The sequence below is a fragment of the Candoia aspera genome, chromosome 2 (assembly GCF_035149785.1).
Source record: "Candoia aspera isolate rCanAsp1 chromosome 2, rCanAsp1.hap2, whole genome shotgun sequence".
NCBI classification, from domain to species: Eukaryota; Metazoa; Chordata; class Lepidosauria; order Squamata; family Boidae; genus Candoia; species Candoia aspera.
In genome coordinates, this window is record NC_086154.1 from 188,997,433 (window position 1) to 189,141,611 (window position 144,179).

The 144,179-nt window shown below is 37.7% G+C and overlaps 1 protein-coding gene across 1 annotated transcript; it reads left to right on the plus strand.

Moving 5' to 3' along the window:
- The first annotated feature begins 7,283 nt into the window (after positions 1–7,283).
- Positions 7,284–100,969, plus strand: MPDZ (multiple PDZ domain crumbs cell polarity complex component). The gene is made up of 48 exons (XM_063295060.1): positions 7,284–7,370; positions 8,417–8,583; positions 14,864–15,085; positions 15,220–15,359; positions 17,591–17,804; positions 19,014–19,142; positions 20,428–20,634; positions 22,556–22,676; positions 23,325–23,413; positions 27,816–28,014; positions 28,693–28,782; positions 30,894–30,976; positions 32,867–33,013; positions 33,384–33,530; positions 33,915–34,100; positions 36,636–36,845; positions 40,042–40,158; positions 44,694–44,852; positions 49,759–50,001; positions 50,795–50,903; positions 54,112–54,310; positions 56,618–56,659; positions 60,154–60,258; positions 63,104–63,196; positions 65,777–65,954; positions 67,532–67,642; positions 68,392–68,475; positions 72,411–72,512; positions 75,755–75,917; positions 76,388–76,584; positions 79,755–79,846; positions 80,151–80,241; positions 80,445–80,519; positions 81,884–81,976; positions 82,055–82,129; positions 82,622–82,808; positions 83,505–83,650; positions 84,338–84,421; positions 84,568–84,761; positions 85,635–85,782; positions 87,143–87,229; positions 87,972–88,068; positions 90,488–90,531; positions 94,032–94,154; positions 95,209–95,313; positions 96,872–96,984; positions 97,463–97,586; positions 99,265–100,969. Exons 1-48 carry the CDS (start codon positions 7,355–7,357, stop codon positions 99,409–99,411), a joined length of 6,294 nt encoding a protein of 2,097 aa, XP_063151130.1. The 5' UTR covers positions 7,284–7,354; the 3' UTR covers positions 99,412–100,969.
- Positions 100,970–144,179: the final 43,210 nt, after the last annotated feature.

A 144,179-nucleotide genomic window follows, 5' to 3' on the forward strand; every position in this document is an offset into this window, starting at 1 on the left:
CCAAAGATGAGAGATTCTTGGGATGATATTCTATATTACTCATTGTTCCTAAGGAGAGCAGGGAATGGTATGACATCCTGGACCTGAATTGAGTGACATCAAATACTGCAAGTTTGGATGGAAACTCTGAAATCCATTGTAGAGTGCCTCCAGAAAAAAACGATGCTCTGGCCTCACTGGGCATGCAAGAATTCTGACCACTGATTCCAAGTCCACAGTATGCTCCTGGGGTTTCAATACTTGCTGTTCACTGCTTGTTCATGATACTTCCATTTTGCTTGTCTTCAGTTCCAGTGAATTCACAAAGATGATGGTGATTGGAATAGCCCAGTTAGATCCAGGGGAATACACTTAAGTAAATTACCTGCTGATCCTTTTCCATTGATTGAATAGGGGAAGACAGACATCTGGATCACCTGGGCTTCTCAAGAATAAAGGGTACTTAATCTGTAGAAAGAAGAGCATCATTCAACCAGTGCATAACTTATAGCATGAGTCCCCCTTGAGATTTGGGTAGCCCTGATTCTATTAACGTTTTGTAGAATTGTGAAGACCTGGTTTGTTTCCTGTGCATTGGACCAAGATAGTAGATAAGCCCGTTCTTTTATAGGAGGTAGTATTTGCTATACCCTGCCCTTGACTGTGTATTAATCATGTTTTGTTATATTGGTTTTGTATTGCATTTAACTCTTGACTTAATTGGATTTTTTTAATTGATGTATTCTGCCCAGAGTCACAAGTTGTAAGTGGGGCAGCTTTATAATAATAATAATTATTATTATTATTATAAATAATAAATTTAAACAAATAACTAAAAAGCGATTTTGTGTTATCATTTGTAGGTATCTATGTTTTCTCTAGATTGCAAATGCAAAATAAATAATGATTTTTTAAAGGTTTATATTGTATTTCTATAAATATAAATCTATTCTATATTTTTTTCAGCTGAAGAAGAAAATGAACATGTTTTAAATAAAATAACACATAGTTGTGCTCATACGTACTTATATATACATTGTTGTTGTTTATTCGTTCAGTCGCTTCCGACTCTTCATGACTTCATGGACCACCCCATGCCAGAGCTTCCCGTCGGTCGTCAACACCCCCAGCTCCCCCAGGGACAAGTCTGTCACCTCTAGAATATCATCTATCCATCTTGCCCTTGGTCGGCCCCTCTTCCTTTTGCCTTCCACTTTCTCTAGCATCATCATGTTCTCCAGGGTGTCCTGTCTTCTCATTATGTGGCCAAAGGATTTCAGTTTGGCCTTTAATATCATTCCCTCAAATGAGCAGTCTGGCTTTATTTCCTGGAGAATGGACTGGTTTGATCTTCTTGCAGTCCAAGACACTCTCAGAATTTTCCTCCAACACCACAGTTCCAAAGCATCGATCTTCCTTCTCTCAGCCTTCCTTATGGTCCAGCTCTCGCAGCCATATGTTACTACAGGGAACACCATTGCTTTAACTATGCGGACCTTTGTTGTCAGTGTGATGTCTCTGCTCTTAACTATTTTATCGAGATTTGTCATTGCTCTTCTCCCAGGGATTAAACGTCTTCTGATTTCCTGTCTGCAGTCAGCATCTGCAGTAATCTTTGCACCTAGAAATACAAAGTCTTTCACTGCTTCTACATTTTCTCCCTCTATCTGCCAGTTATCAATCAAGCTGGTTGCCATAATCTTGGTTTTTTTGAGGTTTAGCTGCAGGCCAGCTTTTGCACTTTCTTCTTTCACCTTCATCATAAGGCTCCTCAGTTCCTCTTCGCTTTCAGCCATCAAAGTGGTATCACCTGCATATCTGAGATTGTTAATGTTTCTTCTAGTGATTTTAACTCCAGCCTTGGATTCCTCAAGCCCAGCTTGTTGCATGATGTGTTCTGCGTACAAGTTGAATAGGTAGGGTAAGAGTATACAACCCTGCCATACTCCTTTCCCAATCTTAAATCAGTTCGTGGTCTGTTCTTACTGTTGCTACTTGGTCGTTATACAGATTCCTCAGGAGGCAGACAAGATGACTTGTTATCCCCATATCGCTAAGAACTTGCCACAATTTGTTATGGTTCACACAGTCAAAGGCTTTAGAATAGTCAAACAGCAATAGTTGTTTTTCTGAAACTCCCTGGCTTTTTCCATTATCCAGCGGATATTGGCAATTTGGTCCCTAGTTCCTCTGCCTTTTCTAAACCCAGCTTGTACATCTGGCAATTCTCACTCCATGAATTCTTAAGGCCCATTCAACCTCACTCTTCAGGATGTCTGGCTCTAGCTCACTGACCACACCATCAAAGCTATCCCTGGTATTGTTATCCTTCCTATACAGGTCTTCTGTATATTCTTGCCACCTTTTCTTGATCTCTTCTTCTTCTGTTAGGTCCTTGCCATCTTTCTTTTTGATCATACCCATTTTGGCCTGGAATTTACCTCCAATGTTTCTAATTTTCTGGAAGAGGTCTCTTGTCCTTCCTATTCTATTGTCTTCTTCCATTTCCACGCATCGCTTGTTTAAAAATAATTCCTTATCTCTTCTGGCTAACCTCTGGAATTTTGCATTTAATTGGGCATATCTCCCCCTATCACTGTTGCCTTTTGCTTTTCTTCTTTCTTGGGCTACTTCTAGTGTCTCAGCAGACAGCCATTTTACCTTCTTGGTTTTCTCTTTCTTTGGGATGTATTTTGTTGCCGCCTCCTGAACAATGTTGCCAACTCTGTCCATAGTTCTTCCGGGACCCTACCTACTAAGTCCAGTCCCTTAAATCGATTCTTCACCTCCACTGCATATTCCTTAGGAATATTAGTGAGCTGATATCTAGCTGATCTGTGGGTCTTCCCTAATCTCTTTAGTCTGATCCTAAATTGTGCAATAAGAAGTTCGTGATCTGAATTACGGTCAGCTCCAGGTCTTGTTTTTACCGACTGTATAGATGTCTGCCACTTTGGCTGCAAAGGATGTAGTCAATCTGATTTTGGTGTTGTCCATCTGATGAAGTCCATGTATAAAGCTGTCTCTTAGGTTGTTGGAAGAGAGTGTTTGTTATGCAGAGTGAGTTGTATTGGCAAAATTCTATTAGCCTGTGTCCTGCTTCGTTTTGTTCTCCCAGGCCATGCTTACCTGTAATTCCAGGTGTCATTTGACTGCCCACCTTAGCATTCCAGTCTCCCATGATGAAAATAACATCTCTTGTAGCCGTGTTGTCCAGTAGGTGCTGCAGATCCTCATAGAACTGCTCTACTTCAGCTTCTTCAGCATCTGTGGTTGGGGCATATATTTGGATCACTGTGATGTTAGATGGCTTGCCCTGAATTCGAATTGAGATCATTCTGTCGTTTTTTGGATTGTATCCAAGCACTGCTTTAGCCACTTTACTATTAATTATGAAGGCTACTCCATTTCTTCTGTTATCCTCTTGTCCACAGTAGTAGATCTGGTGGTCATTTGATGTGAAGTGGCCCATTCCAGTCCATTGCAGTTCACTGACACCCAAAATGTCTATCTTTAATCTTGACATCTCACCAATAACCATATCCAATTTGCTCTGGCTCATAGATCTTACATTCCAGGTTCCAATGGTGTATTGATCCTTAGAACATCGGATTCGCCGTTCACCACCAGCCCCGTCGGCTGCTAGCCATCCTTTCGGCTTTGAGCTAGCTGCGTCATCGCGTCTGGGGCTAGTTGAACTCATCCTCTGTTCCTCCCCAGTAGCATTTTGACCATCTTCCGACCTGGGGGTCTCATCTTCCGATGGTATACCGACATATCTCTGGTTGTACTGATCCATTTAGTTTTCACGGCAAGAATACCGGGGTGGGTTGCCATTACCTTCCGCAGGGATCGCATTTAGTCTGACCTCTCTGTCATGACCTTCCCGTCTTGGGTGGCCCTTCACGGTTTAGCTCATGGCATCATTGAGGTGCTCAAGCTCCAGCACCATGACAAGGTAATGATCCTTTGCTGAAGTTATATATACATAAGCCGTGAAAACACAAAATGTAATAGACCCAGAATTGAATCAGCTAGAAACTGAAATCTCAAAACATTTTATGGAAACAATACAGTGCAAATGTAATTATCTGGTGGTGAAAGACATACATTGATGGAGCCAGATGTATTTCCTGAGGCAGCAAGTTGGGTAATAAAGAGCACAAATGATTAAGATTTGTGTGTTGGCCTTACACATCTTGGCTTGGTAAATTATGGAGCATGGCCTCAGTTGCTGACTGTAGGAGTGGAAAACACCTGCCTAAGATGACAGTTCCCAGAGTCCTGGCTGAGGTCATAGTAGGACTTCTGTTAAGGACTTGCAATTAGGTTTGATGCTAATCAATAGCCAGTGAAAATGATATAAAACAAATGTTAAATCTTCTCTGTGTTTTCTGGTCATCTAGCCCAAACTAGTGATTCATTCTTTGAACAGTCAAATTTTGGTTGAAATAGGATGTTATAGGGCTTGGCAATGCAGTGCAAGCACATACTTTTGTATTCATAACATACTAGATCATGTCCAGTGTCTCATACCTTCTGTTTTGAATTCAGACAATCGATATACACACAGCATATCGTTTTGCATAATTGTGCCCATGTTATAAATAGGACTGAGAAATTGGACTGCTTAAAGTTCTACTTGAAATTTTTAAAGCCTTATTTTCTGCTTCTTTTGTAATTTTACCATCAGTACTTTTCTCTAGCTGAGGAATTAGAAAATTCATTTTAAATATGAATACTGTCTCATCCCTATTACATCAACCCACCCCACCCGGTCATGCAGGGAGGGCATGTTGCAGACCCCATCTGTAAAAGAATTCCACCTAGCAGGGTCCTGGAAGTGTGCCTTCTCTGCAGTAGCTTCTGCCCTTTGGAACATCCTTCCCCCAGAGGTGAGACAGGCCCCCTCGCTCCTGGGCTTTCGAAAAAGACTAAAGACCTGGTTTTGCCAGCAAGCTTGGAATGGGAGGGAGAATAGCCATACCTGGGGATGGCTAGCTCCCTAGAGTGATTTTTGAGGGACCTATTACACTCATGGACCGATGAGAGCTCTCAGCCATTTAGACTCCATCATATTTTAGTTTAGTGTATTTATTGTATTTGCAACTGTTTTGATTTTAACTTTGTTTTTATTGTAAACCGCCCAGAGTCCCTCCTTGGGAGGGAGATGGGTGGTGATAAAGTTTGATAAATAAAAAAATTAAAGCAACAGCAGTTGAGATCAATATATACCATAAACCACATTTTGTGTTTCTTTGATGTGATCGTAGACATTCATTATATATCCATGACTAATCAGAGGATTGGCAGTGATGTATAGGTAGGATAGCATCATGTGTATTATGATGTCAGTGTTGTTTCATAGTGACTGCAAGTGCTTGATTTGTTTATGGAGAAGGCAGGAAAGTTTTGTATATCATTGTACATAAGTGGTTCTGGATGTGGTGGCACTTCCCCAGACAGACCTGGTACATAATCTGAGGGTCTTCCTGGACTCACAGCTCCTGCTCAAGGAGCAGGTGGCAGCCATGGCTAGGAGGGCCTTTGCACAGCTTCAGGTTGCATGTCAATTGTGCCGGTTCCTGGACTGGGGGGGCCCTGCTTATGGTCACTCATGCCTTTGTGACCTCTAGACTGGACTATTGCAATGCACTCTACATGGGGCCGCCCTTGAAGAGTATTCAGAAACTTCAACTGATGCAGAATGTGGCTGTGCAGGCAGTTACTGGAACCAGTTACTCCGCAAGCTGCATTGCCTTCCAGTGTACTTCTGGATGCAATTCAAAGTGCTGGTTGTCATCTTTAAAGCTTGGGACTGAGTTACTCCCTGACCATGTCTCCCCAATTTTCTCTACCCATCCTACCCAATCTGGCAGGAGGGGCATACTCTGGGTACCTTTGGCTAAGAAGTGTCAGCTGGTGGGGCCCAGAAGAAGAACCTTTTCTGCCATGGTGCCTGAGAACATCATCCTCCCTGACATTAAATTGGCCCTATCCCTGCTGGCCTTCTGTAAAGCCTTGAAACCTTGGTTTGTGCCTGTCTCCTGGCTGTGTGGCTAATTGGTTGAATGATGTCTGGCTGCTATGTGTTTTATTTTTTATTTTTTATTGTAAACTGCCTAGAATCATGTATGTGAGATGGGCAGCTATATAAATCAAATAAATAAACAAACAAGTAAGACTCAGTATTTTTAACTGTTTGGCAGATCTCTCTTTTTCAGTAGGAACAGGTTAGAAATCTGTTTTCTCAGCATTTCCTAGCTACTGTAAAATTGGCACTCATGTGCATAAAGTTTCCCTATTTACCTCCTGATAAGCTGCTATTTCGTGATATCCAGTGAACATCTTGGCCTGGATATCAGTGTTAACTTTAGCAAGCCTTGAAAGTCACCAACAGCTATGAAGTAAAGCCTATTATGGAACTGGCTATCTTTGGCATTGCATGTTGGTTAATCTGATGCTATGAGCTTATAGTTTCTGAGGTATTTATCTAAAATGGATTTATGAAATGTTACTGTTGATGAGTGCATGAAACTTCTCATTGGAGTTTATATCTGCAGAGAAGAAATCTTATAGCTGTTGGTTAGTGGAGCATGTTACCTTTTTGATGAAAAGATGAATGTGTAGTAAAATAGTTAAAATAGTATGTGGTAGATAACAGACCTTTAAAATCCAGGGGATTAGTCATCTGAAGGCTGATAGCTGCTCTGGGCTAAGAGCCTCTTGGTACGAAAACATGCTTTATCTTGATGATAACATTTTAACATTGAGTTGGTTCTGAGTGGGATGTCTTAGTGTCAGATGTTAACATTTATATTTATATTTTATTTGGATCACTAATATTTCTCCAAAAAATAATGATTCAACTAATATTAAAAAAAAATCTTGCTCAGAGACTGAGATTCTGGGAAAAGTAGCTACATAGCTTTCCACTCCTGCTTTCCTAACACTTTTCTTTCTCAACCCCTCTGTTCCTCATAGAGGAATCCAGAAACAGCATTTACGTTAACACCAGATATTGTTTCATATAATATAATTAAACATTGTTAAAGCTTTATGTGCTAAAATAGCAATGACATTGCTGCAACAACCAAAAAAGTGCATGCGTTGGGGATAAAGTTTTCTATAGCTCACTATATTGTGATGTAGTTTCTACATATGATAATGTATTTCTACCAAAATTAAAATTGGCTTGCAATTGCAATGGATTCCTTTAAGAATTTCAGTCTTGGATAATTTTTTATGGTGATCAAGGGAATTGAGCTCATTTTTATAGTATTTTTTAAAATTGTTCATCTCCTTCCTCCCAATTCTCTTTTAGGAAAACCTTATATTAATTACCATTTGTTGAAGTGGGAATTAAGCAAAAACCATGCTGGAAACAATTGGTAAGATAAAGTAATAAAATATGTTTAGAAATATTAAATATATTTAGTCTATTTATTCTCTTAATTACTGTATACTTAATTCTACCAGTTTCATTCTCATGTTGAAGAATCGTGTTAATTTAACTATTGATCTTTCTAACATAAAAAAAATAAATGGAGTATTCATCAATAAATAGGTTGTTGAGGGGGACCAAAGGAGGAAAAACAGAGAGTGTGCACAGGGACCACAGTAAATCACTGTGACACAAAATGATGCACATATGTATTTGTATCCTGAGTGTAAATCATGGTATTTCTGTGATGCCATTGTCACACATGACTCATCATTTGTCCCCCCTTGTGTCCTTACATAGCCACATGATAGTGTATCAGAGACTGATTTAACCGGATGAACAACCATGATTTCATAGGGATCAGGCCATTGATCCATGCATAGTTGGACATCCACAGGAGCTTGCTGCATTAATTAGAATAATGAAAGCAGCATTGCAATGCAAACACCAACCCTTTTGCATGGGAGTAAAAAATCATTGTGCATGTACAAAAAAGCCAGTGCTTGTGTTGTGATGCTGCAATGTTGCTTTCATCATTCCGCCCCCTCCTTCCCCCTGCACCCCCAGATGCTGCTCCTGCATGCATACTCTGACTTACAGCAGATTTCCTGCCTTTCGCCAAGGATTGGCTCTAATGTTCTGATGCAAAAGGTCACCCAGATGGATGTTGGAATGCAAAAGAATCAAATTGAGTTGGGTTGCCAAATAAAACAAGTTTAAGAGCCTGTGCCTTAGACTTAATGCTATCTCCCTTTCAAATTTCATTTGGTTTTCACTATAACTTAAAAGCAGTCATGTAAACAACTATTTAATGCATTGTCTGGGCTTTGTGCAGTGATAACAATTCATGGAATTTATCTCCAAACATCTTTCAACATCTCTGAGTGTCTTGCTCACATTTAAATAAATGTCATCCCATATGATTTTTGTATGTAATGACTTCTACCAAATAGTGTATAAACATGGTGAAGACAGCAAGTATGTTTTTTTCAGATACTCAGCGAGCCCTCCAGGCAGTAGAACGCCTGCAAGCAAAATTACGGGAACGAGGTGATACAGCAAATGAGGAGAAATTGAGTTTACTAAAATCAGTACTGCAGAGTCCTTTATTCAATCAAATCCTAAACCTTCAGGTTTCTCTTCCACAGTCGCGAGATCAGGTAGGACAGGACTGTCGGAAGGGACAAAAAAAATGCTGATAAATCTTTGCAAGATCTTTTCATGTGATAACTCTGTGAATAATTAACAAGTAGATGTTGAGTATTAAAAATAAAATGTTACATTTCATATTGAAATCCATAGAGTTCCAGTAATGGTTAGCATTTTCAAAGGTAACAGTTGGATATTTTATTATATACATATTGCTTATGTTAATATGTGTTCATAATCTACAGTGATGAAAGACAGTGCTACTCCTAAAACCAGGATAACCTTATTACTGTAATTATCAGGCTGTTATGCTAAGCACATGTTTTTAAAAAGATAAAAATAATATTCTTAAAATACATCATAAGAAATTAGCCCTGTTGGAACACTGCTGAATAAACTTGCATAGGATTGTATTCTTAGCCTTAATTCAGACAACATTTGGCTTGATAGAATGTATGAATTAGCAAAAAATAGCTTGCGATTGGCTGTAATATCAGAAAAGATAATTTAAAATTGGTATTTGTATATATTACTGTTCTTCCATTTCTGAAGGCCCTTGTCTGATTCTGGGAGTGTTGAACGGAACATACATGAAAATAAACAATTACATCTGGATCATGGTTTGTCTGATCCTATGCATGGATTGTATTCTAAGTCATGATTACTACATCCATGGATGGCATGTGTCTGAATCAGCTACAATATAGTCTTATTAGACCAAAATGTTGAGGGAAAATATTAATGTTTGATTGTTTGTTCTACCTTTGTTTTTCCTGCCTTTGGTTTCCTCTGTAGTGGTCTGGCAAATGTTTGTCCTCTTGCTTATTAAGAGTTAAGATAACCATATCATTGCAGTGAGTGGCTATGGTTGCATGATATGATACCTGTCATTAATTTAAACATGGCTTTCTCAATTGTCCAAATAATCTGGGATTGCATGATACACAGAACCATAAAGTAACCAGATGGGCTGGATTCAGATAACACACTAAGCTAAAATGTGGTTGGCTAGTTTGTAGTTTGGTGTGCTTGGAAGCACAGCCAATTAATGGTTGGACTGTCTTGATCCACTGCTTGCTTTCTTCAGTTGAGAGAAGCTACCTCATGAAAAGAGTGGAATAATGGCTGCGTTCCCATCTCTGGTTAATTTATGTTTAGTGTGGCATGCATGGACAGAAACAAATTGCAGAGAGCTATAGGCTTGTATCATTAATTGTTCTGATTCCTTCTTTTCTTAGTATGAAAGTTGGGAAACTTTTGCTTTTTATTTTTATTTGAATGCAAATTATGGTTCATATGGTTCAAATAATTCATTTATTATGAGTTTGGTTTGCGTAGAACAATAAGCCAAGAATTTTTAAAATCATGGTTTGTTGAAGAAGGTTTAGGGACATGCTTTGCAAGTATTGTAATATTAATCAAACACAAGAATAGTCCTGCCAAATCAGGCCAAGACCCATCTTAGTTCAGCATTTTGCTTCTCACAGTGGCCAACTCCAAAGCAGGTGATGGAGATAGGTCCCTCCCTTCCCACTGTTTCCCTGCAAGTGGCATTACTGGTCATGCTGCCCCTGACTTGGAGGTAACACTGAATCTTCAAAGCTAGAGATATGTCCTCCATAAATGCACCTAATCTCTTTTTAATGCTATTCGAGTTAGTGGCCATGACAACTTGTAATGAATTCCACATGTTAATTATGCAGTGATTTTTGAGTGAGTTCACACATCACGCAAAGCCAAAACCAAACCATCGTATGGCTTAGAGATTTGTGCAAACTAGGACTAAAAGTGACATGCTGAAGTTAGCCATGGTTATTGTCAGCCGCAAATCCAGATAATGTGGCAAACTGTTTAATTAAAAGAAAAAGTAAAATCTTCCAAATTTCTTCTCTTGGCCACATGCAACAAAGAAAGGGAAGAGGCTTAATATAAGGAGGAAAATTTGCTGCAGATTGTGTACATTGGAGTAAACAGTGATGTATAAACATCTATAAATATAATCCATATCTTTCGATGGAATTGTTCCAGAAACCTTTTGCAACAAATTGAAGTGCAGAAGTGCTGAACTTTTTTTTTTTTTAATTGGAGGTTGAAGCATTCTTTCTGTGCATGTGAGCATTCCTGAGAGCAGGAATCTGACCTAAGCAATGATGACTAAGGCATGTTTTATAAAAGAAAGGTTATTTATTTATAGGAAATACAATGTATGGATAGGCAAAGCCTAGCACCTAACTAACTGAGTCCTCCAGAGAGGAGTCAGAAGAGCTTTTGCTCTGTGCTAGTGTTCCAGGGAAGAAAGGCAGAAGGGCGTGAGCTCAGATTCAAAAAACTGAGCAGGGAGAGTGATAGACAAAGAGGGTACACATTAAACCATTAACTCTTCATACTCTAGTGACTCCTGGAGGACAGTAGGTCATGAAGTACTAGAGCGTCAATGCCACTGGATTTGGACCTCTGACATTTTAAAAACATAATCGTTTAGCTAACAGTTTAAATTCTTTATCTGACCATATATCAACTATGAGAAAGTTAAAATTACCACTGAAATTGTGAAAGAGAACATATTAGGGGAGAAGGAGAGAGAAAGCAAATCTGAATCCCTGTACTTCACATAATGGTGTCACTGCAACACCCACCTGGAATTTGTTGAAGACTGAACGGAATGCAGTTATTAGGAACGTGAATTGCTTCATGCATTTGTATAGATTGAATGCTTTACAAAGGAACGTTTGTCGTATATGGGAAGAGGAGCATAAATGTGATCTTCCTTTTTTCCTGGCCTCTCTCTGTTTTCTCTTTCTATCTCCTTGCAACTGAAGCTCAGAGTTTAAAAAAATAAATGCTACCAGCTTTGATTTTGTAGCATAAACTGCTGACATAACATAAATGCAACTGGGGTAGGTTTTTTAAAAAATCAGATAAACTTCAAACTAACTACTGAAGTCTCATCTGATTGCAATGAAAGTTTAAATGTAATGCCAAAATGTATGTTTTTATCATATATAGTGGCATCAGAGATTTCTTTTCTTTGTTCCCTGACAAATTATGCCAATATTGCAGATGTTATATACAGTAAAAGGAAAGGCAATTGTAGCAAATTAGCTTAAGGCAATTTATAGAACAAAGCAATGCTCCTTTCATATAGAACATACATAATCACTTTGCTACCTCTTGATGGAATTTTGGTAGCTGAATTATTGAGGAGTGTAACAGTTTATATGGAATAAAAAAATGACTTGTAAGTATATGAAGCAATTTTGTTGTGTGTCAATGATCCTACAATTACTGTTGATATGCTATTAAAATCAAATCATATTCCCAACAGTAGAGTAGTCCCAGTGATAAGCACTGCCATACAGAAGTTCTATTAGTAAGATGAACATACTCCGGTGTATCTTTAGAATATCACAGTTGGCCATTATACTTGTGCATACTTTACATTTTCAGCAAAATTGAAGGCAGTGGCTGAGCTCTTGTGGAAATGTGCATTTGAATTGGATTTTGCAGAAAACTGGAAATACTACCACATTAATGAACCATGTTTGGTCCTACATGTGCACTTTTAACTTAGTGTGCGTCTTGGCTTGTATGATATATGCAGAAACATTGAAGCCATGCGACTGACGTTCTTCTCTAAGAAATGATTGTAGTGAAAGATCTACAAAACATAAACACCAGAGCCCCAGGTAACTGGTCCCAGTGTTACTGAAGGTAACCCTCCCACACCCTGCAGCAACCACCTACCTGCCCACCAGCCTGTTTGTGAGCCGCCTGGGACTTGCAACTTCCTGCCAGCTTCCCCACTGATTTTGCTTGTTGGTAGCTGGCGGGAAGTTGTGAGGAGGTCCTCGCTTAATGACCCGCAATCCTTGCTTAACGATGGCAACAGGGATTGCCGGGATTGCCAATGCTAAGCAATGTGGTCACATGACATCATGCTTTACGACCGCATCACTTAGTGATGGAAATTCCAGTCCCAATTACCATTGTTAGCCAAGGACTACCTGTAGTTCTTTGTCTTCATACAGCTGTAAAAGCTCTTGAATGCTTTAGGACAAAATGTAGCCATCCTAGATGAAGCCAGAATGCAAAGCAGAAAAAGATTCAAACCTTACACGGATTGGATAGGAAGCTTTGGACTACCCTTGAACAGCTCAGTCTTGGCTCAGATTCCTTTGGAAGGCAATTGAGGAAGAAGTAAGATTCATAGAGCACAGTGGATTCAGTCATAGTTTATGCTGACCCACTGAAATCAGCAGGACATATTAGTCATTGATTTTACTGCATCTGGATCTACCCAGAATATGTTAGAGAAAACTTACCAAATCAGTAAACATATTTTATGCAAGAATATTCTTTTCCATGACATTAAGCTTTTACACTAAATTCTATATTAAATTATTGGCAAATTTATACTGTGTTCGTGATGTAGAGTTTTGCTGTTGTTCATTCATTCAGTTGCTTCTGACTCTTCATGGCCCAACACATAGCATTTCCCCAATACAGTATTTGTCAGTAATGGTTTCTTTGAGAACCAGTTTGATTGATGATGATGATGATGATACATTTAAGTTTAGTTAAAGACACAAGGCTAGGAACTGGGAGACTGTGAGTTCTAGTCCTGCCTTTGGTACAAAGCCAGCTGGGTGACTTTGGGCCAGTCACTTCCTCTCAGCCCTAGGAAAAGGACAATGGGAAACCACTTGTGAAAAATGTTGCCAAGCAAACTGCAGGGACTTGTCCAGGCAGTTGTCAGGAGTCAAGATTGACCTGAAGTCACAAAACAAAAGACCTACTACTACTTCTTTGAGATTTTGTAAGCTCAGGCTTGTTCCACGATAAATAGCTACCTTGACTTCCGTTGACCTCTTTTTAAACTTGCTTTGATTTTTCCAAGCATCACATTCTTCTTTGTGTTAGATGCCCAAAATATCTAAAGTTTTGTTTAATTATTAGTGCTCCCAGTGAATAGGTGGATTTTACTTTGTTCAGTATTAAATGATTTGTTCTTCTTGTGATCCAAGATATTCTTAATAATTTTCTTCACACCACAATTAAGAAACAATTTTTTATTCAGGTTTTCTGATGATTTTTTTTTTATTATTCAGGTTTTCACAGCTGGATTTTTTTTAGATAAACTTAAATCAATCAAAGCCACTTTCTGTTTGGATTATTTTAGGCCATCTTCCCTAGCTGCAAAATTGTGAGTAGGAGCCATCATCAGCTTTCTCTGACATTGTCTTTCAAGTTAAATTAATCCTTTTTGTACATGCAAGTCACTTTCTTTAATTAGGTTTAAAAATGATGATCATTAGAGTGGAGTGCCACTATCAATTATTATAGATGAATTAGTAGTCAATAATACATCAAAATTCTGCCATAGTCTGTACTAAGCCTTTTAAAAACCTAATTAAATCTTAACTATTTTGAATTAAATGAATATGTATTAGGATTCTGTTCTCATTTTTCTCTTGTAACTGATCTGAAGTCATAACAGGAAGCCTCCACTTTGCCTTTTCATTTTTTGAGAGCAAGCAATGTCTCTTGCTAAATCAGTTTCTTTCTTTACGTTAAAAAGTGTACTATGTTGTTTCCTAAGAAAGGGGAGAATAATCAGTTTGATGAACTTCAAGGACATATGAATTGCAAAAGCAATGAAGCCTGACTTGGTTCTTCGTAATAAGTACTCTACCATCTAGCTTAATATTTTATCTGATGAGAAATGCAGCCAGAAGAACTCCCATGCTGCTATGCAGTGATCCATCAGCATGAATAATTTATAGCTTTTGATATATTTTTCTGATACAATAGTCTCCAAATCATTGGTATCATTCAGTTAAACATTTTAAATCTTACTCATTTCAGCACATATTTAAGTCTTGCTGAAAGCAGTGGGGCAAATACAGTTAACAGATGAAGCTACCAACAGTGTGTATATAGAAGTGAAAAAGAAGGATGAGACTATATGCTATTGTTATTTTATACTATTGTGAGGATATAGTTGGTCTTATAGATGTTTGTGACTGAACTATCCCTGACATTGAAGGAAACGTGTAATTCCTTCTATGTACATAGGTGATCTTCCTATAAAATTATTGAATCCAAAGGAATGTTTACTCTTAATGCTATCTATATTTACAATGATATTTGTTTTTTTATGATAACTTCAGTGTCATGTGTTATTTTAGGTCATATTCTCCAGTGTTTATTGTTTTTGTTTGTTTTGTTCTTTTGTAACTGTTCTTTTATGTTCTTAAATTAAATTTCAAAAATTTTATATGCAACCTGCAGGTAAATCTCGTACCTTCCATCTCCTCATCTGGTGAACATCTGCAACTTTCTCATCATGGTAGTATTGTGGGTTCCTCACTGCACAATGACTCCTACTTGTTGGCTCAAGAGAATGGCAACCCTTCCAATGGACTAGGAATTGTTCTCCAGTCCATCAGTCCTCAGATTAATGGGAAGTCTGCAAGTGATGAATTTGAATTACTGATCAGAAATATGGCACAGGTAAATGTCACTTGAATTAAATCTCAGCTAGATGATTGGGAACATCTAATATGAAAATTAAGTGAACCCTTTGGAATCAGTTGGTTTTTGAATTTGTTTCAAAGTGGTTTTTTTCCTATTGCTTTTGCTACCAGGGTCGACTTGTTGAGACAATAGAACTTGTAAAGCCTCTAAGTGGTGGTCTTGGGTTTAGTGTTGTTGGTCTGAAGAGTGAATATAGAGGTGAACTGGGTATATTTGTGCAGGAGATTCAAGATGGAAGCGTGGCACAGAGGTGAGATTTCTGTAAGCTATACTTATTCTATTGAAAGAAATATATGTATGTATGTATGAATGTATGTATGTATACACACACACACACACACACTTTCAAGTGGATTATAAACATAAATAATATTTATATAACATTTGAAATGCATGTTTTAAATAATTTTTTTAGGAAGTATATGAAATGGTAAATGTGTTTTGTTTTGAGCTCAAAGGAAAACATCTGCCCAGAACATTCCACAGAAACATTTTGAGTTGGCTACATTTTGACGAAACAAATCTTGAACCAGTTTAAGTGTCGTTCAAACAAAACTCAACACACTTTGTATGCTTCAGCCACAGGAAATAATTCTTCCTTTTTGAAATTTTAGGATTGCAAGAATGGGTAGGGCACTGCTGAATGCCAGCAGTGAGCCAGCTTGGTGAGAAGTTGGGAGGGAGGGAGGGGTTTGTTTGTTTGTTTGTTTCTTTGAAGCATTTGTTTTACCCTTATCTGTACTGCCTCCCCTAAAGTCAAGTATATCTTTACTGAAAGAAATTTGAGAGATTACTAAAGTGATGTGTTCTTTGTCTCTCTTTAAATACACAGTATGCAGTGCTGAGCATCAAATACTTAGCAAACCAACCAACTAGAGTTATTCTTTTTGTTTTCTTGTATGCACTCATAATCAAAAATTCCCCCAAAGCCAACATCCAAGCAACCAATCAAACCAAAACACATCAACACCAATGGAAATCTTTAGGGAAAAGGCTTGCCAGAAAGCATGTTCATTCTGTGTGTGCTCTTTCATCCCACTGAATGTGGAACTTTCAGAGCGCTTTTGAAGATGAAGACTCACTGCATTTAAACAGAACCTGAACCTCAGAATCAGTAGGACCCAGCAGCATGCACAAAGTGCACATAATCCCTGTCTCCCCCAAGTTTAGCAGGCCAAGTTTGGACCTACACCATGGCAATAAGGGAGGTGATGTGCTTGCTGTTTTCCTCCCCTCATTGTATTGGTGAGCTTTCAGCTTCTTTAGGGTAGCCAACCCTCTTTGGGAGGTACACGTAAGTCAGTCTCCTGTCTGGATGCTGTGCCTGTTTTGTGTAGCATTCGGCTGAAAAAAAATGCACAGATTTGCAAATGTTAGACTCTCATTGCAGTATACACATGCAACAAACAACAGTTAAATAAAATTAGAGTTAAAAGAGGGCTTATTTCAATTTGTTTAGGCTCAATATGTTTTATACAGATACAGTTTGAATTAGGGATTGTCAATCAGCCTTTCTCTGATCTAATTCAGTTTTACTTAGAATTCTGTTTAAAAATAGACATCAGGCTGAACATTTAATGATACAATAAAATGCATTTATTTTCATACACAACCTTCTGTAATAACCACATTTTTCAGTACCTATTTTTCTGTTACAGTATATACATTTTTTAGAGAAAATGAATGATTGTGCTAAGAACTATATTGCAAAATATGGACAAATGTTATCTGAATACCATAATCTGGGAGAGTCTGAATTAGGTCTGTTTGTAAAAAAATTATTCTATATCACTAGTCTATTAGTTTACTTTTTTTTTTACTAATTGTAACATACTAGTAAACAGATTAGATCCACAGCTGCTTTTTCTTATGGGCAGTTTGATATAACTCTGAGAAAGCCTTATGTGATTACATGGGGGAAAAAACCCTTAATTAAAGTATGAGTCCATTTTGTAAGTTGTAAAGATGACTTTTGTAATTAGGTTCCTTCTTTGGTTTTTTTTTAAATAGTCTCTATTCCCCCATCTGTGAAAATGTTTGGTAAGTTCACTATGGATTGATGAACATTCAATACTTTTATGGTAAATGCAGTAGAATACTAGGTTTTTTTGCCCAGCAGGCTCACAGTCAAGAATGAAGTTCCCAGGCAAGAGCAAACAAAAGTGGAAGCAACCAACATATAATACGCTTCGTCTTGGATTGGGGTGCAAGAAGGAGGAGGTAGCTATGGGGTGAAGCTAGGAGACAGGGTCTGTGGATTAGCTTCAAAGCAAGCTCATCAAGAGGGGGCCAAGACAGATGCTTGTAGCAAAACTGCAAGGAGAGGTGTTTTGTTTTTTTTAAATCTGCATTGGGAGAAATAGAAAACTGGAGTTTAAAAAAAACAAAACAACTACAGTACTTTGGAGAAACTGTCAAACATGATAGCAATACCAGTGATAATACTTATTAATATTTTTGCTTTTTATATGTCTACAACAGGGATGGCAGACTGCAAGAAGCAGATCAAATTCTTGCTATTAATGGGCAAGCCCTTGATCAGACAATTACACATCAACAGGCTATTGGCATCCTGCAGAAAGCAAAAGATAGTGTCCAGCTAGTTGTGGCTAGGGGCTCTTTGCCTCAGCTCATCAGCCCTGTGATTTCTCGATCTCCATCAGCTGCTAGTACAGTTTCAGCCCATTCCAATCCGGTGAGTACACTGTAGGCATGTTGAAAACAAGTTTGTCTTCTTTCTTTGTGGCTTAGGGGTTGGTACAGTCAGTGCAACTCTCTGTACTTTTCAAGGCTATATATCCTTCTCTTCAAGGTAAAAAATGTCTGTGCAACATGTTCCTGAATGTTAAGCAAGCAATTGTGTAAAGTTGCAATTGCAAAGGAAGCTGCTTACACTCATAGTTCAGTTTTCGGTGTATAGAAAAGAGTGCAGGAAGTAGTTCAAACGGTTTTAATGTACGCTATAACTAATGTGCCTGCTACCAAAAATAAATCCTATTTGGTGTTGGCACACACGGGAGCATAATACTTACAAGACATTCTGTATTCCATAAAATGTCTCTCCATCAGTTATTAGTACATCATAAACCTGTGGAATTAATTACCACAAAACATAGTAATGGCTTTAAAAGAAGATTGGATGACAGGTCTATCAAGGGTTATTAGTGTTGAATACTCATTGGTACCCCAAGTCCAGGGATAGCTTGCCTCCAAAACACATTTGCAGGGGAACAATGATGGGGAAATGATATGTTGTTATCTCCTGCCTGCAAGCATCTGAGAGGCATCTGGTTGGCCATTGTGTGAACAAAATGTTGGATTAAGAGGGTTCTTGGCTTAAGTCAGCAAGGCTGTTTTTACATACTTATGTCCCAAATGATATACACTGCCTGCTGTTTAATTAATGGATGAGGAGAGCCTGATAATAAGGAATGGCCTTCATGATGCAGATTGGGGAGGGTGGGGGGATAGCAAAATAAGATTGAGTCTCACTTGTAAAAATGCCATTGGGAGGGTTAAGCCAAACCCTTCCTGTGTATTAGATTTACCATTTAAGCATAGTATGGAATTCACCACAGTTCACCTGAATAAGTAAATAGCTGAGTTGGGTAGAAGCCAGTTGCTTTCAGTCAGTGTACCTGAATGAATACTGGGGGAAGCAAGCATAAAGTTTAATCTTTCAAGCCCAAATGAATTTATTCATTGAGGTCTTAAACACTGTTCATTTGCCACTCAAAGTATAGAACTCTAAAAGTTCCTTGTGATGGCTCATGAAAAATGTTTGGAGTAGATATATAAATTTTATATGAGTATAAAAATTGACTCATGGGGAAAATATAAACCTGGTGGAATATCTTTAGTGGTTGTTTTAAAAAATGAAATTAATTTAGGATTTGCCTTAAAGGTTCATTGGCAGCATGTGGAGACCATTGAGTTGGTGAATGATGGATCAGGTCTGGGATTTGGGATCGTAGGAGGAAAATCAACTGGAGTGATAGTTAAAACCATCCTTCCAGGAGGAATAGCTGATCAGGTACATAATATATTCTTCTTTACTACAGACAGATAATAATAATTACGTATTATTACGTAATTTAACAAATACCTTTATTTTCTTGAATGGCGTGCTAGTATTTAATGAGGGAAAACATCTTGAATTAAGGTGTTATCCTTTGCCAACAAATGATCCCCATAGCCATGGTTAGAAACCATACTTTCTTTTTACCACGACTGTAAGTACTGCTTCTGAACTGTTATTGGTAATGAGTATAATTTTTCTATAGAAGTAGGAAGCTGTTTTTGGCTGAGAATGAAGACTACAGAAAAACAGGTGGTAGAGTTCTTGGATGGAGAGCTTCTTTTACACATGGATTTGTGATACTTTTTAAACAGTGTCTTTACTCTGGGTGAGGCAAATGTGACAGCAGAGCTTAAGCCTCATAACACATTCACCCTCTACACATGGAGAACCAGCAGTCCTCTTTGCTTCCTGTCATCCCATTTCCATCTTGTTTTCCTTCTCCCTTCCTTCTCCTCCTCCTCTGTGAAGGAAGGAGGGGGATGTGTATGAGAATAATCTGGGTGTGGATAAGCAGATAGGAGATAAATCAGTTTTCTAAATTGGGGTGTTTACAGGCAATTTTAAACAGTAATTTTTTATTCAATAATTAGTTTGCCGTGGGTGGAGGGAGAGTCCCAATCTTGTCCTTTTTTTGGCTATGGCTTCTGGCCAGTGTGATTATGCGCACGCGCACACACACACACACACATGTTGCATGAATAGATTTATTGACGGGGATGGAATTGGCTGGGTTGGTTTCAGCTGGATTTGGTAATCCTGGTCTGATAAGGTAGGGAAGGAGGGTATTGCACAGGATTTTTTAATGTTTTTAATTTTTTTTCTGTCCCTTCTTCATCTTTGTGGGGGGGAACTAGGCTAAATTTAGGCTTGTCCTTTTGGGTAAATATGCTAATAAATGGGAGTAAAAACAATAAATTGTACATATATTTTGAACATAAGCAATGCTAAACATATTGCTTAGAGCTACAAAACATTGACACATTTATTAATATAAAATATACTGACCTTTTAATAATCAGGTGTCACACAGAAATACACAAACAGTACAAGAGTAAGCATATGATAAAAAATCAAAGTAACATTGTCTATTAAAGCAGCATTTAAAAGCAAATCTTTGATTTAAAAGATTTAAAAGAATATCTTCCAAAGCTAAATTAGGTTATAGGTAGAACTTTTGGATTTTTCTACGGTGCCTCTGTGGATAGTTTTTTAAGCAATTGCATGTTTCCTCATCTAGCATGGTAGGCTATGCAGTGGAGACCATATCTTGAAAATTGGTGATACGGACCTGACTGGAATAAGCAGTGAGCAGGTGGCACAAGTCCTGAGGCAGTGTGGAAACCGAGTCAAGTTGGTGATAGCCAGAGGTCTAGTTGAGGAGCCCACTTCATCAACGGCAGCTCCTTTGGGTACCTCCATGCAAACGTGTATGATGGAGAACAAGGTAATAATGACAGGTAACTTAGGTTAAAGAAATAGGACTGATAGACAGAGGCTTGTAGTACTGGTTCACAGTCAAACAGATCTCTCTCTCTCTCTCTCTCTCTCACACGCACACACACACACACACATTGTGAGGCCAGACACACAAATACTCAAATAATTTCTAACCTGATTTCAATGTGGTACTTGAATAGTGCTCTAATAGCAGCTAAACAATCACTGTATCTCAACACTTCCTCCTTGCTCTGTGGCAGCCCTTTTAGTCCATCTGGATTATTAAAACCGTTTCTTCAATATGCCTTTATTCCCCAGTTTCCTTCATTTACCTCTTCCTCCCTAGCATCCACTGCTTCACTTCTCTCTGTGCCAGCCGGTGCCCAGCTGCAGCTCTTCACCTAGGTCAGCTGCCACAACTTCAGCTGCTGCTAGTTATGTGGCAGCTACTCACCTGCCATCTTTATTGCACGTAGTGCCCTTCATATGGGGGTAGTGTTTTATTTTCCTTGCTGTCTTCTTCTTCTGCCTGAAAAATAACCTCATTTACCAAAAACCTCCTATGCTATTCATTCATTCATTCATTCATTCATTCATTCATTCATTCATTCATTCACATTTGTATAGCCACCCATCTCACATCTCACTCTTTCATGGACTGCTTCTTCTAACATTTTGAGAAGATCCCAAGGATGAATGTGGCTAGTAATGTATAAAATAAAAGGGAAAGTAGCAAATTGGTGTGTGCAGGCAAAGATCAGGAGGTGTAAGTGCCTACATATTTCTGTATCAACTTAAGCAAATGTTAGTGTCCCAAGAATGTAAATAGCTGTTCAGCAGGATGCTTCACCTAACTGAATTATATTCAACAGAATGAAGTACTCAAGAGAGACAGAGCGAAACAAAGGAGATAAGGTAAAAATTATACTTCTGCAGAAAGATCAGTTCATGTCTTACTGGCAGAAGCATAATTTGTGCCCCATTTTTTTTTCCATTTTACAACTTTTTCACTGCAGTTTTCAGGAAGAATCAATTTGAATAATTGAATTATTCCTTTCTATTAAATATATCCTTTATGGAAACTATCTTTTAGTTTGAATATATGCTTTTCTTTCCTGAATTGCTGTATTAGTAGATACAAAATTATTGTAAGTGAAATTTAATATTTTGTTGCTTTTCATGGGATGCACTCATTTGGCCATTACCCATTTTAAGCTTTTGCTTAAAAATAGTGGTAGGGAGCCTATGTCCTTCCAGAGTTGTGGAACTACAACTCACAGTATCATACATCTGTAGCCATAATGACTAGGGTTATTTTAACTACAAGTAAAAAATCAGCGCTGTCAAGTTCACCACTCCTTGCTTAGAGCTGTTCTTTGGTGACTATCTTAGTGATTAAATATTTCAACAGTATGTTCAATGAAACAGTGTTTTAAAAATTAGCTTTTGAATTGATATTTCTATATTTCTGATGTTATACATCTGCTTACTAATATTCAGTATGTGCGTGTGTGTGCATGTGCATAATTTTGATGGTTTTCCATTTTTAAAATTTTGATCTTTAGTTCGTTTTATTTTGTAGAAGTGTTTTCTGTGAAGCTCAAGCATAAAGTAACCCCAAACCTCAGAAATCACAAAATCACAGCCCTGAAGTTCAAAACATGATACAGAGTCGCAGTAGAAGTGCTTCTTGAGAAAAACCCCTTGAGGAATTCTCCTAACCATAATGAATGTTAATTCTGTTAAAAGTTCACTAGATACATCAGGCAGCTATGAATCCAACATCTGAGTCTCATTCTGGCAAGAAGTATGTTCCGTTTAGAATTAGGTGCCGAACTATTAGGGCCTAGGTGAGAAACAGAATAATTGTTGTTGCTTCCCATAAGAACTTCTTTCATGGAGAATAACTACAAGTCTCTTTCCTTAAGAAACTGGAAGATACACAAATCGAAAATGTTGAAGATGGGAACACATTTGATGTGGAGCTTACAAAAAACATTCAAGGGCTAGGAATAACAATTGCTGGCTACATTGGGGATAAAATATCAGGTATGATTAAAATTAATTCTGCTCAAGAAAAGTTAACTATTTTTTCTTAACTCCAAAGTCCATTTATTAACTATTTGGTTGAGTCAGTCCAGATGTTTAGAAGTACCATACACAATATATAGAGCAATTGCTTTGCAAGAAAATGTTATATATGGATTTCATTTCAAAATACAGATTTTATTTTACAATAGTTTTATAGTCTGGAATAGTTTGAATTAATTAAAGGCATTCATTGAATGCAACATATTTTTTTACATTGGAATTGGAACTTGATGTTAACACTGTTGAAATGTGCTTCCTTTGAAAATCAAACTGCTACTGTAATTAATGGTCTTAGGCTTCTTACATTTATAGCATGGACGTGTGCACAATAATTGCAATAAAAATGCATGCATTAAGAGAATTGCATATTCCAAGGAGCTAGCAATTAACTTACATGTATCTGTGTGTTAAAATGTAAGTTTGTCTCTTACAGTGTATACATTGGCTTAGAGCAAGATTACTTCTGTGCTACTTTCTGCTTAAGTGCTTAGACTACTGTAGTCAGATCTTGGTATGCTGTGTTTAGGTTTATGGATTCATGTCATAGCAGCTTTGCACATACATGACTCAGATACAGCTTTAATCAATTTCACTTTTAAATCACAGAACCTTCTGGTATTTTTGTAAAGAGTATCACAAAAGACAGTGCAGTTGAGCATGATGGTAGAATCCATATTGGAGATCAAATTATTGCTGTAAGTAACCTCGGAGGAGTGCTGTTATCCCCTTTTTCCTTGTATTATTTACTCTTTATTTTATTCTTGATGGCTGGAAAGCAAACAAATCATGAGGACCAGTAGTCAGCATTCCAGAGTTCTTAAAAGATCTCACAGGTGAAATTGCTGCCAGTCCCCAAAAAATCACTGAGTCTGATTTCTGTACAGGAAGATCACAAAGTGTGAAACATAATGCCTAACTCTTTAAAAGTGATTTCAGGAAATTACAGACTTCTTAGCTTAATATGTTATAGGCAAAATGGATGAAAAATATTAAATATAAGATTACCAAAGTTATAAAGCGGGTGGTCAGCTTTTCTCTGGTCAAGGGCTTCATTTTACATATTTGTTTGTTCTGATTCCGAGAGTTATCAGTAATTAGTACTGTCAGAAAGAAGAGGCCACTTTTCCGCTACATTTGGCTACAAAATCTTAATGGGACCCTGGAGGCCAGAAAAATGTGTTTTGCAGCCCAGGGACTTCGGTTTTTCCACCTCTGATACAGAAGGACACCTCTTGCTAAGATGACTCACCCCTGGCTTTTGCAAAGTTGTCTATTTCATTAATCATTCCAAATTCTTTGAGAAATCTCAATAAGCAAATGAATATATGATTACATTGTATTCTTGGAGTTTTAAGAAGCTTTTCCCTCCTAAAGAAGTTGGGAGACTCAAGAAGGAATCTTTCACAGAAGTCTCCTGAGAAAACATTGCAGTCATAGGGTAAGCTTAGAGAGAGGACCTTTTTTGAATCTGTTACTGATGGAAGCAGAGATAGGATCAATAACTAGCTTTCCAAAGTTGAGGAACATGAATAATGATTTCCCTGGAGGCTCTGTATTGATAACACTGCGTGTAAACTCAATCTTAAATAATCTTGTGGGTGAGCAGGAAAATAAGGGTGATTAAAATTTCCTGCTCAGTGCCCATCAGCCTTTACAAAGGATTTTTAAAATTTCTGAATGCATTACTTTTGTTTATTCGTTTAGTCGCTTCCGACTCTTCGTGACTTCATGGACCAGCCCACGCCAGAGCTTCCTGTCGGTCGTCAACACCCCCAGCTCCCCCAGGGACGAGTCCGTCACCTCTAGAATATCATCCATCCATCTTGCCCTTGGTCGGCCCCTCTTCCTTTTGCCTTCCACTCTCCCTAGCATCAGCATCTTCTCCAGGGTGTCCTGTCTTCTCATTATGTGGCCAAAGTATTTCAGTTTTCCTTTAATATCATTCCTTCAAGTGAGCAGTCTGGCTTTATTTCCTGGAGGATGGACTGGACTGATCTTCTTGCAGTCCAAGGCACTCTCAGAATTTTCCTCCAACACCACAGTTCCAAAGCATCTATCTTCCTTCTCTCAGCCTTATGGTCCAGCTCTCGCAGCCATATGTTACTACAGGGAACACCATTGCTTTAACTATGCGGACCTTTGTTGTCAGTGTGATGTCTCTGCTCTTAACTATTTTATCGAGATTTGTCATTGCTCTTCTCCCAAGGATTAAGCGTCTTCTGATTTCCTGACTGCAGTCAGCATCTGCAGTAATCTTTGCACCTAGAAATACAAAGTCTTTCACTGCTTCTACATTTTCTCTCTCTATTTGCCAGTTATCAATCAAGCTGGTTGCCATAATCCTGGTTGTTTTGAGGTTTAGCTGCAAGCCAGCGATTGCACTTTCTTCTTTCACCTTCATCATAAGGCTCCTCAGTTCCTCTTCACTTTCAGCCATCAAAGTGGTATCATCTGCATATCTGAGATTGTTAATGTTTCTTCCAGCGATTTTAACCCCAGCCTTGGATTCCTCAAGCCCAGCACGTCACATGATGTGTTCTGCGTACAAGTTGAATAGGTAGGGTGAGAATATACAACCCTGCCGTACTCCTTTCCCAATCTTAAATCAGTTCGTGGTCTGTTTTTACTGTTGCTACTTGGTCATTATACAGATTCCTCAGGACGCAGACAAGATGACTTGGTATCCCCATACCACTAAGAACTTGCCACAATTTGTTATGGTCCACACAGTCAAAGGCTTTAGAATAGTCAATCAAACAGCAATAGTTGTTTTTCTGAAACTCCCTGGCTTTTTCCATTATCCATCAGATACTGGCAATTTGGTCCCTAGTTCCTGTGCCTTTTCTAAACCCAGCTTGTCCATCTGGCAATTCTCGCTCCATGAATTGCTGAAGTCTCCCTTGCAGGATCTTGAGCATTACCTTACTGGCATGTGAAATGAGTGCCACTGTTCGATAGTTTGAACATTCTTTAGTGTTTCCCTTTTTTGGTATGGGGATATAAGTTGATTTTTTCCAGTCTGATGGCCATTCTTGTGTTTTCCAAATTTGCTGGCATATAGCATGCATTACCTCGACAGCATCATCTTGCAAGATTTTGAACAGTTCAGCTGGGATGCCATCATCTCCTGCTGCCTTGTTATTAGCAATGCTTCTTAAGGCCCATTCAACCTCACTCTTCAGGATGTCTGGCTCTAGCTCACTGACCACACCATCAAAGCTATCCCTGGTATTGTTATCCTTCCTATACAGGTCTTCTGTATATTCTTGCCACCTTTTCTTGATCTCTTCTTCTTCTGTTAGGTCCTTGCCATCTTTCTTTTTGATCATACCCATTTTGGCCTGGAATTTATCTCCAATGTTTCTAATTTTCTGGAAGAGGTCTCTTGTCCTTCCTATTCTATTGTCTTCTTCCACTTCCATGCATTGCTTGTTTAAAAATAATTCCTTATCTCTTCTGGCTAACCTCTGGAATTTTGCATGTAATTGGACATATCTCCCCCTATCACTGTTGCCTTTTGCTTTCCTTCTTTCTTGGGCTACTTCTAGTGTCTCAGCAGACAGCCATTTTGCCTTCTTGGTTTTCTCTTTCTTTGGGATGTATTTTGTTGCCTCCTCCTGAACAATGTTGCCAACTTCTGTCCATAGTTCTTCCGGGACCCTATCTACTAAGTCCAGTCCCTTAAATCGATTCTTCACCTCCATTGCATATTCCTTAGGAATATTAGTGAGCTCATATCTAGCTGATCTGTGGGTCTTCCCTAATCTCTTTAGTCTGATCCTAAATTGTGCAAGAAGAAGTTTGTGATCGGAACTACAGTCAGCTCCAGGTCTTGTTTTTACCGACTATATAGATGTCCGCCACCTTTGGCTGCAAAGGATGTAGTCAATCTGATTTTGGTGTTGTCCATCTGGTGAAGTCCATGTATAAAGCCGTCTCTTAGGTTGTTGGAAGAGAGTGTTTGTTATGCAGAGTGAGTTGTCTTGGCAAAATTCTATCAGCCTATGTCCTGCTTCATTTTGTTCTCCCAGGCCATGCTTACCTGTAATTCCAGGTGTCATTTGACTGCCCACCTTAGCATTCCAGTCTCCTGTGATGAAAATAACATCTCTTTTAGGCGTGTTGTCCAGTAGGTGCTGCAGATCCTCGTAGAACTGCTCTACTTCAGCTTCTTCAGCATCTGTGGTTGGGGCGTATATTTGGATCACTGTGATGTTATATGACTTGCCCTGAATTCAAACTGAGATCATTCTGTCGTTTTTTGGATTGTATCCAAGCACTGCTTTAGCCACTTTACTACTAATTATGAAGGCTACTCCATTTCTTCTGTGGTCCTCTTGTCCACAGTAGTAGATCTGGTGGTCATCTGATGTGAAGTGGTCCATTCCAGTCCATTTCAGTTCACTGACACCCAGAATGTCTATCTTTAATCTTGACATCTCACCAATAACCACATCCAATTTGCCCTGGCTCATAGATCTTACATTCCAGGTTCCAATGGTGTTTTGATCGTTAGAACATCGGATTCGCCGTTCACCACCAGCACTGTCGGCCTCTAGCCGTCCTTTCGGCTTTGAGCTAGGTGCGTCATCACGTCTGGGGCTAGTTGAACTCATCCTCTGTTCCTCCCCAGTAGCATTTTGACCATCTTCCGACCTGGGGGTCTCATCTTCCGATGGTATACCGACATATCTCTGGTTGTACTGATCCATTTAGTTTTCATGGCAAGAATACTGGGGTGGGTTGCCATTACCTTCCCCAGGGATCGCATTTAGTCTGACCTCTCTGTCATGACCTTCCCGTCTTGGGTGGCCCTTCACGGTTTAGCTCATGGCATCATTGAGGTGCTCAAGCTTCAGCACCACAACAAAGTAACGATTTATAATGCCCATTCATACAGTTTTCAGACATTCTTTTCAAACTCTTTTCTGCCTCTTTTTGGGTAGGATGCTTATGTTCAAAGATAACAACAGCCCCGAAACCAAATAATAGTGGACATTTTGCAAATGGCTAAGGTGTGATTTGCCTCATTTGGAATAAACATTTTATTTTGTGATCTTAAAAGCTGTCAGAAATGAACATATGTTTAATCCATAGGTGGATGGAACAAATCTTCAAGGTTTTACCAACCAGCAAGCCGTGGAGGTTTTGCGGCATACTGGCCAAACAGTCCGCCTGACTTTGGTCCGAAAAGGAGGCCTGAAACAGGAAAATCATGCTCAGTCCCATGAGGATTTCAGTGGTGCTGTTGAAAAGGATTTAATTTTCCAAATGATGGATATTGGCACAAATACAGGTAATTAAGATTATCTTTGCTTCATGTTTCTTGGATTTTATTTTCTATTCTCCAAAGGTTAAACAAAAGTGGCTTAAATTCATCCTTAGAATCCACTTTTTAGACTCAGTTGGAGAATGAAAAGACATGCTGAAAAGGTAAACAATAGAGAGTTGTAAAGATAAATTTTCTTTCATTAATAAAAAATAAGTAATCTTCAGATAGTATTGTTTCCAAGATTTATATTTTATGGTAAGGCTAAAAAATCTATTAAACTACAAAAAACCAAAAAACAAAATGAAAGTGAATAAATGAATTTAAGCCTTAGCGAGTTAATTTCAGTGGTGCTCATTATTTTCTTCTATTCTGACCCCTAAAATCAGTGGTCCAACTTTTCCCATTCAGGTCTCCATAGAATTGTCCATATGCGTTACATCAGTCAGATTTTCCCCATTTGGATCTGCCGTTGTTTCCTCCTTTTGGATAATATAGAAGATCGTGGCCTTTTTCCTGTTACCAATTTTTATTTTATTTTTAGCATTTTAACTCCCTGCGTACACAGATCCACACTAACATGGTTGAGAAACACATACTTAATTTAGTCTGGTAGGGAACTAGGAGTCCTCTAGGAAAGGGGTTTAACTGCATTATAATGACATGTTTGGAATTGCTCAGAATATTCTTTTTTTTCCCCCACAGAAAGCTGCAAAAGAGAGCAGGATTCTCCACTGATGTCATGCAGCACCAGTGTGGCTCATATTGCAGAAGATACTAATACAGAACGAACAGGTCCTAAATAATGTTCTTCTCTTTCATAAACATGCTTGCCCTTCCTAGTTTTTACCTTTCCTTGCTTGGCTTGGTAGCACTGTCAAAAGTTGCTTCTGACTTCTGAAAATGTATATCTGAGATGTCATGCACAAATCCATCGTAGAAGAATAATGTAACGATGGCAGCTCTGTTTAGTTGCATTTAGGTACATTGTCCACAGATTTTAGCTAAGCAAACACAAATATTGACCTTTATAGTCTTTCCTTTGAATCTTTTACCCTGTAAGGTTTCTTACCCACCTGTTTTGATAAGTTCATTTCCTCTGTGCATCCAGCTTTGTGTATCGTATCAAAATTATAAAATTTAATTTTTGACATACTAAAAATTGGCAGCAGCTGAGAAGAGTACTTATTAATAATGATATTAAAAATAATTATCGTTAGATGACAAAACATACTGCTGAAGGTATTTTGGGATGTATCATTTATTTATAATAAAGATTTAAGGATTTTGTTTTAAAAAATATTGGTTGAACAGCAGTTTAAATTTGTTAGGGAATGTAGTATAGCACAAAGCAAAATCCGGAACTGAAGTTAGCCATGTATACACCTAATTCTTATGTCCATAGTTGGTCACATTTGTTTATATCTTACTTTAAATAAGCAAGTATAGTTTGTGATATACACTGCTGCTTGTAGCTCGTCAAGCCATGCTAAAGGGATCTTATCCAGATTCTGTGAGTCTCTTTGCTGCCAACTGCTTTGGATTTTTAAGCGTGTGAGTGTTGGGGCATATTGTAAGCACTTGGTGGATCACTGTATACAGTATATCCGACAAGCTCCAGTTAGCTTAGTAAGGTATAAACTGGATCAGATTTAAAATGGTAAATTATTACACTTAACAGTATATTTCTTTCTCAAGTTTTTGAATAAATATACAAATCTGTTAAGCGATTCCAGGAAGTGTGTTCTTTCACTGCCCTCTAGAGACCACGCTTGGTAGAAGCCTTTGAAAATGAGGTCACAGTTTCAAAAAAATAAAATCTTGAATATAGAGAACATTTCTGGAGTGTTTGAATATTAAATACGTTTATAATAAGCATAAATATATTTCTTTGTGTATGTAGCTCAAAATAAAGGCAAAATAATATTAATATCACTACAGTGCTAAATGTTCCTACCTGAGAATAAGTTTCTTTTAACTTGATGTGACTTAACTTCTGAATAATATGAGAGGAATATTGTGCACCAAAAAAATTTAGAATTGATTTTAATAAACCTGAACACATAGTATTGCTTACCAGTGTACTGCTGTTGGAGAGAAATGTGAAATAGTAGCCGTAGTTTTACAAGTAAAAACCGAGGCCTTTGATTATTTTTCAGATTTGGAAAACAACAACAGCTCATAAGCTTAGCAGCGCTTGGTGCTTTATCCTTTGAATTCCAGTTCTTATTTTTGTTTGTTAATGTTTCAGTCAGAAAAGCCTGTTTAGCTTGAATTTTTAGAGTGCGGGGGTTAAGATAGTAATGAATAAATAGAACGAGCATTTTAGAGAACAGTTGTGCCATGGGAAGGTAGAACATGCATGTGATTTCTGCATTCAAAGAAAGGAGAAGGTGCAGCAGAGGGTAGCCAGACAGAAATCCAGTTATTCAGGAAGCTAGACTAGCACAATTAGCATTCTTTGGAAGAGTGATAAAAGAAAGTTCTTGAGGAATGCAAGTCTAATGAATAGCCAGGCTAATACTGAAAGGTTGATTCTTGTGCTGACGTAATTCCAAATTGCCTAGATAATGCTAAAAGTCTGTTAAGGTGAATGTTCAGTATATGTGATACAAAATTAGTTTTAACTAATTTTATGAAAAGCGATTTAAAAATGAACTCTTTTTGTGACTTAACACAGGTTAATGCAGATGGCTTTAAATGGGTTTTAAAAACCTCAACTTAGGTTGCAATTCCTTTTTTTCCTTTTCCTTTTTTAGGTATTTAAAAATGCTATGTATTGAAAGTATTTTCTTTCTCATTTTAAATAAATGCAGATGCATATTTACAAATTCTAACGCAATTCATTTTCTACATAAAGATAAGAATGTCATAGTTTTGCTTAGGATAATTGTTGCATCTTGCAGACATTCAGCTAACATCCCTAGAACAAGAAATATCATTGCAGAACAAATGGCAAAGGATTTTGGGGAGAAACTATGAAATTGTGGTAGGTATTGTGCTTGCTATCATCTCTGTTCTGCCTTTGGGGGGGATTGGGCATTATTTTTTAAAGTAAGTCTAAAAATGTCATGAAACAAAACAGAAGAAAATGAGCCCTAGATTCTGATCAAACAGTTTATAAAGTGTTGCTTCCCACGGAATTGTAACTAATTTAATCAATAAGTATTGCAGTAGTTTCCCAGGAATTAGTGCACCTATTAGCAGCTCCTTAAAGCGGCTGTATCTTTTCTCAGGATGGCACAGCTGTGCTCCATCAGAGAAGAAAATAAGAGAAAGAAAGAGAAGAAGTGTTATAATTAGTGGAGCTGCTGCTAGGTTAAACTGCTTACCATTACCATTGATAGGCAGCCCTTAATAGGATGAAGTCCTTGACAGAGAAAAGTTGCCTGCTCCAATTTTATAGATTGCAAAATATCATTTTTGCCTTTGTTGGGTATCTTTTGGAGTCCATTATATATTTCTGTGCTTCTAATTGTCAACAGTGCATAGTTTCATTTCTTGGGGTAGCATTTTTGCTTGATGACATCCCTCAATGTGGGCAGAGTTACAGTTGAGTTCTCAGCTCTACATTTGGAAAGGAAAACAGTGTAGCTTGTTAGGAAATCTACCCACTTTCAACATACAACATTTAGCATAATCCTTGCTTTGTAAGAGTTCTTGCACATAGCTGATATTAAAGGACTTCTTTGGTTTAATCCCACACTCATGTTCCAGAAGTAAACACCACTAACTTTAATGTGGCCTACTTTCAGGTAAGGAAATACAGGATTTAATATTTGGGGGCTATATTTGCTCATGTTACTGCAGCTGTTCACCCCTAGTTCATTGACACATGGTCTGTTTTACATCCCTTACAGAGATTTTTCAGGAAACCTGGTTGGCCCACTTTTACTGGCATTTTGACTTACTGTTCACACTTTTTCTTTTGTACCTGGTTTGTTTTTCTTCCCTCCTATGATTATTGGTAATGATTGCTGACTCTTCATTTCCATTATTTGTTTGTTAATTGGCTCTTTTATGCTTTTCAAATTGATGTTTCCATGAGGGATCTTGGTAGTCCTTTAGCCCACAAGCCTTAAAAGGTATTTAGTCTTTATGCAATAAAAGCTGTTTACTTAGCTAATAGTTTACTCCTCATTGAGAATCTAGCCAGTCTTCTTTTAGCACATTTTAGAATGTGTAGCAATTTCTTTTGTGCGCAATAGTCCAAGGATTGTATGAACTGTTGTGCCTTGACCAGATGTAACACTTCTAGCAAGAATGTGGAGATTTTAAATAGAATTCAGCAGCAGGGTCATAGTTACAGTTCCTGTTCTTTGACTATTCCCCACCTAGGGATTAGTAAACCATAGAGAATTGTGTTGCCAGGTGCATGTCCTGCTAATGCTTGACTTGATTCAGAGGCAACATGGATTGCCAGATATGGAATCCAGTTCTTTTTCTTCCAGCTGGAAACATTTCTGTTTCAGAATACTGTATTTGCTAACTATTGTTCCAGTGGTGGTCACAAAAGCTGGTGTAATGAGAAGTGTGGATCCTTTGATTGTTTTATTTGTTCGATTTATTTGTGGCTCTCTGACTACCTTTCATCTCTGGGACAGCTGCAGCTACCAGCATCTGTTACCCTTTGCAAAGGAGAAAGGGATGTTACAGCTGGGTGCTCCTTTTCAGCTCACATTGTGATTCCATCTTGTTTTGATGTGAGAATCAATGAACATGGATGATGTTTGAGAGAAATAACCCTGTAGCTTAAGAAGTAGAGCATCTGTAGTAAAACTGCTTTTAAATCTACTGGTCCTTTGTATATGATCTTAGTGCAATTTCCTAAGCAACTGATTTGTTGGTGTTATGAAGATTCTTTTTTTCTTTTTTCTAGGTAGCGGATGTGAACAAGTTTAGTGAAAGCAGTGGACTGGGAATAAGCTTAGAAGCTACAGTGGGACATCATTTTATTCGGTCTGTTTTGCCTGAAGGGCCAGTTGGACGATGTGGCAAACTGTACAGTGGAGATGAATTACTAGAAGTATGAAATAATCTATTTTATACTTCTGCTCTCTTAAAAGATATTCCGAGGGATTTTTCATTTTTAATATTTTCTTAGCATAGAGTATTCATATATTTTGCCATCTTAAATTTGTGAAGGAAATATATAGCCTCTCTCTGTCTGTCTGTCTGTCTATCTATTCACTTTTAAAATCATTTTCTGAATGACATCCAAAGTTATATTATTTCTTCTAGGTTTATAGTCTCTGTAATGTGGAGAAAACATATAATATATTTGTTAATATGTTACTTTGGTGTATCATATGCTCCAATATGAAAATATATGTCTCTCTTTCTTTCTCTCTCTGTCTTTTCTTTATTTCTGTAATTATCCTGATTTTCATTGGCAGGTAAATGGAAAATCTTTGCTTGGAGAGAATCACAAGGATGTTGTAAATATTCTAAAAGAGCTTCCTATCAGTGTAACAATGGTGTGTTGCCGTACAGCTCCACCTATTAGTGAGTCAGTATTGGATGAGACTCATATGTTGGAGCAGGTAATTCAACATAAAGACTTTACACACTGGGGGATACACTGACAGATCACCACCCTTCCTTGCAGCAGAGGATTCAAAGGAAAAATGGAGTACGGTAGTTGGATGAATAAAGTTTTTTTTTTCAGTATAAAGTTGAGAAAGTTTGATCAGATGACTAGAATTGGACCTAGGAAGCCTAGTTTAAATACTGTTTTTAGATTTTTGGTGTAGCTTTGGTCAAGTTACAATGGTCATTTAAACATTTAATACTCGCTTTAGACATTTCTAGATAAATTTTAGACTCTCTAATTAGCAATTCCCATTTACTCTGGTCCCATTGACAAGCTGTATTTAAACTTTCCTATTTAGCTTTATTTTAAAAAGTAACCATATTTAACTTTCCAGTCTCATATAGACCTTGGACTCCGTGGTGCTTCAGAGACAGAGGATGCTAAGCTGGAAATAGCTAACATAAGTCAGAATACTGAAGAGGTACAAGGATCTCCTCTGGCAATGTGGGAGACAGAAATACAGCAAATTGAGCTAGAGAAAGGGAGCAGGGGTCTTGGCTTTAGCATACTGGATTATCAGGTAATTTCTGAATTCCATATTATAAGGATGTACTTCTTGCATTGAATCCGATAACCCTTTAAAATGAGATATTCCGGTAAAATTACTATATTAAATGAACTTGTCAAACTTATTTTATATATCTTCATATATTTTGCAAGGTATTCATCTTCAGTTGTGAATGGTTTCTGACGTCTTAGATGAGAAACGGCATGGTATGCATGAGAAATCAGCTTGCATTATCATCCCATTACATTTTTCAGTCTTTCAGTTGATTTAAGGAAAATGATCTAATAGTATTAATTACTCCAGAGACCTGATAATAACACACACACACACAGACACATATACAGAGTATTCATATTTTATATGAATATTGGGGCTGTGCAGAACATTATCACAAAGCAAGATACATTATATTGCAATTATTATTATAGTGAAAGCAATGGAGGTAATAATAGTATTAGTTGGTAGATGCTTATGCATTGTTTTTAAAAAAGACATGGCTGAAAGTGCAATATATTGCACACACAGAAAAAGGTAACGCTACCAGGTTTTCAACTAATTTTTGAACTGATTTGAGAAGATCAGTTTTTAAATGTGGAGCTGAAACTAAAGTGTGTTTTACGAACCCCTTGTTAATTCCCCTTGTTAATTCTCTATGCAAAGGATTCTTTATGTTTTAGAGGTTGGTTTTAATGTTGCTTTCTGCAGTCTTTGTGCAGGATTAGATAATGTGCAATTAGGGCTTAATTTTTCACAAGTACTGGCTTGACAACTGAAGCCTTTCTACAAGCAAGCAGGGCAAGAAAGAAACAACATACCTTTGTTTGAAATCTCCTTAGATAGTCAGATCATCATGAAGCACGTGGGTAGCATAAATACCTACAAAATAAAACGCTATAGAAAAATGGCATGGTCTCCACATATTGATACCTCTTATCATAGTAAAGATAGATTTCAGTATAGAAAGTATCATGTCGTAGTATGTGGCCAATGATGCAAGATGTCCGATTAGGTAAACTTGCTCTTAAACTTATTCAGGCATTCATAAAAAATGGGACAGCGCTACAGTGGTTGGCATTCCTTTCATACGAAAAGTGTGGCAGTGTATTTGAAATTATATCATATTAGGGAGAAGTATTTTAGGATAGCCTTCTGCATAGCATTCCAGCATTATAAGCACATGTTCTGTGTTGGGAAAGAAACGTCCCACTATATCCTGAAGTAGCAAAGGCCCATCTTGTAAAATTTGCTCTTAGTGCTGCGTAATTTCCTGAGCTATATCCTCTTCTTGATAATCCACTTTCAATTACAAGTGTAGTTCTACACTTAGAACTAAATGTGTATACAGTATACCTTTATATCTCTATATATGCATGAATATGTAGAGCAGATACTGTGGGATGAAGGAAGAGGTATTTCGTAAGCAGCATGCACTAAATTCAAATAGAAAACAAGAAACAATATTCATTATATATAGTGGCATGGGTTCTGGATTACTGAACAAGCCAGTCAAGAATCTTAGTCTTGATCCTGTATGGATAAGAAGGGTTGGGAATATTTAATTAACACATTGTTTCTTTTTATCACTGACCAATAATGCACTTTCCTAGATTATTTCAACTGTTCGGGCCAAAGTGCTTTTTATAAGCACATGGGAGATAAATGATACTGTATTTTGTACTTCCACTAGATTCCCTTTTGGTATTGTAAAGGTGGATACAGTCTAGTAAAGCTGTGCAGTACTCTGGATTCAGTTTCAAAAAGGTGTTTTGCTTTGGAGTGCAGAAGTATCTGTCTGTAGCCCTTTAAAGCAGGTGTTTGTTTTCCTAGGATCATATGGTCATCCTCTGCAGCTCCCATGTTATCCCAGGACAAGATATGGCTACTTTAAAAAGTTGTAGACAGATGCCGTGTTCATGTCCCCCCACGCTCCAAAAGCATCTGTTTGGAAATGAATCTAAAGCACTTCTCAGCCCCACAATCCAGTATGTGATAAGACAGAAAGACATATTCATTCTGTTTCTTTCAGCTGATCACTTTCTCAATCTGATCTCCTGGAACAGTGTGTCTCAACCTTGGCAACTTTAAGATGTGTGGACTTGGACTCCCAGAGTTCCCCAGCCAGCCACTCCCAGCCATTCTGGCGTTGAAGTCCACATGTCTTAAAGTTGCCAAGGTTGAGACACACTGTCCTAGAAGTAGGCCAAAAATACTTCAGAAGTTCATAGATTTCAAGAAATAGGGAAACCATTACTGTACTGTGAAGACGCTTCATATTATTCACTGGAATCAGTTTATGGAAGAGGAAAGCATAACAAAAATAATCCAGTTGTTCCTTCTTTTTGTCAGAGCTTCTCTGTACAAACATGCAGCAACACACATATACCTTTCATTCAAGTATCAATTTGTCAATAAGCCTGCTCCATGTCACCCTGAAAAGAATCTTGGGAATTATTTGGCATGGACAGACCTGGCCTAGAAGTTACTCCTTTCAGTCTGAAAATACACGTCAACTCTTTTTCTCATGTCCCTGTCTTCTCCTTTAATAAGGACCCAGTGGAGCCTGCAAATACCGTGATTGTGATCCGCTCTCTAGTTCCAGGGGGCATTGCTGAGCAAGACGGCAGGCTGCTCCCGGGAGACAGGCTGATGTTTGTCAATGAGATCAGCTTGGAAAATGGCAGCCTAGAGGAAGCGGTGCAAGCCCTGAAAGGAGCACCTCTGGGAATGGTGAGAATAGGAGTCGCCAAACCATTGCCTGTAAGAATTCTGGCTTTATATGGTGCGATGTTGTATTTTGCAAATAAGCTGATGGGGTATTTACATGTGTAGGACTTCAGTTACATAGCTTTGATATCTCATAGAATTGGGTGAACTGACATTTGTGGTGAGATAATAAAATTCTGTTCTAGTCTTTTACCTGCAGTGGTTAAATCACCCATTGCATAAGTTCTCATTTGATGCAACTGTCATCAAGAGAGTAACAAAGCTCTGTGAACCAGCTTACCACCTCTTTGTTCTACAAATATATCTTTGCTTGAGATTCATAGAGGTAGCTCAGTTATTCAGTCATAACTTATTCTGATCCAAAATAATAATTTTTGTTTGGAAATTAGTTACTTTTGGCATAGTAATTTAAAACAAAGGGTATAAACCTGTTGCTTCCAGAAACCTAGGGGAATAATATTTAACACACCCAAAACAAAAATATTTTTCTTGGGGTTTTTTTCATAATGTAAGAGCAAAAAATTGGATATTCTTGCACTAAAAGGCTGAATATATTAATTATCTATTTATTTCTATGTATACTTAAGGTATTTTGGTATCTACGTGGTAATATTTTGCAGATTTATTTCATACAATTGCATACATGCAAGAAAATGTATGTTACAGAACCCTCTTCTCCACATAGTTTGGAAATGTCCTGTGCCTAAGTGATAATGTTTTACCGATAATGAAGAGAACTGATAGTTTGGAGGTCTTTGCTTCCATTTATTCACTGAACTCACCAGCAACGCAATTTGGCTGCTGGTTTGAGAACTGCTTTCTGGAAAAGTATGATGTTTATATCCACCTTTTTCTGGTTGAATCCTGTTGCAGTGACATCTTAGCACAGAGGTGGGCAATCTTTGATAACCAAGGGCTGCACTTAGTGTTGCAGAAGAATACTGAAGGCTACAAAGTAAATGGGGCCACTCACATATACAGTTGGGACTAAGTTTGTGAGGAATTGGGGGTGGTGGTCGGTTTTTTGGGTTGTGGTTTACTGCAAGTTTAGTGTAAGTTTAGAACTGTTGCTAAACTTTTACCCTGTTTTTCATATGAAAATTGGAAACATTGCCATCAAATTTCAGCAGCAGTGGCCAGAGGGGTTTCCTGAGAACTGCAAAAAAGGATTCAGGGGCCACACGTGGCTTTGGGGTTGCACATTGAATTGCTGCTTTGATAAAAAAGGGACTGAAGGTTGTCATAAGGGTGTTCTATCCAAGGGAAGGGAATGTTTCTTTTTAATTTTGGGTATAAATTGTTTTACGTACCTATGATGGCCTGTTTCTCTCATAATTAAATGCAGTCAGAACATTTCTCACGATTATTACTTGTTAGAGGTATAGTTATTGTGGGTACGGTGATTATTTATTTAAAGAATATATAAGGCTGCCATCTCACCCTAATGATTCTCAGCAGTTAACAATACTGTATGGAAAATATAAAATAAAGCAAACTAAAATAAAAACAATGTGGTATGCTGCAACTGGGGCTTCAAGCAAAATTCTACCATAATACATCATAAAACATGTATTGGGCTCATCTGACATTCTGGCCCCAATATCTACAGGAAAAGCCAGATCTTCAAGGCCTTCCAGAGAAAGCCACGAAGGTTGGGACCATTCCAGTCTCAGAGGGGAGGCTGTTCTATAGGGCAGACACTATGACAGAGAAGGCACGCCTCCTGGTTCAACTAGATGATTCTATTTGACAGGAGGGACCTGAGGTATGCCCATTCTGGTGGGATGGGCAGAAACCATTGGAAACGGGTAGACTCATAAGTAACCTGGCCCTATGTCACACAGGGCTTTATGGGTAATAATGAGTTCCTTGAATTATACCTGGAAACATGTGCCTCTGCATTCTGGATCAGTTGTTGCTTCCGAATGGTCTTCAAGAACAGTCCCATTTAGAGCATGTTGCAGTAGTCCAAATAGGTAATTAAGGCATTAGTGACTGTGACAAAATCTCCTGATCCAGGAACAGGCTCAACTGGCACACAGGATGGATTTGTTCAAGTGCCCTCCTGGCCATGGCTGCCACCTGCTCCTTGAGTAGGAGCCATGAGTCCAAAAGGACCTCCAAATTGCACACCAACTCCGGGGGGGTGTTTAGTTATGCAAGTGATGGCCAGGGTAGAGATGTATAGCATATTAATAATAGTTAACCCTGTAGTGACAAATGCTCTTACCCAGAGGCTTCATGTAGATGTTAAATAAAAGCAGGAAGAGAATTGAGCTCTGAGGCAACCTGCAAGACAGGGGCGTGGGGTGGTTTTTTCTTCTGTGCCAACTCTAACTAGAACCAGCCTTAGAGGAAGGAGGAAAACCACTGTAAAACCACCCCCCACTCCCAACCCCTCAAAGCTGATCCAGGAGGATACTGTGATTGATGGCATTGAAGATCACTGAAAGATCAAAGAGGGCCAGGGTGGATACATAACCCATATTCCAAGCTCACCAGAGGTCATCAACAAGTATGACCAGTGCCATTTCAATGCTATAATCCAACATCAAACCCAACTGAAAAGGGTCTAGATAATGTACTTTTATTATGATTTCACTAAGGAATATATTTTAGTTGTATTGGAATGTACAATTTCTCAAATGATTTATATTGAAACTTAATTGGGAGGCAAGATTCATGGCAAGTTTTTGAAAGTTCTTGTCTCCCAGTGACTTACTACAAAATCCACAAACCAGATAGATAAAACATTTTGTAATAAACGTGATTTTCTATCAGTTCCAGACACGTTTGTCACAAAGGGAGGTGCTACTGAGTTCAGTGGAACTTATTTAAAAACAGTTGTGTTTAGGAACTAAGTATAGGTGAAAGTTGGTAAGACTGAGTAGGCTTAAATCTAGCTTGTGTGGCTTAACTGCATTGGGGATTAGGCAATGGAAGTATAAAGAGAAAGAATTTATCATCTGGGCTGGAAAAACATCCCAAGTATCAGCACATAAGTACCATCACTATGTGAGCTTAAAGAGTATTTCAAATTCATAATTATTGCCATCTCATTTTTCTTTCTTTTTCAACCTTATAAATCATTTCATGAGGACTATATCATCATTTCCAGTGATCTTTTTTTTCTGATGTTCATATTCTTTTAAGATTTCTTAGTATTAATTACATGGCATGTTCTGATCACTGGCCATCATCCAACTCAAGAGCTTCATTCTTTCTGCAGCTTTCACCAGAAGAGGGCTATGTTTCCGCTAAGGAAGATTCCTTTTTCTACACTGCCCAGTCCTTTGAGGAGGAAGGGCTAACTGATTCAGCCCTCTTCCATGCTGAGCTGGCTCTGGTTAGTCGCCACTTCCTTACCATGATAATGTGTAAAAACCCCTTTATTCTATGTATTAATTTTGAACAGTATTTTATTAAGGAGCAGTACAGGAACAGTCTTGCTGTTGACATGTAAACAGGTATTTTAAAAGACTTCTTGGTTTCCTCAAATCTATGTGATGGTTGTTTATTTGCTAATATAAGAAAATATCCGCATCTATCAAAACATTGGATTTATAGGAAAACAAGGCTGTACCAAAATTAAGCTCTATAAATATTTAAACACTTATTTTTTAGAAATCTCCTTGAGGCCTTCAGAATAATGTACAATTAAAAAGAGTATGTTACCATTGTAAGGAAATTACAAAAGTGAACCATTCTTTTAAATGAAAAATCATGTGTATACATAATCCTATAATATAAGGAAATTATGGCTGCACCCATTTGTTCCAATTATTTCTTAGAACTTTGGAATTTATATTCAGTATAAACAAGGATATGATTCAGCTGCTGTTGCCCATTTAAACCCAGCAGTATCTACAAACTTCAGAAGGAGATGTCTTTTCTCTTATACATATACTCAGTTTTCTTACATGTTTTTCAGTTTATTAAAAAAAAATCTTGTTCTAAGATCTAGCTTGCTGCTATTATTATTATTTGGTAGTAGGTTAAAATGTAGTAAGTAAAGATCGTTCTGTAAGACATTTCTAACCACCACACAACTGGTTGGTTCCCGACTTAGTCCATCATAAATGACTCAACCAGTATTAGAATTTGAAGAGCTCTTGAAATAAGCTGAATTAATCAGAATCCAGAATTAAAATCAGAATTAATATTGTCATTTTTATAATAAATGTTTTGGGTTTTCTGGATTACAAAAAACAGTTTTGTAAATTAATAAGGATTAACGTGTAGCTAAACATATCAGTGATTTAGAAAGTTTAATTAAAAAGTCAAAAGTTTTTCCTCTTTGTTATCTAATATCTAGATCCTATCCACATTATTTATAACTTAGGACACTTTGAAACAATACTGTAATGACATAATGTATTGTGTACAAAATGTTGATTGTAAATAATGACAGAAGCACTGTAAGTTTAATCAAAAAGCATAAGCTAGAGTGTTTAATGAAAAATGTTAATTAAGCTTCCCTTTTTCTCTGTCCACTCATAACACAGCACTTCAGTCATGTCATATTTATATATGTGTGTGTGTGTTCGTGTGTGTCATTTATATATATGTCATATATATACACACACACACACATACATACAGTGCATTCGGAAAGTATTCAGACCCCCTTCACTTTTTTCAGTTTTGTTGTGTTGCAGCCTGATACTACAATTGTTCAAATTCATTTTTTTTCTCATTAATCTACACTCAGTACCCCATAATGACAAAGTGAAAACAGAATTTTAGAAATGTCTGTTTAAAAGGAAAAACTGAAATATCACATGTACGTAAGTATTCAGACCTTTTACTCAGTACTTTGTTGAAGCACCTTTAGCAGCAAGTACAGCCTCAACTCTTTTTCGGTATGACGTGACAAGCTTTGCACACCTGGATTGGGGGGTTTTCTGCCATTCTTCTTTGCAAATCCTCTCAAGCTGAATCAGGTTGGATGGGGACCGTTGGTAGACAGCCATTTTCAGGTCTCTTCAGAGATGTTCAATAGGGTTCAAGTCAGGACTCTGGCTGGGCCACTCTAGGACATTCAGAGTTGTCCCTAAGCCATTCCTGTGTTGTCTTGGCTGTGTGCTTAGGATTGTTGTCATGTTGGAAGGTGAACCTTCGGCCCAGTCTGAGGTCCTGAGTGCTGTGGAACAGGTTTTCATTGAGGATATCTCTGTACTTTGCTCCATTCAGCTTTCCCTCAACCCTGACCAGTCTCCCAGTCCCTGCTGCTGAAAAACACCCCCACAGCATGATGCTGCCACCACAATGCTTCGCTGTTGGGATGGTATTGGGCAGGTGATGAGCAGTGCCTGGTGTCCTCCAGATATAACTTTTAGAATTGAGGCCAAACAGTTCAATCTTGGTTTTATCAGACCAGAGAATCTTGTCCCTCACAGTCTGAGAGTCCTTCAGGTGCTTTTTTTGCAAACGCCAAGCGGGCTTTCATGTGTTTTGCACTGAGGAGAGGCTTCCGTCTAGCCACTCTGCCTAAAGCCCAGATCGGTGGAGGGCTGCAGTGATGGTTGTCTTTCTGGAACTTTATCCCATCTCCAAACAGGATCTCTGGAGCTCAGTCAGAGTTACCATCAGGTTCTTGGTCACCTCTCTTACTAAGGCTCTTCTCCCCTGATTGCTCAGTTTGGCTGGGCAACCAGCTCTTGAAAGAGTCCTGATTGTGCCAAACTTCTTCCATTTGAGAATTATGGAGGCCACTGTGCTCTTGGAAACCTTCAGTGCAGCAGAAATTTTTTTATAGCCTTCCCCAGGTCCATGCCTTGCAATAATCCTGTCTCTGAGCTCTGCAGGCAGTTCCTCTGACCTCATGGCTTTTGCTCTGATACAGTATGCATTGTCAGCTGTGAGGCCTTCTATAGAGAGGTGTGTGCCTTTCCAAATCATGTCCAATCAATTTAATTTACCACAGGTGGACTCCAATCAAGGTGTAGAAACAGCTCAGCAATGATCAAGAGAAATGGGAGGCACCTGAGCTAAATTTCAGGTGTTGTTGCAAAGGGTCTGAATACTTACGTACATGTGATATTTCAGTTTTTCCTTTTTAATAAATTTACAGATATTTCTAAAATTCTGTTTTCACTTTGTCATTATGGGGTACTGAGTGTAGATTAATGAGAAAAAAAATGAATTTGAACGCTAGTAGTATCAGGCTGCAACATTACAAAATTGAAAAAAGTGAAGGGGGTCTGAATACTTTCCAAATGCACTGTGTGTGTGTGTGTATATATATATAATACTTAAGTCATATTGGCCCTTTGTGGGTATTTCTTATGTCTGAGAAACATGGGAGACTCTACCGTGTGACTAGTTCACTCTAGTGATATATTTATTTATTTATTATTTATCAAATTTTATCACCGCCCATCTCCCCCTCAAAGAGGGACTCTGGGTGGTTATATACACTGTAGGTGGCAGAGACATTGGCCCACAAAAACTAGAATGATGGACGAACTTTTGACTGATTTTATGTAATAGTCCAGTTCTAATAGCCAAAATGGCCAAGTCTGGCTGACCTAATAATAATCTGTCTGAATCTAAATCCCTCCCAGTTCAGAACAAGGAGTGTGTGTGAGTGTGTCTGTGTGTGTATTTCCATAGGATTCAATAAATTGAAAATTACTTGGGATTATACTCACACCAGACCAACTTCGTGCTGGCATGTGGGTGTCACCTTATTCTGGCTGGGATTTGGATGCATGTAACAGAGTTCTTCTATTGCCTCCTCCTCCCTTTTTTTTTTCTTTAGAAGACTTTTTTTCTATTCTGCTGGCAGGTTTTGAAGTCAATAAAGGACTTCACTTGGCAGGAGTGATTTATATACAGTAATGCTTTCCAGTGAGCATTTTTTTTAAAATTTAGGATTGTACCTTAAGACTACTTTGAAAGTTTATATAAAGAATTTGAGATTATTACTTCCTCACCAGTATCACTTCATCTTGTGCAGTGTGACCCCATTTTATGGGATTCAGTTGATCAAATATTTCACCATTTGGTTTTTGGAGGCATTATAACATAACATGCATGTACAGACACATGCATTCAGTAGCTTTACATAAAGCACAAACTACCCTATTCTAAATTTATTGTGGGAGTTGGAAATGTACAAAACTTTGTGTCATACAATGACATACATTCACAGAAAAATATAGCAAGGTTTACATAGAATTCTGCTAATAGGCATTCTAATTTGGCAGAAAGACTGAAAAGGTAACCTGCCGATGAATAGGAACTATGGGAAAAATAATTGGTGTTTACAGTGATTCTGTTCCTTTAAATAATGTTTTCACTGTAGAATTTTCTGAAGGATTGTATCTCAAGGCTGCTGAGTTTGGGATATGATCCTTATTTTTGTTAAAGAACTTCAACTTTTATTGAAGATATAATTTGATTATTTTTCTGCCTGTCAGAAATTCAGGATAATATGCTCAGCGTGCATTGGATTTTAGTTTCTGACTTGAGCTGAATTGGATTATATCCATAGAATTGATAGTGAATTCCATGATTTCACTGTTATAATGCTAGCCTTATATGAAAATACAGTTACTGTCCTGAGAAGGTAACAATACCGAGTATAAATTTACGGTGTGTGCTAGCTTATTTGAAATGAGCAGTGGTAATCTATTTTTGGAATAAATTAAAACTTTCTTAAAAAAATCACAATCAGTAAAACTTATGGAATAATTCACTTAACATATTTATTAAACTAGAAAAGTAAGCCTATTTAGAACATTACATAGCATATTTTTGAGAGAGATAAAATGTAAAATAAAATATTTTTCACATAAATTTCATTTTAGCTACAGATGCATATATTTAAAACTGATACAAAGGTGGCCCATCTGACTGAATTGCCTTTGCTGTTAGGTGGAGTCAAGTGAGGCAGATCTAGTAGAGGAATCTACTGCTGAATCAGACTGTTCTCCAGATAATAATGGTACATTCCAGTCTTCAGTTTCAGCCCTGCATAGCAGCACTTGTGATGATTTGAAGCTTACTCTCTCACTTCCTGCTTCAACTCCCAAGGTAAAATTATGGGGGAGGGATGTGAGCGGAAAGACAATTTGCTAGTAACTATAAAGCAACTTTGTGAAAATGTCTGTTTGGCTGAATATTGTGAAGATAATGTTACCAGTTGGTTCCATCTGTTCATAGTTTTTTATTAGATTAAAGAGTAATTTCATTTAGATAGTAATACTGATTGAATACCTTTCAGATTTTCAGTATTCAGCAGACCAGTTACTATAATTTTTAGGTGCTCCAATTTAAAAACATGATTCAAAGAAATCTAAACAATAACAAGCCATTTATGGAAAGTCTTATATAAGTATAGCAAGTGATCCATGCTTAATACTTCAAGCATTAAAAGAACACTAGTTTTCTCAAGGGAAATTGTTAGTATATTGCTTTGGAAAATCCACTCTCAGAACATTGCTCAAGTTCATTTGGCTCCAAAATAGTATTTATTAATAAAGAACCAGATTTTCTTTTAAACAGTGTTATTCCTGTCTCTTTATAAAGTTCCTTTTTATTTTGATGCTTTTATTTTTCCTTCCATGTTAGCTTTTCTCCTCTCCCCTTTTTCTGGATCTATCTATCTATCTAGGGTCATTCTGCATATTTCTTTTAATTTTAATGGTGGGTCTGGGATCATCATTTCTGGAATGATCAGTTCATTCTTTGGATTGGATTGTATGTTTTCTGTTTAGTTTGAAAAAAGTTGCTTTTCTTTCACACCTGAAATTCACCAGTTGGCTATATTTCTTTTGGAATCTTATTTCTGTTGGACTAAGCATGGGTCTGACAGCAGAGTTTATCTCCTAATAGAATTTCTTAATCTAAAACAGAATGTACCTGTACTGTGCCAATGAGACAGATTGTATTGTTCAACTTTGTAATTGTTACTTAAGGAATTAGAGTGCATGCTGGGAAACATGTTCTGCAACAAATCCAGTTTTACACAAGATATGGAACTTATGTTCAGAACAGAAAGAAAGAGTTTACAATCAAACATGGTACTGTTTATATTTATCACTATGTCCGGATAAAAATAACCACATAAATAAAAAAAGGACCATGTAGCACCCTGAGTGTAAACTAGTGGTCATGAGGTGTACATGGGAAAAGTTTCTGGACTTCCAGAGGAAGAAATGGACTGAAAACAGCTCCATGAAAAGCAGACCCGGTGACCATGGTGGAATGAAGAGCTGGAGAGTGGACTGGCTCTGTGAAACCTCTCCAGACAAGGAGAGGACTTGAGATCGCCCACTAGTGCTCCAGAAAGCTGCTTCTTGCAAGGAGACCATAAGATAGCAGTCTCTAGTGTGTTTAGAGCTCTGGAAGACAAGGGAATAGCCATCTTGCTCAAACTGTAGTCGGCGCCTTTGAAAGGACAATATGTTTTCATACTTCCTTTTGGAAATTGCTTGCTAACTGCTTTTTGGCTATTAGAAACCTTTGGATCGACAGGTTTGACTGCATTGGGTGAGTTTCCTTCAACCCTTAGTGAAAGAAAGTTTTAACTTCAAGTTTAAGCACTATTTTTCCCCCCTGTGGAATAAACAGCAAAAGGGTGATTAAAACTTGGAATTTTAGAAAGTTACAAATGGACTAAGGGTCCAGATAAATTTGAAATAAGATTTTGGAATTAATTGTAAAGAATCCTTCCCATGCGAAAATGCTAAAACATAATAAGATTTTAAAAATTGGACACTAGAGGGAACTCATGATTACAGTTAAAGGAGAAGAACACATAAACTCGACTTACAATTACAGAATGAAGCAAAATATTCTAACACTGGAAATACTGAAGGACACATTCAAAAAATGGAGTCAAAAATTAATATTAATGTCAACAGCAGTATCTATCTCTATGGATAGACTGTCTAAATAACGTTACGGAAGAGGGTCAAGTTTTATCTGACAGGACAGAGAGTGAGTTGAAAGTGGATTTACAAATGACAGGCTACAAGAATGACATGGAAAAAGATGTTACTCTGGACATCCAAAAGAAACCAGCTGATGGTTTAATAATGAAAAGGGATATACAAACAATAAGCCAAGAGAGTGACCTGGATAATTTTCCTACATTGGATTTACAAAAGAGGCTTGTTAAAGTTTTGAAGAGTCTTGTGAGAAGGGACTAAGAAAAAATGAAAAATCAAGTTTTATGACATTATTTGAATGGACCAAAGATTATGATCGTTAGAAAAAAAAGGAAGGAATATAAAGTTGGCTTATTTGATCAAGATTAAAATAGATATGTGGTTATTTCTGGTAACCTTTAATGGATTGAAATGCTGACACCAGGACTGAAAGGATGATGCATTATGGATTTGTTTATAGATAAGACATGGGATATGGGAAGAAGAGAACATTTGTTGTATTTTAAGAGGAAGTGATAAGTTACTAAAATTGTTTATATTTGTGATGAAAGTGGGAAGTCACTTCTTTATTTCTTTTCTTTTTCTTTACTATAGTCTTTTCTATTTCTTTTCTAATTTTTCCTTTGTTTCCTTTTCTGTAGTTTCTATTTGTTTTTTTATTCTCTTTTTTTAGGTTGTATTAGTTTTTATTTTTGTAATTATAATCTTTAGTAAAGTTACTATTTAAATAAAGGAAAGGTTTTCCTTTTCTAAGGGCAGATGTAGGTAATACCTTTCTAAACAGGAAGCATTTTCCTTTTCAGTAACACACTGGAAGCCAGTTGCATGGAGCTTTAGGTCTTGAATTCATCTGGAAATAAAAGCCAGAGCAACCACTGCAGAAGATGGGCACTGAAGTTTTGTTTAATGGCCAAAAATGAAGGATTTTGTTATGTTTTTAAAAAATGAACTATAATCTCCAATACAATACAGGTAGTCCTCGTTTAGTGACCACAGTTGGAACTGGCAACTCCATTGCTAAGTGACACAGTTGCTGAGTGGGAAATCAAGTGACCGTGACTGTGCTTTCCTTTTTCCCACTCTCCCACCCTTTGGAATGCTTACCCTGGTGTTAGGATAGTTAACAAGGGAATTAATGTTTGTATTTACATTCATTGGAGAGGAACGGATTACAAGAGAGTAAGCAGGCAAGCAATGGGGAATACACATTGAAAGCAGTGCTCTGGCACTAGCAGCCCTGGGGGCTGGGAGCCGCAAGCGTGCTACGGAAACAGCCCAGTGTATTCCACATTGTGTGCCTGCTTACTCTCTTGTAATTCCTTCCTATCCATTCTCTCTGCTGTGCAAGGAGGAAAACCAGAAAAACAACAGGTCAGGAACAGGACAATGTATACTGACTGAAATGGTGATCACATGACTGAGAGACAGCACCATCGTAACTTTGAACAGTCACTGAACAAGGTAGTTGGTAAGCAAGGAGTACCTGTATTTGAAGGAGAATTTTGGATTAATCATATCTTCAAAATGTTACTAAAGCTTAATTTAATTATTCCTTAATGTCAATTCAAGTAAGAGCTTAGTCTCAGCCTGTTAAAGCTTTTACCCAAGAGTAAATCCATTTAAACCAATGGGAGTTTACATAGGTTAGAATAATTATAAATGTAAATATCCAGATGAGGATAATGGATGCTGTTAAACTTAAATTTTCTGAAGTGTCTCCTGTTCTTTATGAAACTGAGATGATTCCATCATGCTAATTACAAATTTTCAGTGTTTGATCAACTTACTTGTTAGATGGTAGGTCGAAAAGTAATATATTAAATTGTTTCCATTACTTATAATTGTTCTAAGATAATCTTTAGCTAATACACTTGTTTAGTTACATTTGCAACTTATTGCAGCAAATGCAAACTATTTGGGAAATACAACTGTGAAGATTACTGAATGCATAGTCAATGAAATGTTTATATAGTATGTATACAGTCACTGATTATTAGTAACTTAGTAAATTAGTAATGCCCAGAGTCCCTCTGGTGGGAGGAGATGGGCGGTGACAAATTTGATAAATAAACTTGCTTCTAGTTTTATAAGAGCAACGTAGGGCATGTTATATGTTCCAACCAACATGTAGCTTTTGAAATGACTTTCAGAAGAAAAAAGTGCTGAATAAGAAATACTTTTAAAAAGCCACATAGGACAAATCTCAAGTCATTTCATTTGAAATTACTTTTAATAAAAAAATCTATTCGATTGATTCGTTAGAAAACCATATGTATATTTCTTTATTCCTTAAGTATTTCAAATTTCCTCTTTTTATTCCGAATTAAAAAATGATTTGATTCAAGTCTGCTATATTTCTTAAAAGTTTGAAAGAGGCCCAATCTGACTAGGACCCAAAGTACCCTTTTCCCAGTTAGGTTTGGTCTTTTTTCAAACTTGTAAAAAATATGGTAGACTTCAAATTATTTTTTCATTTGGAATAAAAAATGGAAATTTGAAATAGTTGAGGATTCTTTGTATCCTTAAACATTCATATTCATGCCAAACAATCTGTATTAAGTAACAATATGAATGTGTAGATCTAATTCCCTCCCTCTTGCTTTTTTTTTGTCCAGTCAGTGTTGACTATATGGATGAGTCCATGCAGTATCTGAGGCAACATTTTTCAGAAGTGTTTGCCCTTGCTTTCTTCCTAGAAAGAGAACATGCCTGGCCATCTAGTTGTCTCGCATGGCTAAGGCAGGACTATAAACTCAGATCTCCCTGCTCCTAGCCCAACACATTTACCACTAGACCAAACTGGCTCTCATCACTCTATCTATGTAGATCTTCCTTGATCATTCCTGGTACAAAGGAATTATTTGCTGTTTAGTTACAGTAGAAGCATAGTTGCATATATAAAGTTACAATGCATTCTAACTCCTTACCCCTCCTCCGTATTCTGCGATGGCCCTTCTTTAGTTTAATAATCGATAATTTAATAAACCTCTATCATATTTTAAAAATAGAATGAAAGAGTTTGGAATTCTCGTTATCTTGTTTGCTAGACTGCTTGCAAAGAAGGTTCCAGTGACCCACTCAGTTACCAATCATCAGATAAAAACCTGTACATGATGGATCTAATACAAAGAGGGACAGAGAGTAAATCTGCAGGTGGATATGTGAAACAGACCACAGAGCCTTTTCTTGTGAATCCAACAGCACAGTCCCCTAAGAAACAAGTTGAACATGAAAGCATAAGCATTTGGAGAGAGTCTCAGCTAACACCTGAATTTTCACACAGTACAAAGGTAAGTTCTAGATTGCCTCTTGATTCTGCTGGAAGGATTCATTTGATGTATTGGTGAAAACACACCATTTTCAGAGGTTAGTAGATCCAAGGGGACTAAAGGTAGTGGTACTTTCCAAGCATTGTTCCTGGTCATTCTGTCATATGGATTGCTTTTGTTTAGGAAGAATCAGATGCAACTTAAATTGGGGTTGTATGGATTGTATATGGTAGTTTGTGGCATAGCTTCCTTTCTAAGAACTGTGCTGTGACTCACCATAGCACTTACAATGTGCTATCCAAGGATATCATTCTATGCAGTGCAAAAAGTCATGGCTAACTTTGTGGAGAGGTCATACAAGGATCTCTGTAGAGAGGTGAGATTGTAGATTCATTAATACAAAGATTAATTCCATTTTTGGAGACTAATATGGAATGTGCAACCAGTCGTCATAATAGCTAGACAGAGCAGGTCTCTCATATTATGCAGCTTTCCAAACTTTGAACCCTGACTGTTACAGTCTGGATCTGGAGATCATCAGATTGGAGAAGTCTAGTTTAGAAAATTGCATGTCTTTTTGCTGCCAGTTGTGAAGAATTTCCTTACTTCCTCAATGCTGCTGTTTTAGTAAATCACTGTTACTTTTTTTGTTTGCTTATTTTAAATAGAAACAAGATCTTTGAAGGAAGTGATAAATATGCATTTTCTTATTAAAGGAATGTCTAGCAGACTGTAATTTGTAAATCACACAAAATCCTATTATGTTTCCCAGACACTTGCTCTTGTGAACTGACTCTGCTTTTCTTCTTATCAGGATCAAGTATTCTTGATGGAAAGTAATAGCTTAATGCATGCTGGCCTAGATACAAATAGAAACAAGTTTGAGAAGACTATTACTATTGCAAAAGGCAATTCAAGCTTAGGTAATGTACTTCACTTAACTGTACACATCATTGTTATTGTTCTTGTAACCCTTATTTCTGCCTAATTATTCCTTAAAGAAAGCTAGATATTAGTCTTTAGGTTGCTTTAATCAAAAAGCAAAGTTTTTTATACCCTGCCCCAATTGAAATTTCATATGTAATTAAAGAGAGGGAGCTGCTTTGCTCTTACATTTGTTTGCAGAATCTCAGATAGCTGGACTATAAAAGATCTGGTTACCTGATGTTCTCAAACCTCGTCCAGACACAGGAAGCAATACTGTGCTAGATTCTATATAAAGCATGTTTATATATTCTTACTGAAGAAGCTTTTCTGAGTGTGGGTGGTCTGTGGACAGCCTGTGTCTCCATTGCCTCAAAAATGTTTATATATTAAGTAATTACTGAATATCTATACATTTTCCTTTCCACTAAGTTCCATATGAAGGCAGGAACAATTAGGACTGGATCAATCTGTGTTGTTATAATCAGGCAATAATAGATCAATGCCTCCAAACCTAATTAACTATTTTTAATAACTGATATAGTTGTTCAAATAATTTAATTAACAAAAGAATTAAGAATTGCTGCAATGCTGAAACTACGTTAAAGTGAACTTTTCTTAATGTAATGATGGAAAACCTAAGAACTCTATATATGGAGAAGAATTTTAACATACTTTTTATTCTGGAAATTCTCAGAAGCAGAAAAATAATGGCCATATTCAAATATAGGAAGGGCTAAATCATTCACTTGTGTGTGTTAAATTCATTCCTGTTCAGAACAAAACTTCTGTTATTTCAACATTATTTATTATTTATTAATCAAATTTATCACCGCCCATCTCCCAAAAGGGACTCTGGGCAGTTTACAATAAAACATAAATAAAAATATAAAACTGTAAAACACTATAATACATAATAAAGTAAATATAATAAAAACCTCGATGACTGGAAGTTCTTTATGATTTGCAGGCAGAGCAGGGTCCTTCTAAGAAACTAACCATCCCCAGGAATGGCTACTCTCTCTCCCGCCCCAGGCATAATTACAGAACCAGGAACCTCCTTTTTTCCTGTTGTTCATTCTCTTCGCTCACATGTTTTTCTTTTAAAAAATAAGTTCCTTTTTTCTTTTCTGTTCTCCACTTCTTTCTTTGTGGCTGTGTCCAAAAAAGCAGATCTCAACTAATTAAACAGCTTTTAAAATGAAGAAGGCATTAGGAATTCCATCATCTTTTTGATCTTAACCGTGAGCTTATGTGATGGAGACAGCTGTAGACTTGGAGAGACAATTTCATATGCCAGCCTCAGCTCTTATCAGTTTTTTTTATGAGAATTTTCTAGCTGTTTTATTTTGACCTGCCAGGAATATCTTGCATGTTGACTCCTCAGATCATATGTCCAAGCCGAAGATATATCAGTGATAGCTCACCTTTGTGTTCAGGGTATGCTCATGCATCCTTATCTCCTTTTCAGAGCATCACCATAACATATGTTTGCAGATTTTTCATCAAACTCAGGTAAAGTCAGTATCACTGATCTAACATTATTAGGCACAAGTTAAAGATTTGTATCTCCCTCCCACAAATAATTAATAATAATAATAATAATAATAATAAAAAAAGAACTTTGAAGAAGCAAACACCTGTCCTAGAGATTAGCAAACCTAACCACCTGGATACTGAGCAAGCTACCTATTTAACTTCGGACACCTAATTTGATTCTTACCACAATTTTTTTTTTTTTTACCTTGCTTTCTTCTGCAACATTATAAAATTCCAATATTAAGAAAACAGTTTACATGCTGATGTTGGGGCAAATCCTCAGATTTAAGATGGCAGGTATTGAGGAAATTCTTCTCTTTCTGATAACAGACTTGGATTTGCACCATGACTTAAATATACAGCACAGGCAATCTTTGTCTTTTCCTTTGTTATTTCTAAATCATGCTGTTTATTAATTGGGCATCAGTTTCTTAAGAAATTCCTTTGAGAGGCAACTTTCGTCATTCTACCTGTGATGTTTGGTTTTCCAGGTTGGAATTTAAATAAAGTGAAGCCTTTGAGTTGCTCAGATGTGTAGCACTCCCCGCATTACCAAAAATGGCTGTTTCTGGTAACCATTACATTGGTCAGGAAAATCTCTGACTTACTGATTTTATCAATCCACATTTTTCATTCTGACTTGACCTCAGATATGTGTAAAACTGGACCTGCATAAAGCCTTGAAGAGCTATATAAAAACATACTTGAATTTAGAAGTTCTGATTCCCTCTGTATTTCCTTTCAACCTTCCTCTTGAAGTAAACAATGCTACCTTAGCTTCAGTGGCTCATGTCCTCTGTTTGCATAGCTTATGAAACATAGCACCTTCTAACAGCATTATAAGTGCGCAATGCATATGTTAGAGCCTCTTCATTGGCATGTTCTGCTAATGGTTCACTTGAGAAATGTATAGTCATATGTTGTCCATTGCATCCACATTTAAAAAGTAACACAGGCTTATATATACCTCCTAAGTTGCTGAAACACCTTTGGGGAGGTGAGCTTTAGAAAAAAAAAATCATACCTCCTTCTTTAGTGTTTAAATATGTTTTTCCCACCTTATTAGCTTATTTGATTCGTGCAAATCCCATTGTCATTTTCTTCCCATAAACCAGAGAAAGGAATACTGGATTCCTATTAGTGTTGCAGAGGCACTCAAGATTATATCCCTTTTATCATTTGGCTGAGACTCTGTAGTAGATAACTGATCACTTATTAGATAGTTTCTTCTCTTTAGTCTTCTCTTTTTGGGCAGGAGCAGAGGAGACACCTTTGGTATCTCTCTCAGGCTTGGCCATGAAAAGAATTTGGAAGAAGAATCCGGAAGGACAGTCACAACATCAAAGCTTTTAAAAAATTCTTGCCTTTCTTTAGTGGTGGTGAGATTTAATCTACCACTGGAAGATTTTATTGGATCAAAGGGGGATTAACACTGATTGTAACTAGCTTGGATCGAGCCCATAATTACCAATATGATTCTAATTTTTCTGCAAGGCATGATTAAAAAGTATGTGGAAGTATGAGTATATCGGCAGAAATACAGATAAACATACAAATACATACGATTTCATAAAATGAATGTTATTCAGTGTAGGATCATGTCAGGCACCCATTTTGTTACTACATTTCATGTTATAATAGCATTAAACTTCTATTTTTTTCTTTAAGGGATGACAGTAAGTTCCAATAAAGATGGCATGGGAATGATAGTCCGCAGTATTATCCATGGTGGTTCCATAAATCGTGATGGACGAATTGGTGTTGGAGACTGTATATTGTCTATTAACGAGGAACCTACTGCTAATTTAACTAGTGCCCAGGCACGAGCCATGCTGAGGAGGCATTCTCTCATTGGACCAGATATAAAGTAAGTTGAATGTCATACAGATGGGTTGATTTTCAAAAATAGTATGCATCAATTATATTGTCATTGCAACTGTTTTTTTTAAAAATTTCATGATTATTTTTAGTTCAGTATCTAACAAAGTTTCAGTATTAAACTGAATTTTACATTGATGGAAGAAGATGAAATGTCTTCTGTGAATTTCAACCAACTTATAGATGTTGATGAGAGTTCTAAGACTGCAATCCAATATGGCAGCTTGATGTTCCCATTCAGTGATTTGATATAATTTCATGGGCTCAAATAAATACATGGAACTTGCCAACCATTTGCAACTAGGGAGAAATTTTCTGCCTATATCACTTAAATGTACAGATCTGTAACTAATAATATGTAGTTACAGATATGTAACTAATGGAGAGTCAGTTTAGTGTAGTAGTTAAGGCATCAGGCTAGAAACTGGGAGACCATGAATTCTAGCCATGCCTTAGGCACAAAGCCAGGTGGGTGACTTTGGGCCAGTCACTCTCTCTCAGCCCTAGGGAGCAGGCAATGGCAAGCCACTTCTGAAAAACCTTGTCAAGAAAACTGCAGAGACTTGTCCAGGCAATCTCTGAGAATTGCACACGATTGAGTGGATAAAAAAGAAAACGAATAATGAAAAAACTCTGAACTGTGATTAAAAATAATAATATATATTAATATTATATATTATTTAATATATATATATATATATATATATTAAATAATATATTTATATATATAAATAATTTATATAAATAATATATTTATATTATTTAATATATATATTAAATAATAAAAAAATCTGAACTGTGATTAAAAAATACTATTAAACTAAATCTTGAAGTGCCTCTCTAAAAATAAAAGCCTAGCAGCCGCTCCTTAAGACCTGAAGCTTACAATGCTATACCAGAAGAATATTCACCTTTCACTTCTGAGGGATGCAGAAAGTTGATGAGATACTGCAGCATGTAATCACCTTTGGGGGAAAAAAAGTTCGTTGGGATTTTCATCAGTTGGATGAATGGGAATGGCAAACAGGGCAGAAAGGAACAAACTTCTCTCCTTTATTTCCAATTAATAGTGGCATTAGAGTGGGAAAGAATAGTACATTAATCCACATGACAAAATGGCATTTAAGACCTTTTTGAATCTCCTGCTTTCCCTTATTCCTGGAAGATTTGGTGATTGTATTTGCAGGGGATCTGAATTACATGATGCCTTCATGGATGGAGAGAAGTACTTTTTGTGTGTGCATGCAGGCTGGCAGAGAAGCCATTTTGTCAGCTTTCGAGGAGAAAATAGGATTGTGCATCCCACATGGCTCAAATTTTTGTTCAGGCAGATAAACTAGGAAAAACCATTGGAATTTTATAAATAAGCTTTGATTTTTTCTTACCAGAAGTTGCTGAGAAATATTTCAATAGTGGAAAAATGGTGATTATGATACATGACATTAAAACAGAAGAATTATGCTTTATCAATACATTTTTACAAATATTAGGAAAAAAACTGTATTTTAAGTCTTTTGGGGGATATAATTTAATGTAAATTGCCACCCAGTTGCCATGAACTGAAATAATCTCCAACTACTAAAACAGTGTTGCAAATGCCCTAGACTTAAATTGCAGGAACTGTATGTTGTATCCCAAATTCGCAGTTCACATTTGGTCTTACATAGGCACACAGAAGTTTGTTCCAGTCCCCCAGTTTGAGTGTGAAGCTCAGTATAGCTTTCTTCATAATAATTTTCCTTGGGATTATAGTTTATAGTATCAAAAGAGTATGTGTTCTTTCTCATATCTGTCTCTTCCTCCCTCCCTCCCTTCCTTCCACATCTAAAGAAACTTTTTTTCCTAAACAGAAAAGCAGATGTATAGCATCATCAGGATGTGTGTGCTTTCACTTCTCACTGCACCTTACATTTCTTTAACAATATCTAGACTTTTGCTTTTAGCAGCAGTTATAACAGCTGCCTCTAACATCTGCCAGATAATTACGGAGCTGATTCAGAATTCACCTGCCTTAACTGAACGTGTGGAGATGAATCTCTGATCAAGGAATAAAAGATTGATTGCAGTTGCATTTTTCATGGTTGTTAATAATCATTGCTATACACTCCAATAAAGAACAGATGCTTTCTGATGGGAGGTGTGGATAGAATAGAGGTGGAGAGGGGGGAAGAGGGGAAAAAAAACCAGGAGCACACACTTTTAAATACGTGTGTATGCATCTCTCATTGAGTAGGAGTCACTGACATTTGTTAACACCATTGTAAAAAGATGCTGCGTCGTATGCTTCACATTCTAGATCTTCTCCAACACCTGCTGATGATCAGGCCCCCTTTTATGTGTGAGTATTGGCAATTCAAAAGCTCATTATAGCTCTGTGTTCCAACTTGTCTGTTAAATCATTCATGCTTTCATAACATCAGAAGTAGCTGGGATGTATCCAGATATAGGTACAGCACTATATACACAGACACACAGATGCTTTCATCCAATTAAAACCTGTTACTAGAAGAGATGACCTGATTAGTTATTCAACTATATCAAATCCTTCAACATACAGGTATATTTGGAGATCTATAATGAATATTATAGTTTTTAATCGGTTAAAAACATGCATTTATCTTTTAAATGCCAAATATTAATCAAATTTACAGCATCCCATGCAACATCTTGTTATAGCTATGCAGTTATGGATCAGGTTAATATGTGGGTAGGAGAATGCCTTCGAATCCTTTCTGCGTTCCTTTGAGTTTCATGCTGAAAGAAATGCAGGATATAAATTATTTGGGATGCAGTCTGGGAATGGTGGGCTGTGCAAGTCTTTGGATTTGAAGAAAAAAAGTACTTTGGAGCATGCAGGACTGGTCTGCAGCTCCTTAAATCAAAACATCCTTTTTCCTTGGATCATGCAATAGCTGTTGTGAGTAGCTGTGAGATCCTGGGAAAAGGTATGGCTGCTTTAAAGACAGGGGTTGGATTTGTCCCTCTGCACACTTTGAAGCACCTTTTTGCCTTTAAATCTGAAGGAAACACTAATGCTTTGATTTTCCACTCAGTGGTCAGAGAGAAAACTTGGACCTTGGACAGGAAAATCCATTGTTGAAAACCTCAGATAGTCTACTTGCCAGGGTTTAGTCAGGAGATGTGCTGGGTAACCAACCCATTGATCTACTAGATCCAAAGGCTCCCTAAATGTCCATTAACTAAGGTAATCTATACAAGCCATGGAGCTGCTATAGATATATTCCCTTCCTTTGATTTCAACAGAAGAGAAATCTGTCTTCAAACATTCACGGTGCAGAAACAAAACAGAAATACTCCTGTTCTTTTGGGTTCTGCCTTTCCGCCAGGTATCCATCAGAGAACTGGATATCTTGAAGCTGTTTCCATGCTTACAGGTGGATGGCTGAAATTGGGCACAGTGCGTTCTGGACTGAAAGTGAAGTCACGTTTCATCCTTACCTTAAAAGATACACATTTACTCAACAGTTCCTAGAAAATAATTGTCTTCCTGTCACTTCCTCGATAGTCCTGTTACTAGCTTTTTGTTTCAACATCCTACCATTCTTTTTGCCCAGGATTCTTTTTTCTGGACAATAGCAATGTTCTGTAGTTATTTGTAGCACAGGTAATTCAGAGGTTCCTCATTTACCTCTGTTTCTTCTCTTGGAGTTACAGCATAGAATGTACATAGGCATAGGAATAAAAAATCATTGCTTATTGGCTTCCCACGCTGCTAAGCTTACGGTGGTGCATATATGCAGTGCAGCTGCTTAATTTTCAAGGAGTACTCAACTCTTTTCATGCTACACTGTGATGGTCCATCTCAGTTTGGAAATCCCTGCATCCTCCATATATTCAGTCTGATGTTACAGCTTTTCAGATTGCATATGTCTGTGTATTACAATATTTCTCCAATTACCATTATTAAAAAAGACCCAACATTTATACAAGGTGAAGCATCAGATCCCAGTGCACTGTTCAAGTATTAGTATGTTTTTAAGTTGCTTATCACTGACACAGCCATGGACGTACTGATGTCTGGATTAATCTCACTCTTGTATTTTCAGTGATGCTTATATTTTATTTTACCTACACTGTAACCAAAGGAATCTTATTTCATTATTAAATTTGTACTGTGTTTTGTTCTAAATGTGATCACAAATTTCTTTATTTGGTTTGCTTCCTATCGTAGTATGCATAAAACACTTTTTGTCTGCCTGTTGAATCATGCATGTGGTTTATTTCTTTCTCTGTTGCATGATGCATAATGTTTACATCCCTATTTTCTCACTTGGTGCAGGATGAAAATTAGTCTTGTCTTCATTATCTTCTGAAGAAGCAATGTACAATCAGTTTAAACCTTGATCACTTTAGATTAGTAGTCTGTCCTGCCAGCTGTGAAATCTAAAGTCAATCCCTCATTTTAATAGATCCTTCTTTCTATAGTTGCTTTCAGCCAGTAGAAAATACAATGCAATTCTGCATGCTTGTCCAGTCCGCAGCTATTCGCTGCTTAAGCTAAGTGATTTGGGAGTTACGATGAAGAGTATCCTAGATATTGCAGGGAAATTCAGTTCTAATAATACAGGTAGTCCTCATTTAGTGACCACAGTTGGAACCAGCAACTTGATCAAGTGAAACAGTTGCTAAGTGAAACCACATGACTGTGATTACGATCTTACTTCAGCTCTCCTTTGCTTTACAGGCCTGCGAAGATCATAAATGTGAGGATTAGTCATAAAGTTACTTTTTCATCACTGTTGTAACTGCAAACGGTCACTAAAGGAGACAGTCAGTAAAAGAGGACTATCTGTATTGGCTTCTGTTTCTGAGCTTCCAGAGAGTACTTTCTGTCTAACTTGTTTCATTTTATTTCGTTTTGGTTTGGTTTCACCAATGGAACATTGGTGAATGATCTAGCAATTTAAAGTTATCTTCATTCATAACTTTTTTAAGCTCATGGTCTCCTTCACCGTTATCCTAGTTGCATATTGCTGCCTTTTTAAATATTTAGTGTTTTAGAAGAATGTTATTCTTTCAATATGTGTCATAATGTCTCTTGGATTTTAACCAGTGCTTTACGTCCTTTCTAAGGAACTGTATAAGGAAATAATCTTCATAGAAAAGAAATGGCATTTTGGCTAAAAGTGATGTCTGCAAATATTTCACATTTATTCATTGCCTTTCCAAAGTACCCAAGCTGAAGTCCAAAGAACAAAATAACAAAGCTGTTTAAAATATTAAAATGTCACCAAAAATCTACTAGCATTTACAATTAAAAGCAATGTAAAATAGGAAGTTAAATTTCCCACTGCACAGAACAGAGGTATAGTCATAGTGAAATTCTTTGTATATCTGTTCTGTTATATCCATCCATTTGCTAAGAAAGATTTCCTTTCAGTACCAATTTAATTTCAAAAAAGTGTCACCAAGAGAACATGTTAGCTGGTAAAAGACATAATATATGTTGGCACAGGGTTTCCTGATTCAAGGAATGAGGAAAAATTAGAGGACTGCCTTTATCAAAGATAAAACTTTATTAGATTCAGTTAGGGAAAAGACTCTTGCAAGTCATGGTGTGTTCCTTTCACAGCACAGAATGCCCATCTTATAAAGTAATATAACACTATATGTTTTCAATATACATAGATCTGTGTGGTTGGCAGTTGTTGCATTCCCAGTGAATGAAAAGGAGGCTTCCTGGCTTAAAAACTAGATACTTGTGCTGAGCCACAGTGTGGATTATAGCCTTAAAAATCTCTATTGCTCAATACAGAACTACATTCCAGACATCTGAAGCCTCTTAATTTCATTTTTATTTTTGTGTTGCAGCATTAGCTATGTGCCAGCAGAGCAATTAGAAGAGTACCAAGCCAGTTTAGGGCAGCAGCCAGAAGGAACAATGCCATTAGATGTTTTCCCTTCACACACTGTGAGGTAATTTAGAGTACCATATTATTAATAAAAACAGAACTCCTTTTGCTTTAATTCAGTCTACCCATGCATAAAAAAACACTATCCATGAATAGATGAAGAAAAACTGTATTGATATTGATTGGAAAAATATGGATTTGCTTGTTCTTTCTTTTTTGGTGGGGAGGGGAGGGTTGGGTTATACTTACTCTAGATAAGGGAACAAAAATTTTTAAATGAAGGCAAAGTAATATGCAGGCTACTCATCTGCGTCCAAGCTATTTATGGTACATTGAGCCCCAATTTAACAGCCTGACTGGGGGAAAGGGGGTGTCTCTTATTCCCAATTGTTCGTTAAATTGGAGAGTGTGTCATTGGAGCGACTTCTATAATTTGTGTGATGATGTCCGTATGCAAATTATTTCACTTGCATCAGTTTATATCACTTGAATGATGATGCTATTATGCAAATAATGTACGTTGATACAAGTGATGTTAATCACTGCAGAAATTTGGTCTGTTTCATACAGAATCCATTTTATCAAGGTTTCGGCAACTTCCTGGCTCACACTTTCATCTTTAGCTGGGACTTCAGGAGATGTTTGCATTGTAGTGATTTCTAGACTTTTGAAACAAATGTAACATGCACTGATGTTTTGCATGACACCGTCTGTTAGAAATAATTGCCGAATAAATATCCAGTCATTCTACCTTGAATAATCAAATTATTACTTATTTTAAATGAGAAGTCTCTAAGCCTAACAGATGTGTGGAGGATAATTTAGGTCTTCCTATGGGATCTTACAAACATAATTGCTATAGAAATTGCCCAAAATGTCATTTTTGGGGGGTTGTTACTATGCAAATAACTAGTTAGCAAAGTTGTATAATAGCTAGAGAGAGTGAAGAGATGCACCAAAGCCAAAGCATCATTAGGTAGATTCATTATTTGTTCCATTTTATGGAAACTAGACAATCATTAAGCCTAGTCCAATCTCAGTAGGGAGACCATGTTTCATTTCACCTTATCCCCTCTCCCCATCTCTTCAGTACACATAGAAAAAATGGTGAATTCATACTAAAATATAATGTGTGTGCAGTTTCCAACACACACACACACACGTGTGTCCCTGCTCATTTTTATGCATTGCAGTGAATGTGGGAACAGACGGTATGACCTGGTTCATATATTGTACTAAGCAGTTGGCTTTGCAGATCATGCTTAGCAATAAATACATAGTTGGATTAGTACGGTATGCTAAATTAAAACCATGCAAATTACAGTAAGGCTTAGTGTAGTGCAGGGTTTCTCAGTCAGGGTTCTCTGGAACCATAGGGTTCCACGAGAGGTCACTAGGGATTCCCTGGGAGATCACGATTTATTTAAAAACGTATTTCAAATTCAGGCAACTTCACATTAAAGAACTAAGTTTTATTCTTTGTTTTTAGTTTAAGAACACTGTTAGTGCATATATACAGGCCTACACACGAAACAAATATAATAATTTTGTAACTTCTGGCCTATGTTTGAGCCTGAATGTACAGGGGTTTCCTGAGGCCTGAAAAATATTTCAAGGATTCTTCCAGGGTCAAAAGGCTGAGAAAGGCTGGCGTAGTGTCTACATTCAGATTAGACATGTTTGAAATTTTGATGTAATCACAGGTTACCAAATGGGGGGCCTTGCCTTTGGAAAGTATGGAAAGGTTTCTGGACCATGAAAATTGTATTTCTTCCATATATGGATTGAAACATGAAGAAGAGCATGAACAAAAAGTTTCATTGAGCTAGTCTGAGTTTATATTTTGCGAAGCACTGTCAGTTTAATAGATGATTTCATCTAAAACTCAGGTGACATTTAGGATTTGTTTTGTACTGGAATAGAAATCCAGTTGCTAATCTACAAGATCTCTCTTAACAGAAAGTACCCATAGTTTAAATAAATGTCAATTAATTAGAAATGTTTCTCTGGAAAATTCTGTGGGTGGAATCTAGTGATACTGTACGGTTCTCACCATTTCCCTCTCAAAAAATGCAACCCTTCGGAGGAGATTTTGAGGTCTTTCAGAGGGTTGTAAGGAAGGGGGAAACAAAGAAATCCTGTTCTGTGAGCTGATGACTTTTCCTCTTATATCAGATTATGCTGTAGAGGGGTAAAGAACTAATATCTGAATTAGTATTTCCCATTTTCATTGAAACTCTTTAGCTTGTGCTTTCCAATGGCAGCCTTTCCTCCAAGCCTCCAAAAATCTGTTCTTCAAAATTTGGCCCCCATGAAGTATAGCAAGCTTCCATTTGGAAAAAGCAAAAAACAAACTTCATCTCCATATATCCGTTTAAACTTGGAAATGTGTTCTGTTCATGTATATTGAATCATTAGATATTCAATCCCAGCCAATATCATATGGGTTATATTAAAAAAAAAATTAACAAGACAGTATACAAATACTACTGACCCTTTCATTATGAATTAGTATCCATGTTTTATTTTAATATTGTTTGCATTGATCAGTCTCATGAGGTTTTTTTGGTTGGATGTTCTATCATAAAATTTCATGGTTGGTCTAGTTGATTTTATTTTTCTCTCTCTCCTGTGGACCTTTAGTATTGTTGTTGCCTTATTTGTACCCATGTTGTTGTCATTGTTATATTATTAGTAATATTATATTATATTATATTATATTATATTATATTATATTATATTATATTATATAATTAGTATATTATTAGTATGTTTCTGTTTGTTTTGGGTTTTTAAAATTTTATTTTACCATTTCCCCCAAGTTTTTCACAATTCCCAAAGAATTAAAGAATTGTTTTTTGGGATCATAATGATTTTTTTGATTTAGAGCAAAGTTTGTTTATATGCAGAGAAATTCCAGAACTACCAGAACGTGAAGAAGGAGAAGGAGAAGAAAGTGAGCTTCAGAACACAGGCTACAGTAACTGGAACCAACCAAGACGGTATGCTTGTCTTTCAGGGCTAGCCTTCCTCCTACAGCCTGATAGATCAGTTTGAAATTTCTAAAAGGGATTCCTTAGTTTGCTACTTAGACTTAGTGAATTCAGTGGGACTCATTTTAGAAAACTTTGTGTTATTACTATGTGAAAAAAAATGTGCTAATGAAATTTTCTACCTTGAGTTCCAAGTCCAAGTATTGTACTAAGAGAATTAGGGAAAAAAATGCTGTATACCATAGACTGTAGCTTTTGAACTTAAAGCAGTGGTTACGTGACAAAGGGAGACCGCATGAGAGGCAAAATGGTCTTAAGGTATCTCTCATCTTATAATAATAATCCCTTACTTAGCTTTACATCCATATAGTCTCTCACTGTTCAACTGCAGATTGATCTCTAAGAGATTTGCCATCAGTCTCAAGCTTGTACAATATTATTTGCTTATTTATTTATGTTAGCTTATTAGATTTTTACCCCACATTTCCTTCAAGGCATGCTCTCCTCCACTTTTCCGCTGCACAGCAACCTGTTGACCTAAAATTGTGCTGTGAGTTAGTGACTGACTCAGTAAATTTCCCTGATTGATGGTTGACTTGAACCTAGGTATGCCCACCATATATTCATATTCATATTCATTCATTATATACACAGATCTAAATATAATATGAAAATAGATAACTTGGCCACATGGTGGCATTGGGCTGTAAGGGTTGAGAATAAAGGTTGAGGAGATTAATTTTTCCCTCTTAGAGAGTTTCTTACTGAAAAGTCTCAAAATTTCTGAAAATAAATGTAGCAATTTTTTTCTGTTGTAATTATATTTTTCTGTAATAATAACACTTGCATTGTTCAGCAGCTTTATAAAGCAGAAGCTGTGATTTCTACTCTTACAAATAGGGGTTATTATTATTATTTTTTAAAAAACAGCATCATTTATCACTCCTGGTAATGGAGGTTAGAGAAAAAATGGGAAAAGTGCAAGAAGAAAAATGAGCAGCAGCATCTCAAATGTGACACACTGATGATAACAGAGGTTGATTGTACCATTAATAATAGTATAATCAACTAGTAGTTCATTTAGTTATTTATTTTGACAGATATAAATACTTTTCTATAATTAGGAGTACATTCCTTAAATACACTGAAAGGGATATTCACTGATCAGCTACAAAATGTGATCTTCGCTTCAGCAAAAAGAAGAAATCCATATGGTTCCTGTGTACTGTAATACTGCTAGATCTTCATTAAGTCATTCCTATTAAAGTTACTTAGTTCTTTTTAAAATGAACTGAACTATAACTGGGATTATCTATGTATTGAAAGCTACTGTAGTATAACATGATAGTTATTACTTGCAAATAGCAAATAATGTAAGATGGAGAGTTTAAAAACAATAAAATTTGCAATTATATTAGCCAAAACCAAATATTTAGCAAATTCAAGTGCTAAGGTCAGCAGACGGCAGTGGATTAGGACTGAATCGTCCAACTCTGCTGTCAAAAATAGTTTCATACAGATGAATGTGTCTATTAATAAATAACCTTACTCCATGCTAGAAAGCATATAGGAAATTTTATAAATAAATACAATAATAAACCAAGTAACCTGTCCAGAAAAAAAGGTTTAGACTTGATTTTACTGATCGTACAAATTGACCAGATCTTTCAAAACTATGGCAAAAGTCATTAAGGAGTTTTATTTTCATGTGGGTCTCTTTTTAGCAACACATTTGTGAGTGTCATAATTATCACAGAAAATAAAGGATATCCTTCTCCCATCTAATGAGTATAAATCAGGGCATTACAGACATTTGCATGTCCCCGTATTGGGCTGGTATCATGACAGTTTGGTGGATCTAGAAGCAGTGCCACAATGATTAGGACTGTAGTTGGTTGATGCACGCTGAATTTTGTTCATGTTCTTTTGCTCCGTGGAATTCTTTAAGAAAGAGCGGGCAGAGATACTGCAGAGCTAAATAGTAGTTTGATTTGAAATACCTTTTCTAGCCCAATATGTTCATGAGTTCAGTTCCCCAAATCATTAACATTTGTTTTGCCTTATTTATACTTGTGAATGCTCACATGTTTTCAGATAGGAAGACTGGCTATGGCAATATTTTTAGAGAGCATGAAGGAGAAACAGCTTTTTCTGTTATTTTTTTGTCCTGACTTAGTGAAGCCAGTACAAACTGACAGCAATAGGATTTATGAATGATGTATGTCAAAATTGAGGCTCTGATGTGACCCATTTGTTGAAAGAACTCCAGGATGTAAGTTTGTACAGCAGTGGGGTAGTTGACCTGAGAACAGCTAGTTGAGAAGCTTCCACTGCTCCCCTCCCCTCCCCTCCTTATGAATTTTCTTACAGGCAGTGCTAATAGAATATTCCTAAAATATATAGTAAAGGTTGCTGAATGGAATGTAAAGTTAAAATGAAATATGCCTCATGAACAAGCTCTGTAGCATGCTGTTGTTTTCATTTTAAGCATCTAGGCTTTCGTATTTAGTATAAAAACACTTTTCCTGACTAAAACACACCTTAATCAATAAAAATCAACACTTATTTTTTGTTGATTTATCATTATAGTGTTGAGCTCTGGAGAGAACCTAGCAAATCTCTGGGAATCAGCATTGTTGGTGGACGGGGTATGGGAAGTCGCCTGAACAATGGTGAAGTTATGAGAGGAATCTTTATCAAACACATCCTTGAAGACAATCCTGCTGGCAAAAATGGAACCTTAAAAACAGGAGATAGAATATTGGAGGTATTATGTTGGTTTCCATTTTTTAAATGGGCTTAGAATGTAGATTTCTGTGCACATGTTTATTCTTGTAAGAATCTTGACTTCTAGAAGTAGAATGAAAATAATATGGCATAACTGATTGGTTTAGTCTATTTGAATAAAAGGTTTTCATCTGGTCAACTCCATTGCTTCTACTTTGCACAAAAAAATGACATCAGGACTCAAAACGAGGACAAACTAATGTGAAAGCATTTTAATCTCTCAGGACATTTGATCACAAATTTAAAGGTGACTGTTTTTGAACAGCAAAACTACTCCAGCATTATAGAGCAGGAGTCTGCTGAACTAACGTATATCAAAAGGCTTCAGGCTATCTCAGAAGGTCTTCACAAACATGATGGGTTTTTAATACATTTCAATTATTAATTGATGAGGTACTGTAATCTGTCTCACATGTAATCTGCATCTGCATAACCACCCTTTTCCCCTCCATTCCCTTTTAAAATCCTACAGCAGTTTAACCATTCCATGCATCAGATGAACTGAGCTACAGCTCATGAAAGTTTATACCTTTCAATAAAAATTTGTTAGTTTGAAAAGGTGCTACCAGTCTCCTCCTGATTTTTGGCTACCATACACTAACGTGGTTCTCTTTTTATATTATTAACAGTATAATCTCATTACCTTCAGATACCAAAACAGATTTTGAACCCTTGCCTGCACAACTACACAGTTGAAAGCCTCTTTTCAAAAAACAGTAGAAGACAACATTTTGTAGCTGTAAGGAATAAATAGCACCATCTCACCTTTAAAAATGACCAATACTATTTAATAGAAATGTTCTTCTTTATATGCTTCTCTGTATGTGTTAGATAAACCTTACAACAGTGAAACACATTAACACAATCTTGATTTGAAAGGATGAGTTATTTATCATTCACTTCCAAAGGTGTTTTAGAGATTATGTCCACTACCATATATTTTGACTTAACGTGAAAAAATTACTTAGAAACAAATGCACAGTTGGATAATATGGACTTAATGATACTTTTGAGGATGTATAGAATCTATTGAGTTTTCAAAATGCTTCATATTCCTGTATCTTACTATATTTTACAAGACCCTTGTAAGATATGCTAATATTGCATATTTATGCCAAAGACTGACAGCCTTGAATTTAAGATGATCCTAGCTTCCAAAAGAAAAGTAGACAGAAAAATTACGTTATGTTTGAAGGAGAGCCACTGAAATCACAGAGTCTAATTTAAGCTATTTATCTAAACCACTAAAGGTACAAATTTATTAAATTCCCAGATATAAAAAAATGTTAAATTATAACTTACAATAATAACTTCCACAGTTTACAATATCTTGAAAATTATAGCCTGTTTTTGGTGTTGATGCATAAAATATGATCTAAGACTCTCTAAATAATGAAATATTGCATAGGGGGGACTGAAACTTAGAAAAGACGGACTACAGATTTTTGTTTGTTTGCTTAGATAAAACAGAAAACAGGTATAATTTCTAGAAGTTTCTCCATCATTATTTTTTAGCTACATGTACCGTTATGTTAAGCTTTGGCCTTACATTTTCAGGTGGATGGAATAAATCTCAGAGATGCAAGCCATGAGCAAGCTGTGGAAGCCATTCGAAGAGCAGGCAACCCAGTAGTCTTCATGGTTCAAAGCATTATAAGCAAACCCAGGGTAAGCATATGAAGTGAGAAAAAGATATGTACAACGAAATACATGCATCCAGAGTTAAACGTGTATCCCAAATCTTGTTAAATTGAGGAGAACCAAGGCTTCACTATGTAAATCTTATATCATCTACAAAGCTAAGAGCAGAATTAGTTGAGGTTGCAGCTAGCCCTTGAACGTTTGGTAGCTGGAAAATTCTATGTAAAAATGTTTCCTGATTTGAAGCAGGAGGTGGCAGTTCACAGGCTATCCCATTAAATCACACAGAAAGTTGATGAAATATTTGCATCATAGAAATGGTGGAGTAAGGCTGGGAGGATTTTTCCACACTGCTGCTTTGGAGGTCATAGTATTACTAATGCAGCTGTACCACATATGTGCATATCCCATCTTGATTTCCTACCTGTTAGTCATGCCTGCCAGAAGAGAATTGTGATCTGTGTAGAGGCTAAGCAATCTGCATGGGGCCATAATTTTGCAAGATGTGTTGGTTGCCCAAGTAATGCCTTTTTGTCCTTGCCATTTTGTACTTTTGATTTTGCTGTTAAGCTTAAATCAGGAATGATAGAAGTCTTCAGTGCAGAATCACTACGCAAGTCCCCATAAAAGGACATGTCTTGCTTTATCCTTTCAGCCACTTGCACAGTCATTTTAATATTGTTGCTTGCGTCACTTGAACCTATACTTCCTGTATGTCGATTTTTTGTAACTTGCATGTTTGATTTACTAGCTTTTTCATAACTCTTGTTTCCCAGCCAATATCCCTCTATAGCTCTTTATCGTCCTCTGCTCCCGGTGGGCAGAAACTTAATAATCCATTTTACCATCAGTCATCACAGGTAAAGTAGCATGGGTAGCCCTGTTGAATGTTAGTGATTTGTATGCAGAACTTTAATTGAAGCCTATGAGTTTGCTGTGGCATGGGAAAATATATTTGCTTGCTGAATGTTGGTGATGCAGAAGCAGTGCCTTTAGTTCATACTCTTTAACTGAAGCTGGTAGAGTAATACCTTCTAAGGGAATTTCCAATGTTTAGTCATAGGCAATCATCTGGAAAGCTAGCTGCGTTTTCTTCTGATTAGTTACCTTTTAATGCTGCTTCGTGTAACAAAAATAATTGGTATAACAGGCATAGATGGCTTCTTCTCCATCCACTGCATGGTTGGAGGGGAGGGGGAAGGGAGCGTTAGAGCATTGCTTTATGGATATGAATGGTTTCTGTTGATCAACAAACCTGTGTTTTAGAACACTTCTTAATTTGCTTTTATATAGCAAAAGTGGCCTATCCTAATATGTATGGTTATGCATTAAATGTGTAATTTACCAAGAGTGCAACAAATTCTTGAGCTATTTATGATGGTTCAGAGCTCCAGTAGTAACAGAAATTCTCTTACTGCATAAGACAAATTTCTGTTGGACCCATCTGCCTGTGAAATTCGGACTAGTGTTGTTAGTGAAGGGCGTTACTTAAATGTTTATGGGTGCTTGCTAATCATTTCAAATCATACAGAGGTTCTATATTTGATAGAGCTTCATAAGTAAGGAATGATTAATGCATGCATGCATGTTTGTTTATTAGCTTGAATGTGTGCTTTTAATGCTTCCATTGAAAAGTATCAAGCTTAAGGTATCTTGAGATGATTCAAATTAGGAATTTCTGTTTTAAAAAAAACATGAATTGTTCAGTTCTCTCAAGAAAGTGATAGTCTGCTTTTCACTTGCTAGTTTATTTCCTGAAACCTGTTTATACACAAGGCTAAAATGCTCTGCAGTAGAGCACAATTCTTCCTTTAAAGCCTAGTTGAACATCATGGAGAGGGAAGTTTCATGTAATAATATGAGTTTGCAAAGTTCAAGGCATAATATTATATGCTACCATTGTGTAGGAGCACAATAAAAGAATTAAAGAAAAAAGTACTTACTCCTTAGGAAAAAGAAACAATGAAAATCAAGGGTAGCATTTTGAGAAGGGAATAATTATTCAGTGAAAAATCTGTGTGGTAAGTTCATCAGTCCATTTCAGTTTTAGTGCAAATAATTTAGAAAATATGGTCACAATACGTATACATATGAATTTCATATGCAGATATTCTCAGAACATTCTAGAGCTGAGCTAAATTTTGGTAGTCCCAAGAAGTGCCCTGAGGACCTACTGCTATTTACTTCTTAACATCCTTATAGGCAACATCAAAAAATGCTGTCTGTATTTTTCTGTATGAGATAAGTGTAGCTAAGCCTTTTTCCCCTGTTCATTTTAATTGTCTGGATTTTTTCATTTCTGTGTTAAACTCAATCTTAACACTTTTTAAAAAAAAATGTAATTTATTTTTTTGTCAGATGTATATCTACCTTTTGTTCAGAAGCTCAAGGTAGTGTACATACTGCTCCAGTCTCATTCCTACCCATCCACCTGCCCAAATACAAACCTGTGAGGTTGGGCTGAGGGAGAATAAACAGGCCGAAGTCGTCTACTGAGTTTCTATGGTTGAGGGTGGACTTGAATCTGGGTTTCCCCAGTACCGGTCCAACTCCTTAATCGCTACACCACACTGAGTCTCAGACCCTGGATGAGCTTCTAAGTGGTCTATTGCCCTAAAGCGATCTTCCCCTTTTGGAAATGTGTCAGACGTGCCTTGTTTGACAGATGGTTTGATCTTAACTGCAAAAAAGCCATAACTTCAATTGGATCTGTGAAAGTGCTATCTTCACTGTCAGTTCTTTCTGTCTTATTTATCATTGCCGCCTCCATCCCACAATAGTCATGGGGTCCATCGTGCTGGATGTCAGTGAAAAAGGAACAGCTTATGAAGAAGCCATGGAATACAGTTGTCCTATTGTATCACCCTACATTATACCTAATGCCTAAGTCTTCTCTGGAGGCTAGAGAAAACTTGCATCAAACCAGACCTCATCTGCTTCTCTTGGATGCGGCTAGAAACTGGGAGACCATGAGTTCTAGTCTGCCTTAGGCACAAAGCAAGCTGGGTGACCTTGGCCCAGTCACTCTCTCTCAGCCCTAGGAAGGAGGCAATGACAAACTACTTCTGAAAAACCTTGCCAAGAAAACTGCAGGGACTTGTCCAGGCAGTCTCCAAGGATTGGAGACGACTGAACAGATTTTTTTTTTAAAGAGTACTTTCACTTACATCCAGGACTCCAGGACTAATGCCAGTAGTCTATTCAGATGCAGCATGTTAAACTCTTTCTTATTAGAGTATCAAAAAGAACACGAAAGTGTGAGCAGTTGCCGGTCAGTGTCCCTACCTTTGTTTCTTTTTTAGTTCAATAACAGCTCTGAGGCTCACCTGAAATCTGTCCATCTCCTCCCAGGGAGAAGTGTCTTGAAAATAAAGGGAAACCTTTTAACTCAGTCTTTGAGGTAGATTAGACTGGTTTTCTCACAGAACTCTGCTCTATACCAGTAGCAGTAAACTTCTTGAGAGTGTCATTCCTTCTATTTGAGGCCTTTTAGTAGTCTTCTGCATCATAAAGAGTAGGCACTGCTGAATCCCTGAAAGAGGCAGGGGGCTCAACATTCTCGTCAGGTGTGTAGCAAATTGGCTTTCCACATGTCCTATATATCTATATTTTGAGGATGGAATGTATCTTGGGATATATGGAATGCATGCCAACTGTGAGGCAGCTACAACTTTACTTACCTGAATTGCTGCTCGCCATCTACTCTTAGAAACATGCTCCAAACATAGTAAAAGCAGGTAAGAATCGCCCTAAAAAGAATATTGTAAGAATAAACAGAGCCTTATGCGGTGCAGAGTGGTAGGCAGCAGTATTGCAATCGAAACTCCCCCACGACCTGAGTTCGATCCCAGTGGAAGCTGGAGTCTTGGGTAGCCGGCTCAGGTTGACTCAGCCTTCCATCCTTCTGAGGTTGGTAAAATGAGTACCCAGCTTGCTGGGGAAGGTGACGACTGGGGAAGGCAGTGGCAAACCACCCCGCTCTATAGTCTGCCAAGAAAACATCACGAAAGTGGTGTCCCCCCAGAGGGTCAGACATGACTTGGTGCTTGCATAGGGGACCTTTCACAAGAATAAACAACAGTCTTAAAGGAAAAATGTGCAGAAATTTAGGGCATCAGCTTTATTCACTGCTTTTCTTGCTTACTCTTTTTTTTTTTTTTTCAAAAAAGGGAGGCAAATAAAATATCTCTCCTATATTTGAAAGCTATAAATAGATTATTTGGGGAAAATACAGAATTGTTGAATCAGCTCTGATTCTAGGTTTCTTGTGTTTACTTTCTTCACCTCTATTCCTATAGCTTGCAGTCTTTATCACCAGTGAAGAAATGTGTTAAAATTCCTTTAATGAATCTCTTTTGGTCTTCATTTTAATAAATCAGAGCAGAACAAGTAACAAACGTGCATATTTACCCAGTCAGGTAAATCCAAGGGGTTATCATCTTTGATGGCATAATCACTTAAACAACAAGAGAGCATTTTTGCTTTGTCAGGGAAATTTCAGCATAAAAACATGACTCAAAAATCACAACAAATTAATAGTAAATTACCTAATCAATAATACTATTGATCAATAATACTAATCAATAATACTATCAATAATACTATTAAAAGTATTAAAGAGTTCTAGAAGAAATCCCTATTTCTGTGTGGTACTTGCTCTATAACCGCTGTTTCGCATAGGTAAGCGATCATTTATTGTTGGGCAAGTGTTGATCATGGATGTGTGAATGTACCCTATTATATGTGCCTTTTGGTTAGCAAGCTCCTTTCTGTTTTTATTTTTTATTTTTTATAGAACTTACCTATGCCTTATCTGCAGTCCAACCCTTTCAGTAAGCCTCCTGCCTTCAGCAGCACTAACCCTTTTGTTGACCCTCTACAGTTCAACACTAACCAGGTTGGATTATGCCCATGTGTTTGTGATGGACTTGGTGAATATTTATGTGTTTATCTCTTTCTTTTCCTTTCCTAGACTCTCATTTAATAATTTTAATAATGTTTCATAAGCCAGTGGTTTGCTGGAAGTGAATATTCTCCATATTGAAATATGGCCAGCGTACTCATCCCTCTCGCCCCCTTCCCTTGATTACAGAATGGGTGGCCTAGAACTAAATTATGACATGGAGGTAGGAAGAAACTTTGATAGTCTGTGATCTATCAAAGGATGATGGTATGTCTTCTTTGGATTTAACAAGTTGGAATTGTAAGTGTAACTTTTTAACTGAGTTACTTAGCAGAATGAATAGAGCCCTGTTACTTTTGAAAATACTGTTAGGAATATTTTCCCCCTCTCCACAAAGCCTATTATGCACATAGAAAGATAATCTAGAGAATACTGACTACAGCTAGTTAATGGTACAATCCTACTTCCATATATCTGGAGGCTAGCTCTATAGCTACTGTAAACAGATGTTTGTTGAATTGATTGTAAGTGAGTTGTTCCCTCTGTAAATGATATGTTCTTCCTTGTATTCTGATAGTACATTAACGTAGTTGGGATACTTTTACTGTTGCCTACAGCTATATATAAACAGAGGGTGGTGTTCATTCATAGTGACAAACAGAACTTAGCTTCCCTCACCTCCTAGAGCAGGGTTTCTCAACCAGGGCTTCATGGAACTCTAGGGTTCTGCAAGATGTCACCAGGGATTCCCTGGGAGATCACGATTTATTTTAAGAATTATTTTAAATTTGGGCAACTTCACATGAAAGAAGTAAGTTTCATACTTTATTTTTAGTTTAAGAACACTGGTAATGCATATACACAGGCCTACACATGAAATGAATATAATAATTTTGTAACTTCTGGCCTATATTTGAGCCTGAATGTGCAGGGGTTCCCCGAGGCCGGAAAAATATTTCAAGGGTTCCTACAGGGTCAAAAGGTTGAGAAAGGCTGTCCTAGAGTATCTTGTGTTTGTAAACCATGCTGTGGGAATTGGGAAAAAATGTCATGTATAGGGACCCTTCTCTTATATGTGGAAGGTCCAAGGTCTATGATAAACAACTCCAGATAGAGCTTGAACAGAAACCTGTTTGAAATCCTAAGATAATTCTTCCTGTCAGTGAGTAGACAATGCCAAGCTACATGGATCAGTGTTCTGACTTAATTATGTTCCTAAACTGGCACATAATTGCTTAAATGCAGCCCTTTAGTACAGGAGAATAAAAGTGGAAATAAAATTATTTATTTGTCAATTTAGAATTCTCCATTTCTTTTAAGAAGTTAAGGGTAATTGACTTAACGTTCTCAAAAAAAAAGGAATTTTGTTCAAATCTGAATATATGAATGTGTAATTTCCCATCAGAGGTATCTTTTATTTCACTAATATGTTTCTCTATGTATAGCATAATGTTTATAACTAGATAGGAGCAACCACAAGACCCCTTAGGGGATGTTGTATCATTCTAAGTACCAATTTCTTTAGATAGAAAATAAAGTTCATTTCCTGCATGTTTTCTGATACTGTGCAGTTCTAAAGTAGCATGCCATCACAGAAAATACAAGACACTACGTGATGTTTTCTGTTACTATAACCATATGCAGAATTCATTTATATTTATATCCAGTTGCTCCCCATATTATCCCTTTGCTCTTGCCCCATTTAAGTTTTGACTTAATCTGAATAGCTATCCTTATAAAATACAGTGTATGGGTGAGCATAAATAATGTTCATATCATACCATGAAGAATTCAGGAATTGCCACGTCTACTTTTATAATTTATATGTGGTAATGTTAATTGGAGAAAGTCTTCTGTGTCTTTATTAAGACATATCCTCCTCCTTCCCCAGTTCATTTTTCCAATTTCAGCCGTTTTATTTCCATTTACTTCTTAAGACCTTTCCACACATTTTTTAAGGGCAAGGAAAACTGCTTTCCAAAGCAAGTTCTGTAAGAGATATCTTTTTAATGTATTATTTGTTTATTTATTCATTCATTCAATTTATATAACCACCCATCTCACATAAGTGACTCTGGGCAGCTCACAAAATTAAAAACCATAGCACAATATAATGAAATACAAATAACCATAAAACCATATTAAAACCAAATTAAAACCATAAACATGAACAAAAAACATCTTTCCAATGTGAAAACAAATTAGAGAATGCTTCCTGCTGGTTTGCCCTTCCACAGCAGCTCTTCTGTGCCATCTCTAGTACTACAGTGTGCCCTATGGAGTCCTTGGTGCTCTCTGAACTTGGTTGTTTGCTTGCAGACGTTTCATTTCCCAACTAGGCAACATCTTCAGTGCTAGAAGGGAGTAGGGTTTGCTCCCTGTTTATATACAGTAGTTTGGCCTGACAGTGTGGTTCTCTCCTTGGTAGTTCCTTGATTAGGCATTCCCAGAACACCTCCTTGCCAGCAATCAACACCCAGATAAGCAAAGATTAACACCAGGATTAACACCAGACGAACAATCAAGCAGTATGCAATACTCTAATCAAGGAACTACCAACTCTGTCAATCTATCAAGCAGTAAACAACAGCCTAATCAAGGAACTACCAAGGAGGGAACCACACCCCCACCAACATTGGCAGGCCAAGCTACTGTATATAAACAGGGACCAAATCCCACTCCCTTCTAGCACTGCAGATGTTGCCTAGTCAGGCAATGAAACGTCTGCAAGCAAACAACCAAGCTCAGAGAGCACCAAGGACTCCACAGTTTGACCCTGAGGTACAGATGTTCTCTTCGATTAGTATGCGCTATGCATGATAGCATATCCCCATCTATCATGGGGATTCCCGAGAAGAACTCATGAGCCAGGCTAATGCAATATCAGATATATTTCACCCCCATTTACTATTTCAAAGACAATGTTTGATATAAATCAATGCAAAAACAGGAACATAATTATCTTTTGAGAAGATTCATTCATATTCCTTAACGTGTTCATGTTTGTCCAGTTTAGAACTAGTATGCAGATTTTTTAAAGTGGTATGTATGTTATACACACATACATTTTCACTGAATTTGATTTGCAGTCTCTGTCTTGTTTGCTTTTTATTCCACTGTTGCTATGTAGTTTAACTTCAAAGCCCTGGGTTTTCTTTTTCATCGTTCCATGCATTTTGTTTGCCCAGAATCCATCTCCGTGTCCTCAGACGCTGTATTTTCCTTACTCTCCACAGGCATCCAGTCCATCAGATTCAGAGCCAGAAAAAAAATCATCTTGTAACCTGCCTTTGCCTCCATCTTCAGTATTTCCAGCAATGAGTAATGAAGTTGTGCATCAGTCCTCTAACAATTACTTGGAAGATTTGGATAAGGAGGATGAGTTTGGATACAGCTGGAGTAAGTCAAGCTTTTCAGGATAATAAGTTGTGCAGAATTGTTACCTCTCTGTCTACAGCATGATGTTTTCCCTAGTTTTTCTTTAATTTGCTTGAGCGGAATTCATGGAATAAACAAACAGCTTCGTTCTTTCCTTGTGCTGTGAGAATTCAATCTGGGCCAAAAAGCTTTAATATAATTGTGCGTCATGCATAGTGCAGAGTGATTGTGACAGACATAGAAAGTATCTTTATAATGAAGAAAAGAATGATGGATAGATTCTCACTTTCCTGTTTTAGAAAATGAAATGGCTGGGGGCATGCTTTTTCTAATTTTTGTGGGTAAATAGAAACAGATTCTTGCTTGAATTCTTTCTGTATGCTTGAGGTGAGGTATGGACTATTGAATTCCAAAGCTGCAACTCCGTTACAATTTTCCAAGCTAGATTTTGTCTTCGCCACCCATTTGAATTTTGCTTTCTTTATACTTAGGGAAAATCAGTCACCAGTATGGGAGTCTGTTGGGAGATCTGCACATAATAGAATTGGAGAAAGGGAAGGCTGGATTAGGACTCAGCCTAGCTGGGAACAAAGACAGATCCAAGATGAGTGTCTTTGTAGTGGGAATTGATCCAAATGGAGCAGCTGGAAAAGATGGCAGACTGCAGATTGCAGATGAGTTACTGGAAGTAAGTGTCTAATAATGAGATTTAAATGAAATACGCTGACCTTTAGGACAGAAGAACAATTGATTGTTGGTATAAAAAGCAGGATTTTATCTATCTATCTATCTATCTACCCTATCTATCTATCTATCTATCTATCTAATTTCGTCACCGCCCATCTCCCCCAAAAGAATTTTTATTTTGATCAGTATGTCCCTTCTTTTTGACTCGGTGCTTACACAGGGGACCTTTCACCTTTTCCATAGACAGACAGACAGACAGCCTTCAAGACAGTTTTGACTCCTGGCAACTACATGCATGAGTCCTTGCAGTTTTCTTGACAAGGTTTTTTTTGGAAGTAGTTTGCCATTGCCTTCTTCCTACTGCTCAGAGAGAGTGACTGCCCCAAAGTCACCCAGCTGGCTTTGTGCCTAAGGTGGGACTAGAACTCATGTCTCCCAGTTTCTAGCCTGATGTCTTATAATTACCCAGCTTTATGCTACAAATTATGTTTGTGTCCATTATTTTGACTTGATGCATTTGAATGTAGAGGTGGAATGGTATGAAAGTGGGGGAAAGAAAATATCATTTTAAATGCAAAAAATAATTAAGATTTAATAAAGCAATATACTAATTACTCAGAAGTAGGTAGGTCTTCTGAAGAAACATGCATAGGATTGTTAGTTGTTAATTGTTAAAGGATATTTAGTACAAAAGTTTTCTCTTTGATCTTCCAGATAATGTATATTTAGCATCTGATGCATCATAACATGAGCTCCAAGGACAGTATATATATAGAGAGAGAGCTAGTTTGGTCTAGTGGTTAAGGTGCTGGGCTAGGAACCAGGAGACTGAGAGTTCTAGCCCTGCCTTAGGCATGAAAGCCAGCTGGGTGACCTTGGGCCAGTCACTCTCTCTCAGCCCAACTCACCTCACAGGGCTGTTGTGGGGAAAAGAGGAGGAAGGAGTATTAGGTATGTTCTCTGCCTTGAGTTATTTATAAAAACAATAAAGGTGGGATAGAAAATAAAATAAAAAAAATATCAGAGCTAGTGTTGCAAAATAGCCAACAGATTTTTAATTTTAGCATGTTAGATATAGATGAAGGGAAGGAGAGGTAATCGAGCAACATTTGGGGTAGATAAAACGCAGATTTTTGTAGCAAAACATTTTGAGTCCAAAACCCTTTGTCTTGACTACAGAACAAAACACAGTTCCAAACTAGAGATAAAATGAGACTGTTTTGACAAGTGCTTCAAGAGCCTTGAGTCTTGTGAATGGGTTGTGGGTTTGTATGTTCTGTTTTCCTTGGTTTTCAAAATAGTTTTTTCTAGCAAAACTAAAGGCAGGGAAAGATTTCATCCATGCTGCTTAGACCTAGCAGTCTAAGTAGTCAAGACCTAGTGAGGCAAGGACGAAGTAGAGTGAGAAGAAAGCAAGAGTTACTTAAGCATATTGGACCCATTCACTGATTCACTTGGTGAGATAGTATGCTTTCTCTGCATTTAGAGATCATTCTGGATGACCACAAACATAAGAACTGATGAAAACTGTTCAGAGCTGCCTGCCTTGCATATAAAAAAACCCAATGGGGATATTATGGGAAAATTAGAGTTCATATGTTGTTCTTTGTTTTGCAGAATGGTAGCCATCAAAGCTCTGTGGTGTGCATTACACAAGTATTCCTTAATAACGATAAGGTTGTAGACTGTAAAATGCTGCTTACATGTTGCAAATTATAACATACAAAGACTGGTTTTTATTATTGTTGTGATGGTGGTGGTGGTTGAGTAACTCTGGGAATACCCTTCTTGACATTGAGCTTTGTGTGCTAAATGCCAAAGTCTGTTGCTTTTGTTTGTTTCTTGAGCATTACTGGAGATGGGATCCTTTTGTTACAATGCCTGCCCTCTATTCTTCCAGAGATTTGTATAGCTCCTACATGTCTTGGCTTAAAAGGCTGTTAAAAACATGGCTTTTCCTCCTCAGACTTGTGTTAAGGTGTGTCCTGATTACCAGGAAACACACTGAGACAATGACTTGGTCTCTAATATTTATTAGTAGTACTTAACAAGAATCCTAACAAACTGAGGAAGCGTGGGAAAACCCAGCCATATAAACCCCAAAGGTTAAGGCGGTCCCGATCTGTGTCTCTTTGAATGGCTGAACAGTTCCTCAGTGCTACGCATGCGCTTGACAGTCTGGGTGGGAGCCCCCTGCTCGCCATCCTTACTCATGACAAGGTGGTTGGCAAGCCTCTTCCAGGATGTTGCCGTGGAGGTGTTTGTTTCTCTCTTCCAGATATGTTTTGTCTCTTTTCTGCTTTGTTATTTGGCTGTTGTTGTAAGTTGCCCAGAGTCATCATAGAGTCAAGTGGCCTTATAAATCTCACCCACATCTCTCTCTCTGTCTCTTTTCTTTTCTTTTCTTTTGGAAAAAAAGGTGAGAGATAAATAGAATACAGTGTCCAGGGGGCACAAAAACAATCTGGGTGGTCCAAAATGGCCTTTTCTCATATATCTGCAAATTGTACCATTTACATTATAATATGTAGAATGGGACCTTTACAAAATCCTTAAAGGCAGGATGATCTTTCAAAGGCAATTCCCATAGCACACTTTGTAGGGAAGGGGGAATTCCTCTCTTCTGCTTGTGTTGACAGAAGCAGTTCTATCAACAGAACTTTGGAACACTTTTGGTCTCATTAACTTAAAGATGATTAATCTTGAAAATTTAAACTAACTATTCAGACGTTCTTGTGCAGCTATAAATTAGGCTGATTGCAAATGATTTTACCGTTACTTTTATTTACCAGTCTGCTTCTCTATGCCTTTGTTTTCATTTGGCAAACAGTAAGTCATGAATCATTAGTGGAAATTAATGGTGGTGTTCTCAGTGTCAGCCAAGCTACTGCAATCAAGCAAAGGGCATTTTCCAACCCAGGAGAGAGGCCAATACAAACCAATAGCTGTTAGGATTTTGATAACAAGGAAAATAATTATAAAGAAGGCAGAATTAGTGTTCACAGTGGAATGGCTGAAGAGCACTATTAATAATAAGTTAACAATTTATTACAATTAATAAACAGTTTATTACACTGAATAAATTATAATAACTTTGCATGTGAAAATTGGGTTTGGAGAAAATAACTAAGTTAAATGTGTATTCTTGTATGTTCGTGCCATGCTGATCAGATAAATGGACAAGTTCTGTATGGAAAAACTCATCAGAATGCATCTTCAATAATCAAATGTGCACCTTCTAAAGTAAAAATAATCTTTATCAGGTAAGAAGCCTTTAATGTTTGTATCTTTTAACCTTTTAGTCTCTCTCTTAGAGAGAGAGAGAAACCACTGAAGCATTGCTGAAAGTTTTCTTGGATTATATACCTGTTTTCAGAATTGCAGGTATTAACTCTTGAGTCCCTCTGGACTGAGGTGAACATAAATCACCTAAATCAGTAAATAAATAAATAATGTAGATACACTTTTTTTAAAATAAAAAAGTATTAATTTAGATATTAAAGTTTAAAGAAAACCTTGTCAAATATTCAGTTCTGTAGTATTAAAATCAGTGTCCTTCTATGACAGAAACAAAGATGCTGTCCATCAGATGGCTGTTTGTCCTGGCAAATCACTGGCATCTCCATCTTTGTCTTCTGAGACAGTTCAGCATGAAGAGGTACAGTACATATTCAATATTCATAATAATTTAGTGAGTGAAAAAAGTTGCTACTTGTAATGTTTTCCATGGAAAATAATCACAAACCAGAAACAATTTTAATCTACAAGTAACTTCACAGAGATATATTGAGTAGAATTAAATGTATTTCTTCTATGACCACTACAGTGAATGTATCTTTAACACTATATTTATTTGTTTAGGGGGAAGTAAACATTTCTAATTTACCAATAGATCTGACTTTATATAAGAATGTTCAAAATGTGGAACTACCTAAGGTAAATACATATATTTGCTCTGTTGGTGTCTCTGTAGTCCTAAATGAATTTCTGGCTGCAATTTCTTTTAGTATGATGCAGGAAGTACAAATGAGATACACACACACACATCCTTTCTGTATCAGAGATGCAGTCAAGTGAGGGACAGTCTACAATACTTTAGCTCAGTGCCAATATTTATTTAATTCTTCTTGTAATTGTCAGGCTAAACAGAAATCTGCCTCGAGTCAAGGAAAGTTACTGCTCTGGAATCTTCAAAACAATTATTATAGTCACTATTTAGTTACTGCTTAGTCTTTGTTTTAAACAGAAAAAGGGCGGGAGATATCTTCTGGCATTACCCACAGGCCAAGTCTTCATTTTAGAAAATAATAAAATTATGTCTCCTTTTGGATGGAAGAGAAAATACCCCAGTAACAAGACTACTGTCTTAGCACAAAAAGGGGGAGAATTCAAAGTAAGGAAAATAGTCTGTTTTGAGGAAAATAAATACCATTTTAGAAAACCAGCAATACTTGTATTACTGCTCAATAATCCTTTCCAAAAATCTTCAAATAGTTTATTCCCAGTGCAACACTTTTGCTTAATCTTTGCTTCAGTTTAACAAATAGGAAGATGTCTTATAGAAATCACAGCCATATCTTCTGAGCTATCATTATATCCTGGTTTGTTTGTTTTATTCTGTACAGTGCTGCTCACATCTTTTGGTAATAATAGATGATCCTAAACTCATTACTTTGTGGAATTTCAACTTTACAGTTAAAAGAAACACAGAATGTTTCAATCCTGATTACTCTCCTACTTTTTTTTTAGTACTAAAGAAATATCAGGCAGTGCTAATTGAACCTTTCAATTCATTACTTATTAATATGGTTGATGCTTGCCTAGATATAATTAATACTGATAAAATGGTCTTGTGTGAAGGATCGTATGAAATTTACTAACATCTTTGAAGTGGAATAATTTCTTCAACAAGCCTTGAAATATGGGTGGACCTACATATTTCTGGTTTATGTCATTTTTTTCACCCTTGACCCATATTTCCCTTCTTCCTGCTCTGTGGACCTGAAGAAAGTCACAAAATACGACATATACACATGCACATGCATACACACAGATACATACATATAAATATGCATACACAAGAACATTCTTTGATGTGCTTAAATTGCCAAAAAATACTTTTTAAATTTCTGAGAAATGCAAAATCTGAAGTGTGGTGAAGATTTGATCTAATACATTAGTCTGAAAGATTTAGATTAAGGCTATTTGTGTAGAAATTTGCAAAGACAGAATTCCTGAAGTATCACTTTACCTTTGTTTAAACTCTTCAATAACTGTAGTTGCCCTTTGTGATTCCTTAGGATCAAGGTGGCATAGGTATTGCCATTGGTGAAGAAGATACACTTAATGGTGTTGTTATTCAGAGCTTAACAGATCATGGTGCAGCAGGAAAGGTAAACTGGACACCAAAGATGATAAAAATTTAGGTTTCCTCCTCCCCAACCCATGTTAACATGTTTATTTGATTTCAGGATGGCCGAATTAAAGTTGGAGATCAAATTCTAGCAGTGGATGATGAAGTTGTTGTGGGCTATCCTATAGAAAAGGTAATTGAGCAATGACTACCCTAAGCAGCTTTTAAAGATTTGTTTGTCATAACTGCTGAAATGCTTTGATTATTGCATTTAGATACTTTCTATGGGACTAGGACTGTAGCACTGTTTAATTTTTTAAAATCAATTCCTGTCTCACATCTCAGTGAAGACACCAGTCCAAGAGATCAGGTTGATTGGTGGATGGGTGAGGATCATTAATGAAACACTTAAAATGTCTCTTTTCAAGGGAAAATGTATAGTATATACATTCACTTTTTTAGCTGAAATACTGGCAATCATCTCTTGGCAGGGAAAAGAAAGCAAGTTATAGAAGTGGCAATTCAATCAAATATTTGTCCAGACACGTAGGATTTGTTTTACTCTTACAATTTAGCTATAATAGTTCTGCTGAATATTACATACCTGTTTGTTTGTTTGTTTGTTTGTTACATGACAACTTGTTCCATTTGTTATTTATTATGTTCTGTTTATTGTTTCAACAAGTTTTTCAGTTTGCTGAAAACATCAAAGTCCATTGTGAAACTCACCATTAGTTCAGTTGAACAGGAATGCCTGGCAGTTACCCAGCCACTCACATCAACTTACAGCACCACTTTGGATGAGGCAACCAATATCCAACCATTAGCAATTGTTCAATCATCTGAGTCACCAGAACCAGAGTCAATTAAAAGTAAGAATCTTCATTTACTCCATGTCTCACAAATAAATTTAGTACACTGTGTCCATACCAATGTGCGTGTGTGCACACACAACACTTACCAACGATTGAACCAGTCCTAGCCATCTTAACTTTATAGAAAATCTAAAGTTCAGTATTGTAATAAGCCATTAGCCTATCTGTCATTGACTTGGTGTCCTCCTTTGTAAGATTTAAGCAAGTTATATAGAAATCAATATGATCCTTTCAGTCATTATATTGTGTTTAAATTTTCTTCCCCTTTCTCCTTATTGGCCTTTGGAAAAGTATAACTAGCCAGTTACAAAGTAAAAATATGTGTATGATCATTAAATATATTCAGCTGTAAGACCAATGATCACTGGATTTTTCCCACGGTCAGCCATGGCTCTGTAATGATATGACATACATTATTATATGACTGTTTGCTGAAATACTGCAGAAATATCCCTTAAAGATAGTATTCATTTATAATCAAAACTTTATTAAGGAAGTGTATACCTTAATGTCTTTGATGTACTGATGTATCCTAATTCCACAGAAGGACAAACTTCTGTGGACCTAATAAATCCCGAGCTACGTGGGTAACTGCTCTCTACTTCATGGGTTGCAAAGTGATACAACAATAAACAAGGTATCCTAAATCACAGATTATAACTAGTTCTTCTAATTTGTTTTTTTTTTTTTTAGATGCAAGCAGGTCTTCAACTCCAGCTATATTAGCTTCTGATCCAGCCACTTGTCCAATCATCCCAGGTTATGAAACAACAATCAGTATCTCCAAGGGACGTACTGGTCTTGGGCTGAGCATTGTGGGAGGAGCTGACACATTGCTGGTGGGTAAAAATTGTTTTTTGTAATCTCTATACAATCACAGGCTAAAACTTCTAACATAAAAAATATGTCCCATTGAATGTAATGGCACTTACTCTCAGGTATGTGGATGTAGGATTGCACTGTGAGACATGTATAAAATGACTTGAATAAATTAACTTAAATACCAGTTATATTTTTGGAAGTCAATTTAAATCCATAACTGCATAAGGCACTAATACCTAAAAAAATGGTAAACCTATGTTATATTTCATTCCTAGTTATATTAAATAATATTTGTATGTTTTTGAATTTGTAAGTTACTGAGGTTTTTTGAAATGTTGGTTGTCTACTTTTTATCATTTTTTAACAAGTAGTTTCTTGTTACAGTTTCTTCTTCTTGTGTATAATTGTTTCTGTAGTGTTATATAAAATGTCTATTCTGATTTGTAGTGTTCATTAAAAAGTACATAATTAAGATCTAATTTCTCCTTTTTTTCTTATTCTTAATGCATTTCAATCTTTAGTTTCTAATAATACACTGTTGCATCAGAAACCTATTTAAAATACATTTGCATTGAGGTTTCTGAATCTAAATGTATTTCTTTGTCTATTTTCCTACATTCAAAATCTTTCCTTTACATTAGGATAGTTGCAATACATGGTTAAGGTGTCTAACAGATCAGTGATATAATCCTTTAAATCTACAGGGAGCAATTATCATTCATGAAGTATACGAAGAAGGAGCAGCATCCAAAGATGGAAGGCTCTGGGCTGGTGATCAGATCTTAGAGGTATAATATTGAACGTTATACAACCTGCAGTATTCTTCTGTTTAAGAACTAGAAGTGATGAGGAGAAGAGGGCAGACGTGGAGATCTATATAGTTTTTGTAATAAGTTAGTGAAAGTATCCAGCTTTCATCATCTGTCAATTTCAGGTGAATGGTATTGACCTAAGGAATGCAACACATGATGAAGCTATAAATGTTCTCAGACAGACGCCACAGAAAGTCCGCCTGACTGTATACAGGGATGAAGCCCAGTATAAAGAAGAAGACATGTATGATGTACTCAGTATAGAGTTGCAAAAGAAGCCAGGCAAAGGACTTGGATTAAGCATTGTTGGGAAAAGGTAGGTACAGAAAGGGTCTTATGAAACTCCTATTGAATATAGTTTATTGCCAGAAACAAGGTTTCTAAGAAAAGGCAAAGTTAATTTGGTCCAAACATGACCAAAAAGTACAGAGTTGGGTTTTAATTTCAGCATACTCTTGACTTCCTGCTTAGCTATGCAGTAAGTCTGATTCAGTTATCCTCTGTACAAAAATAAAAACAATTTCCAGATCAACCCAATAAACAGCTTGTTAGGGGATTTATTTATTAGGAGTATGTAGAAACCAGAAAATGTGTGGTGTTTTGTGCATGAAACAGACACACTGTGGCTTAGAGGTTCAGCCAAACTGTTCTGGTTGGGTCATAGTCTAACAGAACTGATACCCAGAATATTTGGATTGTTCTAGGTTTTGTCCAAGAAAAAATGTTGAAGAATCTTATGGGTGAGTAAGGCAAGGCTGTTGTACCTTGTTCTTCTCTCCCCTCTTCCTCTGTATATCCTATGCACCAACCTGGCCTCCTTGTCTCCCCATCGCCGTGCTTGAATTCAGGCGTGGCATATCCTACAAGCCAATCCACCCTCTCTCCGATCTTCCCCAACTGGAAGATGAAATATTTATGAAATACGAAATATATAGATCTATCGGTAACAAATTTATAAAAACGTAATATTTTATAATATTTGATATAATTATAAGGCACTATAAATCTCTTGTGAATGTTTTAAGAATGATTAAAACAGTGAATTGGAGTGTATGTTTATACAGGAATATAGAGTTAAGAATTTACACAGTTCTGCACTGTTTATAAACCAACTCAGAAATATGACAGAGTTGTATAGAAGAGTCCAAATAAGTTACTAAATAAACACACATCAATATCGCATTTGCAGAAACGACACTGGTGTGTTTGTGTCAGACATTGTCAAAGGAGGTATAGCAGATCTGGATGGAAGGTTAATGCAAGGAGACCAAATATTAATGGTGAATGATGAAGATGTTCGAAATGCTAACCAGGAGACAGTGGCAGCTTTACTAAAGGTACCACTAGATCTTGAGATAAAATGATACTATGTTAATTCTGAATCTGATCCAGGCTCTCTTTGGTTAAAATCCCAACTGCTGCTCATCCTTGATTTGATTTGGGTAAAGGGTTGTATAATTTGTATAATATGATCAAATCAAATAAATGGATTGGGATACCAAAATCCTGCTAATGTATGTTAGGAGTATGTAGCCACTCCTTATTTAGTGACTACCTTGGTTAGCAATTATTCACAATTGTGACGGTAATAAATGGTAATAAAAATTTCATTTTCCTACCAATGTGCACAGTTACAACCAAATTTAATGCACTTGACAATAATGCATGCCAGAATGAGGGTAATGCTGGTATAGCTGCACAAGAGAACTTTATCTGAATGAGATGGCAGCAACCAGTGATCTTCGCAGACATTCTCTCTCTCTCTCTCTCTCTCTCTCTCTCTGTCATGTGTTCACTTAGCAACCATTTCGCTCAACGACCTGGTTGCTGGAACAGTCACTAAACACTAAACTCAGTCACTAAACGAGTGGGTTTATTTTTTGTTACCTTTTCATGAGTGACACTAATATTAGCATTTATGTTTCCCAATATAAATCATACGAAGGGGCCAAATTAAACAGTTTGTTTAGAAATCTCTCCTTTTAACCATCATTGCTGCACTCACCACATTTAGAACTGATACATTATATTTTGTTCAGATTTAACATTAAAATGTGCTACCACTTGAAAAAAAGCTACTATTTAAGGGAGCTCTTCTTCAGTTGAGAAGCCTGAGTGTTCAGTGATCAAAATGAACAGTAAGTCAGGTGTTAGAGGTTAAAATTTAATTAACAGTGTTAAGGCAAGGTGTTAGAGCCACAATGGAGTTGTAGAAATTGATGCTGGATTTTAAAATTAGATTTTGAGCTGATTCCTTCCTTGATGGGCACTCAGTTTACTCTTAATGAATGTTGTTATTGCAGTGATTTTTTAACGTGTCTAGTTAAATGGTTTGTCAAGAATATATCCCATTTCAATACTGCATAAGATAGAAGTGAATTTTGTTATAACTATTGCTGAAACAATGATGTCCCAATAGTTAGCTGATTTGTGAGCTTTTTATAATGATGTTTATTGACTGATCTTTAAACTGAGCCCTTAAACTCACGCAGCAGTGTGAAGCATGTGAAATATTTATGCCCATTTGGGATTTTAGGTTTGAGTCATTCAATCCCAATACTGATTGATCATATTGCTATTATACCAATTTTTCAGCTGACAATTGTATCAAATGGCTGTTGTCTTCTTTCAACTAAGAATTGACTTTATTGATCCTGGGTCAAGACAATTGTCTAACAAATAATATCTGCTTTCTAGTGCTCATTAGGTGTTGTAAAACTAGAAGTTGGAAGAATAAAGGCCAGCCCATTTCATTCAGAGAGGAGAATGTCTCAGAGCAGCCAGGTTTGTAACTATTTGCACTGACTTCATTTGGAAAAAAAATCAAGCCTGTTACTACATTATAAAAGAAAGTAAACAAGGAAAATTTGATTTTGCTCTGGCATGATTTTTCTGTAGAATATTATCAGAGATAACAAAACCCACAACTGAATTCCATAATTGGTTGAACTAGCTCATGTTAAATGATTTAGATCTTTAAAAGTGATATTTAGGACTCCAGATCACAAATTGTAAAGGTCAAAATATATCTACCACCACACTGAATATCAAGTTGACATTTATTTTTTTGATTTTTGAGGGCACAGTAAATGTTATTCTGCTGACCATCCCTTTTACTATCAGTGCTGCACTGGTATAGGGGTATAGTGGATGGAATTGTTCATTATCTTTCTAATGACTTTACAATACATCCTGTTAGGATAATTGCTTACCAGCTCTGTTCTGTAACAGAAAGAATGCACTGTCACACAGGACCAGGAATGCTTCTTCAACACACTTCCCTGTACTGCTGCCCAGTATTTAAGCCAGTCCAAACAATTTTCCAAATCCCATTGTTATAACTGAATATATTGTAGCCTGTATTATTTTGAGATCCAGATTTTTTACCTTTGCTAGAAACCATGCACTGGATCCAAACTGATAGACATATTTCAAGGAAAATTATGCTGTGTTACTGAAATATTAGATAATATTGGTTCAGAAAGAAAGCAGGGATTCCAGAATAATTTTGATGTAATTCTCTAAGGTCAGTGAAGGAAGTGGCAGCCTGTCATCATTCAGTTTCCCAGGTTGTGGATCCAACCCGCCTGAAAGTTATGAAAGCACTCTGAAGAAGAATTGTTGTAAGTTTCAGTAGTTATTTATTTTATTTTATTATTTTCCTGTGCTATGGAATAAATGATGTTCTGACAGATAAGTGATGGCACACACCATAGGATTGAGTTTGATGTGACAACATTTGAACAGCTTTAATTTACAATGGCAGTTGGGACTGGAATTTCCATTGATAAGTGATGCGGTCATAAAGTGTAACATCACGTGACTGCATTGCTTAGTGATGGCAGTACGTGCAGTTCCCATTGCTGTCATTAAGCAAGCACCTCCTTGCAACTTTCTGCCAGCTCCAACAACCAAAGTCAGTGGGGAAGCTAGCAGGAAGTTGCAAGTCCCAAGCAGCTCGCAAGCAGGCCAGCAGGCAGGCAAGTGGCTAATGGAAAAAGCCACGGAGTTTCAGAAAAACATCTATTTCTGTTTAATTGACTATTCTAAAGCCTTTGACTGTGTAGACCATAACAAATTGTGGCAAGTTCTTAGTGGTATGGGGATACCAAGTCATCTTGTCTGCCTCCTGAAGAATCTGTATAACGACCAAGTAGCAACAGTAAGAACAGACCACGGAACAACGGACTGGTTTAAGATTGGGAAAGGAGTACAGCAGGGCTGTATCCTCTCACCCTACCTATTCAACTTGTACGCAGAACACATCATGCAACATGCTGGGCTTGAGGAATCCAAGGCTGGAGTTAAAATTGCTGGAAGAAACATTAACAATCTCCAATATGCAGATGATACCACTTTGATGGCTGAAAGCGAAGAGGAACTGAGGAGCCTTATGATGAAGGTGAAAGAAGAAAGTACAAAAGCTGGCTTGCAGATAAACCTCAAAAAAACCAAGATTATGGCAACCAGCTTGATTGATAACTGGCAAATAGAGGGAGAAAATGTAGAAGCAGTGAAAGACTTTGTATTTCTAGGTGCGAAGATTACTGCAGATGCTGACTGCAGTCAGGAAATCAGAAGACGCTTAATCCTTGGGAGAAGAGCAATGACAAATCTCGATAAAATAGTTAAGAGCAGAGACATCACACTGACAACAAAGGCCCGCATAGTTAAAGCAATGGTGTTCCCTGTAGTAACATATGGCTGCGAGAGCTGGACCATAAGGAAGGCTGAGAGAAGGAAGATAGATGCTTTTGAACTGTAGTGTTGGAGGAAAATTCTGAGAGTGCCTTGGACCGCAAGAAGATCAAACCAGTCCATCTTCCAGGAAATAAAGCCAGACTGCTCACTTGAGGGAATGATATTAAAGGCAAAACTGAAATACTTTGGCCACATAATGAGAAGACAGGACAGCCTGGAGAAGATGTTGATGCTAGGGAGAGTGGAAGGCAAAAGGAAGAGGGGCCGACCAAGGGCAAGATGGATGGATGATATTCTAGAGGTGATGGATTTGTCCCTGGGGGAGCTGGGGGTGTTGACGACTGACAGGAAGCTGTGGTGTGGGCTGGTCCATGAAGTCACGAAGAGTCGGAAGCGACTAAACGAATAAACAACAGCTGGGTGGGGGACTCTGCAACCGTTGTAAGTGCGAGCTGGTTGCCAAACGCCTAGATCAGGATCACATGACCATGGGGTGCTGGGACGGCCAGAACTTTGAGGACTGGTTGTAACCACCACTTGTTCAACGCTGTTGTAACTTTGAATGGTCGCTGAATGGGTGGTTGTTGTAAGCCCCTATTAAGGGATGGATTCCCAATTAAACATCACTGGCAGGGGACTGTAGACGCTCCTTAAACAATCCATTAAAGGAAAGCTCATCATTTTCCTAAGGGATTTGATTCCACCACCAAACTGCTCTTACATTAAAAAAATATCTCTTTCTTTAATGTAAGATTTGCTGGAATCTGCATTCTTTTAATGAAAGACTATTATTTTACACCTTTTTTTAATGTGCCACCTCTGCAGAAATTTAGATACTTGATGAGGTTTATAAACAAAAATTAAAGTTCTTTTTGCTGCTTTGGGGGAAAAACATGCTGCAAAGAAAACTGAATTAAAAATAAAAATTTGGAAGATTTCCTGTTGTGTGGTTTGAAGTACTCAAGAATAAATGTAAAGCAGGTTTTGTTAAGGCCATGTTGCAAGATAAATATAAATTTGTTTATTACAGGAGTGCTGGTTCTTCAAATTGTGCTTCCAACTTTGAAGATTTTTGCCCCAAATAGCTCAAAATCCATTATTCATTCTTGCATTAATAGAACTCATAATAGATGTCAACATCATGTTATAATTATTAACACAGCAAAAAAAATAGTGCCATCCTAAAAGCTTTTTTCTATGTCTAATCTGGAAACAGTAGCTATCTATTGCTGAGAATATTTTTTTTAATCTCTTCTAAAAACAATGTATTCTTTTAAAGTGCATGAAAATTCAGCAATTTGAAACAGAAAATCACAACTATAGCTTTTGTGTTTTTAATAGTGGCGTCTGAAATACAAGGATTAAGAACAGTTGAAATAAAAAAGGTAAGTAGGTTCCAGCATATTTAATAAAAGAAGAAAGAATTGGATAGAAATATGCTGAACAAGATATTTGGTAAAAAAATAGATTAGAATGTATTAGTAATTTAAAAAAAACTTTTGAATTTATATAGAACAACCTCACCTTTTTTATCCAATGGGTTAAGATTTAAAAATCACTTTTCTAACTATTTTTGGTGATTGTTCCCTTACAGTAATTAAGAACTGCATAAAATTTGTTCCAAAATGTTTTTTATCCTTCAGAGTTAGGATGATTGCTTTATCTGTTTATTTTATTTTTTAAAAAGACCCAGCATTAATAATATGAATGTTTATAGACATCTGCAGGGGGAGGTTTTTTTAACATAATAATTTTAAAAAACCAGAGAGTTTCCTGGTCCATGCCATATTACAAGCTGCCTGATTCAGTTTGGTAGAAGTTTCAGAGCCTGTTCACCACATGGGCAGGGCAGGCCTGCTGTTCAGGAAACAGATGCCCACAGCTCCCTTGGGGATGCAGAATGATTTGCATGACAGTCCATTTGGATGGTGTTTGCTCATAAACTTCAGATCATTTCGAAACATATTACAGTAAGAATATGGCAGCAAAGTCAGAGTAAAAGCAGTAATAAAAATCTGGGTAGTTTTGTAAAGCAAGTCTTTAAGATGTGCAGAACGTCAAAGGGGATCAAATTAGACAAGCTGCGCTTCCCCCTTTCTGCCATAGAAACTTTTACCAAAAACTTGGATTCTATCCAGCTGCTCTGGAGAGGGCAGCAAGAAGCAGCTGCTCATGCCATCTGGGCCTCTAGATGTTGATGTTTACATCCTTGTGCTCCTAGTCATGTTTCCTATTGCAGCAAGGGGGCAAGAAGTAGAAACATTTTGCTCTTGTCTGCAGCAGCAAACTAGCTTTGATGAAAACAGGCTGCTAGAGTGATTAGTTTTAAAGATAACATTGAACAGCAAGGTTCACAAATAGTTGTGTCCACTTTAATCAAACCCAGTGATTGACCACTTTTTTACATCGAAAACTGAGCAAGAATGATGAGTTAGTAGTGCTGTCTGCTGTAGCTTTGGCTAGAATTTGAGCTACTTTTGAATGATTATGTGCCATCAAGTCAGTGTTGACTCCTAGAGACCAGATAGATAGATATTCTCCATGACGATCTGTCCTTAACATGGCCCTTCAGGTCTTCCAACAGTGCACCCATCACCACTGTAACTGAGTTCATCCACCTTGCTGCTGGTCGTCCTCTTCTTCACTTGCCTTCCATGTAACTTTTTAGTTAAGTATTCATTAATGTATATTGTGTTATCCATGTAGATAGCACATAAGAGCTGCATAAAACAGTACAATTCCTTTCTTTCGGAGAGCTCCCACTTCAGTGGGGATGAGGGGAAGAATATGGGGTAGTGATGCTATATGCAATTACATTTATGAAGCCAGCAACAGTGAGATTTGATGATTTGGAGGGGTGGAGGGACTGTTTCCCTTACTTTAGAAGATTTAGACCTGGACCTTGACAGCTGCTCTTTCAGAAGTATCACTGTTCAGGCTGAGGCTTATGTAAGGATGGAGGCTATCAGCCCAGCCTTAAACCAGGCAGGTGCTGGCAGGAGCAGCCCACTTTCCAAGTAAATAAATACATGGCTAGCCTGTTTGCTCCCACTTATGAAACTCCTCCCTGTCAAAACATCTTAATGGTTCCTGTGATTGTTGTGGTGGCAAGAGCCAGTCTAAAATCCACCCAGGCATGCCAGTCCTATGGCTGCTGTGTCGGGTGACTTCTTGGAATTACTGGGAGTTCGCTGGGAGGAGGTGATGCCCTCCCTGTTCCTCCCGGTGAGCAGACGCTCCCCCAAGTTCCAGGTCTGGGCAGGGCTGAGCCTTAAGCATCAACATTGAAACAGAGATTCTAGTGAGTCACCTACTCAAAACCTTTCCCTAAAAGGGAAGGACCTGTATAAAAAGCATTCCCTGGAAATGCCCACTCAACCTAACTTAAATCCACCAAGAATTGCACAAAACAACCTGTCTTTTTAACTCAAGTTCACTGATACGCAGTGGATAGAAAACGGTTGCTCTTTTTTAAACATAATAAATAGAGAATAGCAGATGATCATTTTCCTCATTTTTGCACCTGGTATTTAGTACTGTTTCAATATTACAACATTCAGAAAGTTTGATACATAATTTACTTTAATACTAATTACAATTTTCACTGCTGCTATGTTTTTAATATTTCTGAAATTGTTTTAGGTACTATTTTTTAAAAAAAACTAGAAGTAGCTTTCAAAGCTACTGTTTATCTAACAAACCTTCTATTTCAGGTTCTGCAAGACCAAACTTAAGTCAGAGTTGTGGGCAAAAAAGTACACTAGAGGGAGCATGACTTTATACGATTGTAGCACTTCCCTAAATTCCCTAATGAAAAGATATATTTCAGGCAATAGTGGCATTTATACATCTACATTTTATTTCTGAGATACAAAGGATATCAGCAATAAAAGAGTAATCGGACTAAAAGCTACTATCTCCTGCAATCAGCCAAGATGTTGGGCATTTTTTTTAAATCAACCAAGAAAGTGAATATATTTTGCATTAATGTTTCTATGTAGTTCTCAAAATGCAACATTCACAAGTCTCTTCCATTTACAGACATAAAAAGTTGGGCCATTTGTTCAAATAGTTATCATAACTTCCCCATTTTGAAGTGCTATTTAGATCAGTTAAAACTTCCCATAGTCAGCAACCAGTATGGAGTTGAGAAAAGGAGTTTTCTTATCTGTTTCCTTTTCAATCACATAGAATATCTAAGATGTAAATTTTATACTGGGTCTCCTGGTCAATATGTGGTAAACAAAATAAGTTTAATAGAAATGAAGCAACAAAAGAATAAGCACGGATAGCATCCTTCTAGCCTCTCAATGCTCTCTGGAAGAACTCTTGATTGCTTCTGAAGGCAATCAAAGAGGAGCCTTAATCTGATTTCTAAGGGGAGGCTGCTTCTGAAAACAAGTGTAATAAATTCAGAACACGATGATCCTCAGAGGCAACCCCATGCCAAGTGCATTGACCTCCAGGTGGGTAGTGATGAGGGCATGAGTTAATGTGGCAAGCAGGTAGGCATCCTCTCTGCTCCAGATAGGGATGTAGCTGGCACAAAGCTGGGTAAAAGCCCTTCTGGCCACGGCCTCCACCTGTCCTTCTAGCAATAACCATGGGTTCGTTTTGATTTGTCAGGTAAATCAGCCACGAGTTTTGAAAAGGTGCTTAAAGATAAGGTCAGAGTTCCTGCTTAGTCTTCATGCACTACAAGAGAATGTACTGAGCATAAAATCTCATACTCTGACCCTTGAAAGTAGGCTACAGTATTAACATCTAGAATTTAATTTGTCTTCTACATTAAGCCAAAGTCAGCTAATTTGCCATGATTAGAACCTGCCTCTACCAACAGAACAAAGCAAGCTTTCTTTATAGTTGTTTGTGTTTATTCTAACAGGGCCCTTCAGATTCCTTGGGAGTTAGTATTGCAGGAGGAGTAGGAAGCCCCCTTGGTGATGTTCCCATTTTTATAGCCATGATGCATCCAAATGGAGTTGCAGCACAAACTCAGAAACTGAGGGTAAGACGAAAGTAGAAAATGTTACAATAGACTGTTCTTGCTTCAACTAACTTGATCCAATGTGCTGGTTTTTAATTGCGTGTTAATCAGATAAGATGATGGTAGGTAACCTATGGTTTGTTGGCTGCTGGTAGCCTCTAGCCCCTGTGTAATGGCTTCCAAATCACCTCCAGTCATATTATTGAAGTTCAGCACAACTGCCAATTTTGAGTAGCACAATGGTATTATTGTTTGTTTGGTTTGATGGTTAAAAGATGCAAAATGGGGGTTGTAAAGGGTCACTGTTGTGAGATGGGCAGCCATATAAATCATTTGTATAAAATAAAGGAAGCTCAAAATACCTATCTGTATTTTAATCCCCCCCAAACCGAAAACAGCTGAAAGCGTTCCAGTATGTGCTTTTGTGATATCACTACCATGTCACCAGTTCTTCAGAGGCTGAGAAGCTTTTTTCAAAAGAGCAAAACATGACCTTCAGTTGCATGAAGGTTGACCATACCTGATGTAAGTAAAGGTCATCTTTGCAGAGGAGAATGTCATCTTAGGTACAAGGTGCTTCACCAGAAAGTAAGGTGAATAAGGTGCTTCACCAGTAACATGGCTAATGGGGAAAGTTCCAGTGAAAACTGCAGAAATGGAAGTAACTCTTCAATTGATCCAAAGAAAAGAGCATTGTTTTTGTTTCTCCACTGCTGCATTGCCAGTGGTAATCTAGTTTACTTATCACACTAAGCCAGAGTGCCGTATGGTTTATATCACAAGGCCCGAACCCAACCAATTATGAGTTATTCACCACAACTAAACAAACCACAATTTGGTATATTCAGGGTCCACCTTTTAATTTTAGAAACATGAACATACTTCCTGTTACTGACATTGAGCAATGGCTTGGCAGTATACATTGTGACACCATAATGATTTTTGCCAGTCTGAGCAGCAGTCTTATGCTTGCAATGTAATGGGAAATAAAGTGTTAATTAATGGCTTTGAAATACTGAACTTGGTATGATAAATTATTCCCCCCACCCACTTGTATCCCACTTTCATTATCCAGGTTGGAGATAGGATTGTGAGCATTTGTGGAACATCCACTGAGGGCATGACTCATTCACAGGCTGTCAGTTTGCTAAAGAATGCTTTGGGCACCATTGAATTACAGGTAGGAATGTTATCTGCAATTTAACATGTAGGGAGTGGCGAATTTATCTTTCCGGTATTCATATTCTGTTTATATATTACGTTGGGTGTGTGGAATCATATGTCAGCCTCACTAGGTGGACCAGACCAGGAAATCAACTCCATAGGAAGGTTAAAACTACTTTTATTGAAATTGACTGTAATAACAGAATCTTGCAAGTCTGTGCTGTACCTCCTCCCCCTTCTTATACTCCAGTGCAGTGTTTCTCAACCTCAGCAACTTTAAGCTGTATGGACTTAAACTCCCAGAATTCCCAGACAGCATGGTTTGAAGTCTACCCAGCTTAAAGTTGCTGATTCACTGCTCCAGTGAATCATCTTCCTGAGCTGCTTCTGAAAGTCATCTCGTTGTTCTGGACTTAAAAAATTGCTTCAACCTCTTTTACCTAGGCAATAGTTCATACATATTTCCACCTAGGTCATCTTTACTCTCTCTATCACAATGCTTTATGGTACCTTTTAAAAACTAAACAAGAAGTTTGCAATCAATATGCCTTTTAAGGTAGATTTAGACTGTAAGTTGAAGTGGGAGGAAATTTGCAGCTGATCACATCATTGCACAGGTAAACTTGCTTTAAATAGGCAAGCATCTGTCCAACCCACTGCTGTGCAGGCTTCTGTTAGCTCATTTGTCTGTGTGATCAGCTGCAGTAAAAAATGTCCAAACACCTTTATTTGGAAACCAGGCATATGGCTAATGTTATCACACCAGCAGCCTGTACTGGGCATTTATATCATGAATCTTCTCAGGCATTCAGGATATCATTGCTATATTTAGGTGTTTAAAAATGGGTATAAGCAGGAACATGTTTCTTTAGGGCTTAAGTTCTGTTTGCAACTAGATGTAATAATAGTGGCTGACTATATGCCATGTGTGTTTATGGAGGCCTAGGGATACATAATTGAGAAATGAGCTTGCTATGGAACCCAGTTCACCCCATTCTGATCAAATATTCTTTTTTTACAAAATTATTGGTTCTGTAGCCAGAAGGACTGAGCAGAACACTAGCTGAATGACCCTTGTAACATGCACAAAGCAATTATTGCCTGGACCTATGTTCCAGCCAAAAAGAGAGAGAGAGAGAAAGAAAAAGGAAGAGAAACTGAACAGATGTTAAAATCAGACAAGCTTGCAATACATAGCAATAAAACACAATGGCTCAGTTTAAATTTGAGGACAGGATAAATATGAAGTGGAAATGAATGAGTGAACTAAGTGGCTGGCTATGTATGTTATTTGAGAAATGAAGACAAGGAAAAGCTAAACACATATAGGAGCAGAAAAAAACTAAACAAAACATTGGATTGTTTTTTTGTAGATATGGTTATGCCTCCTAATAGGGCATGTAGGAATCCTTCACAAAGTTTGGTGGTAACTGTTGAGTATAGTTCTATGCCTGAAAAACATTTTAAAGAATATAAAAAATCCAAAGCAATTTTTGTTTTTGTTTGTTCTATAGGGCTGTATCCATCTTTCATATAATAATCTGTATATTCATTTGTTTAACATTAACTTGCAGGTTGTAGCTGGTGGAGATGTCAGTGTCATAACTAGCCAACAGCAGGATCCACCAACACCTAGTTTTTCACTTGGAGGTCTAACATCAAGCAGCATCTTTCAAGATGATTTGGGGTGAGTGTTTCAACTTAATATGGTTAATATGGATTTCTTCAAACTTGACTACTATAAAAACTTACTTAAATTCAGTATGAGTCCTACTTAAAATTGGCAATGGCTCAATGCAAGCTTGAGTGTCAACATTTTATTGCTATTCTGCTATAATTAGGGAAGTTGTTTGAGGCTTCATTATCTCTGTGAACATGACAAAAATATGCCATTGAAAGGGTTTACTACAGAACACAGGTAGTAAATAATAGTGGAGGAGAAGGAAAAGAGGAGGAGGAGGAGGATTGTCAGCCCAAATCAGTCCACTGCAAGATGGAGGCTCTTCATTAAAGGTTATTGACTGGTGCAGATATATAGTTCTAGAAATATATGATATTATATTTATTTTGCTGTATACATGTATATATCGGACAATCAAGCATGTTTAAAGGAGCTGTTGTTCAAATCAGCAGAACAGTGAAACAATTTTTTGTGTGTGTTATAGGCCCCCGCAGTACAAAACCATCACGCTGGACCGAGGACCTGATGGCTTGGGCTTTAGTATTGTAGGTGGATATGGAAGTCCTCATGGAGATCTACCCATTTATGTTAAGACAGTATTTGCAAAAGTAAGAGCTGATACCAAATTCATTTACTAACTAGAATCTGTGTTTCAAGCCAGACATACTGTACCTTTTTTATTTTGACATTGTCCTTTCTGTCTTCTCTGAAAGATTATGTGCCATTGAGTCTGTGTCGATCTGTGTCCACACAGATAGGATAATCTAAAATGATCACTAAAAGACAGCAGTAGGCAAACCAATGCCTTTAAGTAGTACTTCTGTCTAGGACTGGTGTGATCAGTGGCAAAGTATTTTGCAATCCAAATCATCTAGAACAGTAGTTTTCAGCCTTTTTCATCTCACAGCACACGTTTTACAGGCAGGACTTCTGGGTTGCAAATCGGAAATCCTGTGACATCACAGGTTGCTGGGCCTCAAGAGGAGAAACAGAGGCAGCCCACCTCTGGTGATGTCATGGGAGGTGGAGTTCTGGCTGATGCAGCACACCTGCAGACCTTTTGCAGGGCACCAATGTGCCATAGCACACCAGTTGAAAACCGCTGATCTAGAAAGTATGAGATGGCTCACATCTAGCTCTTATCTTGCCCTTAGTGTCCTGATATCTTTGTCCTACATACCTTGTATTATATGTGCAGGCTGAGTTGAATGCCTGATGGGGAATAAAAAGAAAAAACAAAGTTTGATAATGATTCCTATTTTGTAGGGTTTTATTTCACAATCTGTAGTTCTTTTTAAAATAGAGCACTGTTATCTCTGTAAATCCCATGCTCCTAATATTTGTATGCTCCGTTGCTAGTCCCAGCTCCTGCCAACCTAGCAGTTCGAAAACATGCAAATGTGAATAGATTAATAGGTACCGCTTGGGCGGGCAGGTAACGGCGTTCCGTTTAGTCATGCCGGCCACATGACCACGGAAGTGTCTACGGACAAATGCCGGCTCTTCGGCTTTGAAACGGAGATGAGCACCGCCCCCTAGAGTCGGACACGTCTGGGCTTAATGTCAAGGGAAACCTTTACCTTTACCTAAGCCTTCTTTCATTTTGTGTATCCTGGAATCTTTCTGTGAATGCACATCCATGTGCTAAACTAGTACTACAAAAAATATCCAAGGAATGTATTTTTCACCGGAATGCATTATAAAGACAATCCTTTGGCAAATAGTGACGGAATGTTAAAGAGAATGCCGCATGAAACCATTAGGTTGTGCAAATGGTTTCAAATTACCCAAAAGGAAAGGGAGAGACCCAAGACCAAGCGCTGCAGAGACATTGCATACATTCCCCTTGGTGATGATCGATTTTTTCAACTGTAAGTAGTGGCTTTGACTTTTTGTCATGCAGAATTTGTCTCAAAGCCCATGAGTAAAAAGATTTGCATTAAAATAATTGTAGGAAAACGTCCTATCATTCTCTTTGTCATGATTCACTGTTTAATGCAAGAGGACTGTAATGAGATATTTGAGGTGAACAAGATCACAAGTTGTAAGATTAGAATGCTGGGCATTTAAAACCATAATTTCTGATTTCTTCTTCAGACAAAAACAGCCCATTGTTAAGAAGCCCTTTGTATGAAAGTTCCCATGGTGTATAAATTATATTGGCTTGGGTCACCCCAAATGTAAAGCCCAAACCAAAAGAAAATGCATTATGGTATAGTCTGTTGCCTCAGCTAGGACACCCTGTATGTATCCTGTAAAATAATGCCTGTTTTTTAATCATTGCAGGGGGCAGCAGCAGAAGATGGGCGCCTTAAAAGAGGGGATCAGATCATTGCAGTCAACGGGCAGAGCTTGGAAGGGGTCACCCACGAAGAAGCCGTAGCTCTTCTAAAAAGAACAAAAGGAACTGTTACCTTGACTGTCCTCTCTTAAGCCATGTCCCCAAAAGGACAGGGGAGTTAGTTTGTTTGCTTCCAGGGTGAAAAATAATGAATGTTCTTATTTTTATACATGGTAGATATACTGTGGAATTACAGAGGTTGGCTTCTGTAGGGTAAGGGATTGACAAGAAAACTTGAAAGTGGCAGTAATAAAATCAGAGTAGGGAAACATGGAACGGAAAGGGAAAAATACATGTTTTGTTAACCTAGAGGCGCATGGTGTGTGATTGTTGAAGGATTTATCATGCGGGATTCCAAGGCTCTGTAATCTCTGGAAGAGCAAAAATTTGGCTATCAGTTGGCCAGTGTTAACTTAAAGCTTTCAAACATATAAATTCATTTGTCTGATTAAATTTTATTAATATCCCTGTGCCCAACATGAGATCTGAGACAAACTATTTTCTGGAATAATAGTACTTAAGAAAAACACTTTTTCAAAGAAATAAGGAAGCTTCCTGATCCAACATAAAACTATTAAACTGAATTGGTCTTCTTGTTTTTTTCTTAAATAGTAGGGAAATTTCATCAGGAAACAAGAAATGTGTGTTAGTAATGCCTAACTCTTGCCAGAATTCAATATACCACCTCTTCTTTCTTTGTGGGATCATCAGCAATGATGAGCAAACCTTTCACAGTCAAGAGCATAGAATGACCTTTCATCACTGCAACGTATCTCATTTTAATGAATGACCTAAGAATTACTGATGAAAATATTGATCCCAAATTCTGGCTTCTAAAAATACATTTAACATTTACTATTTTCCTGCAGTTAAGCTCTCTAGAGATGGGTAATCCTCCACCCTCAGCCATGGGGAACTTGTTTCCTGTCTTGTCCCAAAGCCTATGAGTTTGGCTCTAAAGATGTAGGCCAGGGTTCTGGGGGCTGCAGGCAGACTCCAGTGACTTTCTTGTGATCGTCTTGAACCCATAAGATCACAATGCTGAATTTTAGTAGTAAATTCCAGTAGCATGATTTTTGTGGTTTTTTTTAAAAATAAGCAATAAAAGAGGTGTTGATGTCCTCTGATTGGCTTAACATTTGCTTTACCATACACACATGCGCGCACGTTGGTCTCCTTAAGATGCCAAAGCAAGAAGTCCCAATGTTCTGTCACTCTTTTCAGTGACACCACTGCTCAAAGTTTGCAAGATTTGGAAGCCTAGCAAACCAGCAGCCCCCCTCCCCACAAGTTAAAGCAAGAGAATGCCACCCCCCCATGTTTACCTTGCTCACTTCTCTTTTTTCCTAATGACATCCACTGATTTCATGTTAACGGTATTTAAGGTAATGCGGTTAAAGCAGAGTATTAGATCATCGTTGGGTTTCTCCCAGCCTTCTAATCTTACAAGTAATCCTTGTTTAGTGACTGCCTTGTTTAGTGACTGCAGTTAGGACGATGATGAAAAAGTAACTTTAGGACCAATCCTCACATTTATGACCTTTGCAGGTCTGTAAAGCAAAGGAAAGCTGAAGTAAGATTGTAAGCACAGTCAGTTTCACTTAGTGAATGCCTCATTTAATGACCAAGTTGCTGGTCCCCGTTGTGGTTGCTAAAACGAGGACCACCTGTATTATGATAGTTTGTAAATTCTGCAGTAGTTCAGCAGGATTTTAAAAAATGTAATTCAAATAAAATAGAACTACTGCCACTAGTTAGGAATAGGAGAACCCAGAGAGCCATCCAGGATATATTTTTTTTTAGAGAATTTGATTGGCTAAGGTCTGTCTGTGCCTGCTGCTTTTATGTGCTAATTCCTGAAATTCTGGAAAATACTGTTCTTCATTACTGCTCCATTACATGCTTTTTTAGAATTTATATGGCAATGAATACCTCATTAAAAGACATACTAACGTTAATCAGGACAATGTATCAGAATGTCCCTTTCCCCAATTATTGTCCCAAGTTAGCATTTTGGGCTGTAAGTGTATTTATATTTAACATTTTTATTTTGGTTGTGTTCATTTTAAGTTAACCTACCAAGGGAATCCACATCCCTGGGATCTGCATGTTAGAAATACCCAAAGACTACCACTGGGATGTTAAAGGAAAATGAAGAAAAATGTCAATTTACAAGAGGATGGTAGAATTATAGAATGTAAGGATTGGATGGGAGATTAGAGATCATCTAGTCCAACTCCCTGGCCAGTACAGGATCTGCTACTTATACTTAGTGTGATAACTCATTCAGAAATATCAAATGAGTGCTGAGAGAGGAGCCCAATTCTAACCATATTTTTTCTTTTTACAAGTCCTAAATGAAACAGACTTTGGTTACTCTATTGTGTTCAAGTGACCTGAAATAGTTACATTACAACTTATATTTGGAGTATGTTTGTACTGTTGTTCTCTGGTTCTTGTAAAGGTCGGTAGACAATCTGAAGGGAAATCACCCAACAAATGTTTGAGCAGGGTTTTTTCCCCAAAGCCAAAAAAAAAAGACGACAGCATTCAAGTGAGGCTACAAATAATGCCAATCCACATAAAAAGGATAGCATTTTGCAGAGTACTTAATTCCTTTGAACAGGAATTCTTGATATCGTTAGTCACATTTAGATATATTGGCTTATGGAGGAAAAGCATCCATCAAGTACAACTACTGGAAGCAATCAGTGTTGGATTATTGTCTTGTGTACATTAATGTCTTGTCTACATTAACAGTGTAGAGCGTGTGATACTTCATATGTGCAACTACTTAAAACATTCTCTATATTTGTAACAGATGTAGTGTATAGATATTTTATTATTTTTTGAAATTTTTCTCTGAATGCAGTATTAGCTTAATAAATGTGAAGTTATTTGTGGTAAACAAATAAAGATTGATGTATCCATGTTTTTTTAGGACTACATTTTTCCATCTGTTAGTCGGGCATGATTTCATTTCATTATTAGATTTATACCCCACCACCTTTTCACCATAACCAGCCTGTGAGGTTCAGCCAAGACTGAGCTTTCATGGCTGAGGGTGGAGGAGAACCTCCAAGTCCAGTGCCTTTACAACGCCACACTGGCATTTTGAACAAACTCTGTTTCCTAAGAACTAAGTCCAAAACATTTGATCTTATCTGTCCAAGTTTCCTCCAAGACATGTGGATATCATCATGATTAACATAACTGAAAATAAAGCCAATGCTATGAATGACTTCCCTAGCACTTCAGCCTTTTTATCCTCAAAATCTATGTTCCATACCAGAGAGAGCTGTAGAAAAAAAACAATTCACACCACAAATATCTGATGGGAGATTGCATTAAAATAAAGAACAAATGCTGTATCCACAAGTCACTAAAGGCTGATTCTCATGTGGCGGCCCTGCAATTGGAGGCCCCTAAAAGAAACATTGAAAAATTGACAACTGCATGATTTGAGATCTGCTTCCCAAATAAGTAGCCTTCATGACAAGATCTCCATGCTGGCAATGGTAGGTGTAGAGAGGGAAAAGACGGTTAATGTGACTATTTTATTTTGCTTTTATGCCTCCCGTTCCCAAAAAAGCTCAAGGCAGCAAACAATATTTTGTTTTTTGTCTCTCTTCTTGCTGGTGTTAATTGTTAGCTTACCAGAGTCACTTGTTTGATATGGACAGCCATATAAATTGAACAGAATAAAAGTAAAACCACCACTCAAAACCTATTATATTATATTATATTATATTATATTATATTATATTATATTATATTATATTATATTATATATTATATTATATTATATTATATTATATTATTATATATTATATATTATATATTATATTATATATTATATTATATATTATATTATATATTATATATTATATTATATTATATTATATTATATTATATTATATTAACAAACTCAAACTCAAAAGAAGATAGGAATATTTCTGGGGAGGTCTTATGTAAATCAAACTTTCCAGGACTATTTAGTTACCCCTTTGAATGTGATTCTTGTTCTGGAAAAGGGAGGGAATATATTTCAGTATTGATTGGTGTGGGACCAGTTTTAATTTCAGAGACATCAAGAGGACCATGATTGTTGCATACAGTAAAAAACTTATCTCTACTTATTACTGTATGTTACTGTGCAGAGATGGAATTAGCCTCTCAGTTGTAGTTGTTTCATAGCTTTGCTGAGGCCTGGATGTCCTGAATTTGAGAGAAAATGCTGCTTTTTCCCATCCCTGCTAGAGCTATTAATAGAGACACTTAGAATATTTGGTAGTTAGTTTCTGCTGAGTGGGAAAGGCAAAAGCATAAAAGAGTCAGCTAAGATTCTTGAGATAAATTGGATTAAAATGGAATGAAAAATAAAATAAAAGCATGACAGAAGAAGATTGCTGCAGCTACATCATCATCGGGGAGGGGGGGGAATGACCCTCCAAAAGATAAAACCTGAAAATAACACATGCCATGCACCTGTAAATCCTGTCTTCAATTTCAATACACCATTTTCCTGTGCCAGGCAGAACAGGTAGGTTTTCATTATTTTCCTGAAACCCATGACGGACAAAGCTGGCCAGATCTCTGTCAAGAGGGGGTTCCAAAGAATTGGAATTATTCCATGTGGTGAGTGAGTTTCAGACATTATAGTCCCCTTTATGAATGTAAAACAGGAAGCTTTTCCACGGCGCTCATGCCTCTCTCGAACAGAATTTCCAAGGCCATTAATATTTTTAGTGATCTTTAAACATTTGAAACTGCTCCAAATCTCCTCTGAAACACCAAGCAAAAATACAAGCTGGCGTACTGATTTTATTTACAAGACATAGCCCACTAACTGCTAGGACACTAGTCAACCTTATTTATTGTATTCATCTGCCAGTGGGAAATCTGGGGAACTGCAGACTCTGGATGATGTAACTGCAGAAGCTGAGCCTTCATCAGATGCAAGCAATTAGAAAACAATTAGCAAGCAGTTAGGAAACTGGAGCATCTGGCACATGAACTGGCATTTAGAATCCACTGTGTTGGCAAAACAGGAATCTCAGAATTAGCCAGTTTGGACAATTAAATTACCAAATTTGTAGTGGGGAAGCTCTAAACATCAAGCACGTATACCAATTCTTCCACTGCTTAAAAGATACAACTTGAACATCCCCAAGTGGTTTCTAATTTTAAATCTATTTAAAAATAATCACAGCCAAAAGCTCTGCATGGTTCTGATCTGCAGTTTAGATTCTTTGCTTTTTAAGGGAAAGATCTCACCCACTTTTCTCAAAGCCATATCACAAACTCCAATTTGGCAAAATTTGACTATAATAGGAGCTGCTCTTCTGAGAATTCTCACACTAGTTGTAGTTCAATGTCTATTGTAATGATTGCCTATTCTGACATACTGTCTCACAAGGGGATTCTTTATGAAAACTGATTTATTGAAAGAATAGTATGCAAATACGAAGAAAGCTGAGAATGAGCAAAAGCGCGCCAAATACAAACTAAAAACCCTCGCTTCAAAACCAGCCCCGCCCTTCCTCCCTCCTAGCAACCACCCCCTCCCAGGTGTTAGCAACCGTTACCCACATCGGCCTGAGAAAGTAACCTTGAACAGAGTCAATAACCCAAACATACATTCCACAGTTGCAGTAAGAAGATTACAGCCTGGCACGGCTGGAAATTCCCAACCCGCAAACACGGGTTAGAAAAGTGACATGCGAAACGTTACGATGTATACAGAACATTGAAACGATGAACATGACATCTATCTTCAGTTGCACCTTCAAATAGGTGATTATAGTAACATCACTGTACATTTAGGGTACTTCCAGTGACTCTTACTATGCACACTCTGCTTTCATGGAATTCTATAGGCCATCCAAGCAAGATGCCGTTTTCCATTATAAACCTCTCATGCTTGCCATCTTTTTTTAACTCACTGAAAATTAATAAAAGGAAAGTCTGAATGGCTGCATTGTACAATGTCTTTTGATTGGTTGTTCTCAGTCCACCTGGAACTACATTCAGTCTTACGGTCAGCATCAGCATTTATTAACTAGGAGTCCAACTTATTAACTAAAGCAAACCTTAGTCTCAATCCAAATAGGGTGATCTGTACAGAAGAGGTTCTATTGTTTGCTGTGCAAAAATACTCCTTTTACTTCTTGTTTAAGCTACAGAACTGACAACATTTTCGCACGGTTAGTTAGGTGAAAGGAAGCAGTACAGATTTGCTAAATAGGCTTTAAGGGGAGGTTACACGGATATTGATTTATCAGTTTGATATAAAATAAGCATGCAGTGCTATAGGTCTACCAGTGCTGCTGAATCAGCACTTTCAAGAACGGCATTCAGACCTGAAAGAGCAATATCTTTGGCCATCTATATGAATGTATTCCATTATGATAGTATTATCAATGGACTTAATATTTCAGATTTTTTTTTTAAAAAACTGGACCATCCTTCACCTCTGCTGGCTAGCTAGTAATCAGCACAGGAGATACTTGGAAGTGAATAGACCTCAGGGTTGTGTAGCATGGTAGTTTTAAACATTAGATAGGAGGAACAAATCTTCTTCAATCATCAAAATTAGCATTCATGATGAGTAAAAATAGCAGGTTTTGCACAGAGCACATAAATGGGACGTACACATTCCACAATTTATATGCCAATCAGTGCTACAATCTGTAAAACAAAGTAAGGATTTTGTTGAATTCATTGGAACTTAACCTCTAAATAAAGATGCAGTTTATTTGTGAACACACCGATGAACACAAGATGGGCTTCTATTTTTTTTCCAGCACTGGAAATTGAAGGGAAGATGTTTGCTATAGAGGCCTGCACACACCACTCGTCTTTCTGCTGTTGATGTGTCAAACAATCTAAGTGTGCAGGGCTGAATGTGTAAACCCAGGATGGGTCACCTGCCATTTCTAGCAGGGAGCTTTACTTTGGGGATCTTCAGAGCCTTCTCTAACTCTAAAGCCAAATGTTGGTGGGATGATGGGCAAAATCATTAGTGCAGATTCTTGCATGCAGTATTTGTGTGTGAAATGACTAAACTAATATAGACCTGACGTATTTTTTGATACCAAACCCTCCAAAATGTCCCGCAAATCCCAAGCATTGCCCCATTAGTGTCCCCTCCCCTCTGCCAATGTAACTGTGGCCCTCATCTTGCAAGACTTGATTACCTCTCATGATGACCTAGAAGTCTCAAGCAAAAGAACTTACCCAAACTAAATTCAGTCCTTGACTTGGATTGAAAATAAATAGTTGATTTCCTTCCTGAATGTAGGGAATAGACATTGAAATCCACTGAAACCCCTTGGGGATTGAGAGTATGGCCATTATATCTGCACTGGGCTATAGGAAAGTGCTGAGACAGAACTTGGAAATCTTATTTACAAACCAAGGGGCATCAGGAGCTGTCAAAATAAGCCTGTGTGGATTTTAAGTCCCTTCTCTTGCTTCCAGCAATAAGCAGAGCTTGTAGCTCAATGATCATTGTTATCCAACAATCTCAGGATGTGTAGAACAAAATGAGTACCTTGCAGTTCTTGCAACCGGTAGTGGCCTGTAATTGATTTTTTTACTCTTTGTGATATGCCTATTAGCCTTTCCTCCTTCCTTTCGCTTACATGCATTTTGAGGCAGGCAGAATTCTTGATCTTCTACCAGGTGACAGGAGACAGATACGTAGTATACCTGGGGGATAAACAACTATTTTAAGAGTATGTTCAACAACAGGGAAGGAAAGCTTGGAATCAATTAATTGTATGTGTATTTTTTTTATACTGTCACTAGAGAGCAGTAGAGAACCAGACTGATTTTCTAATGCTTGTACTATTTTTTAAAAGAAAAAAAATCCATATACTGTACTTTGGCTTATGACATTGTTTATGTAACAAAGTTATAGAAAGCACAAAGTGGCATAAAGCTATTTTGCTCTATCCTGGTTCTTAAAACAGACAGTGAGTTCTAGCTCTTGTTTAAATGCTGGGAAAACTTGCCAACTTCTGGGGCTAAAAGATGAGAGAAGCTTTACGAGGCCCAAATTCTTCAGTAGCTTTGGATTACAGCTGGGAGATCTTAAATTTGAAAATATGAAAACATGATTTCTGTCCAAAACACTCTCCTGAACATTCCTCTGATCCAAAATATGTAGAAGTGAGAGCAAGGGCAGGCTGTTCCATAAGAGCCTGTAGGCTGGTCATCTGATATGAGGGACAGATCTCCTACAGGTTATCATCATCATCATCATCATCAAGAACACCATCATTCATTTCTCCATGATCCTCAGCAGACAGCAGCCCCTATCTGACCATGTTTACACTTGGAAGCTCAGGAGGGTAGTGCTTGGAATGGGAAACCAGGAAATCCCCATGCTGTAGACTAGATAAGGAAATGTTAAAAACATCCCTGGAAATGCAGTGAAAAACTTCTTGCCATACTGCTAGCCAGAAAACCGCAGAGTTATGTTTCTGAAGTCACCAGGTCTGTCTCGAGCACAACTCAAAGGAAATGTTACCTTTTTATTTCCAGGAACTCATGGCAGCATGTAGGAAATGCCCCCCTCCCCTTTGGCTTATGCTGTAACAGCACCTTGAGACTGTTGGACTGTGTGAGAGAGATTAGCCTCAAATTATCCAGGGAGCTTCATGATTGAGTGGAGACTCAATTTCCTCTGACCCAGTTCCACACCTTTACCCCTGTATTACATCGGCTCTCAGGTGTTGTGAACATCAGCATCCATCAGTCATAGCCAGCATAATGAATGGCGAGGCACGATGAGTCAAAGAATAGCTGGTTGGGCTACAGGTTGCCTATTTCTGTCCAAGTCATAAAATAGCATGGGAAAGAGTAAGAACAGAATAAACCATCCACTGTTTTTCCCACTGCTTTTGTCTCTGCTCTAGGTAAATCTTGAACAGAGGGGGAGTTCTGGGGATCAATGCTACTGGGAATACTGGTTTGGGAACTGGAGATGAAGGCACAGTTACTGCCTGGAATTGGTTCATCAAATATCCCACATATGATTTAAAAATGGAAGAATGTTGCAGTTCTTGCCAAAACAAACCTAAAGGGAGAGATAGCAACTTCATAATCTGCTGAAGACTGGATTATAGGTCACTTTGTTCCATATGTCTCATTGTAAAAGGTCAATAGCACTAATTTTGCTGTGACAATCATCATCATCATCATCACCATGATCATCATCAAAATATGTTGCCAAAGAGGAGGAGAAACACTTGGCTGTTTAGTCCCATGGTACAATCACATGCTAATGCTGGAAACCTTGGGCCAGAATGAAACAGACTTTGCCTTGAGGCTGTAAGATGATACACCTAGAAGACAATCAACCTGATCCTTACCAGACTTCAAAAGTTTGGCACATGAAAAACAGACAAGAATAGGCTTCTTTCACATCTAATATGGGGACTCATCCTGAGAGATTCTCCAAGATACCCCTACCCAACTGTGTACCTAATAGATGTTTTGGGCCTTCCCATGCCCAAATTCTTGGCAAGCACTGGTCTAGATGGAGAAATCTGAAAGGGTGCCAGGTTGGATAAGGTTGCTTTAAGCTATGCAGGTCTCAGGCCATTAAGGACTTTTCAAGACGATTCTAACACTTTGACTTGGTTCTGGAGGCCAACCATTAGCTTGTACAATTAGTCTAGTACAGATTTGTTTTTAATGTATTTTTTCCATTTGTAAAAAACATGTAAGACTACTAAGAACCACAGGATTAAAATTTAAAATATTATGAAGATGTACAAATGAAATGAGCATGTCCCAGTTAGGTTAAGGAATGTTATTTTAGGTAAGTTATTATCAGATTGCAGTTGTACAGGCCTGGAAAGGTGGGTTATGTTCCATTGAATATAGTGTGACCTGATTCTGAGATACCAAGCTGTAGCTAATATGTATCTGTATCTGTATGAACAGTTATATCATACAGATGCAACAGTAGCAGACCTGTTTAAAAAAGTCTTTTTTGGGGAGGGTAGAGCTTTTTAGTTGACAAGAAATACATTCTACAAAGTAGTCCTGGACAGAGTTTCGGTGTCCAACATATATATAACTGACTGCTTACAAATTTCGCTTCAGGATCCTAATTGGATCACTTTCTCCAGTTCTAAATCCTCTGTGTATTTTCTATAACGTGGGAGGAATATTACAGTGTTTACATGATAAAAAGGAGGTGCCCAGAACTAAGAACTGATAACCTACTTCTCCCTAGATCGAAGGAGGTTAATGATCTATCTTTCATTCCCTGCACTGTTGCCTTCCTCTGTAGCTGAGTGGGAAATGTGTACTGAGTAAACATCCAGTGATCACGCATGAATAATCAATAGTAAGCTATTCACAGCAAACTTGTTGTGTTCACTAGAATCAGAGTACAAGTTCAAACAAGATCAAGGCAAAAGGTTGGCAAAAAAAAAAGAAACCCAATAAAAAATCATTTTCAGGCTGCACTGAGTTAGGGAACCCCTTGGTTTCTGTAAATTCTATGAGGCATAATGGTTTGTATTCTTATCTATCAGGAAAAAGATTCTATAATACTGTATTTCCAGCTGCCCCACTTATTGAATAAATCTAATAAATCTAATCAGTCTTCTAGGAAGATGCACATCCAGTATTAGTTGGTGGGAATGAACACATTTCCAGCTTAAAGAAGTCAGCAGTTAACAACATTTTGGGGCCCAGGGCACCCTGCTAAGAACATTTGCCAGAAATCTCATGAGGATGTCAACATTTCACAATATGTTAGAGATTTAATGCAAGAATGATTTGATGAGCTTGTGGGATTTTGTCCATTTTTTTTCCAGGCGCTTCACGTTTTTTTCAGGAATTGGGTGCCAATTTTGAAGGTAACAAACACTCCAATGCTGTTGTTTCTGACCTGGCCTAATCCTGACCAAAGGATTTCAGTGCCATTGCCTGTTCATGCTGTAAAGTTTAATACTGAACATAATCCAATTTATCCAATCATAAACCCACAGGAATATGTCTAGACTGAAATGTTCAGACCCAAGAACCAAACAGTATTCCATCCCAGTTCTCTTCAGCTGCACGTTTGTTTGGTATGGAGGATACAGGATGGAGAGGACCAGTGCTGAAACACAAATACAGGTAGTCCTCAGTTAATGACCACTTATTCAGCGATGTTCAAAGTTACGACTGTGCTGAATGAGTGGTGGTTACAACTGGTCCTCAAAGTTCTGGCTGTTCCAGCACCGTCCCGGTCATGTCATCACAATCTGAGTGCTTGGCAACTGGCTCACACTTACAATTGTTGCAGCATCCTGTGGACAGGTGATTGTGATTTGCGACCTTCCCTGACGGCTCGCCACAAGCAAAGTCAATGGGGAAGCCAGCAGGGACTGTTGCAAGTTGCTTGGGTAAGTCTCCCCTACCCGTGCACCCTGCCCCAGACCCTCTGCGCTCATGCTGGCCACCCACACCCTCTTGTGCCCCCTGCCCAAGCCATGATGCACTTGTGCCTTGCCTCCCCTGCCACTCACACAACCTCATACATCCTCCCCGGGGTTCACTGTGCTCATGCCACTTCTCCCTAGCCACTCGCACACTATCCCTGGTCATTTGCACACCTTCATGCATCCTTCCCCAACCAGCGGCAGCCACCCTACGACCTGCCACGCTTGTGCCATGCTGCGCCTCCCTGACCACTGCCACACTGCTTGCTCCATCTCCCACCTGGCAGCAGCAACTTACCTGCCTGCCGGCCTGCTTGTAAACCACCTGGGACTTGCAACTTCCTGCTGGCTTCCCCACTGACTTTGGTTGTTGGAAGCTGGCAAGAAGTTATGAGGGGGTATTCGCTTAACAACCCACAATCCTCACTTAAAGATGGCAATGGTGACTGCAGGGATTGTCATTGCTAAATGATGTGCTCATGTGATGTCACGCATTAAGACTGCATCACTTAGTGACAGAAATTCCAGTCCCAATTGCCATTGTTAAGTGAGGACTACCTGTCCAGGTATCCTCATTTAGCGACTGCCTTGGACAGTGACCGTTCACAGTTACAACAGTGATGAAAAAGTAACTTTGAGACCAATCTTTGCATTTACAACCTTTGCAGATCTGTAAAGCCAAGGAAAGCTGAAGTAAGATCATAAGCACAGTCTCGATTTCACTTAGTGACCACTTTGCTTAACAACCAAGTTGCCAGTCCCAATTGTGGTTACTAAGCGAGGACTACCTGTAATGAGTACTGCAAAGTCACACTGCATATCTGGGTGGATTCAGGATTTTCTATTTTCTCCCCTGTCTTATTGAAGTGAGCAGGTTTTCTTGGGGTGGGGGGCTGCTTATATGCAACAGATTTTTTTTTTAAGTTTCCCATCTAACAATGGCAGGAAACTACACCCTTGATTTTCAGCAATGAAAATTAAATCAGCAAAGGCTCTAGGGTAAAAAAAAAAGAAAAAAAGGTTCACCAGCAGCATGTAGGCCTGGGGCTTCAGGTTGCCTGTTCTTGCTTTCAACTTTTAAACCTGGTCTTGCACAAACCAGGTGCTTCCAGATGGACAGCTCCCAAAATTACCAATTAGAAGATACTGTGCAACTTTTCTATCTTTCCAGCCTTAGAAGATTTTCTCTGGGAAGGGAGAAGAGGGGGATATAAAAAGCTGTGGCAAAAGACAAGACCAACAAATGGGAAGTAATGGCATCTGAATCTCCTCTACATTCATACAAGACATACAAGACCAAATCGGGGCAATTTGCGTAAAAGAAGCCCTATCTGGAAGCACCCAGACACAAAGACATGTGTAGGTATGCCCTGTTTCTCTTATTACTTCTGCCACTGTATAGATTTATAGCTCAGCTTTCAAAAGGAATATTTTCAGAGTTTCTCACAATTAAAAAAAAATAACCACAGTGATTAATCACATTACAAATCCACAATGATAACAAAATATTTCAAGGCTCAGTGCACAAAGCCAAGTTACATGTTACTGTAAAACAGTGTTTTTCAGACTTGGCAGCTTTAAGATGTATGGACTTCAACTTCTAGAATTCTCCAGCCAGCCGAATGCTGGGGAATGCTGGGGAATGCTGGGAGTTGAAGTCTATACATCTTAAAGCTACCAAGTTTGAAAAACACTGCTGTAAAGATATAGCTCTGCTCTCCCCCCCTTTTTTTAAAACTCTAAAATTAGTGTATAATATTTAGTCCGAATTTTGACATTATTGTGGTGAACAGAGTTATACCTTTGTCCACATTTGACTTTTCATCTCCCTGTTCACACCCCTGAAATTGAAACTGCCAGAAATAATCTGTTTGGTTTCATGCATGTGCTTAAAGTGTGAGAGAACTCCAGGGTCAAAAGACCTGGATGCTCTGCATAAGAGTGTAACTAAATTGTAACTAATTTCATTTGGGAGTAAATGAAGTATGGCTGGCAAAGCAATTTCTGCAAAATGTCAACTGAAGAGACAATAAAAATTACAGAAAAGCAGATTTGCCAGCTGTACACCCCAGTAATTTATTTTTCACTGGAGCAGAATGTAGGGTGGTTTGTTTCCTTCCAGAGGCAAACATTAATGGCAAGGAAGCAAAAGCATTGAAAAAAAAAATCTTGATCAAAATCAGCTCTAAGACCTGTGGTTATTCATTAAACAGTGAAACAACTCTGTTAAAAATAATGTTGTGTTATAGAAAATATTATTTTCTGAGGGAAGAATTTTAGCGTCCCAGCAATGGAGAAGGATAATGGCGATGAACTTCGAATTGTTACTGTTCTTATAGAGATCAGTATGAGACCTGATCCATAGCTCTGCAAAGTAGCCTTTTGATGCACACTTAAGAATTAACTCGTCCATTTTAAAATAAAACACTGTTGGATTTCTCTGGTTTAGTCACATTGTATGGTCTCAAGCTACTGTACTGAAGCTCACACGCCAAAGGGGGAAATCAAACAATGATTGCCTGTTTCTTTGAGACAGAGAGAGAGGGAGAGAGTCAGTCTCTTCTGGAGAGGAAATGTCAGATGCAGAATCCAGTATTATTCAGAGTGAGTGTCTGTTGGACATAGAGAAGCAAAAGCTATCATACTTCACCAAGGCAGAGAAGGGCAGTCCACAGCCCCAAAGCCACATGATGTCCTTGGTCTACATGAAGTCTAACTTCAAAAAGTCTCACAAGGCATTCATTCAGAGCTATAGTAAAAATAAGATGAACTTCTCTGGCAGATGGAGGGCAGACAGGGAGGGTGGTGGCAACAGAAGACCGAGCAGAGACACGGCAGATACTTCCTCATGACCACCCTGTTATCCTCATTTTTTGATTTTGCTATTCAACCCAGCAGGAATGGATTGGACCATTCTCTTTCTAGATTTGTGAGAAGACCAGGATGCTAGAGGAAAGGACTTGTTTACTAATTTGTGAGTCTGTAGCTCTCATAAAGGACTGACAGCTGCTGAGCACTTCCTGGCCAACAGCAGAGCCCAAGGAATTAACAGCCACTCAGTGGATCATTCCCACTTGGCTCTGCTGGGAAACTTCCTTTCAAAAACCTGAGATGCCAGAGCTACATGGGGTCTCTGAAAAGGAGAGATCACTTTAGAAAGGAGAAGTACAAAGGCAGTCATCTTTACAGTACTGCTAAGCAATTTATCCTAATTACAGAAAAGCAAAGAGCTGGTTTTTTTTAAAACAGCTTCTGGCAGTTTCCAGGTTGTTTAAGATACTTACTCCATTGGTTCAGTTTAATTTAGGCTCTTTGTTGGACGATCTGGAGAGCACTGTGCTTTCTCATTCTCATCCCTGATATCTCTGCCCTGAAAGTAGGACAGGGGGAACATTTCAGCCCTGTTATTACAGTGAAACCCTTGAAAACACCCAGTTAAAATTTGACACGGTAAATGTCCTCTAACAGGTCTCTCCTCCCTGCTGTTTTCATCCCATTCTGACAAAAAAATAAAGCAATTGCAGGCCTCCCCCTTGCCAAATCTGTTTTTGAGCTGAATCTTCTATCTCAGAGCAGGTCAAACAGAATAAGTTGGCCCTTAAATCACACATTCAGACTGAATCATGCCCTCTTTGACTCTTCGTCTCCTCTTTGAATCATATGGGGACTGACCTTCACAGACCTATTAATCTTTGCTTTCTTCGTCTTTGAGATACACCCCAAACAGAAATGGTATTTTTAATTGAATGGTTTAACACAGAACAGTAACTGCACTGATATAAGCTACGAAGCCACAGTCAGAAATTTAACTGTTGCTGGCTTCAAAGTAAAAGTGACTCAGCTGGACTGACCTACTTTGCCAACAGAATAACCTACATTTAAAAAGTAAGGGGGAAAAATCACTCTATATAATTCCGAAGAACATTATAAGCTTGCTTCTTGCCTTAATGTGCATAAAAGTCAGCCATTGAAAGGGTCATTTAACATGATGCAGAAAATGAGATCATTTATGAAATAGAATTACAGAAGGCAGAATTTAATCTTGAGTGATTTATGCCATTGCAATAAAATTGTATTTCCCCATCCTTTAAAAATTAACCAACCAATTCCTCGTTCTCTTAAATATTTTGGGTCTTGACAACCCACCGGACCATTATTACTTTTGTCATCTAAGTCATGGCTGAGCATGTGGTCTCTGAAGAATTTTTCTTTGGTTCTCAGAGCCTCCTTTGACCTTTGCTGCTGAAAAATCAGTACCATTTCTTGCCATTTTGAGGTAGAAAACTTACTAGAACTATAGTATAAGCCTAGTGGGGTCTTAACTTGATTTTTAAAAAATAAAGAAACCTCCACTAAATAAGTTACGGTTTATGCTGTTATTTTCTTTGAATGTGTACTTTAAGGACACATTTTTAAATGTGTATTTTATTTTCTTCTTCTTCTGCAAGTTGTCCAAGGAACTGGAGACTGATAAATTCAAATTCTATTAAGTAAGAAGTATTGCCATGGGGTGTAGGGCTGGTCTGTAGCACTCTGGACAACCAATGGAGGATGTCCTTATTTTTAATAATCCCACATTATTCAGACTGAAAGTTAAACACACACACACTTACATACCACAACCCTTCCTGCACACAAAGCAACCAAAACAAGCTTCTTGCTCAGTCTAATCCTTGTCATATTAATGTATAATTAAATGAGCTCCCTGTACAGAGCAAGTGGTCACTCCCCCAGCTGCAGGCTGAAGTGGTACTATCCATCCCATCACAACTGGGTTCCATCCTGAGTGCTTATGGCAGAGTTAGATCAGGCAGATTCTCCTTGCTGCTGTAATATTTCTTCAGCAATTCTGAATTTACTGGTTTGTTCCGGTTCCTAAATGTTAACTAGCATCCTTATTCTTTGCAATCCCCTTTTATCCCTGCTCCAGAATCCTGTACTATTTGGCAGGCAAGCCATATCACTAGAGTCAAAGCAAACAGACTGCAGCTGCTTTTACCCAGTATCATTAAATCAAACAATATAGGTTTGAAGTAGTTTAGGAAAGTATTAATTTCTCCTGACAGCAAAATTGACTCAGTAACAATCCTAACCCAACCCCACCCAAAACTTCAAATGCTAGGTTTATAAATAATCCAGAAATGTAATGTTACAAACAATAAGCCTGCAGCCTGGGATAGGTTGGGCTGCCAATTTAATACTTTATGCCATGGAAATCCACAAATGGGCCCCAGCAAATGATCAAAACCCCCACGATGTGATGGTTCCACTGCAGGTTGGTCGGAAAGATGCTGGGGAGCCTCCTGCAAGTCAAACCAGCCATTTCAGAGGAAGAGTGAATGTGTAAACAATTAGAATGTTTCTAGGTAGGGATTTTTTCCTAATATATTACAACGACAGAAGAAACCTAATTCATGCTTATTATTGGCTCATCTTTAACCATTGTTCCATCTGGCTTCATCTGAGGGAGAAGAAGAATGCTGCCATTTGTCTCCTCCCCTCTGTGTTAGTAGTCGATAAAAGTGATGAAGAACCAATCTTTGAGTGACTTTCTCCTCCATAAAATGCCTTGGTGAATATTGCAGGTGAAAAGTAACTAACTCTCCCAAAACACTGAGCATCACCCACCAGTCATTCATACCATCACTCATTCACCCAACCAATCAAATTGTGCATATGCAGCTTGTGTTTTCATAAATGCCGCCAGCTAACAAACAACTAAAAGCAATATACCAAAACGAGTCAGAAACAAATACAAAAGACTAGAATTTTTCTGGATCAGAAAAATACAGTACCTAAATAAACTGGTATATGCTTAGCTTCAAAAGATGGGACTGCATAGGCAAGGTGGAATCCTGTGGATGGATGGGAGTTTTCAAACATGTGAGTACAACATTGAGGAAAACCCTCTCTGGTTTATCAATCTGATAGTGGTGCAATGGAGAACACGTTTTCCCTGCCAGATTTCAGTGGGCAAGTAGGATCGAGTGGGATCAGGCAGTCAGTCCTTAAGAGACTCCAGACCCAAACATGTAAGAATTTTAAATATGATAGCAAGTGCTTCAAGGTAGAGTTAGGAGCCAATACAATTCCCATGTAATAGGTCACTATCAGAATTATATTTCCAAATATTTTTATATGCGCTAAAACTACAAATAATTGCTTTAGGTAGATCACCACATCTATTGTTCATATCAGGGTTGCTATATCACGGTTTCTATGGAAACCTAGGATTCCACAAGAGGCTCCCTGGGAGATCACAATTTATTTAAAAAATTATTTCAAATTTGGGCAATACACACACACACACACACACACTGTATGTGTGTACACACACACACACATACATACATATATGCATATACACAGGCCTACACATGAAACGAATTTAATAATTTTGTAACTTCTGGCCTATATTTGAGCCTGAATGTGCAGGGGTTCTCCGAGGCCTGAAAAATGTTTCAAGGGTTGCCCCAGGGTAAAAGGTTGAGAAAGGCTGGTTTATACCTGTGGCTATGCTGCTTAAGAAATATCTACAAGATTGTTCTTTCTTCTATCCTTTGGGAGGGGGGATTGCTTGATGCTTTTATCAAAATTGGTAAGGGACAAGGGTTGGCTCGTAGAGAAGATTTTTTGTTTCTGAAAAAGTACTTAATAAATACATACTGTTAATAAAAGATTAATGTAGTAATTAATAAATAATGCTGAGGGGTTCTCTACAAACTTGAGTCTTTGAGTGTTCCTGGTTGACACTTATTAAGGCATGACTGTCATTCCTAAATGGTCCATTTCAGTCTTACCTCATTGCAGGTGGTGCTTGCTTCCCGCTTTAAGTATTTTACCTCAGGATTTGGTTAGATAGTATTTGGTTAGAATTATAGATATGAAAGAGAAGTTACACCTATCAATATTCAACTGATGTGTGCTCTCCACGGCCTTGTCTTCCATAAAACATGTCAAAATTGCCACATTTCATGAAGCTGGGTCCCATTTTCTGGCATTTCCTAACACCTCAGTAGCTCCTTTGAAAAATTCATATTGTTAATTTCAGTAGTTTGAAACTATTACTCAAATTGTTTTCATGCCAATCATCTATTCCTATGTATACATAACTCCAATTTACCCCAAAATGTTTTCTCATTGTATATTCTGTGAATTCTAAGATACTTCGGTGATTTATGTTTGCATATGGCTGTTGTTCTCACAACAGTGATTTTAATATATTGTTCTTTAAAGGAACAATAGACATGCTGCCAGCATTTGTTTAATACTGCAAAGTAATAAGGATATACTTTCTTCTATCTGGATCATTCCCAGTCTGAATAACCCCAAAGCCATATACATGTATTGGGTCCCAGAGCATTGCTGCTTTTTCAAAAAAAACTATTCTTCTGAAATACTGTTTTCCTCCTAAAAAGAAATTTATGGAGACTCATGGGAATATAAATGATCCTATGATAATAGTTATTACACCAGGGTGGCAGTCAACATGGCATGGATTTCATGTTACCCACCAAATCTATTTTAGTGACTTTCAGAGCCGCCTCTAAGTATGCTACTGAAATCGGACGATTTCTCCATTGTTTTAAGGTTTATTTTAATTTTTGCGACTTAGAATAGACTTAAACCTTTAAAATAATCCTTAAAAACTCCTTCAAAGCCAATTGAAATGAAAAAAGAGAAAATTATGACTCCGCTTCATATAAAATACAAAACAAAAATGCTTTTCCTGCTTTATACCAATTGTTACTCTCAAGGCTTTTTTTAATGTCCAAGAACAGGAGCGAGGGAACATATTTTGATAAAATAAAGTTAGCCAGTATTTCTGATTTTTTTCCTGGTGTTTACTAATCTTCAGAAAGAATTGTATTCCCTACCCCACCCCCTACATGGCTGAAAACAGCTTGGCCCAAAGTATTATCTATTCCCTTGGATGGCAAGTTGAGGTAGGGTCACCTACCCAATATACATTGCCCACGTCTAAACCAGCTCACTTAAAAAGTGAGAAAACTTGCATGAAGGTCTCATACATATACAGGTTATGCTATTCTAGCTGTCTGTTTTTTACCTGATTTGTTTAGTATTCATAATACTGTACTGGGTATTCTGGAAAAAATATAGAATAATAAAAAATAGACAATGCCATTCCCTTAAATGTGGGTGAATCAAGATTGGTGTGATAGCACACTAGCCACAAGTGCAGAACAATTACAGATGCCTTTTTTTTCAGCTGGCAACCAATAATACTCACCTTTCAAAAAGACCTGGAAGTAGATTCAATATAAATGTGATCATATGGATTTGAGCAACAAATAGCATAGCTATGTTTGGAATCAAAAATCTATTCCAATGAGTCTTGGAAAATTTAAAAAAGAGATGCCCATACCACAAGAAGCCAAGAACAACAAATCCCCAATTATTATTTAAAAAACAAAAAACAAAATTCTGTCTATATCTTGTCTATATTTTCCTACACGTGCTTCCCATTTTGTGACATTTCACTAGTAAAAGGTACATTTTACAGCTGTCCACAATGAATGTAGCTGCTAACTGCTTGTATAACAACCAAAACAATATTACAGGTTACCAGGAATTTTTTGAAGCAAGAAATTGTTTGAAGGGCTTTGGTTGTTTTTCTCCCCCTCCTCAAAACTACAGGAACACAGAATAAGGCCTTTTTCTTCCTGTTTTTTTGAACTAAAGGTTATAAGAATACATGGGTGGAGGTCTGTATGGATGTTTCCAATCAGCTAATTTTCAGAAATATTGACCAAGTTAATCATTTTAAACCATATTCTTGGTTACTTTAGATTATCATCTGTTATCAGACAGATACACAGCTCTTACATCAACGGAGAAAATCTGTTTAGTTCTTCAAATGAACCTTAAAATGATGAGCCAACACATTAACAGATTAAAGGAACTAATCATGTCAACATTCCTTTCAATTAGCACCTCCCCCAGTCTGGATATTAATAAGCCAGGGAAGTTCAAACTGTACTTCCTTCCATTCTTATAAGGTTTGCTTGAAGTTTTCATTAAATACCCCCACACCCCCTCCCTCTTCACTAGTTTACTATAGGCATGTAAGTGTTTGGAACAAACTTCAATTACAAAACAATGAGGAAATATGTATTGTGATGTCATGATATAAATCCCAGAGTCTTGTACTTGCATCCTGAAGACATGAATCGCATAGTTTGTATTAGGATACACATTGCATTATTTGTCTTCCCCCCATCCCCACACACGTCTGCATGTAAGATCTTACTTAGAACAACTTACCAAGATCAAGCAGATTTGGCATGTCTTGGAGCCTTCTAAATGAAGCCCAGAAAAAGGAGTTGTTCTTCTGCAGATAGGAATGGCTGCTTGCTGGGCAAAAGAAGAAGATTGCTGATGCTTCTTAACTGTATGAATAGCACTGACATTACAACAAGAAGACACAGAATGCTCATACACACCAAACTCAACAAACCAACCAAACCAACATTATATCTTTGTATTTGTGCTTCAGCACCATTAGCAACACTTGTGTGTGAGGCACATGCACAACCATATACATCTTTGCATTACCTTTCTGCAAAATAAAGCACCCCAAAGCAGATATAAAAACTATCCCCATAAACTGTCTATTCCTCATGACAGATATTGCTTTAAAAGACAGCACCAGGCAGGCAGCTCTGTAACCAGATGAAGGAAGGAAGGGAGGAAGGAAGGGAGGAAGATTGCAACATAGAAGCCTTGCAATGACAGCTCAAAAGAGTCAAGTTGAGCTGTGCTTTGTTTTGAGCTCAGAACACTGAAAACAGATGATTTGAAGTTCAAATGTTTCAGAGTTGCATATCCTTGTTCTTAGGCAATACTGCAACAAAATCTATAAAATACACTTTAATTGAAAAATTGGAAACCCTATCTCGGCACTCCTAATTTCTGATTTGAAGCAGTGCCTCAACTTACTGTCTAGCTGTAAGTTCAAGACATCTTCAGCTAATTAAATGAACTTCTCAAAACTAGTTCTTTTCCAGCCAATACAACTGACACAGCTATTAAACAAATGAGTTTGTCACTCCAGAAATAAATCTACAGAAGAAAACAAGAAGTTCAAGAACTCAGTAGGTAAAGACTGACTAATATATCATTTGAGTGGGTGGTTCAATGAAGTGGATCCCAGTATGCTGTTACACTTTCAAATGATAAGCTGTAGCAATGTTGCTGCTAAATGCATGGAAATGCTTAACATCAACAGAGCTGTACGGCTGTTTGGATCAGAAAGAAAGGATGCTTTATTTTTTGCCTCACCTAGTGATCAAAATGGTTCAGTGTTTTGAGAAGAGCTCAGATTTTAATTAAAAGTTATGTTCTGAGCAAGATTAGTAGGTAGTGGTAGCAGACATAGACATACAGCACTGATTGTACAGTCCAAAACATTTTGGCATGATTTTGAGATGCCATTCAGCATTTTAAAATATTTTTATGGGGTGAGAATGTGGACAGTATCTACCACAATGAATGCTTTGGAAGAGCTGAGGTTGATGTGAATGGAAAATGAACTGTTTCTGGCTGATCTACAAAGGAGCAGGACTCCTTTCCTAATCCAGCGAGACAGAAGCAAACTCAGTGTGCAGTACCCTTAAGGCCCAATGCAGTTCTGTTCCTATTACTAAGAACACATAGACACAAACATCCTTGTGACTCCTCTGTGCCCCATTAGATCCGTATTGTACCAAGTATGTGTCTCCTGCTAAAGGTTCAAATTATGCTCACATTCGTGCAAGTGATTATAGCTGGATAATGGCCTGTGCCTATTGCTATGAGATGACAGATGAAAACACTCTAGAGATTCTTTGTGAAATGTAACTCGGGAGTTTGTTCTTTGAAGCTGGTTCATGGGGTAATTTAATTTAATTGGGGCTAATGGAGGTTGGCTAATGCTCCCATCCTCACATGCTATTTTACTCAAACTAGCTGGTGTTCTGGTCTTGAGAAGGGATGTGATAGGGAGGGATCTAGAAGGGATCTAGAGCAGGAAAAGAGGGTATTTGGAATTCCTGACTTCCAAATTGCAGCCTTTTGTATTTTTTAAAAAGGTAAAAGGTTTCTTTCTGATCATAGATTGATCTGCCTTTCTCTTTGATCAGTGCTGCAGAGTTTTAAAGTCAAGGGCCAAACTGTCAGTGATGTGGAGCATGCCATATAATACTGTATTGCATTATTGATTTTCTTTTTCTTTTTTGCAACTTAAAACTGCAACAAGACCTTAACACAAGAAATGGGATTTCAACTCTTGCTCTCCCATTATGGTCTTGATTAAAATTGGCTGCATTGTGATGCTGCTGTTTAGCATCAGGGGAAAGCTTGCACTGATACTTAAACATTGTGAACTTTAACATTACCTGAGCTTTAATTCTCACTGCTGGGTTCTTGGTGTTCTCTGAGCTTGTGTTTCTTTTTGTAGATGTTTCATTACCAGGCTAGGTGACATCATCAATGCACAGGTGAGTAAAGTTTGCTGGCTGTTTAAAATTCTCATTGTTTCAGGACTGATTTGCATAACCAGGATGCCCTAGCGTGAGGACAGGCCACAAACATTTTTCTAAGGCAGGAATGCACAGCGTCCTCTATTTGCCCCCAGCTCACCAGGGAGGTAACATCCACCCATCTGCTCCTGCTCATGTCAACTTGTGCTGGCATAAATGGAGCAGTCTGGCTCACCTGCTGGGCTTAATTTCATTCTGGCAAATGAAATCACTCCAACTGGCTACTGTGTGCTAAAGCAGAGTCACTCCCACCCTGCTGTCATTGTTCACTGCCCTCTATAGCTATTTCATCCTGGGCTACTGGACCAGTGGAGTGCTTGTTGTTTATATTTTTAACAGGGTTGCCAATGAAATTGTAAACAGCTGAAACTTTTTCTTAACAGGTTCCCTAGTAGACTGGTGAAAAGTTTGGTTTTACTTTGTTTTTTACAAGTTCACTAATGGAATGGTGAAGGTATGGAGGTAAATATGGCCATTAAAAGCAGAAGACATCTTGGCAAGGTTCATGTGCAATGTTTGTTTAGCTTTGTTGATTGAACCAAGCCAATTTTGACTTAAAGAAACTAATGGAAAGGGAGAATCCACTTTAGAGCATCACTGCAGGAAAAATCTGATGTGAATTACTTTCTCTGAAAGACATATGGCCTGGTCAACTCAACAGTAAGTGTAGTCTTTTACAGCATCCCATGGCAATAATTATTGTCGCTTTCAAATCACTGTAGTTCAACCTATTGTTGAAAGCCTAGATGTGAAAGCTGATTAAAAAGAAAACCAAGCAACTACATATACTCCTAAGTGTAAATAAAATAAATCTATGTGTTTCCAATAGAAATTTGAATTTTCTTTGACAACTAATATATACTTCAGTTAATATACTTAGGATGGATTTTGTACAGAACTTTGGTATGTGAAGTAAAGTTGACTATCAAGGGGACAATTTAGTGACTGTATCTACTGAACTGCAGCTATTTACTACTACTCTACCATATATAACCAAGACAAAATTACAGGTCATAAAAGAATCTTCACATTTCCAAAGATTGTTTTCTTCTCCCATTAGGGTGTTTACTAGGTTCCTCACCATCTTATGAAAACAGAACTGCCTGCTTTTGTTCTTGCAACAGAGTCTCAAAATAGGCATATTTCCTCATTCTGTCATATTGCTTTGCACTGATTTATGGACAAACACAAAAATGTTATGCTGCTGAATCCAATCTCTTTTTGAGTGAGGAACGGTAACTACCTAATCAAGCTGAATTTTTTTCTGCTTCTACTATGCTTTCAGTTTTTGTCACACAAGTAAGGGGTGGGACAGCTTCCTATAATGAAGGAAAGGTGTGGTTCCCCCCTGTTCTGCTTGGGCTGGGACCCTGCTAAATGCTTAGTTCCTGGTGCTTCCAGGCTGGCATTGCTGCAGCGCTGCCCTTTGTCTAAGTGTGCTCTGGCAATGTCTCACTGAAGGTTGAGCAATGAGAGGTACTATCCTTTATAGGAAGACTGGTTCTGGATGTGGCTGGTTTTCACTTGCACGGTCTGAAGGATACCAGATCACTGCCCTCCTCTACCAAGTAGTTAGAAAACAGCACTCTGCACACAAAGCTTCTAGATAACAATCCTGTCTTTCTCTATCAATATCAAGGTTGATGCATAAGAACATTAAGAGTGGATTTACATGTCACATTAAGTGATGATATTGTTTGCCTGTTTGTAGCTTAAAGTGTTGTGTGACTCCATCCAATTGCCATTTATTCCATAAATCATAGTTATAAAAGTCACTGCTTAGCATGTTTTGTGAATCTAGTCTGCCCTTATTTAGACTTACCTTCTAGTCTACAAAGGATTAGATCAGGTTTTGATTCTCTAATGCTTTTGATTCCCCAGTCCAGGGAGGATTTTTGTATCCAGATTGGGATACACAGGCCTCCATGTTTCAAATCCCATGGAATATTTTGTATTTGGGGGGGGGATACCTTGCACAGAAATGCCTACTTACACAACAACTTCATAAAAGTCTCCACTCCAGGATCTACCTGTCTTCTTTCTACATCTTCAAAGTAGTATTATCACCTCTGCAATAGGAAGGGAGCAGAATCATAACTTAGCAACAGAGGACATGTTTAGATGTAGAAGGTCCCATGATCAACCCCTGACATCTGCTGCTGCCAAGCAATATAATTCACATTTCCTCAACCAGTGTCCTCCAAATGTGTGGGAATCATTGACATCCATAGCAAACTGCGATAAAATAAAAATATTGACAGGTGTGGAATGCTATCTTCATGCACATGCTACTATTATGTAATTATGTCCTGACATCTGATGTATGCACATAAATTGCCACATTTGCATAAAGAAGTCATTGCACATGTCATCATTTCTGCCCTTGCCCTCACCCAGCAGACACCGATAACTAGAATTTCAACTTCAGAAACCTTAAATTATGTTGCTTGGGAATTCCTAGAATGGTAGTCCCATCACATCTGTAGCATTTTAGATTTAGCCAGAGGAGCCAATGAGCTGCAGCAAAGAGTGGGCAGCCTTTTTGGTTCTGGGAATGTCATTTCTTCCTTCTGTGCCTGTGAGCTGCAGAGGATGTTGCTATGATGTTATGACATATCCTGTTTGGTGACATTTACATTTTTGAAGCCTCCATCAGTCCTATTTTGTGGGCTTTTAAGAAGCAAACAACCAAAAGAAAAAACAAGCATTCAGAAACCATAAAATCATCTTACTGAAGATCTTGAAGGTTCAGAAATTTAGCCAGATATGGTGATATGATGACATATGCTTCTATGGATTTCCTCATCTGTTTTTCATATAAACTAGTAGGTTTGTTGCTTTATGTTCCTCACTTGCCAGATATTAAGAAAACATTTTAATGGGTGGAGAAATATCTGTTACGGGGTCAGTGTTGTTGTCTTTTTTTTAATTAGAGAGCATTTTTGTGATACCTTAATATAAGCTATGTCATTGCACAAAAGCACGTACAGCTTTCATACAAATTGAACATATTGACACCCAGATAGATATTGATACTCTTTCAGTTAGAATGCTTTCCAATACTCAAAAATCATATGCCATAAGCCTACAAAAGCTATCTACAGAATGTCCTGGATTATGATTGATTACCTGGTTGATTTTCTTGGATAGATTTCATATACCTTGTTATTTTTTTTCTCTTAACATAAATGTAGCTTTATTGAAAGCTGTCCCAATTTTTACTCTGACTGATTCCCAGCCTTCCAAACCATTAAACATCTTCTTGCTATTCTTTTCATTAGTTAAAAACTATGTTTCATTTTATCTATGAGCAAAATATCATAGATCATACAAGCTAGCAAGAAGATCAGCCATACTGTTGGAAATCTATTATACTTGCACTACCTAGTAGCCATTAACACCCACCCACCCACAAATATTGAAGTTTGGACTCACTGGGAAATGCTGAACAGCTCTGGATTTTTTTTAAACATAAATGAGAAATTTGAGCATGACGAATGAATCAAGGATATGAAGCTCCCATTCTAAATGTCAGTCATTGGGAATCCAGAGTAAAGAACTGACTTGCTTAAAAAGTAATACTTGATTGCCAGGACATAATATTCTTAGTAGGCCTGTACCTATATGATGCACAAGAGTTTAAATAGCATTATACAAATGATTTTTTTTTCAAAGAAACAAACCACATATTTGTATCTCATGCCATTTGTATTGATGAATTGTCTTGGAAACTGAGCTGAGGGCATTATATAAATATTAGTAGCTAAGGCTCCTGTTTTCAACAGTAGGGATCATGGAGAAGCACATCTATTTTTACAAAAGCAATAGACTTTCCCCCCCAAATGTGCTGTTCCCACAAAGACATTTTAGTATCTGTCATTGTACCACACTGCTTTAAATGCAGGGTCGGTATTTCTACACATGTTTTATATTGCAGATAGCTAAGAGGATGTTGAAAACAAGAGGCATGCCAAGAGCATCTCTGCTCAAAAGAGAGAGATATAGACAAGGCCAGGGACTTGTGTTATGACAAACAGATTATATAAACATTTCCAGCACAGATATTAGCAAAACTGTCTCAGTATTATCTGTTTCCAGTGTATGAGGAATAGTCTTCATTCAGCTAGAGAGCTGAGCAAAAGAGGACAGATGAGGCATCCACTCATCTGTGGTCATACATCCCTCTCTATTTTATTGAAAGCTATATTTCATATCAAAACTTTCTTTCACACTTACAAAAGTTCTTATAACACAACTGTTCTCCTCTGGCTTGTTTCTCTTAATGCCTTGACTGAGACAAACTGATGGCCAACTTATTATAGGGTAGATACAGGAAAATTTGCGAAGTTCTTCAGTGAGCAATGGGTATTCTCTTAAAGCTTTTCATTGTTACTGATTTTATATGGGGTAAAGATGTTAATTACAGGTAATTTTATACCCTCAGCTTAATGGTCCTATGCTCATCACTCCTTTAGATGGTAATGTGTATTATTTCACTGAAATTTAAAGCTTGGTAAACCCACAGGGCTGCACTTGGGCGCTTTATGACAAAGACGTTAAAGGAATGCAAAAGGAGGATAAGGTGATTATAGAGAATCTGAATGAGTTCTTTGTTACTTTTTCAACAATGTCTTCTATTCTCAGAGTATTGTGCTGTCTCCCTTCCCATTCTGGAGCTGGCGGTAAATCATGCCACCTTAAATCTTGCTGAGGCCACAGTGTGTAATGGGCTGTGAGAACAACCGTGAAGAAGAGCCACAGCCAAGGCAATGGTCAGATAAAAGAAATCTCAGCCCAAAGCAGAAATGTAATGTGAAAAAATGTCTCAGGCTGAACCCTCCCTAGCTGTCTTTAGGATAAAGGCAGAGAGGAGAGAGGCACATTCAGAGTTGCAAAATTCTGTTACTGTAACCACATATAAAAGTAGTTTTAGTATTCGTGACTTTGGTGTTCAACTCCGGTCTACCTCAAAAGGCTGACACAGAGTCCATTTACCCTGCACCAGGAACAAGTCTGTGTTGCACTGCTGTCCATGCAGCTTTAACAAGCAACATTCTGAGTGCTGAAATCTGAGTCCTGCCCAATTTTATCCTGCATGTAAGAAGCCTCCTCCAACTGGCATATACAATGTTCTACTTATTTTAGGTCCTGCATTTCCCCCCCTTTCTCATCTTACTGTTGACAGATCAAACTATTTTTAATTTTTAATGGATGAAAACAATGGATTTGCTGTTTTTGACCACTGGTTGGGAGCAATGAGTTATAGGTTTTGTATTTTGTTTTTTTAAATCTCTTGGGTGTCATCTGGTGGTCATCCGGCTTTGTGCAGCTGAATTGCAGTCAGTGAAGAGCTGGAGTTTGAGAATGGGTGTTTAGTTGTGAAGACTGGGGTAAGAACTGTAACCTACCCTATGAATAAATTACTCTAAAAACACTGGGAAGGCTGCAGACATATATGCACCACATCCTTTCAATTACACTTTCAATTACATGCATTAATCCAGGCTACTCAGTTTCAGGGCTTCACACTCTCTAGGCTGACCAGTTGATTAACTCATTGAACATATTTTTGAAAAAGGGCTGCAGAAACTGGAGGAGCACTTTTCCTTGCAATCAAAAGAGGAATAAAGGATAAACAGGTCAGCCATCAGATTGAAGGCGTGATCCCACAAGAAATTGGTAGAATCACTTGGAGCCTTACATTTGTTGGCATGCTGCAGGTTGTTTCAGGCCACCTACCTGGTACACATCTACACAACCTATATTACCTGCACACATCATCTGGAGATGGGATATTAGGGAAAAACCACCTCAGGAGCAGTGCACCTGAAGCTCTCTTCATTGCTAGAGGACACTGAGAGACAGGTGGAGGACATGACCTTGGAAAATGGTTAGTAGATTAGCTTGTGGACTTCTGGCAGTAAGAAAATCTTTCATGTGTGTGTCCTCATATCAGGGCAAAAAAGCTGTATGGATTTGCCATGAGCTGATAGTGACATACTGGGAAGTCATCTTGAGGTTGTCTTGGAATTACATCGGAATAGAGCTACACATTATAATACTTTGCCCTTTTCTCTAATAAAAAAGTGATGTTAAGATCCTTATGTTGTTCTTTGGTGCAGCACAGACATATATAGTCACAGGTAGAGAAAGCTTACAGATGAACATGAAGTATCTTCCTAATCAGAATTAGCTTGTAGAGTTCTGGGAGTAAGAAAGTCTTTCAGGACACACCTGAATTGTTCTTCTCAATTGTGCTTTTGACTGACCTTTGGAATAGGCTCATGTTATTTTTTTCTTAGTCCATCTTAAGGCAATGTTAAGCAAAATTGAACATTCATGGTTCTATCAACTATCCAAAGCCTGTTTAGGTTTCTGAAGACCAGGTGCAATATGGTTGTTCATCCCATATTTGATTTGATTCATGTTTTATTTTTTAACTTGAATATGCCTACTTGGAATTCACTTTTGTTCCTTTGGTAATAAAGATATGAATAGTAGAAATACTTTCTAGCCATGTCTCTGTTGACTTCCCTATTCCAAAATCAACTCTTGCATTATTATATCAAAGTCAAGACCACAGCCTCATAAAAAATCACATGAGAAATCTCATCATAAAAAGTTCCATTGATATTTAGAACAACAATCAAGATTGCAAAGTCATAAAACTTTTCTTTCTCTCAGGCAGAAATGTTAAAGACTCACCCCAAAACCCAGTCATCATAAAGTGATTTAGAATGTCTACATTCCTGCTGTTGAATCTAGGTCACAAGTGGAACAAAAAGTTGTATGCAAGAAATGAATAATAAAAGCCTTTTGTTCATATTTGTATTGGGAGAATGTGTGAGAGCAGAGGAAGAATACCACTCATTGTACTTTGTCCTGCGTCATACACCTACAATTAAAAAAAAGGAAGTCTACACATTTTTTCCTTAGGCACCTCAAGAGATGGATCTACACTGTGTGGGACATGCTTCCTTTTGATATGTGCTTCCTTGATAAAAATCCAGTTCTTAATTCAAGAGTCAAAATTGTGAATAACTGTGCTATCTTGCTTTAATGGATAGCAATTCTGGAGTGATATTCAGATGCATCTTAATCCGTCCTCTTGTAATAAAAAGATAAGTAATATAAGTGAGATTAAAACATGTATTCGGGATCTGCAAAGTTTTGCTTTGGGTAATAAGTGTAAAACTAGATTTGAGTTATTTTTGTTTACCAATTCCACTAATGGAATGCTTGAGTGACAATAATATAAAGGCATGGAAAATCATAGGCTTTTTATGGTAACTGTCTTGTTCAGGAGTTCGGTAAACTGTTTGAACTATTAATACAGCACAAGGCCACAACATAAGATATCATAATTTGCCCCAGAGTAGGTTTTTTGGCAAATTAATTTACATTCACACAATGAGATTTTAGGAAAAGGTCCTCATCTAATTGTAGTTTGTTCAGAAATAAGTCCCATTATGTTCAGTGGGACTTAAATGCCACCAACCAGCCTTAGATGCAAGGAAAATATCATTTAAGCAAAACAATATAATGAAGTTGCTACTGAAAATGCTATCTTGTAATTCCTGGCATCCTTCAGATGTGTTGGAACTGACCTTGGGAACCTGATCACCATGGCTAAATTGTGGGATGTTTCCCAGTACATCTGGAGGAGTCTTGGTTGGTGAAATGTGTTGGAACTCATAATTCAGCATTGCTGGACAGATCTGTTTTGGTCTAAAAGAGCTATTTTCTTCTTTGATGATGGTACTTAAGTCCATTCCTTCCACTCTAGAAAAATAAAATTAAGAATAAAGAAATGAAGAGACCTTCCTTCCTTCCTTCCTTCCTTCCTTCCTTCCTTCCTTCCTTCCTTCCTTCCTTCCTTCCTTTCCTTCCTTTCTCCTGAAACACACTGTAATGAGATACATATGCTTTCATTGGATTATGATGAAAGGTTAATTACAGAACAAGATTTGCAAAATTGTACAATGACGTATTGTAAATATCAGTGCTATATTTAATGAACAGGTTTTATTCTGATTGTAATCCAATCTACTTGAACTTCTTGCTGCCCTTGTAACTGGTCTCCTTCAGAGATCACAATCTGGGTTAAGGGAAGAAATTAAGTTCTTAGATGCTATCTTATACATGCAATGTAATATCCAACTAGGATTGACTACTGAGTGCCTTGAATCCAGACATCTTTGCTAGGAAATGGGTAACCTTATATTCAGGTGCATGCAAATAAAATGAAACTAGGATAACGTCTATACTGGAGCTCCTTTTGTTTCCAAGACCATTAGTCATTCCACATGACATGGAACTGTTGCTCTGTGGTCACACAGTAAAGAATACAGTGGAATATCTGCTGGGCTTATACTGTGGGCAAGTGATGCATACGAATTATGGAAGAAATTCATCTGAAAAGTCACCTGTGCTTTTTCAGTCATGGTTATAGTATGGGCCACAATCATGAGGGTCATGCAAATGTAGGTGATGAGACTGGGATTATGTTGTACCGGTCATGATAGTCTCAACTAATATTGGAGAGATACCAGTCAGTGGCGGGGTGGGAAGTGTACCCATCTTAATCCTACGAGATTCATGGCTGCTGCTGGAGCAGCAGGAAGAGACCCTGGCCAAGGGACCTATGTCAGTGCTGCAAGGTAGGCCAGACTAAGAAACCAATGCCATATGGTTACTTTTATTGTAACAGCTATATTAACAGAATCTTGGAAGTCTGAATGTCCTTCCCATCTCACTCATTTTATCTTCATGTGAACTTGGAAAGGGCTTGTCTGAGATGTTTTCTCAAATTAGTTTCTTGGCCTGGTCTCAAGCCCTGCTTAATGACTGTTGCCTTGGTAGTGGCTTTTCCTCCTGTCCTTCGAGGCCCTGTTCCCTTATTACCTTTTGATCAAGTTCAGCTGGTTTGCCAGTTACACTTCTACCTGCACCAGGAGGCATCAGCAACAGTGACTCATACCCTTATCATCATTCAGTTGGACTACAGCAATACATGCTTCATAGGTCTGCATTTGAAGAAGATTCAGAAGCTACAACTGCTACAGAAGGGAGTAGCCATTCAGCTGGTAGGTAGATTCTGGCACTGTAAAAAATGAGTCTGTCTGCTTTTGTAGGCCATCAACAAAGGGCCTTTGGGGATATGCTTGACCCTTCTTTTCTGGTTCCTAGGAAGCTACTTAAAACCTTCCTTTTTAAACAGGAGTTTGATGCCTTTGTGGCCAATGGAAAGAGATATGGGCATCCTTTAGATTGTTATATTGCTCTGAGTGTGATTGGAGAATCCTGCACAGGGTTATGAGACGACAGCAATGTAAAAATTATGTGAGTAAATAAATAAATACATAAGCAGAGACTGAGCAATTGGAAATGAAACAAACGTTTAGAGAAATTTTACAAGAAAACTAAATAATTAATAATGTCAGCATTACCTATCCACAAAGGAGATTGGTAATGTTCTGAAGTATTGTCTTTACTGATGTATTTACAAGGTTGATATGCTGCCTAAACCCTTTGGGCTCTGAGCAGCTGTGGTGGATTTCGGCAGTGTTGCTGGTTCTCAGGAAGGAAGGAGCACATTCCAAGAAGGGGGAAAAGATAACAGGAAACTTAGTCGAGGGGGCAGTTGTGGGAAAACAAAGAAGTTCAGGATAGCCCCTCCCTGGAGCTCTCCCAGGTTATTTCCGCTTAGGTTAGGTAGAGTAGCTTCAGTCTGGCAAGATTCTGTCTACATGGCATTAGCAAATAAAGAACTGAAGTTTGGCTGGACTGATTCTTTGTCATTCTTGGGCTGGGCCTGACAGTAGCTTATCAAAATACATTAAAACTTCCATGAAACAGTTAATAATAAGCAAAAATATAAAAACCAACAAAATCATTAAATGGCCTGGGTAGAGTTTTAATACATATTTTTCTACTATGCATTTCTAAGATTTTCTTTGGCTTTTTATTTGATTTTGGTCCTACTGTCTGGCTTATGTTAGCCATTAACTGTGTAATTGGAGTTTAATTGTATAGTGCTAATGTTTTATGAATTTTGTAAGGGTTCCTGAGAGGCTCATTTCATCCCCTCAAATAAATAAATAATGCCTGTGATCCCGTCAATTACAACCATTAACACATTATTTATTACAGTATATAGTATTCCTGAGAACTGTGTACATCATAAGATCCTGGTTACAGTAATATTCCTCCTCATTTGAGAATCCCAAAACTAAATAAAGCAAGACTCTCAGCTTACAAGTATGGAAACTAAATAAGTAGTAAATAGTTTCGAAAAACAAATCAGATTTAGTTCTGATGACTTTATCTCAGATGTGTATATAGAATCCCCAAATCTTGAAAAACACTTAGGCAATTCTTCTGAAGTTACTGGCAGAAAATAAGGGTTTTTATTTTGTTTTATTTTGCAGGAATGCCATTGCACATGTAGTTCCATGCAAGGCAGCCTGGAACTAGCACCCACTAGTTGGGAGCTGGGACCCAGATTGTTTTGTAGGACGAAAGGAAGGTAAGAGAAGTTTAGCTAAGGGTACTGTTATGAAATAACCTCAAAACAAAAGTCTGCAATCCTGCTCTGAACATAAGACCCTCCCACCCCCAATGAACTATCCCAGAGTTTCAGAGGATCATGAATGACATTGACAGCAAACAAGATGGGATGCACTGAACACACAAAGCATTTTCCCAAACACTGGGGTGGGAGAGCATTCAGTGAAAGGAAAGGGAGGCAAATGGGGCCATTCAATGATTTGTAGCTTTTCAGGCCATATTTAGGTACAATTTGTTCAAACAGAAAGGCAATATATTGTTGCAGGGGGAAAAGCAACACTTCAGTAACATACCTGTTGCTTTTTTACCACACAGCAATGTGGTTCCTACTAGATTTAGACAGATAAAATATATTATAATTATTTTGCTCCACATAAGATTATCTTTCAAAGAGGTTATTTCCTCTATAACCAAGTATTATGTATACATTTTCTTTTACAAAATAACTGTTAATACATATAAAGAAATGAGTACTTAATATGGACCACTATGCTCCACAGATTTGTTATATTATAGAAATATAACAAATGGCCAGGGTCAAATTATACTACTTTTAACACATTATGCAAAGACCTAGCTCTCTGGAGAAGGCTCTAATGCTGAGAAAGGTGGAAATAAAGAGAAGAGAATGACCAACCACAGGGTAGATGGACTTAGTTTTACAGTGGTGTCAAGTACACCACTGGAAGACCTGAAAGACCAGGTTAGGGATAAATTAAAGTAAACTGTAATACGATCACAGCAGTACTAAACTGGTAGTGTGCCTGGGGTGTGTGTGTATATGAAATTCCAATAGGAAGAAATCATTTGGCTTGTTGTATAAAGAATAGAAGATATGAAGGATTTTTCCTTCCCTGATCTGCTTGGATCTCCATCACCATCCTGATAGCAATAGATGAAAAAATTAGCCATCTTCCTGGCTGGAATTTTGGGAGTAGGTTCACATTCAGTGGAATGGAGGTCTTTGGATATTGCAGAACCAAGACCTTCCCCAGTAATTATCAAAACCTACCAGTTTTGGTCAGGGTGATAGCATTGGAACGTCAGGAAAGATACTATAGAGAGGAAGTTGATGCATTTGTTAGATTGCTTTCCCTCTTAGATTGCTTCCTGAATTTCTTAGAATATAGTACGATGGATTTGCATTAGTTAAGGGCACCATTTATCCAAGGTCACAATTTACAACTAATTGCTAAGATAAGGATTATTGGCACCGAATGCGTAGCCATATAATTTGCTGTCACTGTGGAATGCGACTACCTGAATCTGATCTAGTACTCCAACACTGCTGTGAATGCTTTAAAGACATTTCCAAAGAATAAACAAACCCTAAAGGAACATGCATTTTTAAACACTGATTTGCAAATAGGCCTTCTTATGGTTTTGTGCCTTCTGATAAAAGAGGGTGTGGACAAGGAGTAATGGGAAGAAAGCCAGGATATTTATATTAGCAGGAATGAAGAAGCCCAACATGAATTTTCATTAGACTGAAAACAGATGCAAACTCTTGGCAGCAGTTGTTAATTGAAGGAGCACGCTGATGTCTTCTTGCACAGCTGGAAAGGAATTTGCTAGGGGAAAAAATCCTTATCAGGTACTTACGACTGAAAAATAGTCTGGAGATGTACATTGGGTCATAGAGTAAATCCTAAATATGTGGAAGATGAGGCCCTGTTTAAGGGGAGGGGGAAATCTAATTTTTCTCAATTAGGTGAGATTGGGACAAAAGGAGAAGAGTGAAAAAATTAAACATACAGGTAGTCTTCATTTGGTGTCCACAATTGGGACTGGCAACTTGGTCATTAAGTGAAGTAGTTGCTAAGTGAAACCCCAACTGTCCTTATGATTTTACTTCAGCTTTCCTTTGCTTTACAGACCTGGGATGGTCATAAATGTGAGGTCCGGTTGCAAAGTTACTTTTTCATCACTGTTGTAACTGAATGGTTGCTGTACAACACATTTGCTAAATGAGGACTATCTGCACATCACTCCTACTGCCCTCTGTCCACAGCCTCATCTTAGGCTTTCAACATTAGATAAACGGTATATGATTATGATTTACAGTTGGCACGATTTACAGAAGCAAGCGGTTTCCTGTGATTTAAAGACTTAAATACAATGTTTTCAGACTTCAATACCACCCTGTCAGTCGAAACATTCCTGGAGTGGAGTTTGGCTCACACAATGTCACTGCCAGTAATCAAGGCAGGTTTTCCCACATCTCTGCAGTCACTTTCACCTATGACCGTCCAGAGAATTGGGCCAGCCCTACCATTAGACAAACCGGGGCAGCAGATTCTGGAAAATGGCAGGAAGATGTTGGAGAAGAGGAGCATGTACGTCCAAAGATTCCATTCTGGTGAACAGAACTCAAAGATTCCATTTTCTCTCTCCGTGATGCTGACCCAGCCATTCTGGGGGTGCTCCAACATGTTCCTGGAAGTAAATCTTCCAGAAAAGATAAGGTTTGTGGTGTTCAAGTTGTGAGTAGTCCAAAAATTTCCTACATACTTGAAATAGCAATCTAATATTTTTTAATTTTTTAAAAAATTTCTGCGATCAACCAGCGCAGCCATTAGAGACCTGTTTAATTTAAATAAAAAATCAAACTAGCTGCTTTGGTACATTCATATTCACTAAGACTGTTCAAAATCCTTGCTATCCTAGCATTCTGACTCATTTATATAGCAAATGTTATAGTTATCGTTGTGTTGATCCATGTAATGTCCTGGGGCCAATAATAATGTATTTTATAGATCAGAATGAAAAAAAAAAAGCCTTCTCCATGGATGTGTGCCCTGCTCTATAGCAGACTGAATCTGTTTTCAGTACCCATTCAAGCTTTTTATCTACTGAGCCATAAGACTACCTGCCTTGGATTACCTTTGCACGTACTTCTATTAGGTGTTGAGTGAAGGTGTAATCCTCATAATTAGCCAGAATTACAGCTCTGTCATTCACAGTTCCCATAAAGTCTGTTTCTTCATCTAGCAAATGCATACATGTATAAAATCAGTGCAAGGCTCTCTCATTTAATGAATCATATGATGATAACCAGTATGGTGTAGTTTAAAGTTAAGACTGGAAGCAGGGAGATACAGGTTCTAGTCCCACCCAACTGTGGAGCTTACTGTATGACTTTGGGTTAGCTATGATCTCTCAGCCCAGCCAACTTCATAGAGTTATTATGAGGTTAAAATGAGGGGTACCACTCAGGTGCACCACTTTGAGCTTCTAAGAAAAAAAGTCATATGAAACAATTTTTTAAAAATAGGATTTCAGTCCTAAAATAAAGCATAACGATGTCCATGATGCATTTGTTTTATGAATTTAGAAAGATACTTCAGTGATACTGCAGATACTTATCCACATTCTAATTTGTTATTTTTTGGCAGCTCTCATGCTTTAGGAAATTCAGCTGCAGAGAATGGCAAGGCATACTGGTTCAAAGAAGTGGTCCTTGGTATATAAAATCTCATTAAAAAAAAAAGATTTTTCTTTCACGTTTATTTCCTCCAATAGATAATCCCTATAGCAATTTTAATCAGTACTTTGCACATTTCTAAACTGTTGTTCTTTAAACTTTGCATATTTCTGACTGCATTAGCTATTAAGTGTTAACATTTTTAATGTGCTATCTTAGACCTAAAAGTCAATATTTATTTACTAAGTATTCCTAAAATAAGGAGATCAAAAGCTGATTAATGCAGGATATAAAAATTAACTTAAAAGCTTTCAACAATGACTAATTTCTCATTTTGGAATGAGCGATAATTTCAGTTAATGCATTTCCCCACCAACTTCCCATAAAGTTATCTTGAATAAACCAAGGGGGAAGGAGAAACATGATGTGAACTGGCTCTGGGTGAATAAGCCTGGATTCGATTTGAATTAGAGACTGGAGATTTAAAGAAATACGATTCAGTCTCAGTTTCTGAGTGGAAATTCCAGAGCACTCTAATTCAGTCCAAGTTGCTCTGAAATTAGAGATTGGATCTGAAAGAAAAGAATCTGACCGTAGGCTATAATGGGGAAATTTCTAAAGGTTCAGCTGAACACCTTTAAGGGTTTACTGCAATGAAAGTTTGAAATACCCTCCCAGTAATTCATTTGAGTAGAGGGAGCAAGTAGAATAACAGCAAAACAGTTTCCAAGGGGTCCAGCTCAAGTCTCTCTAGAGATGCTGGCTGAATCAGTGTAGAAATACAAATGTTAAAAACCATAAACTTTGAGAAGATAAATTCTTACCTTTCTGTCTGGTCTTCTGGGGTGCCAGGCTTGGCATGATGCTGAAGAATGAATGCAGACTTGTCCTTGTAGAGGTATCATTGCTGTTTATGATCATGGGGAAGGCCCCCCACCCCTGACTTCAGTGCACAAGATACATTGGCCAAAAGCTGGCCACTTCTGAGCGAGACACAGAAGAATGACCATTGGCTTGACCATTGACTGCCTAGGATTTCGGGGGTGGGGACAGAAAAGTTGGCCTAGCTGGTTGGCAAGCTTGGCCTCTCCTGGAAAGAAGCCTCCTCTTTGGTAAGCCTTAACTGTGCCAGGAGCATGGCTTGCTGTCAATAGTCAATGTTAGTTATTTAGCAGAAGCTGCAGAAACAGTGTGGCACAGTGAGATGCAGTGCCACAGAGATGAGCTGGCCACAGAGACAGTGGCATTCAGAGCCTTGCCACCCTTCCCCTGATAATTTAAAGCTTTAAAGTCTGGGTATCTATGAGCTGGGCCACTATCGACTCATTGACCATAGACTTAAACAGGCAAATGAAAAGTAAGGTCAGCCTTAAGCCCATATTCTGAATGCTGAGAACCATTGCAGAACAGAAGCCTTCCATTATCAAAAGGGAAAACTGCGTTAAGCTTTGCAACTGGCCCCTTTAAAGAAGCTGAAAGCTGAAAAACTGAACAAAATCAAAAGTAACCTCGGCTTTGCCAACCCAATGCAGAGATTGGAGATTGGAGAAGGAATGTGGCAACAGTTAAGCCAGGGAAACAAACCTAACTTGACTCTGCCTTAAGTGTCTTTGGTATAAGAGGGAGAGATGGAAAAATGCTGTTGGGCTTTCAAAATTCTCTTATTGTAGCCAAATCAATGAAGTAGAGTTGTATGTTTTCAGTGGAATCTGTTTCCTGACCTGGACTACCTCAAAGAGCTGACAGGCCAAAAATGTAGAGAGTTAGTGTAGCAAAGTGGTTAAGATGTTGGACTAGGAGTAGGTTCTAGTCCACCCTCAGCCATGGAATCTCACTGGGGGATTTTGAGAGAGTCACTCTCTGTCAGACCAACCCACCCGATAGGGTTGTTGTTGTGGGGAAAAGTACCAGAATATATATGGCAATGCCTTGCCAAAATCAAAACTGCCTGCCTAGTATAGTCCTTTAGAGAATGGGCCTCACAAAGCATTTGGCCCTTAGATTAACTCAGTGTTTCTCAATCTCAGCAAATTTAAGATGTGCTGACTTCAACTCCCAGAATTCCCCACATCTTAAAGTTGCTGAGATTGAGAAACCTGGGTTTAACTGCATGGCGCCTTTGATGTACTGGTTGCTTTGTTGTTAAAAATTTCTATTATTTATCAATTTTAATGCTTTTGGAGGGGAAGTTTGTTCTATCGCACTGAGAGTCTCTTAGGGTTGGTGTAATCTATAAATATTGAATGTACAGTATTTATGTGTGTATGTATGTCTAAATAAAAAAATAGAGTATGCACTATGTATACCACCTTGAGCTCCCGTTCAAAAAGCAGGATATAAATCCAGCAAATAATTACATAGATAAAGATGTGTTAAACAGATAGTTTGGTTCCTTGCATCAATATCAGAGAACCCATCAGATACAATGCCTTTAAAAAAGGGCAATGCTTTGATTGCATTTTGCAGCTGCCATCTTGACTTTTTTGACCCCTCCCTTGCAGATGCCTTGGATTTCTAATCCAGGAGGTCATGTATGTTGCTGGCGTGATTTCAGATTGCCCAAAAGATTTTCCACAGAACCATGGCTTATGGTTACAGTATTGGCACAAAATTTCTGTTGAGGCATCTATGTTTAACCCTTGATGATAGCCATTTTATTGATATGATGCAGCCTCCTATTAAGGGGGACCTAATGCTGGAATGTACAGAGTGCTGTGGTTTCTTCAACTTGAGGCTTTATGCCTTCAAATATCCAAACAAAGATGGAAACAAAATAAAAATGGCTGCAGCTATTGGAGTAGAGGCAAATATTCCTATCATTAAAGGCTGTCTCTGAATTCTGTCCTCTCTCTCTGCATTTCAGCCTGATTTTCACTCAAGGGTGAAGCTGTCGTGTATATCAATGGAAGCGACAAAATCTTATGTAGAAAACCTAAAACTGTTAAGGTTGTAATTTGCTGTACTTAGCAGGAAGCAAATCCCACTGATAAATATTGTAAAGTATTTTCCAGAAAAACTCTGCCACAGTTAACAGTAGGAAATAATTAATCAGGGAAAAGTTTTCTTTCTTAACTATGTGGTAATGTAATCTGTGTTTTATGAATCATGACCCATATAGGAAGCCACAGGCCAGAGGGAACATAGCAAAACAGACTGGCTTAAGATTGGCAAAGGATTAAGGGGGCTGTATACTTTCTCCTTATTTATCTATCTTATATGCTGAATATATATAGTGGGAGGCTGGACTGGAAGAAGAGGGCATGATTTTAAAACTGCAGGAAGAAACATCAATAACCTAAACTATGCAGATGATATTACTCTGCTAGGCAAAAATACAAAGCACCTGCAAACTCTATATTGAAAATCAAGGAACACAGGGAAAAAATGGGACTAAATATGAAGAAGACCAAACTAACGAAAACAAATACAGCAACCAGCCTTAGAATTGACAGTGAAGTTGAAGTGGTGGATAGCTTCTGACTTTTAGGATCTATTATCAACAGTGAAGGAACCAGCAATCAAGAAATATGCCAGAGACTGGAACTTGGTAGGAAGGCCTTTAAAAAAGTACTCAAATGCTGTGATGTGTCCGGGCCTACAAAGATCAGAATCATGCAAACAATGGTTCTCCCTGTGCAACTCTCTTGATGCAGATGTTGGATTTTTGAAGAAGCAGGAAAGAAGAGTATTGATACTTTTGAAATTTGGTGTTGGAGAAGATTCCTGAGAATACCATGGAAAACCAAGAAAATGAACAAATGGATCACAGAACAAATCAATTCAGAGTTTTCACTTGAGGCACAAATGACTGGGCTCAAATTACAATATTTGGGAGATAATATACAAACACCTAGCTTTCTTGAGAAATCTGTAATGCTGGGAAAGGTAGAGGGAAAGAGAAGAAGAGGATGACCAGCAGCAAGGTGGATGGACTTAAAGGTCAGAAAGACCAGGTTTGGAACAGATCATCCTAGCTATCTACATGGTTGCTAAGAGTCGACACTGACTCGATGGCACATTACCCCTCCCTCTTTCTATCTCTTACAGCATTATTAAGCTTATTTCTGAACTTATTCATATGTTAGTTACTCTTTGACATGCATTCAAAGTGTGTCCTGGTAGAATGTAACATTCCCAATTTGAAACACCCTTGCAACATATTGTAAACTTTCCACTCCCTCTTTCAAGGTAAATTTCCAAGCCCTTTTCATGTTGGAGCTACGTGTCTTCAGCGTAATGTACATACTTATCTTAAATCTAGCCACTCTTTATGATGAGTAAATATTTAACATTTCCTAGGATGAGCATGAAAGATGAAAAATGTGCTAGTGCCCTATAAGGTAATGAAAACATCGCAATGGTAAAAAGAATCAAATATAATTATTTTCACACCATTCCTTTTTATCATTCCCATCATAGCTTGAGGTTGAGCACAATGGGAAAGGGTTCCACAGTAGTGGATATCAAGCCAGCTGTTGCCAATCTGCTGAATAAACAGTCAGTTCCTTGCCATGCTTTATTGATGTTATACAAATTTGCTTCTGTTTTGCCACAATATTGAGGGCTTTTGTTCCTTAAAGGAAATCAGTGCTGAGGGATAGAAGCAATCATTTGGTCATATAGCACATTTGTCTCAGTGAACAAGATTTCAGCCTGTGCCTTGGATGCATAGACTCAGGGTCATGTACCATATTTTCAGGAGAACCCCATCCCATCAATTTTAGCTGCATTCCCATTAAAGGAAGAATATGATAAACAAGGATTCCTCTACTCAGAATCTAGATCAGTGTTTTTCAAACTTGGCAACTTTAAGATGTGTAGACTTCAACTTCCAGAATTCCCATGCTGGCATGGCTAGGAAATTCTGGGGGTTGACATCCACACATCCTAAAGTTGCCAAGTTTGAAAAACATTGATCTAGATTATCTCTTATCATTGAAAAGTATTTTCCTTGACCACACAGAAAAAAATTGCAATGTAGTCACTGCTTAAGCAGTTTTGTAACTTAATGGCAAAAAAACAATTACTGGATTTGTGGTACATACTACAATTTTGAAGGTAGGTATATGCCTAGGAGTCCAACAGTCAGAAGGGTCTTTTCAGTCATATTTATGAATTGCAGACTCTTTCATTTAATGAAACGATACTATTGAGTTTCCCATTTTTAAGCAATGACATACAAACAGTAACAGATACTACAGTCAGTTTAATAGCTAGCTTCTGGTAGTTACACATCATTTAAGCTGCATGTGGAAACCAATTATCACTTTGAACCCTCCAGGGGTATTCTACTACTTCACTTGGACTTTTTCTATTTCTTTTTCTGTAGCAAGAAGCCTATATAGTCATTGTCCTTTTATAAGAATATTATGTTAAGCCTGCACATAGGACACAAACTTGCAGCCCAAGCATGTTTAAGGGATCAGAGGCTTACATACATGTACTGTAAGTATGGTAGCTGTTCAAGACATTTACTCCCTGTTGCTTTGTTTACTCTAAACAAATGATAGCAGCTCAGGCAAACACCACCATACTGACTCAGTTATCACATTCACACATTATGTTAAGCCATAATGGCTTGATTCACAAAATGTGAAACCATAAGGTATTATTTACCAATAACAATTGTGGGCTTCACCCATCACACAAAAGCAAAATCAGACATATGATTTTGTTATGAATGAATCAGCACTAAGGGAACAGTGTGGCATTTCTATTCTGTAACCTTTCCAAACAATTTGGCATCTGGATATGCCAACATCTTTAATCTGGCAGGTCTTGGAGGACTGAGGGAATGCAGAGACCACTGGAGCCAAGACTAGATTCTGTGCCTTTGCTGCCATCTCTAGGATGTCTGGATTTTTGCAGCTCAAATTTGATGGCCTTAAGAAAGAATGGAAAAAAATGTCATTCAATCAGTGCCTTTCCCCCTGTACAAGTGCCATTCCTCTTTCTCACTTTATGCTAATAAATAAAAGCAAAATAAACAAAAACACTAATACCTGTTTATGCCTCTCCCGCATCCCCTCATCCATGCTGTTATGATGGAAAGTTACAGGAAGTTATACATGGAATGGTATTTCACAAAAAATGGGAGGAAGGGAGGAAGGACAGCCAAGCTGCCCTGGTACCGTAATACCATTCCTTTGTTGTATTTGAAAATATCTGAATGTTAAATCACAACATACCAGTAGCTTTGCAACCTGGCTTTTTTTTTTTTTTTTGCTGTTGCAAGAAATAGCTGATTCAGTTCTCCAAATGAGTCAGCATCAAGTGATAAGTTAAACTGGGATATCATAACTAAAACTAAAATGCATACAATTTAATTTCTTTAGTTTGGGGAAGAGCATGTGTCAACTGTTGAAGGAGACAATTATGAAATAAATGTTCTTTTGACATAAAAGAGCTGCCTGGGAAATTATCAGCTGCTCTCAAATGTACTAATTCTAGCTAAGGTAGAAGAAGGCCTTGCAGCTTTGGGTGAATCTGGAGGATACCAATTATCTGGATGGATTTCAATTGGGCTATCAGTTGGGATGTACAATTGAGACTGCTTGGGCTATCTTGGTAGATACTTACATGCCTACAAAGATCAGAACAGTGCAGGGAATGGTATTCCCTGTGACATTCTATGGACTTTGAAAAAGCAGGATAAAAAGTATTGACATTTTTTGAAATTTGATGTTGGAGAAGACTCTTGAGAAAACCATGATCAGACAAGACAACAAACATATGGCTCATTGAACAGATCAACCCAGAGTTCTCATTTGAGGCACAAATGACCAGGCTCAAATGATCCTACTTCGGATGCATTATGCAAAGACCCAGCTCTCTGAAGAAGGCTTTAATGTTGGGGAAGGTGGAAGGAAAGAGAAGAAGAGGACAACCAGCAGCAAGATGGATAGACTGTTACAGTGGTGATGAATGCACCCTTGGAGCACCTGAAATACCAGGGACAGATTGTCATGAAGAATCTACATGGTGCTAAGAGTTGACAACTACTTGATGGTGTGTGTGTATGAGACAGTGTATACACACACACAAACCCGCACACCCATATTTAGGACTCAGTCGTTTCCAGATGGTTATGCAATGGCACCCTGTAATCCAAAATATCTAAAAAGAATAATGGGTAGAGATGTTCTTGTACTGAACCTAGAAGTGATTTTGAGAACAGAGGCTTTCAGGGAACAAGGTGGAAAAAAACATTGGTGAAAACTTACAAGAATTCATTTATTGCTTTTTGAAAAGAGAGAGTAGAAAATAATAATAATAAAAAATATTATCCTTATCATCACCTGCCTGTAGGCCTGTTGTAACTGCAAGTCCAGATCAATAAAGGAAGACTACTTGCTCCATGGTTGGAATGGCTGGGCTCAAGTCCTATCTGTGTAGTTGGTCTGGGCTCAAGTGGCTCAAAGAGGTTCCCCAGGATAAGCAAAGTCTTTCAAGGAAGGGGACTGCTCAGAGCTAGCCAAGTCTTCTAGGAAATTGCCCTAACAATAATTGTAGTGTTTTTGATATGGTTTTAGTTGCTTATGCCTTATTCTAGACAGTGATCTGCTTTGAATGTCTATGGGAAGATAGACATGATATAAATATAGGTAAACCAATATATAAATAAACAGAGGTTGAAAATCATATTTTCAGAACTTATTATTTGGATCCCAACAAGCCATAGTTAGTGATCATGGTCAGATTTATTTTTGTTTTCTGAATCTTTATTATATATTTGAAAGAATGCAAGAAATGGGTACCACAAGTAAGAAAAAATATCAAGTACAGATTCTGAAATAGGGGCTGATAAACAACAGATCTGAAGCTAATATATTCCAATAAACCATTAGAAGCTTGTAGTATTATGAAATATTTCATAT

What these genes read in the sequence shown, in the direction of transcription:
- MPDZ (XM_063295060.1), top strand. An exon ending in AGACTCATATGTTGGAGCAG is followed by an intron (nt 33,531 to 33,914) that starts GTAATTCAACAT and finishes TTAACTTTCCAG; the next exon opens with TCTCATATAGACCTTGGACT. An exon ending in TTGCAGATGAGTTACTGGAA is followed by an intron (nt 76,585 to 79,754) that starts GTAAGTGTCTAA and finishes CATGCTGATCAG; the next exon opens with ATAAATGGACAAGTTCTGTA.